Source organism: Dermacentor variabilis, chromosome 11 (assembly GCF_050947875.1).
Source record: "Dermacentor variabilis isolate Ectoservices chromosome 11, ASM5094787v1, whole genome shotgun sequence".
NCBI lineage: Eukaryota > Metazoa > Arthropoda > Arachnida > Ixodida > Ixodidae > Dermacentor > Dermacentor variabilis.
In genome coordinates this window covers 72361384-72498992 of record NC_134578.1, presented here as the reverse complement: position 1 = coordinate 72498992, position 137609 = coordinate 72361384, and the positions used below count along the sequence as shown (strand labels likewise).

The window sequence follows — 137609 nt, the reverse complement described above, 5'->3', positions numbered from 1 at the left end:
AGGTCACTCATATCCTTTGCATCAGGCCACAAGCTATCTCTTCTAAATGATGTAAGCCCGACATTTCTGCGAGGAGCAACGTACAGCAGCTGCCTTGACTTGACAGTGGTGTCACGGTACCTGACTTCAAGCGTGCAGTAGTTCACTGATATTAAATCCATGAAAGTGATCATGTTCCGACCTATGTGAGAATCGATGGACTAGATGCCACATTATGGGCTGTGTCTCGCCAAATCGACTGGTCAGTCTTTGAATATCGTGTGCGAGACGCATGCAAGAAACATACCGCACGCAGGTTAGAAGACATAACTGTAGACGCAATGCAAGAATGTAAGCGTTGATTCACACATTCATCGAAGCGTACAGAGTATGGCATTAAACTGAAAAGACTTCGTGCATTACGTCGCCGAGCTGAAAGGAGGTACAGGCGCATGAAGTTCATTCTTGAGCTCAGAGTTGCTCGGCGCATGCAAAAGAAGATAGAGCGCCTAATAAGTAAGCTAGCAGATAAAAAAATGGAAATACTTTGGCGAGTCACTGGACCGCCACAAGCCACTATCCTGTGTGTGGCGTACCCTACGGGGTCTTTGCTCATGTCCTCAGCAATGACACAGTTTTAACGCCCTTGCTCTCTAGAATGCCGTGAGATAGACGTTGTAGAAGAATTTTGTGCGAAAGTCGCCGGCGGCACAGTTTTACTTCTTGACATGGTTTTAAGCGACATTCCCGGTCCTCGAAATACAAGCATGGACGCTCCATTCTCTATGGAAGAGTTAGAAGCTGCTATGGCGCTCAGTAGGTGTTCGTCTTCACCAGGGCTAGACGGAATAACATATACTGCTTTGCGCCACCTAGGTCGAGAAGCACAACGAGAACTTCTCACCCTTTTTAATAGTTCATGGAAAGATGGCGTCGTTTCATAGGAATGGAAACACAGCCGCCTGATACTGCTGCTAAATGCAGGAAAGTCGCCGCCGGAACTGGAATCATATCGGCCTATAGCACTCGCCAACAGCGTCGGGAAGCTCATGGAACGTATGATCCTCATGCATTTCGAGTGGTACATTGAACACCGCAAAATTTACCCTGACTCTATGGCAGGATTTCGACGAGGCCGTTCATCAATTAAAAGTGTCGTCGATTTAGTGTCATCTGTAGAGGAGCAACACTATTGTAAGCGATTATCAAGCACTCTATCTTGTCGTGAAAGCCGCGTACGACAACGCTTCCCGTAAAGCCATCCTAGACGCACTTTTGACAATTGAACTAGGAGGGCGAATATTTAGATAGATCCAAGACTACTTGACACAAAGGTTCTTGCTTGTACGTACGGAAGATGGTCCGACTACCGACCATTACACATTCAGAGGCGTTCCCCAAGGCGGTGTTCTAAGCCCTATTCTTTACAACCTCGTGCCTCTTGGGCTGGCCGAATTCAGCGAGTGTCTCAATCTATTCCGACGACGTCTGCATCTGGGCATCAGCGGTCACTCGCCTGCATGTTCGTGCAAGGCTACAGAAAGCAGCAACACCGGCATCTAGCTATGTTTGCACACAAGGCCTAACCAACTCGACAGACAAATGTGCGTTAGTCGCTTTTACACGAAAAGCGATGTCTGGTTATCCAGTATACATTAATGGATACTACAAAAGCAATTAGCGCTTTTCGGGTGTCATTGTTGATCGAGACCTCTCTTGGAACCCTTAGGTTGCCCACTTGAAGCACCTCATATCTATTTTTCATGTCTTCAAATTCATCGCCGGCAAAAAAAGGGGATCGTCCCTGTGATCCATGCTACAGTTGTACCGAACACTTTTTTAAAGGATTCCTACGCTATGGCTCTCCCGTGCTTGCTAAAACATGCAAGTCAAGTCTTCGAGAGCTTCACAGCGTGCAAGCACAGGCACTACGCGTTTCCCTCGGCTTTCCGCGGAGCGGCTCAACAGCAGGAACTGTTATAATAACTCAAGGGCATCTAATCACGACTTAACATTACCATCGACAGGCTTGAGGCTCATATTCGTCACCGTTTCACGGATGCAATCAAGCTTTCTTGCCTGCCTTCCAGGACGACGGCAACAGGCGTCATTCTCCAACGCGGTCAGCATTCATCGTGCCTCCCTGCCAACGGGCTTCACACTCTCGGCACGTTCACCCTCCGCTTTGTGGTGTTTAAAACAACCTCAACTGTGCCTTTCGGTTCCAGGGATAAGAAAGTAGACTGACCTACCTACCTTGGCCTTGAAGCAAGCGGCTCTGGATTGTTTGAAAACTTTCTAGTTTGAGCGAGTCCACATATATGCGGATGGCTCTTCCACGCAGACAAGCTCCACCGGCGCAGTGGTTATAGCAATACGATCAATAAGCATCACATGCAAGATTTCTCACGTCACAACATCGACGGGTTCGAAGCTTCTTGCCCTCCGAGGTGCCGTTGATTATATTAACAAACAACCGGCTAATTGGTGGGCGATATTCTGCGACCCGAAGGCAATGTCTTTTGTCAGCTCTTCGTCGCGGGTCCTGCGAACAGCTTGTGTCGCAGGTACGAGAAGCGCACCATGTTAGCGAAAGTACACGACGTCGTGTTTCTGTGGCTGCCGGGTCATTGCTGTATATCCGGCAACGACCTCGCCGACGAAGCTGCTAGGAAAGCACACGAAGGAGAAAACCTTGTTTCTGTACCTTCATCGAGGACTAACATAGCCCAACGGTTAAGCAAGCTAGCGCATCGTATGACATTGGAGAAGTGGCACACACCTGAATACACCCAGTATCGATTCCATTCCCTTGACCCATCTATGCAACTGTGGCTGTTACCTTGGCTTCCGCGAAATGAGGAAACAATGCTGTACCACTTACGCAAGGGCGTTACATTCACCAGTGTATACAGGTGTTCGATTTGAATGACTGATAGCGCCGAGTGCAATACCTGCGGTGCCGAGGAGACTTTAGAACAGCTACTGTGCTACTGCCCATCTTTGGAAAATGAAAGACATGACTTCTGCACAGCTCTGAATAAGTCAGATAGAAAACCGTTCCCCTTGAACAAGATCTTGGGACCGTGGCCTCGCATATCGCAACTAAAAAAGGCCACAAAAGCGCTGTTACGGTATTTGAAAGCTACCGGATTGAGCCACCGCCTGTGATCGGTACTGAGTGACCGTCAGTGGATACAGAGCAGAAAACTTTACCGCGTCGGTGATATCCACAGTAGACTTTCTCTTCTCTTAATTTTTCCCTCCCATTTCCCCTTCCCCCAGTGTAGGGCAGGCAACCGGACTCAGTCCTGGTTAACCTCCCTGCCTATCGTTTATCATTTCTCTATCTCACCATGCATATCCATGCGCCAGAGGCTCCGGTGAATTGCCTTCTCTGAAAAGCATAGAGATTTGAGTTCTCGGATACAGTGTTCTAAGAAGCTCACGTCTGCTGCGGAATTATTTTCATCATTCCCGTATGCATGCACCAATAAGCTTATACCGCCATTCTTCCCCAAATGCGCCAGCACTGTGAATCTCGGGATGATTGTAACCATGGCAATCGTTACTAATAACATTGCGATAACAAATGAAAAATAACAGTTGGAAGGCGATTGAACCTCTAGTTGAAGTCGATGAAAGACAATGTCTTCCTTGGAGAGTTGGAGGTGAGAATGGGGTACATGAACCATAGGGAGAGATAGAGAAAGAAAAAGGTAATGAGATGAAGGCAGGGAGGTCAATCAGGCTGAGCCCTACAGGTTACCCTGCAATGGGGAAATGGGATTGAAAGAGAAGAATGAAAAGAGTTCCCATTTTGCACTGGCACATGCATGATTTGGCGTTCACTGCTGAGTCAATCACGAGCAATCATAAGGCTAGTGCATTTATAGAAACGCAGCAGTGCTTTTTTGGCTTTGTACATAGCAGACGCACGAGGCCTGTCATCTGTAATCCTGTCATCTTGTCAAGGTCTGTCATCTAAGTGCTCTAAAGCAGTCTGAATGGTAATCGTCTCATCTTCGCATGTTGAGCAGTCACCCAGGAGATGTTTGATCGTTTCTTCGACACGACATGTGCTACAATCGGCACCATCCGCCACTCCGATTAGGAATGGTAGGCGTTTGTGAAAGAAACTCCTACTCGCAGGCGGCACATTAACGTTACTTTCCGTCGAGTAAAACCGAGTAAATGTTGTACTCTGATATGTGGGTCCATGACATATAGGCGCCAGTTGATGAACTTTGGCGTATTCCATTTATTTAGAGTAATGATATGGGCGAGACCGCTGAGATGCAGCGATGCATCCATTTTCGACAATGGTATCGAGGTGCTTTCACATTCTCCATGTGCCTCACGGGCAGATTTGTCAGCACTTTCATTGTCAGTAATGAAGCAGTACCCGGGCAGCCAGTGAAATACAATGTCGTGGCCTCTGTCCACCACTTGATGTCAGCGTAATTGTATCTCTGCCACCAATTGTTCACCTGGGTCGCAGCACAGAGCTGATTGTACGGATACTATGAGTCACAGAACATAGTCCAATAATTTGTTGACTGTTGATGCACGTAAAGCACTGCACTACGGAGAGCGCCTTGTGCCGGACCCTGTCAATGCTGTGAAGTTGCTGATCTTGAACTTCTTGCAGACTGACGTCGACGGAATAACAACCGCACCCGTAGAGCTGGTTAGAGTCAAAGAGCCATCTGTAAAATGTGAGCTAGAGTAGGAATGATGCAGAAGATGTACAGCGGCTTGATTTAGGGCACAAGTTGGCAAGTCGGACTTTTTTACAACTACGTGAATTGAGAGCCACACTTGGGGTTGCCGTAGACACTGCAAAGCAGACGGTGGCGTTCCTGCAGGCGTGAAATAGGATGGAGTAGAGGATCGGTAGCAGGCTACAATGGTCGAAAAAGTTGCCTCTGGTTTACTTTCCGAAAGAGAAGTAAGGTGTTGAGACTGGAGTCAGAAATGCTGTCGAAGATAACTTTTACGCGTGTCTGGGCTGATATACGTATTGATTGAAAATTTCCTGGTGATGGCAATTGTTGCAGCCGTTGAAACGCATCGCGGTGGATCAAGACCAAGACCATCCCTATTAAGCGCTTGGGCTTGCATGCTCTGAATCACTGCGAGATTCTTATTCCGGGTGCTTGACAGCACCGGAGTGCTGTAACGCAAGGAACCCATAAAGAGGAATTTGCAAAGTTGAAGCATAGAACACACCGACAGTCCCTGTACTTTTCAAGCGGTGGCTTGTGAAGTGGCCTCAAAACTTCACCTTGTCGAACTCCACGGCTCGTGGAGTACTGAAGAGTATGGCCATCCTCTGCGAATACAAAGATCTTTCGGGTGAGGTAGATCCAAATCTGCCGAAAAGTGTGGCCTCCGATTTAGCATCCACGAGCATGTGAAGGATGGCTTTATGAGAAACATTATCATAAGAGGGCCCGTCACGTCTAAAGAGAGCGCGACGGAGAGGAATTTGGATAATTTCTGTTGTTGAATCGAAGACGCAAGATCAATGACGTCGTCAACCGACGAACGACCACGTTGAAAGCCTGTCATCGTGTCTGAATAAACATTGTAATGTTCAATAAATCACTAGAGGCGCGTGATCATCATTTCCATGACCCTGCCAACACAGCTTGCGAGAGCAATAGGCCCTTATTTTATTAGTTGTAGTGGAGACTTTCCTTCTTTTAGGATTATTAGAAGACTGCTACGCCTCCACTTAAAGGGAACCACACCGTCACTCCATGAAGCATTGATAGGTAATTCTGCGACCCGAAGAGTCTCAACGACAGCGGCTCAAAAGGCTATAGCTGTCACTAGGGAATCAAACAAGCCGCCAACACTCCCCTAACTACCGGTAGCACCGCACCGCGGTACCACCACAGTGTGGTAGTGCTGCAGGGTTGTAGTACCAGCTCCGCAATTACCACTGGTACCACAGGTACAACATGGTGGCAGGACGCGGTGGTATGGTACGGTAGTACCAGTGGGGGCATCGATACCACATCTATTTCTTTAGGATCAATGCACAATTTTAGACATGCGTTACCTCGGGATCGGCCCGTAAATTAGGCTAGAAGCACACCGGATACGGAAAAGTGCGGGTAACTGCCAAGAAAGACATCGGCTTTAAAAACCAGAGAAGTATCATTCCCCTAACATTGTCTCAGCACTCATCAAGATATAATCTTTTGGGGCCGCCCACCACATGGGTTGAAAATCCGACATAGCTTCTTCTTTCTCGCGATTTTAATACCACTAGCTGCGCAACCGTGCGAAGGAGGATGCAATGAGCAATCTCCACGTACCATTATCGTCAGATGACCGGCACTCGAAACACTAGCGCAAGTCGCATTCGATTGCCTTCTTTATAGGCTCACATGTACACGGAACTTCATTTACCGAACGCGACTTAGCGAAAATGCGATGCGGAAATTGTTCTCAGTAGCTGGGTGTATGTCACGTGAACAATGGTTCAAATCTATACACCTCATCTAGCCCCTATTGTCGCCATAGCTCAAGCTGAGTGCACTGGAAGTGTCGCGAAGATATACATATATAGGCTCTAAACAATGGCAGCATTAGTGAGTTGTGCCTTTTTGTTTCCGAAACGCGTTGGTTGTACAAGCAAAAAGGAAGCGCGAAGGACTTCACTGCAGATTATAAGTATGTCCCTTCGACAAGGTAGCCTGATTGCACTTGTTGTCAAGGCATCTGTGTTTTCGCAATATAGACTAGGTGCTGCTTTCTTTTTTTACAGCGAAACTGTATAGGTCTAAGATCCAGAGTTTCGTGGCGTCTGTGTGCAAAAACTATCATCAAGTGCACCGATCCTGGTGGTAGTGCAGACAGCGTCCAAGCCCAATGGCACATACCCTGTGGACTCGGGGACCTGTAACGCGCCCTTGGACTACCCTTCTCACAACTGGGACCCATACTATCATCATCAGCAATGGCTCGAGCGTCGTCGCCTTTTTCTACAGCTGGCTCAGTTGTGCAAAAAACTGTCGTCATCAGCGATGGGTCGGGCATCGTCGTCTTCCACGCTGGCTCTGTAGCCGCTCATCATTCCAGCGTATACTTTCACCTCTGTCGTCGTGATTGGAAGGCCGCGTTTACGGGGGTGTGAGCTATTGCTTAAGGGAACATGAATAATTCATTGTATTCTGTGACGGAGGCACGTATTAACAGAGGCGACAGGCGAATGTGTGCGCGTACCTATATCGTCACGATGACCGCAGATCAGGAAAAAAATACGTTCGTGCATTTGATCAAAATTCTGTGCCACCTCTATGCCACGCACTAAACAGCTTCGCTGGTCATACACCATCACAGAGTGGAATGACTCATGATTTTTTTAGACTATAAAGAATTTTCGGTTATATTGAGTGTGGCCGATGGCACAATTTTAATCCTTCAACTGGAGTCCTTGATGAAGCGGACATTGTTTGCACAATAAGTCGATACGCATAATTGACTGAATAGCAACGTTTCACTAATTAAGTTTGCCACTAATTGCTTTACGGCATTCGTTTCAATTTACACATTTGATGAGTTTGCGAGGCGTATTCACTCGGAACGAATTCTGGGGATCGCATGAGCTTCGATGTATGCACCGTCAAACTTACGCTGAAAAATGCACTACTCCACGTTCCACTTACCTATAAAAACAAAACGCCGTTTGGTGCCCACTCAAGCAGAAAGTGTAACTGCAACTCCAATGTACCTGTTCGCACACTTTGGGAATGAATACCTAAATACGGGTGTCATCCTGAGTATTCGTTCCAAGAGGACACGCCTTGTGAACTCACCGGCAACAATTCGTAAACTACAATGAGCCACAAAGTATTTAGTTAAAAACGGAATCAGTGAAATTTTTGTTCTTAATCGAATATCCACTTCAATTTTTCGTGCAAGTACTTTCCGCATCTTGGAGTAAGCCAGCTCACGGCTTAAAGTTTAGGCACGTAAAATTAAGTGTAAAAAAATGTTCGCAGATGTAGCCCAATCTGAGCGACTGATACATATTAGTCAGCGAGGCAGTATAGGAGGGTTATCGCACCTTACGCCGAAAGTACTACGGGTCTGTTTGCTGGCTGTTCCTAGAGTGACGATTTATCATAGGGTTGGTAATATCGACGAAGAATTAATTAAATATTCGAATGACAGTATCCCGCAAAACGACTAATCTTCATCGACGTGCACCTTTCATTTCAACCGACCTAATTGATTAGACGTGTTTGGTTAATCGTTTTCGAGAGTCTGACAGGAGAGTTGCGCGAAATTTTCAAAATCGTACTTAGAATGGCGGCGCACGAGCGACTGTCGACTGTTTCTTCGAGTCCCGAGTAATGCTCAGCCGAGCGCTTCCCCTCCCTTACCCCACACCGCACACGCCATCCAAAGCCATCTGAAGCCATCCGAAGCCAAATGCTTGAAATGCCCTCGAAATTCAAGGCATACTCTAGCAACCCAGTCGTTGATCGTCGGGTCACTCCCAGTTCACTAAAGACGTTGCACAGCATTCGCGCCAGTTTCGAGCATGTACTTGACGAGGGTTACAACGTGGGCTTGTTGGCAACGCATCTTCAAGGGGTGTACGGTAGTGCGATTAAAAGACGGGACAAGAGAAGACATACATGGACACACAAAGCGCTGTGTGTGTCCTTGTGTGTCTTCTTTTGTCGCGTGTTTTAATCGCGCTACCGTACACCCCTTGAAGATGTACTTGATATAGCGATAGAGTTCATGTCGAGTCCAGTATATATATAGTGTCTATTCTCACATGCTGGTTGTGTCGCTATTCAAAGAAGGTGTCAGTTTCACCCAAAACATCCCAGCCAAATGGCATTCCTTCGCTCTGTAGAAAATGGCATGCGGCCTAAAATCCTAAGATAGCAATATTCTTTTACTCTGTGCGTATTATAATCTCTCGCATACTTTAGTTGGATTTCACGAACTAATTTGCACTTTTTCTTATTTCTTGTTTAACTGTACTGCACAGGGATTGTCTAGTGCCGTGTGTCTTGTTTAATTCCGCTCCAAGTGCCGCATTATAACATACATTGTTTATCTTTTCGAAGGCCACTAGTGCCAACTCTATTTAGTCTTTAGCTAATTAGAGATTATTCTTTGTCATACCTTGTATTTCTAACTGGGTTCCACCTGTCAAACATCAAAGTAGGGACCTTTAAGAGTGGATAACTGTGTCTCAACGTTCTTAAGGGGCCCGGCAAAATTGTCGATTATTCGACGAAAAACCCTGCATCGAAAGCGATCCGTCGCTTAAAGGCCAAAATGATGATTTATTCATCGTTAACTGAAAAAAAATTAATCGATCATCCCTAATTCATCCCCGAAGCCGAAAGCAAACGACCCCTTTAAGGCTACGCCCCTACCTCGCACCGCTGCAGCCGCACTGATGAACTCCAACGTGGAACCTGTAAAACGCGAGGTGTAAAACCCCGTCTAAGGATGATATATGCTTAGACTTCTGGAGTGGAGCTGGCTCTCCAAAAGTGAAGCCGGTCGCCGCCATCTTGCTAGAGGCAAGAAGCCCGAACCGCCGTCTACAGCAACCGTACGTTGCAGAGCACAGAGTATGTTCGTCACGTTAATTGGTTGTACGCTGTTTTAACTGACTGTGGCATGTATTCCTTGAGCAGTGCAACATCTCAATCCCGCACCAGTCGCGTAAAGATGGCGCCTGGTGTGACGTGTCACTTGTAACATAAGCTCGCGCCGTCTGCTCAGTTTTCGTAAGTCGTGCGTGCGTTTTCCTCAGTTGGCAACGGGTGGGAAAGTGTTCGTAAGATGCGCGTATGTCGATGTTAAATTTACGTTTACGTCCTATAAATACTCGTTGGCAAGTAACTGCGTGCGCTTTTTATGAAGCGCATGCGTGGGACACACGTTAGTAGGAGAGGATTGGATTTCGTCGCTGGCTTGCAGCAGTCTCGGGTTGTGCTCCTATCCATGTGCGGTGTGCTTGGACAACGACATACTCTGTTTGGTGCATGTTTGGTGCAGCGACTGTGCATGTTTTTAATGGTGTAACCAGCGAGACACACAGACGCGTACACAGGAGAACAGGTGAACAGCTCGTGCGCTGGACTTAAAAGGGAAGGGTTGTAAGTTAAAAGCTCGTTCTGACCACTTCTCTTGCGTACGCGTCTTTATGTTTTGAAAGTTTCCTCTTCAATTATTCGCGAAAACAAGCCCAGCAAGAAACGCAGTTGTAAATGTTGGGCTTGAACACAAGAGCGTGAGCCCTTTTTACAATAATATTGCAGAATGTTATATCAAGTTTGGGGTACATCACATCACTAAGACTGCTAAACGAGCGAACTGTGAAGAAAAAATGTTCACTCGCCATCCCGGCCCTGCGAAAGCGAATGTCCAGCGAAGCTGCTGCAAAATCAATACACTTACTTGGGGGAATGAAATGTTTATTACTTTAGAGTAATGGTAGTGATAATCGCTTTGTGGTCGCTTTGGTATACCGTGATGGGTTCCGCGACAATTTCGGCTAAGACCAAATCCAAACACGATCCGATCACGTGGTTGGTGATTGGGGTGGTTGCTAGCATGCGAGTCCAAAGTTGTCCCTGACAAACGACAGGAACCAGTCCTTCTTGCCGGGTTTCGCAGAGTCAACATTAAATTCGCCGACGATAACCACTGAGTAATAAATAAATAAACATTATTAAAAATATTCGACGCAGGCCCTCGAGTACAGAAACCCAATATTGAAACCATTACGTCATGGACACATGGATCGAGAAGCGGCGTACAGGACGCCTTTATGAATTTCTCGCGGGCTAGTCATCAAATATGTGGTTAGAAGGCTTGTTTCGTGCTTGCTCTTTATTGAAACGAATGCTGTTCTGTATATTGTATGCGTGATTCCAAAGAATGCATGCACTTTTCACTTAACTTTGCTGAGTGCTTGAGGCCTGCTTAACCTACGCCGTGGGTCGGCCCGGTATTGCACAACCTCCGCGATTTTTGCCCACGAACGCGGACACGAAAAAATGTCGGCTAACGAGAGCTAACAGCTTCGCCGTAAAAGCGTGGACACTGCTTTTAATAACGTAACATTTAAAAATTAATAACCACAGAACCTGAGTTACAAACTTAGTTCGTATAGTGAACTATTATGCATTGTAAAAGTTCAGGTGTCAACTGCAAATGTTTTTGTTTTGTTTTGCTGTTGCTAAGACTGTGTAGCATTTCTGACTGATGTTTCAGTTATCATGTGTTACAATAAGAAGTTCTAGGCGGGATGGATAAGTGCACAATGTGTTGGCGGGCTAGTTGGTGCGGATCCATAGATACTTCGTTTAGCGCAAAACAACGAACACAAGAAAAGGCGACTGGACAAGGCGCCTTGTCCTGTCGCCTTTTCTTGTGTCCGTTGTTTTGCGCTAAACGAAGTATTTATGGATAAGTGGCATCATTTTTTTTGTTGAGCACATATGGACTATGGAAGGATGTCCACAGTGAAGTCCACTATATAGGGCTGAGGATTGGGCGAGTCGGTATTGCATTCTAAATCTGGTACATCCGCAACAAAGAAAGGAGAAAACAAGCCGAGGCGGCCAGAAGAAGGAACAAAGCGCTGACTTCCAACTGGTTTTATTGGCAGATTGCACGAAATTAATCTATGCACGAAATTAAGTATATCGAAATATTGCACGAAATATAAATATGTATATAAATATCTGCCTATTGTAGATGATTTTTATTTTTGTCCTTGTAGATTCTAGCAACGCCGCTTTCCAGCGCACACCAGACGAAATCGTGAAAACCTTTAACTATTGCTTTTATCCGCTTGTGTTGACTCACGAGATGCCAACCTGCAGCAGTTTACAATTTTTGGACTTCAATGTACTTCACGCGACCACGTCTGCTGGATGTACGAGCCAAGAAGTCAGAAACACCTTTTTATCATTTAACGCTGACCATTATAACCTGGTTAAGCGAAGCATCACTAATCTCCGTCTTATTAATGCCCCAGGAAATCCTGCAGCCACAAAGAGCGGTTTTGCAGCTCAAGTCGATCGGATTTTGTGCGCCGGGTACCCGGCTACGCTACTGTCAGTGTTAGTTGAAAGGATATTAAAGCAGATATTAAAGCAGGACAGTAACCCAGAGGCCCAGCATCGAAATAATGAACGAAGGAGACCGGTAGTCATACCATATTTGCATAACGTCTCCCACAGATTAAAAGAAAGAAAGATTGTCCGAGGGGTTAGCGTGGAAATAGTGTTTTCCGCGCCGACTAAGCTGCGCAGGGTCTGTATAAGGCGGTAAATCCTCTCCATCCACGCACCACTGCCTGTTCTACTATGCACAAGAAGCGTTTTGTGCCTCGCGTTGTTGAGATTGTTTTTTTTTTTTTCAATTCCGATATCATGTGGGATGAGAGACTTAGGCCAAACTGGTCGCTGCCTTAATGAAAAGCTTAAAGAACGCGATTACAATGTGCACCGAGCTGTACAGGGACATACAGGAATCCACTGTCGAGAATGCGGATGTGAGCCGAATCTTAATTGGTATGAAGAGCACAAGAAGCACCGATCGCAACTTACGCGGCAGATTATTGAAGCCAATCTCATAGCAACGGCTGACAGCACGTAGGTTAGCGCGCAATCTGTGCACCTATCTTCACAGGACGTACGACTTCTTAATCAGTTTAACCGTGCATGACAAAAGTGCGCGTGTTCTGTGACTTATGATGCTGTAGTCTTCTGTCGGTGTGACGTTTTGTGTCGTGTGGTGACGACATTGCTGGATCCTTCGTTGTGGCTATATTTTTCGTGCCGGCTCGGCTTGTTTCTTCCTTTTCTTGTGGCAATGTACCAGTTTTATAGTCCACAATGGAAGCTCATGACGCAAGCTCTGGCTTCAGCACATGCCTATCAAGTTGCTCTGGATGCTAAAACAGATAGCTTGGCTTGCGGCGCCTTGTGTAAACCGGCTCCGGTAATGCTGTGCGCTAAAACAGAGAGTAATTACCGTATTTTCACGTAAATAACGTGACCACGAGTATAACGCTATTGGGTCTTTCGGTCTCTCAGCAAACGAAAAATATTGCTTAGTATCGAAATTACGATACCAACAGCAGTTATTACTGTAGAAACAGGAAACAGGGCTTTATTCATCGTTACTTCGAACTGCCGTCGCAAAATAAAGTGAAAAGGTGCGTGCTGACGTACCTATCCCTGTCGGCGACAAAGGCGTAGTCGTCCATAACATCCGCCACGGTTATTGGACAAACATCACTTCAGAAATGCCCACGACACAACGGAACACGACAAAGCCTCCCGGGAATTGCGCGGTGATATGGACCGCGCGACGTCGAAGACCGTTCACTTGACGCGCCGCACAGCAGCGCCTATACCGTATCTTTCACGCCAACTAGTGGCTAAACCACGATGAATGTTCATTACGCACTCACATCACACACGCTTAGTTTCGGTGGGGATACCATCCGTAATTTAACCATGCGAGAAATTGCGATTGGCGAATGGTCCCGTTGATAGCATTTCACAAAGCACGCGGCAGTAAATCGATGCAGGAATATTTTTTTTTATCGACAACAGTGACACGCAAGTGCGGCCTGATGTACTTTCTAATGGGGTTTCTCTTTTATTCTTCATTGTGGAACCGTAAATACAGTGAGCGCCACACGTATACCGCGGCCACTTGTACTACAGCCGCGCTCTTTTGCCTCTAGCAATATGGCCGCCGGCGGCTTCACTCGCTCCCGTAGGCGGTGGCTGGACTCTGCCACCACAGAAGTATTTCATAGCCTCCTGGCGAGCGCTGACTGAACCATAAATAGTGCGGATTGCGCCGCGCGTCCTCTGCTGGGGGCTCCGTATTTGCGTGTGCGTGTGATTATCTTTAACACCTCGTTTCTTCCGTGTTTGTAAACAGTCGTAAATGCTGACGTGAATTTCTTTCTTGAGGATGTGCCAATGTATTTTGCCCTGCGCTGTCGTCTTTACGCTGTGTTAAGATCAGTGTCGCACCCTTGTCGAGCGTGCAGCGTGTGATATCGTCCCTGCGCTCGCCAAAATCATATCAATTTTATTATCGCTTCGTCTTTGGAGCGCACCGCAAAAGAAAATATCTCGTTTTAGCCCTTAAAAGTTCATAGCGTTTCTAGAACGAATAAGTTAGCCAAGCTTTCCAAAAATACTCTTTATTAGTCTGTCGACAGATCTGCAAGGAAAACAACGCATGAATTTTCAAGCAACAAAAAATAATGCAGGTATGCGAATATTCTTCCCTGTAGGCTGTTAGCCATGAGAGTGCGGTTTGTCCCATGACTGTAACGGCTTAAATTAAGGCTGTAAAAAATAGTCTTTATCGAAAACTGTATTCCTTATGCGATCATCGCCAATGCGTCGTCACACAATTGTCGACATGAATTTATGGTCACCACAATGCCGTTAAGGTCGTACCATTGTCGTCAGTCCAGCTACGTCATCTTCACGCCGTGATCATCTTACAATGGTCTTCATACCATCTGGTCCCACCACCGTCGTCATACCTTCACTGTTATTCCAGCATCGTGACTCAATCCCGATCCTGTCGTCGCCGTCGAGCCGTCCTCATACCGTCGTAGTCATTACGTCTACAACACGCCTTGGTCATACGTACGGCCCTAGTCATTGCCTAATCATCGTACAGACGTCGTTCTAGCGTTTCATTTACCACTGTCCCCAAGCCGTCGTAGTCACTTGTCATCGTCATTCTATCATAATCATGCCATCAACGTCGTTGTGTCGTATTCATACAGTCGTCATCGTGATGTAGTGGTCATTATGTCGTCGCTATATCCCGTTGTCGCCATACCGTCGACGTGACGTCGTCGCTGCCATTCCATCGTAATCATGGTTTCGCCGTCATTGTCGTCGTTGTTCTATCGTTGCCATTCCAGTGTCGTCTTCCAATTGTCGCCGTGCCTTCATAATCACGCCGTCGTCGTCATTCCATCATCCTGATGTAATTCTCGCCATTGTGTCATCGTCATTCAAGTGTCACCATCCCGTGGTCATCATCGCCGTCATGTCATTGTTGTCGCTGTGTCGTCGCAGGTCTTAAGACCTGCGATCCTGAATGAGTGGCTCGTGGGCTCTCCTTCCCCAGACATCATGAAGGCGGTGTTCGAACGCCTTAAATCTCGAAGCCTGTCTGACGACTAGGCCTCGCTCTTCGAAGTGAACCCGGACTTGGGTTTGTTTTAAACAAAGTTGTTCTCTCTCTCTCTTTCGTGATACACTCGTCACCTTGTCATCGTGGTCGTTCCATCACCTTCCCGTTATCGCAATGTCGCCATTGTCCCGCTGTCGTCGTCATTGGATTGCCCTGATGTCATTTTCGAACTTGAGTCGTCGTTATTCGAGTGACGTCATCCCATTGTCGTCGCGCCGTCGCCGCTTTTATAACCTCGTCAAGCGGTCGTTGTCCCTGTGTCGTGGTCACACTGTCCTTGTCATGTCATCGTGGTCGTTTCCTTGTCGTCATTCCAGCGTCGTCATGCCGTGATCGTCATTCATTCATGGTCATTCCTTTGTCATCGTCGTCATCATCAGGGTCCCCGGCTGAATATAGAACGACACTTGAACTGCTTTGTTCCGAACCATTATTATATTTTACGGTGCAGCTTTAACTTCCGTTTCAAGGAAAATTCTGATTCGGTTACGGTTTTTTTATTCAATCTCATATTCAATTTGACACCCGACGTCATAAATAACGACATTTGGTTCCTAAGTTTTCTTTCTATTGCGTTAATGTGGTTCCAGACGTTTCACTGACCTCCTGGAGTCTGTAAATTTCATTTGTATCTGCGTTTTTTATCATACGATTATCTCATAATAAGCTTGGATCCCTCTTTGCCGTGTCCTATTCGAAGTTCCTTTTCAATGAGCGCTCGTAATATCGAGAAAATGTTTGCACCGGCGCAGACCAATGAATGCGCCTGTCATCTTGTAGAATTTATGTCGGAGTTGTGCTCAGTGGAAGAACCTATTAGGACAGAAAAACGCAGCACAGAGGCGAGGCCTAAAAAGAAAGAAGCGACGGGACATGAAGGCACTGGACTCGCAACTCAAAACTTTATTGGAATTTTTCCAAACTTTATATCAACAATCCAGCTTAAATGTACTCTAAAGACAAATACTAAATTAGTTTCAACCGATGAAGTATTCTTCCCAATCTTTATTTCCGTTAACTTCGCGGTAATGGGTTCGTTAATAGAAGATAAAATGAAGGTCCGAATTCAGTTTTTCAAATTTATTGCCGGAAATTTATAGCCGGAACGTCAGCATGACGTCATGGATCTCATAGTAATAGTTCCCATATTTGTGCCGTTGTGACTCATTAAACCTTATTGAGACTTGCCGCGTTCAGTCTTCGGCCCCGTTAGAGAACAACACATCTATTTTTACCGATAAAAGCTTAATTAGGTCCTAGCAGGGGCCGCCAAAATCTATTACGTCACGGCTGGCAGGTTTGAAAACATAAAGGAGGTGTCGCTACCACTGTTTCGTCTTTGCGTTTTTTGCTTGCTTGTACCAAACCTCTTATCGCGGTAACAATTAGTGTTTTCTGGTAAACGTAGAACATTAATTTATTGTTACGGCTGAAAATATTTTCTTAGTGTCCCTTTAACAACCTTTTCTGAAATCACTTTGTGCACATGTTGCCTGTCTTGTCTGCGCGTGAGCTAAAACTTGCCGTCTCTGGCCACCCCCTATAAGGCTTCGACAATGGTCAGCTCCTAGTGGTCGTCTTGCTGCACCTGCACACGTTGAACACGCAGCTGGATCGATCGTACTTCAGCTTTCCGCAGTCTATCCTGCACTGCTCGGGCGTCCCTGTCCTACACGGGTCCATGTCGTACAGAGCTGCGCTCGAAGGAAAGAAATAAACAAGCACAGGGACATGCGTTTTTTGTCTTACGATCGTGGCAAAGAAAAAAAGAGGTTTCGCTCTTTCGTTGATTTATTCTTGCTCAAATTTCGCATGAGGATTTTGATTTTACGATCAGGATCGTTCAATGGAGCACTTGACAATGTTAGCTGCTTGATTTTTAAGAAATAAAAACTCCAATTTGCCTTCTTTGCGTCTCTCGAACGCACTTTCAGCGATTCAGAAAGCGTGCATCCAGAAAGCCTGCTGAACCGGACTCTGTTTGTGATGCCTTTACTATATATATTTGTTTAATTTGCTTTATTAAAGTTACACTTCGTTGCCCAGCCACCTGTAGTTCGATCTAATTGTGTAAGTACGGTCAAGTCCAACATGAGCGGCAACGAAGTATACACACGGTCGAAAAACCTGCAACACTCTTAACAAAACTTTGCACCCTTTGGGTTGTATCTTGTCACACAGCAATATTCATCTGTCTTGCCCGTATTTCCTTTCCTTAACGCTGCGAGCCCGGTACTTCCAAGTCACGAAAGGCTTGCGCGTCATCAGCGTGATATAGCATTCTCGACAGGAAAGCAGCGAGCGCTGCGTTTTCAAGAAAGGAAACGTAAGCAAGGCAGATGATGTTTATCGTTGCGGGACAAATGTACCCCCCAAAGGGGGCAACTGTTTTGAGAGTGAAGGCTTCACATCGGCTCAGACAATGCAAGAATGCTCGATTCCCTATTTTTTCTCGTCAGGCATTGCCATGTATTGCTACGTCATAGCAAAAGTCCTTGGAAACTTGAAAGATGGCGTGGTTGCTGATGCCTGGCAATAAGAAGGTTCTCGTGCTCGAACATACCGACGAGATTGAAGAGACCGGCTTATTTGGGAACATTTTAACGCGACCTTTCCGTCTTGCCGCAGAAGTTATAAACCTTGACGTGATGTACACACGGCCACAGAAGTTTACGGACCACGGGATCTCCGAAAACGTTCAATTCCCGAGCAGCCTATAGCTGTAGCCAGTAAAACAGTGTACGACAACGTTGTTAGAACATTCTAGTCGAGGACCGAAATGCAAATACCAGGCTGCGTTGTGAGGCTGCGGAGATATTAAGATTTTTCTCAGATTTCATGGTCGATAATATTTTGCGGCCGGGTGTACGTTCGTATATCTATCATCGCCTCCCTGTGAGTTTTACTCGCACACTTGTATGTCTCAACTTGAATCAAAGCAAACACTGTTCCATTCGATGTCTAGACGACAAGTAACACTACTCACCTTTTGGCACTGACAGCTGTAAAATGAGAGAAGAATATCACTTCATTATTCAACTAATCGTTCCCACACTGCGTTAATTAATGAAGCAATTTTCGATCAAGCAAACAATATATTGAGCTCGGAGCATCCATGCCAAATGCCTCAGGTGTGCCGTCTAAGCTCCCTAAGTAGACGTTCTCTCTCTCGCTCTCTCTATCTATCTATCTATCTATCTATCTATCTATCTATCTATCTATCTATCTATCTATCTATCTATCTATCTATCTATCTATCTATCTATCTATCTATCTATCTATCTATCTATCTCCTCTCTCAATTTACATTTTAGTTGTGTCTTTCTTATCTGAAAAAAAAAAATGTCGATGGAAAACTTTGTACATCGTGAGGGAGCTTCCGGGTTTTCATATTTTATTAACATTGGGTTTATGATAAAATTGGGTTTCTGTGCTCTTCGGTAGCAAGTGCAGACCTTGTCACTTGGGCGAGGAGGAAAGGTCTGGAGACCCGGGAGCGAAACGGCCTTTTTTTTCTCTCTGGCTTGTGCGTGACGGCACGGTGCTGCTTGAAAGCGTGGTGGTTGAATGATTTTGAATTTTTAGCTCGTTCTGTGGAGTAGTAGTTGCGTGACGTCGGCTTATACGAATAACCTTGGAGGAACGACTACCTCGTCTTTCGCTGCAGTAATAACTACAGAAAGCGGATACTCTTGGTTGCGCAAACATACCACGTGGATCACCAGCCGTGGTGTGTGCGTGTGCGTGTGTGTGTGTGTGTGTGTGTGTGTGTGTGTGTGTGTGTGTGTGTGTGTGTGTGTGCGTGCGTGTGCGTGTGCGTGTGCGTGTGTTAGCTGCTTGTGTACCCTTTTAACTGACTGTATCGGTTCCAAGGAAGAGCAGCAGCGTATCTGCATAGCCAGCGTGAAGCAAAAACAAAGAAGAAAAACACCGTTGTCGCCATATATAATCACTACGCACGATAATTTACATCTAACAATGTTCACGCATGGTCAACGCAATGCAGCGCCGGAACATTCAAGCGCCAATCACGGGAATATTTTTTTCAGCCAATTACATCGTCGCATTACATTAGCAACGACAACATTAGCCACTTAAGCGCTTGCGGAAGTAAACAACAGAGCGGCAGCCCCCGTGTTACGATACTCTCGGCGCATGTAAATGCGGACGGGTTGGACCCGTGGTGCGCAGCCGTGCCCCGCGGCAGTGAACGGGACGCGCTGTGTTGTCTAATAATAATATTTGGGGTTTTACGTGCCAAAACCACTTTCTGATTATGAGGCACGCCGTAGTGGAGGACTCCGGAAATTTCGACCACCTGGGGTTCTTTAACGTGCACCTAAATCTAAGCACACGGGTGTTTTCGCATTTCGCCCCCATCGAAATGCGGCCGCCGTGGCCGGGATTCGATCCCGCGACCTCGTGCTCAGCAGCCCAACACCATAGCCACTGAGCAACCACGGCGCGTGCTGTGTTGTCTATCGCCTGTAGACGCAGGCTGTCGTGACAGTCTCGACCAGCTTGGCAGGAAGTGGTCACGTAAACGCTGCCGCGGGCCGGGAGCCGGCCGACTTCATGTTCGACTCGCCCTCGTCGGGTTCACGTGACCACAAGAAACCCACGACCCGCGTGTCCTTACCAAGTCGAGCAGCGGGACGTAGGTTTCCTGCGATGAGCCGATCACCCGCTTCCTGTGCTGCGGCTGCTTCCGGTGTCCACCTCCATCAACCGCAACCCTGAGCTCGGGCTGCGCCGCACCGCTCGGAGCCTTCTGTTTCGAGGCGGCTGCCTTGGCCTCTGCGAGAGAAGCGCGGAGTCCCTTTTTAATTAGCAAGCCACACCGTAAAGACTAGAATAACCCGCCGTCGGCTAGCGAAACTTGTTGTTGGTTGAGTTGTTAAATGTCGTTGTGCAATAAATCTGAGCATTAAAATACACTTGACGGGAGAAATGCGAAAGCACAGGTGGTGTCCGCTTTTGGTTTCTCTAAGTGCGAGACGTTTATGATTTACTGTTTTTGTCCTAGTTATTGAATCGGTTATGTCCACTCATTACGTTTGATTGGTTCATAACTAACTGTTATTCTGAGTAACGACCGATTGTAGCACATTGCACCCGCTCGAGCGCCATGTGAGTAACGCAGGCGTCGCGTTACACATAGATCTTGTAAAGTACACGGAATGTTTTATTTACTGCGCTGAAACTGAAGCGTCAGAGATGCGCCTTAACTTGAAGCTTACATGCTTGTCAATCTGCAAGACGCCTGCCGTGAACGCGCCCAAAAAGTTCACTGGGTGTCCATCGGCACGTTCACGTCAGGCGCCACCTACATCGAGTTAAGCATGGGCTTCAAATTAAGGCGCCCCTCTGAATACGAGGAACCTGCGTATTGAGAAATGCATCATAGCTCGTAACTCGAGCTTTACTTTGTCAAGATGACACCTGGCTATCATTTCCTTTCGTTGCCTGCGTTGACGACAGCTTGACCAAGCCAAGCATAGGCTTCGAGTTAAGGCCCATTGCGCTTGAAGCCCGCGCTCTATTTGGTCAAAATAACGCCTGACGGGAACGCCCCGAAGGAAGCGTAATGAGCGCCTCGGGGGCCTGTTCACGCCAGGTATCATCTAGATCAAGTCAAGCATGCATGGGCTCCAAGCTAAGGTGCATTTCTGAATACAGGGGTAAGCCTTCGACGCTCTCGGCGCTTCCGAATGCACTGCGCATCGTTCGGGCGTTTCGGCAGCACTTGGGAATCTCCTCGGCGTGGCGCCTTCGTGCCGCTTCTCAGTGGGACGGCGTCGATCGCCTTCTTCCTCAGACACAGCGTTCGTGGGACGAAGCACCTTCGTTGTCTTTGTTCTGCTGTCTCATCTTCTCTACTCATTGGACAAACGTGTTAAGCCCATCCCTGTGCTCATCAAAATCCCAACATGTTTCTGTTGCGGTATCAATTATATGTACACTCCAGGTGCATTTTACAGCGAAGCTGTTTTCCTCTGGCCCCCGTATGCATCTCCCGCAGGCCATCCCAGAGGGTGCACTCTGGGCGGATTGCGTCCGCATCGGGAACACGGCGCGTGGACATGAACGCGCGCGCAGCCTACCATTTGGGGGAAAGGGGAACGAGTGTAGCGACGACGCCTGTGCACGTGGCCTGTGCTCCTGGGGTTATAACGTCACGTGCGCCGGAGGTGCCGGAGCGGCTGCAACAGCAATTGTAGCATATGCGTGGTAGGTGTGATGACTGCGGCAGCACCCGTGTCGTCGTAGTGCGCTGCTGTACGAAAACAGAAAGTATGGTTTCATAATGTATGCAGCCCATGTATGCAGCCTAAAAGCTTCGCTGGTAATCCGTCCCCATGTGAATGTTGCAGCCCGACGATTTTTTTTTGTCGTCACCGTCACCGTGATGTTCTGTATACATTACAAGGACAAGTGTACATGTGCGAGTGAGAACACGCAGGGAAGCAGACGATCGTGGCTCAATGTGGCAGCGCAGAGGAGAAAAGCGGAGACGAAACGCGCTGTCTTCCGCCGCGCGAAAAGCCGTGGGTGATGGGAGGGAGGCATAGGGGGCGGCGTTGTACTGATGCAGCAACTGCGTATTTCGCATGCGGGCGCAAGAGAAACTGGCGATCGCGGCTCAATCTCACGCGCGACAGGGAGGAAAGCGGGGAGGCTAGAAGGAAGAGGGTGGGAGGCGCGGCTTGGCCTCCGTCAACAAGTGCGTACTTTGTACGCCCACGCGCAGTCGCGCGTGCCATATCTTGAAAGGAATCTGCAGACGGCTCGTACCTTTGTGCACGCTCTGTTCTCGCCGCTCTTGCATTGAAGCGATAGACAGCACGAAGGTCACTTCTCTCGCTGCTGCTGCCGAGCTTGCTCACACCAGCGTTCACAGCGAGTATCCGCGCTCAACGAGTGCGATGTGTTCGTGTTCGCTTGTGCGCGCTGACACCATGCTTGTTAATTCACTTAGTACGCGAAAGTTTCGAAGTTTATAAGGCCGATAAAGCTACTATCATTCGTATAGCTGTTTACTAATTTGCTGTCGCATTCGATGCTTCGCTTTTCGGACGAAACTGCGACTCTGTTTAGCTACAGCGCTAGTTTTGCTATTATAGGAACGCTAGAGGAGTTGTTGCCACCGCCGCCGTGCTGTCACGGTATCGACGCGAATGCGCGGCCCGCGCGGTGAGGGTCTCCAGGGACGCACATTGCGTTTAGGCGCAAAAGTTACGACGCCTAGCGCACGCACCGGCTCTGCCGGAGCCAGGACAACGTTCCTCCTTCCGCTGCTGACATGACCGTATAGTGGGCACACATGTGAGCGTTCCTGCAGAGCTGATGTGCGTACACCATAAAGTGGTGCATACACCGGTCTGAGCGGAACGGATAATATAAACACCGAGCTAAGTCTAATCGTTTCATTGGGTGCTCACAAACGCTGAAGGTTATCCGTCGGTCTTATCTTGGTGTGATCTCGTGCGCTTTCGGGGTGCGACGCCAGTGCTGTGGCCGCCGGCGTTCCTCATCGCGCCAGCGCCGTCACCAAGGAGATCTTAAAAGAAAAATTGTGCAGAAACTCCACTGGAGTTGTCTAAGTATGCATAAGCATATTCCCAAATTTCAGTTAAGCCAGCTGTAAATTTCAGTTTGTTCCGCTCCGAAATTTCAAGTTGGCCCACCCACAAAGTTGGCCCAACTCTGAATTTCAGTTGGCCTAACCTCACATTTCAAGTTGGTCCATCCGCAAATTCCAGTTAGGCCACCCCCATATTTCAGTTGAGCCACTCCCAAATTTAAGTTGGCCCATGGCACCCCTAAATTTCAGTTGAGCCACTCGTAAACTTCACGTTGGCTCACCCCCAAATTTCAAGCTGGCCCACGGCCAAATTTTAGGTCGACCCACCCCTACGATAGGCTTCCTCATGCGTTTTCTACGAAGCCCTCTGTACCCCTATGGGTATGCATAAATTTAATCATATGAATATTCTCTCTAATTAATTTTTTGTTGCAATTTTCCTTTATAGTTTACGATGGTACCAATCTATATTTAGAATATTATATGAATAAAATATTTTAGCTTTTTTCCCACCTTTCTCGTCAGAACTTGTACAATCCCCGTAATTTTTTGTGTAATAAATACCAATACTAATAGCAATACGTTGTTATTTTTTGGCTTTCATAACCAGAATACGAAAAAAATGTGATAAAAACTGGATAGTTGGTGTTAATACTAGCGACCATTAAACATGATCCCTACAACCATGATGTTAAGGCTTAGTAAGATTGGTGGCGTAGGTGCAGAGTAATTAGAATAGGCCATCAAGCATACAGCTCTATTCTGGAGGGCTATAACCGGTTCTGAACATGCGCGCTATGTGTGACCCTAAATAACTCTACATATAGCGATAATGAAATATTTTGATATAAATCATTCGTAATGCGTGTATGTCGAACATGCCGCGGCATTTATTCAAGAGAAAGCAAGCCATGAAAATTTTCTTGCAGACTTCGTCAATGTGAAGCTTATGTGCCGCGCTGTTAACACCAGAATATTGGATATGCCCCATATGATCACCTTGTGAACATAGGAGGTCCCATATAAAAACCCGTATGTTCCCTGTTATACGAGCATGACCAAAATGATTGCCATATGAATAAATGGGGGTACCATATAGATACCCCTGTGTTCCCATACACAACATGTACAAATATTCCATGTGATCACCAGTTCAGCAAGTATGTCCCATACAAAAACTCGTATATCCACATGTGCCATATGGTGGCATGACACATATGATTCCTATACCAACACATGGTGGTTCTTTATAAACTCCCTATGTTACCCTATGTCATACCAGGCCTGTTCCACATGGTCCCCATACGAGCAGATGGGGGTCCCATATAAAACATGTATGTTCCCATGCGTATGTCACATGCCGCGTATGATACTTGGGAACATATGGGTTTTTATATGGGACCTTTATATGGATCTTTATATGCGTCGTGCCTCGTATGACATACGGGAACATGCGGGTTTCTATATGTGACGCCTATGTGTTCGTATGGGATTCGGGAATTTAAGGCTTATAGGTGTGTGTGTGTGTGTGTGCGTGTGTGTGTGCGTGCGCGCGTGCGTGTGTGTGTGTGTGTGTGTGTATGTGTGCGTGTGCGTGTGTGTGTGTGTGTGTGTGTGTGTGTGTGTGTGTGTGTGTGTGTGTGTGTGTGTGTGTGTGTGTGTGTGTGTGTGTGTGTGTGTGTGTGTGTGTGTGTGTGTGTTTATTCGGCAGGGATGCGCAAGCACTGCTTCGGGAACACTTCAACGAGCTTTGCAGGAGAGACGAACCTTACCGCTGAGCCTGGTGCCAGGCTGCTCGCCGTTCATGTTGAGGCAATGGCAGACCTGCTCGACGCAATGTCCCATGTCGAACGACACGCCCGTGCAGCTTACGACGCATGCGCCGACGTCCTGAAGCTGGCACGGGTCCGGCGCGGCTGCGGCATGCGCGAGGAAGAGCGTCTTTGTCACGCGAGGGGCAGCACACCGGCAGCCCATCGAAGTCATTTGAAGCCCCCCAAGCAAAATAGTTAAAAAATGTGGCCGTGTGACGCCTGAAGAATTTCACCGGCGCTTACGAACCGCAAGGTTCATGCATGATGGAGCTAAAAACTAAATCGTTTTAAGCTGATAAAGTATTCTTTTAAAACGTTATTCTTTTTAATTTTGCGATAAGAGAATATTACCAGAAGAGAAACTGAAGGTCAAACATAATTCTTTTTTCACGCCAAAGTCCCAGGGCCTTTACGTCAGCGTGACATTAAGGCATTCAAAGTATTAAAGCTCCTCGCCCCTGTGTTTTTATACGTATGTGCTGTATATCATATGTAAAAATTCATTCATTCATTCATTCATTCATTCATTCATTCATTCATTCATTCATTCATTGTTTCTACAATTTACCTTGAGGGCAGTATCGGGAAGGGTTTTTTACAATAATACGTATAAAGAGCTCGCACGAAAGCACAAAACAGTCATCTTCAAGGAAGAACGAAAAAAAAAATTGACAAATCATATGTCAAGTCCGCTAATCTGTAGGCGCATCCTTTTGCTATCATAGTTTTAAACCAACTACGAAAAATTTACACGTAAGCAGAGTAGTGTCATGTAGCCTAGAATAGCACGAACCTGCGAAATAAGCTTATTCGTGATTCTGAGAGGAAGAGAGAGCTTCGCAGTCAACAAAAAATCCGCTAATAGTAGAGGGCATTGAATTGACGATAAACGCGCGTTACTGTAGCCGTCCCTCAACCATCTGCGCTAACCAGGGGCATTTTATAGCTTCGTGCTAGTGTTACATAGCTGACAACATTTCTCTTTCTAGAAAACGTTATTCTCTTTGAGATATTCTGCAGAATTGACTTACCATACGCGGAGACCTTTGTGCATATTGTACACCTTTTTTAAAAAAATGTTTTTTTGGGGGTATGAAGAAAAGTATCCACGAATCATAAGGAAGAAAAAAAAAGACGCATTATAAATATTTTTGTGTAGAACAGGTTTTTCTTATTCTTTATTTTTAACACACATATATACTGTATTTATTTTGTTTTTTGTCCACATACATGTACCAGCCAATGATAAGCGTTGTTTGTTGTCATTAAAAATTCATGATTATGGGCTTATCATATTAAAGCTGCACGTACGTCGGATGGTGAGGGATGCCATAATAGAACTTGCCGTAATAGGTTTGACCACTTTTGCGTATGTTTTAAACGCGCACCGACAGCACGATGCACGAGCGATTTGCATTCGGCCCCCATCGGAAAGCGGCCGCCGTGGCCGGCGATAGACCACGAGACTTCGTGCACGACAGCAGTACATGTTGCTGTTTACGGTGAAGTTGCATTCCACTGCCTGCAGTTTTGTTTGTTTGTTTGTTTGTTTTGCTTTGTTTTGATTTGCGTTGCATTATCTTGCGTTGCATTGCATTGTGTTGCATCGCTTTGCTTAGGGTTGAATTGCTGTGCTTGGTTGCTTGCTTGCACGTTCATTCATTCATGCAAATGACCTCATAGGCTCCAGCGATGGAGTTTCGTGAGAGAGGGGGGGGTGGGGGCACATATACAGATACACAATGAGGCGTCGGTTGTGGGTGGTTATACATAATTTCTTTTTAAAATGTAGGAACAAACTACAGGGTATGAATGTAACAAACACAACCAAGTAAGTGATTACGTAGCAACGCAATAACAAATGGCGAATGACCTGCAACTGATGACGCGAATATATTAAGCGCTACTAATGGCGGATCCGGCAAATCACGTCGGTGTGCCCCAATGCGCCGTTTCACCCAGTCATCGTCGCCCCAGGGCGCCCCGGCAAACGCCGGTGCGATTTGCCGTATTCGCCTGAAGTAACACAGCGATTGGACACGAACGCAACAAGGGAATAAAGAACGTAATAAACACAAGTGTGTAATGCAGTGGTTAGGCAGGAATGAAAAAGAGAACTATGGCGAATTTTTAGTGGTCAAACACAAATAAGAAACACGGTGGTTAGGAAAGAACTCAATAACAGAGCTAAGGAATTAAGGCGGGTACTTTGGTTCGGAACTTAGCAGGGCCATTGACGGCGACAAAGTCGTCAGGGACGCCATTCCACAGTTTCGTCGCACGTGTCAGAGCTCACGAGTGGGATGTAGCATCTACACTTAAAACACTCAGATTCAGCGACCTTCAGAGTATTCCCGGTGCCCTCGTGCAGCCTCTTGTTAGGAATGGCCTGCCATGGTGCCAACATGCAAAGTTTCTCAGCCAGCTGCAGCAGCAGGGTTGGCGTTTTCTGGGAAGACACCGTCATCGTCTAGACAAACGGCGCCACTAAGTCTACTGTGTGGGGAGGACAATGCGCCGCGTCCGCGACTCTTCGTCGCGGGATTGCCGAGATGAGTTCGACGAACCAGGCTTTGTAACTGAACACGCCACCGCCGATCTGGTCGCGTGTTTCTATTTACGCCCAAGCGCAGCGCTCGACCGCTGCGCCACCATGCGCCGCTCGCGTGTACCACGATTCTAGGTACTTTTCCCCCGAAGCGTCACGACGAGCGCTCCCTAGATACGTGTAGGTACTTGACGCGGGACTGGGGAGATATTTTGCCGGGGCGCACAATCTGCTCATCCAGCTGTCGTAAGAGAAAATAGGTTTTTCAAAACAAGCCGCCTAGGCTGTTTCGAAATAAGAGTTGCGTGCGGAATCTGACGCAACACTGGACGAATTTTTTCAGTTTGGATAAGGGGATAAAGGGATGGAATAAGAAGTTAGTCGTGGTGTGAGAGGCGCTTCGATCTACAAAAGCTGGGATAATCGTGGGGCATGGAGGGTTTCTCGCACCACTAGCCACATCATCGCTGCGCTCAAGCTTCCTTTCCTTCTTGACATAACTATCTCTCTTCCAGCAGAAACAATAGCAAGGCGTTGGCGATGCATACAATACGCATACTAAACGTCCAGGAACAAGAAAGAAAAATCACGCAGAAACTCCTCTGGGAGTTAGACTATGCGTAAGCATTGTGCCACTAGCTAATCTCCGCGCAGCCCGGTGTCATTACCAGTGTTATGTAACTTGATTAGGCAATTACTAACGACAGCTCAGTGGCGACACGAACTGGTGCCGACGGTGCGCTCAAGGAGCATTGACGACGCAAGCAAAGTACTTCAGGTGGAGGCCCGAGGTGCGCTGATGACGGTTCCGATCATTGTATAGGCCGTCATCGCTCTTCAGCGCCTTATTCATCCGCGTGAAACCATTGGAGACATTTAATGTGTCCGCTATTCCAGCAAACGGGGGTGGTTTGGGCGGATTGCCGGATGAGCGGGGGCAACGTGAGCGGCCGGAGCGGTGCAGCCGCCGTGGTGGCGTAGAGCTTTTCCAGACAATCACAGAGCTAAAATCACATTAAGCGATTATCTTCTGCTTCACTGCTGGTGCAAATTTTCGGCAGTGGCGTAATTGTCCACACGATAGCGCCGCTGTCCAAAATTTACACGAACAGCTAAGCAGAATATATCAATTGCCTCCGTGTTTGTGTGGTTGAGCTTTGCGCCAACAGCTGGCGCCACCAATCTGGCCGCTCACGTTTACGCCCCCGTTCACCCGGAAAACCGCCCACGCTTGCCCGAATACTGGACGCACTTAAATTCTCTTTTATTGAGCCATGAGCGTACTCAGTCGGCGACTCCTTATGGCAATGCCGCGTGGGCCGTAGCTTGAAAGCGATCTGCGATGCCCACAAAACAGTGCCAACAGCTCATAGCTTCGCGCGCTGTATTTTTGCCGCTTACATAGTCTTAAAGAGACGCGCGACCGCTTGACTTCAAAGCGATTTGCGAAAGTTGCAGAATGAGGCGTTAACTGAGAGCACCGCCAGCTAGCACTGTGTTTTCACCGCTTCGTTGCTGTTGAACCTGAAGGCAGCACAATGGCAAATTCGTTCGCTACTGCGGGCGCTATCTCGAAAGCGGTCGTCTTACTACGGGACGGACGAAGGGACGGTTTTCCCTTTGGGTAAGCATACAAATTATACTGAAGGTAAGCTTAGGGTAATCTTAAGCATTCAGAATTAAAATTTACCTACACCGCCTAAACTCAGCGAATGCAGGCTGGCCCGAACACACCGCGCGTTCTGGCACAGCCAGGGGAGCAAAAAGAAGGATCTAGGGCGCGTGTCATGGCGCTGCGGCGAAAAAGTACCTAGAAAGGTGGTACGTGCGGGCGGCGCATGGCGGCGCAGCGATTGAGCGCTGGGCTTGGGAGCAAATAGAAACGCGCGACCTGGTCTGCCGTGAGCGGGGGAGATCCCGAGGGAACGTATTTGGCGGCACCGTCCCACGCACGTTTCCAGACGTAAGCCCCGAGTTCTGCGAAGACCGTCCTACCTCGGTGGGGGCAGTGAAACCAGTGAGGAAGTGCGTGTGTGTGTGTAAGCCCTCCCGCTCAAAGGCGGCTAGGCTACGATAACTGGTCGAACGTCTCCCTCACTGAGGGATCTAGGGAGCACGGAGTGTTTATAAGCAGCTGTTTGTCGCTGCTAGGGTGTGGTGTGTGATCGTGTCGTGAGCAGTGTGCTCGTGCTCGAGAAGCAGTGTGTTTGGAGCTTCTTGCTCGTATGCTGTATGCTTCGTCTTGCGTGCTCCATTTGGGAGTCACGCTAGACTGTCGAATGTATCCCTGGTTCTAACGTAAATTACTGTAAATAAATCGTGCTCGCCTAGTCCTGCCCCCCCCCCCCCAAGTTCCTCCCTACGACCTACAACCCTTACAACTGGTGGCAGTGGCGAGATCGTTCGCCAGACTCCAACACTCTATGAACTTCAACCAAATTGTAAAGGAATCTGATTCAACATAGCAAATGCACTATAGTTTCGATCTGGTTACACACAAGTGCGGTTAAGTACCGTATTTACCCGCGTATAACCCGCCCCTGCGTATAACCCGCACCCCTAACTTTGAACTCGGCGGAAAAAAAAAAAAGAACTCGCGTATAACCCGCACGTTTACCTGAAAAAAAAAAATGAGCGCTAGAAAGATGCAACTCACACTCAGTGATCATTTCGTTTTCAGAACATTTATTCAAACGACCGCCACCACGTCACTGCTTATCCGATTCTTAATCGTCGCCGCTCTCACTACTGCCATCCGAGGCTTCATCGCCACTCTCAAAGACGTAGTCGTCCTCGGAACCATCCAGACTATTACTGATCGCACATTTTTTAAAGCTTTTGCGCACCAAATCGGCCGGTATCGCTTTCCACGCATCCACGATCCACTGGCACAGCAATGGAATATCAGGCCTTCGCACGCGTCCCGTCGGTGTGAGGGCGTACATGCCGTCGGCCATCCACTGGGCATACAGCCGCTTCACGTGTGCCTTGAACGGCTTGTTCAGGCACACGTCGAGTGGCTGTAGCATGGACGTCATGCCGCCAGGTATTATGACGAGGTCGGTGCTGGTCTCGGCAAGGCGAGCCTTCACCGCATCAGTGCAGTGGCCTCTGAAGGAATCTAGTACGAGCATCGACCGGCGTGCCAGCAAGGCACCTGGTCTTCGCTCCCAGATTACTCGAAGCCAGTCACCGACTAGGCCACTGTTCATCCACGAATTTTCTTCCGCACGCACAACGATTCCTGGGGGCAGTGGAATGCTAGGTAGCGTCTTGCGTTTGAAAATCACATACGGGCGCAGTTTCGTGCCGTCAGCCAAAGCGCATAGCATGACTGTGCAGCGCAGCTTGGCATTTCCGCCGGTCAGCACGCCGACTGATTTGGAGCCCTTTTTTTCCATGGTCGTGTCCATCGGCATCTCAAAGTACACAGGTGTTTGATCAGCATTTCCCACCTGAGACAGCAAATAGCTGTGCTCCTTCCGAAGTGCGATCACATATCGTTGAAAGTTCAACAACTTTTCCTCGTAGGCTTCAGGAAGCCGCTGGCACATGGTTGTTCGCCGCCGCATAGAAAATCCATGTCTTCGCATGAAGCGCTGAAGCCATCCACGGCTTGCACGAAACTCACGTGGAATGTTCAATTCCCGGGCCAACTTCAGGGCTTCCATTTGCGCCATCTCAGTCGAAACAGCGTGGCCACGACTTCTCTGCTCCTCAATGAACTTCGCAAGCTGCGTCTCGAGGTGGGGGTACGCGCCAGTCTTCGGACCCCGAAACGCTCGCCTGTTCCGGTTCGTTGCTTCGAGACCAGTGGCGTAGCAACAGGGGGGGCCGGGGGGCCGTGGGCCCCGGGTGCAAGGGGCCAGTGGGGGGGGGGGGTGTCATATACGTCTGAAGACACCCAGAAATTGTCGATATCCTCGCCTTCCTCGACTACAAAAGGGGGGGGGGGGAGGTGACAGAAGACCTATGGGCCCCGGGTGCCAGACGACCTAGCTACGCCACTGTTCGAGACTCTCTTTTTTTCTTCCTCCAGTCGCGAATGCACGACTCGTCGACGTCATGCTGTCTTGCAGCAGCTCTGTTGCCGATTTCTTCGGCAGCGGCTATAATCTTTAGCTTCTCTTTCGCTGTGAAACACTGCCGTCGAGTCGCACTCATGATGCCAAAACAAAGCAGGCAAACAGTGCAAACTGGGGTAAGTACACTAAACAGCGCCTAACGCGAGGCTCAACAATGCTGGCCTTTCGTTGGCCCTTCATCGGCTTGACAAGCGTCGATGACGATGGGGATGGCGGACTACACGGGGAGGCCGCCGCACATTGCGGTGAAGCCGACCCCCCCCCCTCCCAAGGAAAAAATTCGCAGATAACCCGCACCCCCACTTTTTAAACGCGTTTTTTCACATTTTGGTGCGGGTTATACGCGAATAAATACGGTAATTGGAACATTCTTGAATATATGTATCACTTAGTTGGTGGAACCTACGCAGAACGAGATTGCAATCATGGCTGCAACAGCACTTTGCGTGTACTGGCGGGCTGTTCTCACTCTCGGAAAAACACTTTTGTGTAGCACGTATAGAGCAACAAAAAGCTGTATCGGGAGCTTTCCACGTTGCTCCACAATTTTCTCGTTGAAACTATTTATCTGATTATAATATTTGAGGGATTCATTAATTAATCAAGACTAATTATGCAGTTAGGTGGAATGCAAAAAAAATAATCTGAGCATCTCCAAGCAACGCCAAACAATACCTTTGTTCTGTCCAGCTACGCGGCATTCGCATATTTTTAAATCTCGGTACATGATAGTTTGGACACCCTGTATATTCATGCGGTCACGATATGTCTGGTGTATTAATAGCAGCGCCAGTTTCTTCAGCCTCGAGTGAGCCTTGCTCTCCCCGGATTTAGAAAGAAGGCCTAGCATCTATCGCCGGCTCTGAAGAAACTTATGTGGAAAGATATTAAGGTTGGTGCCTGCAGCAACAGCGACTAGGAGCTACACCGGAGGAAGAGCCGACGCTCAACGACATTCGTTGCACACAGGTTCTGCATGTTAAGCGGAACATTTCCGCTAACATGTTCCACTTAGTGGAACCACTTGTAATATGATTAAGAGTGCAATATCGAGGTCACGCGGTCACTTTCGATCGTGATCAGGCTGGATCGGAATAAGGCTCGATCGCGATCGAAAGTGGCGGTGTGACACCGCTAAATACTGTTGTCACCCATACACTTCTGATTGCGATCGGGCCGATGCAGATCGGATTTCTTGATCGCAATCAACAATGGTCGCTGCTACACGGTCCTAGCGATCCGGATCGAGTTATTATCGTCTGCTGATCGTCAGCATATTTCAGAACTGCATAATGTATTGGTTACAAGTTCAGATTTGCAAAATGTGGTTAAATTCGGACAATATTTCAATGTTACAGCTTATCATTGCTGGTAAGAGATTTATAAACGCTCATTTATTGATGCCTTCCCTTTTTGTTTTTAGCGTTTTCAGAATACTGCGCTAGAGGGCGCAGACGTCAACCTGCGATCGCGATCAAGGGGCCTGATCGCGATTGTCGGATTGGATCGCCCAGTCCGGATCTCGCAGGATGGCGATCGCAAATGACCGTGTAGAAACACCCGATCCGGATCAAGCTCGATCCGGATCGGCCCCGATCGCCATCAGAAGTGCACGTGTGACACCAGTATTAGACACGATAAATTGTTATCGTACTCACATTCAACCACAGCCCGGGCTTGCGTGCTGCACTCGCAATGGTCGCCACGGCAGTATCCGTGCGGCAGGTTTCTGAACTGCTTGCACGCCGTGGTACACTTGGCGTCGTTGTGGTACTTGCACGGATTCTCCACTGCGCGCATGCGCGGTTTCGTGAGAGAACAACAAAGCGGAGGGAGTACGAGTCAATTTGAAGTATAGGGAAAAGCACCTCTGACGGCTGGCGCGGCGGTTGCATCACTGCGAATAGCGGTTGTGCGGGCTAGGAGACGGCCTGGGCGTCCCCGTTCGCGTCCCTCCTAAACCTTCGCAACAATCAAGACCTGCGGCGCGCCACCGTGGCTCGTGACGTCAGAAGCGCGCATTTCGAAGAAGCCGGTGCGATCACCCTGGCAGCTGAAGGACTCGGACAAAATCCACGTAGATTGTACAAGCCCAGCTCACTATACTTTATGACGTCACGCAACTAGGGCCGACTGCTGTAGAGTCCAATGGGAATGCTGCCGCATAAGCTGCGGCGATTTTGACGTTCCCGCTTTCCTCACGCCGCAATTGGCAATGGAAATTTCTGCCCTTGTAGTATGCCGTCGTAAAGCAGAGTGCACAGACCTTGTCATATGTAGGTGGCGTTGCTCAGACATGAGCCGTGCGAGGTAGCGAGGAGAAAGCAGACAAACTAGGGTGCCTCGATGCGCGCGCCCTCTCGGAGGGTGGAGTCATTCTGTGAAGGGGTCAGTGCCGCCTTCCGACCGCCGGCCGCCATTGCGCTGCCCACATTTCGTTACGGTCGGTCGAGAGACACACGTGGACGGCGTTTTCTGGTCCGAAATGCCCGGGTGTTGCGTGCCCCAGTGCACGAACCACTCACAGAATGACTGGAAGAAGCACGGACTTCAGTTGAGTGCAGCATTTTGCACCATATTGGTGGCTTTCTTGTGAAAGGAATTTTGAAAAAGAAAACGAAAAACTGCGAGCAGTGCAGGGCTGCAATGCTGGGCTCGACTAGCCATGAGCATGCATATTTAACTGCACTAAAAGAGTATGTTCATGATGGTAAGAACTTATGTTATCCAAGCGGTGAAGTTATGAGCTTGCTTACGCCCTTCGAAGAGCACTTTAGAGGAATCACGTCCTGGACTGACAACCTGCTATGTCTGAAGTCTTCTCTAAAGGCTGTGACAGAATATTTAATCAAGAGGGCTCAGTACAGTCTGCAGGCATGCCAGTGACACAAGGATTCTATGAAACACATGCTGATATTAAGTTATGCAAGAGTAAGGCTACGCATTCACCTGCGCCACCTCGAAGCTGCGAGAGTGGGCATGGAAGCAATACATGCGTTGCAGTTAACTTGTAGTGAGTTGTAGCACCTGTTATTTTTGAAATCCTTAAAGCTCCTGACCAAACAAACAGGCTATCACATTGAAAATTGATATCTATTGAATGCACTTTTTCTCAGTGTTGAGAAGCAGCATCGATGACCGGTTTATAGCAACTACCAGTTGACAATATATTCGTGCAGAAAATATGCTAAACAGGGCTTTAAAGTCAATTACTACGTGAGAGTCGTGATTCAGTGCTATATAAGCCACATGTAAGGCAACAAATAATCTGGTATGCATTCAATATTTTGTTTACCCTCATCTGCATATTTACAGTAAGACAAAAGAATTCAACACAAAATTAAGAATAACTATGGAAGCACTGCTAAACAGAATACGGCCACAAAATAAAACGTTCAGTGAAAGCGCATGCTATATACTCAAACTAAAAAAAATGCGCCAGGTTCATTTCGTAGTATTAGTGTGTAATATCCCACAGAACAAATATAAATTACGTTTCGAACTACAATGAAGCAATAAAAGCGGCCCGGATGTATAGGCTCCGTAGCTATCGCCCTCGACTGCTGATCCTGAGGACGTGGGAGCCACCCAGCCGCGGCGGCCGAATTTCTATAGAGGTTAAACGCATGGTGCTGTGTACTACGTCCGTATCGGTGCATGTTAATAAAACCTCAGGTGGTCGAAATTTCCGATGCCCTCTACCACTGATCCATCACATCCGATGCTACGAAATCACAACGAAAGGCCGTGGATGTGATATTGGTTGAAATATACGACGTTAAAAAATTCGCAAATATCAGCACAGGTAACACAGACACAAATGAAAAGCTGCCACATTCACTGCAGTTTCCGTGACCCCGAAACAACCATTCAACATCACTTACACACGGCCTCGTTTCAACCACAGAGTGGTTATTTGACTGTTACGATCATTGCTTTCTACTCAGCGTTGCAGCATTCAGCCGTAAATGGTCTAACTGATGACTGATTCGAAAACAAGATTTGAAAGTAGGGTGTGCGATGACAATTATTATTTTGTCCCTTGGCGGCACGCGGTTTGTTAAACAAATTCGGGTTTCAGCTGGCAGCCAAACAGTCTTTACGCTTTGGTTAAAGGCACGAGACTCACACACAGACACAGCGAAAGACCGCGGGACTCGTGCCTGCGTATGTTTCGTGCCCTTAACCAAAGTGAACAGACACCAGCTAGCCCAACAAGACGTTCTTTTAAGGTCTGCGCGGCTGGCGTGGACGGCAGTTTTCTGCTGCCAGCAAGTCCGGTTGGAAATTCCGCTTTAAAAATAAAAATGACAGAATATTAAATTGATGCCTTCACACTGCTGATGCGACAATTTTGTGTTCTCGACATATCATTAAAGCAGCACACGCTATCAAACCGAACTGTACATGCAGCTGCGCGACGCCCGTTGACTGCCTATGGAGCGGTCATCATAATGGCGGACGCCGTAGCAGACGACGCGGTTGTCTTTACCCTGCACGGCGGCGGAACGGAGCGCGCGCTTCGAAGCACCCTAAACAAACGCTGCAGAAGTTATGCGCAAGTAGAGCGGCCACGAAGGCTCACTCCGCGCGTGTTTGAGTGCAGCTGTATTTTTTTTTACCTGCGACGCTTCGTGCGAAATACAACTGCTTCATATATTGCAGCTACAACGTCAAATCATGTGTTATTTGTGCATCTTAGAGCTTCCGCTGTGCGATGCACTATCTTTTGGTCGCGAGCGGAAGCGGTGCACTGCGGCCGTTGGTCACAGAATTGTGTCACTCCGCTTCTCTCGGTGATAAATACGTACAGATGTGCGACGCCATCCGCTTAGTAATTGTCATACTTTGCGACACATTAGTATTAGACCTAATAATACATCGAAATAGCCTAGATTTGCAACGCCTTCCGCGTAGTAATTGTCATATATTGCGACACAAAAGTATGAGACTTAATATTAAATACCTTGAATTGTCCAGATTTGCGACGCCTTCCACGTAATGATTACGTCATATTTTGCGACACAGAAGCATGTGACTTAACGTGATGTCGAATTAAATGACGCATTATTATTTCTTTCTGGGAACAAAGAATGGGAACAGAGAGAGAGAAGTATCTATGACCTTCATAGTCTCGTTCTTCAGCAGTCATTTAAGTACCACTGCAGATCCTTATTTCCATTTTTTTTATTTGATGTTGTCTATTTAGTTGCTCTAAGTGATCTGGCCCTACCAGTTAGGGTGCATTAGGCAAGAAAAAGGCAGGGGACGCAAAAATACGCGCGAGATGGCAAAACAAAAAGAAAAAGATAAGCAAAGGAAGTTGAATGAAGCAGAAGGAAATGTAATACATAAAATAAGGGATGCATAAGCGTTTCTATCGCAATAAAATATAGTAAAATCGTTTCTGCGTTAAAGAGAAACCTCAGCACGAATGTATTGATGATCGAGTCTGTAGAACTGCACAGTAAAATAATAGTAATAATAATAAAAATTATCTGCACGGTAAAATCTATAGGAATACGTCTTTGAACTCTGTACAGTATACCAATCTGTGAACAATGGAATGTAGTCCTTCGCATACGTATAAGCATTCTGCAAACTCAATAAATACAATTTTTTTTTACGAATTCGCACGACCATGAGAACGTTGCCGAGGATAATACCGATTCCCTTGTGGTCATTGTTGTTGTTACTGTTTTCTCGGTGATATAAACAAGGGGGCGAACGATGGTGGTGGACGAAGTAAAGCAGGAAAGGTGAGTTGGGGAAGCCCATATAAGTACAAGATAAAACGTGTTACGTGACCAGATGCCTGAAAGTCCAGGAGCACGGGCGTCGCGTCTATAGTCTATTAAACGAGGAGATACGGCAAAACTAATGGACTAAATAGGCTAAGCAATACGCACATTGATTATACACAAGCCCGAGTGGTGGACAAACACAGGGCGTGTACACCAAAGGAACTTTCTTTAACTCACCCCGTCCTCTCGATACGTTATGTGGACGTTAAATAGAAACATTAAATTTGTGTAAACGGACCAACTATTCTTTCAAAACTATATTTTTTAAACATTTAGCGGTATTACGTCGGTTATTAAAACAGGAAACAAATGTCAATATGTCACGTTTAGGTTCTGCGGCGAAACTCCATCGCGAGTACGTTAACGTGGCGCCCCGGATTTCGGAGCATTTTCGCGTATTTGGGCCTTTGCTGAACATGTATATAAAGTTCTCGAAGTTGCTAAGGTCATTCTTTGGCTACCGATTTAAAATTTTAACTAGGCCCGAGAGGGTGCCGTCGATATCTATGACGTCACGGCGAGATGATGCAGGAACTTCAAGGCGGCGGCGCCACATGTACTTTGTTCTTCGCGCCTTTTCTCACACACCTGCCTGTCTAGTGAGCCCGCTCATGGCTTCCAGTTTTACTAAGCGCGTAACAACATTGCCTCCGAGATTGTGGGCGGTAGCCGGTTTTGCTCCGGCCGTTCCATTCGACGCGCTACCCCGCCAAAAAAATTTTACTCCGGCGTTCGCGCCCGGCTGCCCCAAGGTGGCGCTGTTAGCCGAGGGCTTAGATGCGGAAGACTTTACATGCGAAAGTCAAGATCGAGATTAGATAGGCAAAATGCTAGAAAGTGATAGATGTAGCAAAACCTGGTTAAGTCAAGCAGGCTAGGGACTATTTGCAGCCGCCCTGCGTCAAAGGGGGACGCCAGTAATCATCATCATCAGCGGCATCATTATCATCATCTGGCGTCCGTGGAGGCGTTTGTAGGAGGCGTTTGTAGAAAGCAGACCGCGCGAGATATCAGCGTGCCCGTGTGCTCCCTTTCCACATATGGCGGGATATGTTCCAAGAATATATCCCAGGCAATTTTTCCAGTTCTGGCTATAATATTTTGCCGCCTCAACCTTGTAGTCATTTTGTGCCTTTGCGTTTTTATTATACCTTTTTTATATCATTATTCATTGATTTTGTAGCATCTATAGCCCGTACTTATGTTATCTTTATTAATTTATTTTTTGATAAACAAATCATGTCTGGGTTCAAACACCATCCATTCTCTATGAACGGGTAGCTTAATTATCGCAGATGGCAGAGTTTAAATGTTGTTTCCCTTGTCTTCCTTCCTTTCTTCATTTCTCGATCCTTCTTCCTTTCTTTCTTTCTTTCTTTCTTTTGTGTTTGGAATTTGCGTTGCGGTGATTTAGCGATTGACATGGCAAATCTCGCATTGGTACACTATTGTGTAGTGCAATGATGTCCGTGTAATACCTAATAGCATGTTCCCACTCCTGATCTTTCTTTAATCTGATTGTGCGTGCTATTGTGTTGTGCGAATAATGTTTTTTGTTGCGTCATGATTTTTTTTCCTTGTTTAATAATGCGTCTTTTACGTTACCGTAACCGTACTCCCCCTTAGGTAATGCCTTCCTGAAGGCATTTAAAGTATTCATAAATAAATGTCCCAGTTCTACGCACCAACGTACCGGAATGTAGTGGGACTACTCTGTGAAAAAAAAAACGCATTTGAAAATAAATAGGCCCCAACATGCGCTTCACTCCTCGTAGACCGTCAGCCGTCATTGCCAAATCAGTACGGGATCACGTAGCAGCAAAAATAATTTTTTTCCCTCGCTTTATCCAAACCGCTGCAACAGTGCCGGCGCGCCCGAAAGCCTCCTCGACGCACGCAAAGGATGGATGGATGCATGAATGGATGGATGGATGTTATGAGCATCCCCTTTGGAACGGGGTGGTGGGTTGCGCTACCAAGCTCTTGCTATTATGCTGCCTAATGGCCTCCCTAGGTTAAACAATAAAAAAAACACTGTGAACTCACACCACCAAATTTGCTGATCCCATATTGCGAACTGTGCTTTTGTACGTCTCCGTTTTTTGTCGTTTCCCTACTTTTATTAAAGCAATCCTCTAATCACCTCTTACTAATCCATGTTGCGGACATGTTTGCTTTACCACTGCTCCCTCTGAACCCAAGGGCTTCAAGGAGGCCAGTGGTGCCTAAATCGACCGCTGGGTAGACGTCTTCACATTCCAATAAAATATGCTACATTGTTTTCCTAGCTTTACCGCAGCAAGCACATGCTTCTTCTTCCTTCTTATATCTCGCTTTATAGGTGCGTGTTCTGAGGCATCCCGATCTCGCTTCCAAAAGTAATGAGCTTCCCTTTGAGTTATCATAAACTGTTTCTTTCCTGATTTCGTTTTTTCCTCTTAAGTAGTTACTCATGGCAGGTTTATTTTCCATTGCCGGCACCCATGAGATTATTTCGGCCTCTGACTTTCCGCTTGACGTTCTTTGCTGCTGTGTTTCCCACCCTACAGGCCGCATACTTGCTGGTAAACTTCCTAGTTCTTTTCCTCCACTGTGAATCAATGTTTTTGCTGTACACATACCTCAACACTCTCCAAGCCCACTTACTTTCTTCCATATTCCTCAGTCGTTCTTCATACTCAATTTTACTGCGAGCTTCCCTCACTTCAAAACTAGTCCAGCCCATATCATCCTTCACAGCTTCATTTGTAGTCTTCCCATGAGCGCACAATGCGAGGCGACCCACTAACCTTTGATTCACATCGAGTCCTGCTTCTACCCCTGATTTCAAGGCAACAATCGCATTTCCAAAAGTAAGTCCTGGAACCATTACACCTTTCCACATACCTCGGAGGACCTCGTACCTATTTTATCCCCATAGTGTATCCCCACACTAAATTTCAAACTTCAATTGTTGCCTTCCTGTCCACAGATATTAGCTAGACGTTGCAAATCGCTTTGCTTATTAGCTAGCAACACAATATCGTCCTCACAAGATAAACCTGGAAGCTGCTGCTCTACTACTGTACCAGTCTGTTTGTATGAGAGATCGAAACCGATATTACTTCCTTATAGCGCCTTCTCCATCCTCACCATGCACATCATAAACAGCAGTGGGGATAAAGGGCACTCCTGCCTCAGTCGCTTGTTGATATCAACTTTCTCCTCGCTACTCATCCCTTCCCATTCAACACAAACGGTATTTTCTAGATAAATCTCTCACAAAAGCTGTAGACAATCGTCACCTAAGCCTTCCCATTCCAGAATATCCCACAAAATGTTGGGGTCTACGTTGTCATAAGCTCCTGTAATGTCTAAAAAGGCCACATATAACGGTCTGTTTTCTAGTTTTGATATTTCAATACACTGAGTAAGAGCAAATAAGTTATAATCTGAACGCCTACTTATTTTGAAGCCATTCTGAAGTTCTTCCAAAATGCCATTATTCTTTGCCCATGCTTGAAGCTTTAATTTGTTTGCCTGGATTGCTAGCCTGTATATTACCGATGTAATGGTCAACGGTCTATACGAGTAAATTCTGTCTTTCTCCCCCTTACCTTTATAAATTAAATTAATTCTACTTTATCGCCAACTAGCTGGTATTCGTCTATCTTTTAAAGTTTTTTCCACTGCTTTCACCAGAATTTCCTTACTTTTTGGTTCTAGTTCATTAATTAGCACAACGGGAACCTCGTCTAGCCCTGTGGCTGTGCGCTTAGGAATTTTCTCTTCGGCTTTCTTTCAGTTGAAATTTGTCAGCCCCAGCTCTGTTTCCACCTGGATCTCTTTGATGCTCTTTTTTTCTTCAAATACAACTTCGGCATTGCCTTGGAAAGAGTCGGCTGTTATTTTTCGGATATAATTTATTGCCGCTTCTCCTTCCAGTCTGTTTTCATCTTCGTCTAGGATATGTTGTTACATTGTTGTTGACTTCCTGCCTAATAAGTTTATGTGGTTCCAAAATATTCTAGGTGCGGCCTTCTTTTTCTCACGTATTTCTGACAACCAACGTTCACGTTCACCTTTTATTTTGTTTGCACCAGTACTAGAACCATAGACTCTTTCTCCGAGTATATTTCCCATTTACTGGTTATTTTATCCTTCGGCAACTGTGCCTTCTTTGCCTGCCTATGATCTTGGGATTATTTCTGTCGTTCGGCGATCGCTTTTCGTATCTCCCTGTTCCACCAGCTTTTCGGTTTCTTTTTTCCTTTCCAACGAACATGTTGTTTCTCTTTCCCTATTTCTGTCGTTATTACACTTAGAAGCTCACTATATTCCCACTCTTTATTTGACCATTTGCCAAGTTCTTACTCGACTCTAGTGACTATATTTGTTATTTGTTCAGCGTTCAAATTCGTGCTGGCCATTTTGCACTCCTTGCTCTCTTTCCCTACATATGCCATTTTGAAAATGATGCGTTTATGGTCACTCCCTATGCTACTATACCCTTCCTCATCAATGACCATTTCTCTCAACTTATCAATAATTCCTTCAGTCATGAGACAGCAATCAATGTTGGGTTGCCGGTTTCCCACTTCCCACGTGATCTGCCCTTCACACTTAGGCCCTGTGTTAGCGATAACGAGGTTATGTTGCTCGCAAATGCTTAGCATTGACTTCACTTTGTTGTCGGTATAGTGACCTAAATCCTGTATGTGGGCATTCATGTCACCGAATAGCACCAGCACCATTCCCGAAACGCTTAATATCAGCGCTTATGCATTCCACTAACTCTTTATTCTTCTCCGTGCAATTATTTCCGGTTCACAAATACGTAACGCCCAGCCAAGTTTTTTTCTCACTCTATGTAACTGATAAACAAATACGCTCTTGACATTTTTGAATTTACTCTTTTCCATTTCGCTCCCTGATGGATGAGCATTCCGACTCCCCCTCCCTTTCTTTCCGATTTAGTTCTGTTGCACCCTTCCCAAACATAATTCTCAATCACTGGCAGCTCTTCTGAGTCTCTAAGGTGCGTTTCTGTCACCGCATACACTCCTATTTATTCTCTATTTAACTGATCCTCAATTTCTGTCCACTTTTCCTCTCCTCTGCCGCCCTGCATGTTTATGTGGCCTACTGCATGGCGAGCTCTCTTTGTTGCTTTCCTCCATTTTATGTTTTCTGTTTCCTACCTTCCTCCGCCCTCAGCTGCTGGCGCCGCGGTGCGGAGAAGGAGCCGGCTACACCCAACACTTTTACGTCCATGCGAATGGGAAGGCCGGAGCAAAGGCCGCCCGCGTGCGCAAATCTCGGAGGCCATGGTTACAAGAAGAACAAACACTAACTAGGATTCTTCGCTATACTCAATTATTTCGCTTTCCTTTGGCTGCATATATACGTCATAGGTGATGCCCTATATATAATCCATTAACAATATTCAGTAGAGAATGTAATGTAATGATGATTCGAAAATTTGACAGTAAATCTGTTCATTCAATAGGTAGCGCAAAGGCCGCTTGTGCCTTGTTTCAAAACGAGTCATTCGGTCAACCTTGAAAAATCACCTGGTGCGCGACGGTTTATCATATTGCAGCGCCGATTAAGTGAGACCCATAAAGGCTACTGCAGAAACTCCCTAGCGGGACTTTTGAGAAAGTGCGTAAGCAATAACTTTTCCCGCCGCTCGCTTTGCATTCATGCAACGACTGATAATTTGAGTGGCAAGTTACGCACACCGCGGCTCACTGCGTCGAGGATGACGCAGGGTGCTGCAAGTATTGCAGAGACTTGTTGCGATTACCTAACTGGTGAACCCGATTAATCAGAATTATTCCTATCGGGCGAAATTAATGAATTCGTAATTAACCTGAAATAGGTATAGCATTGTAATAACAATTCCACTTAATCGCCCTTATTATTCTTTATTGAAATTAGGTGATGTAATCGTAATTAATCTTAATTATGCTTAAGCCATTTCGATTACACTTAAATAATCCCGGTTGGCTTTAATCAAGTTAACCTTAATCAATCGAAATTAGGCTTAATCGATATGAAGTGCGTTTAATTAGTCTGATTGGACTACTTAATTTAACGTGAAATAATTGTTATTGATCTCACGATCCTTAATTACCTACAATTAATCCTCATTACGCTTAAGTAATTTCATCGTAATTAATCTAAATAGTCTTTTACTAACCTTCATTTCTCTTAGTACCTCTTCAGTGCACGCAGTCACACGTAGTCGTAAGGCAGTCTCATACACGTTCCCACAGGGTCCCATGTATACCTATAGTAGCGCATTGTCTCACGCTTTACAGACAGACGGACAGAGTTCCTAGACAAGTAGCTCTAGAATGCTCACGCATTAAAGGCCCTTGTGGGAACGGCTCACCAGAATGAGACGTCAACTCGTTCGTTCTACAACACCTAACGGTCAGCCGCCGTGTCAGGCTCGAGTGCACGTGAGGAACCACGCATCTTTATTCTCTTTGTCTATTTTTGCTCGTTAATTCAGGTTGCCTCCTTAACCTACCCGAACAAGGCGCTGCGGTCTCATTACTAGACACACCCTTGCATTTAGCACCTCTTTATTTTTTTTTCGTTTTTGTTTTGCCACCAGCATCTGAGCATGCAATCTTACGCATAGCAAGATCGTACCAGTGCCCCGGCTGGGACATATCTAATTAGCAAGAAGACAATGCACGAGAAGAAACAGACGGCAAGCAGAGTTAATTTCGATTGTTGAAAACAGTTGAAGTTAGCCCACTGTCCTGGCTCTTCCTTACTCTCATGTTCTTTCTTTCGTCTAACGATGTTCGAGGCTTAGGAAACGCATCAACTATAGTCCCATCAGCCGTGTTAACCCAAAGCCAAGCCCACGTGATAGCACACGCAGCATTCTTGTGACACCGCAAGCAGAAATACGCAGTTGGGTTTATTGAAATACTTACTGCTGTATAAGTGAACGCCCGTGACGAAAACTGAAAATAAATCCAAGTGAAAGTTAAAAAAAATACCCAGATAGCAAAAGTTGGTCAAAAAAAGTGTACAGGTTAATCCAAAACTTACGAACACTAAAATAAGAACTGCGCTAGAGGCAGGGACAAACCAAGAAAGACACGCACAGCATTTGTCCCTGTCTCTCGCGCTGTTCTTATTTTAAACACGAACTACCAACATGGCCAAGTGTCTGCCCTTATTAGCCTTAAAACTTTAAAGGCTTGATTGCTTAAAGTTACGTTCCAGCGAAACAACAGCAGAAAGCGAGCTCGCAAATATCGGAGCCATATTTTTATTTCTTCATTTCGCGTGGCCAACCCGAACTCTAAACATCGCTTTTATTCTGTCCTTTCCTTCTCTTTAGTTTGTTGCCCCAACGGTTCATTATTTATAGCAGACAATCACGACTAGCACCATCACAGGGCCTGCTCTCATTCCTGTCAGTAGTCTACGGCTAAAACCAGGACAAAAAAAAAGCTCAGTGCGCTTCTACTCTGTGAAGAAGGAGACCAGCGAAGCTGTGTAATGTGGGCCCCTTAATGGCGAACTGCACCTCCGCCGCAGGTCGGCCCTGCATTGCACTATCTTCGGGATCGGCCCACGTATCGGGAGTGCTTAAGAGGAAGCTTTAGCTCGGGTGCTCCTGTCTAAATACATGTAACAGGAGAATTCATTTTTCTAGGTAACCACTGTACCAAATTTGGCGAAGTCTGTTGCATTATAAAGAAAAACTTAAAATATAGTGACTGTTCGTTTCGAATATTTGATTTAGGTTGTCAATCTTCTGTTAAAAATTGGCATAAATCGAATTTTTTCAGAATACGAAACTATCAAGTTTACAACTGCAACTCGGCAACGAAAAATGATACCACAATTCTGTGAATTCCATTTAATAGCACATCTAAAGCGGAGAAAATTGATATGTTATACATGACTCTCAAAAAATTTAGTAATATGAAAATACAGCTTTTGCAGAACCCTTGTACAGAAGGTAACAAATTCACGTAAGATATAAAATGAAATAGCAAATTTTTCCGCTTTCAATGATCTAATAGTGGCCGTTTACGGAACCGAAATATCTGTTCTTGATGCAGAGCTATGAATTTGCAAACTTCGTGCTTCTATGTTTTTCAAACTTTCGAATTCTAGAAACTCGTGCTAGCAAAATTCAGGCCCTAAATCAAAATTCCGCTTCCAGCAGTCACTAGAATGTAACTTTCTCTCTCAAATGCAACAAATTTCATTAAAATCGGTGCAGGGTTTATCTCAGAAAAACGTTTTTGCGTTTTACATGTATTTGAATAGGCGGCGTCGGAGCTGGGCCCGAGCTAAAGCTTCCTCTTAACGCCTGCTTCACTTCCGCCGCGGGTCGGCCCGGCATTGAACTATCTTCGGGATCGGCCCACGTATGGGGAGTGCTTAACGCCTGCTTCACCTTCGCCGCGGGTCGGCCCAGCATTGCACTATCTCCGGGATCGGTCCACGTATGGGGAGTTTTTGCTTACGACGCTAACGACACGAAAATTTCCTTGGACGGTTGACGTATACAGCTTCACTGTAAAAGTTGCTCGACAACCTGTGACAATAATTAATCACGTTAATTACCAATATGCTAAGACAGGTGGTGAGCACATGTTTAAAGGAACGGACAGTCAAGTTGTTCGGACTTGTGGCGGAACTTGTTAAAATTTGGTTGAACCAGCTGCAAACTTATTTGGTGCGGTTTTAGGCACGGCATGCAAATATATAGTACACTAACTCTAGAGGAAAGGCTCAGCGAAAAAAAAGAGGCAGCCGTAATGACGCCGCCGTATCGCCACGACTGATATTGTAACGTGAGAAATACTCAAAACATCATGCAGAAACATGCACTAACTAGCATGTGCGTATGGGATACGAGTAAATTTCATTCCATATATTAACGTAATAGCGGAAAGATCTCCGTGTGGCACCGTTGTCAGATGGGAAGAGGACTTGGCAACCAGAGGCGCCGCGTCCCAGAGCTTTCATGTACTCATCAACCCAGCATCATTCGATACATTGACCCCGGTACTCCCCCACAACCCGGGCTGACTGGGTGGGGGGACTTGGTTCGGGCCAACGGTCCTTCCCGGACAAGGGGGCTGTTGAGGTGCAGTCCAACTGAGGGACTGCACTCAACACACAAACAGCCATGTCGGTCTTGCAGGGCGCAAGCCTGACTGACCCTCGGACTGCCCTGACGCAAAAGAGGTCAAGGCATACAACTATGGAGACCACCAAAGCCGTCCGCGGAGCAGCGCGACCACTTGAGGGTGCACCACCACCGGTTCCAGCTCTGGGTTCCACTGAGCCAAACAAAACCCCGTAGATCGACTGGCGCACACGGCCGAGTCGTGCGACCTTTGGAGCATGCATCATAACTTAATGGATAGCTTTCCACCTGACTCGTCAAAAATCACGGCAGGACGAGCCCACACTTCGAGAAACTTCTTCTCGCCCAAGCGGTGCCGCTCCCGGGTGAGGTGGAACCAGACCTCCTTCCGTGCTTTCGCAAGCACTTCGTGAAGGCCCGGTGCCCGACCCCCGAAAATTGCATCGCAGCGTGCCAGCCAAACTTGGTATGAGCACTCGGCGAGGAGAAGCACGAACTGGTTGATCGCCTGATTGGGCAAAGGGTGCAAAAATCGGACTGTCTCATAAGGAACGCCTGGGAGCCTAAATAGACTAGCAACTCTTGGGAGAAGAGCTGCAGGAAGCAAACACTGCGTAAAGATATGAACTGAGTCCTCACGAGCGCCACAGAAAGGACACACTCCACGAGCCGGGATGGCTGTGAAGGGCTTGTAGCTCAACGGCAGGCACCCTCGCGCCAGGCGGTACATAAAGGTGCCTCGCCTGGCGTCGAGGAAACCGGCCGTAATGAGCTTCCAGTTTGGCCTGTGAATCGACAGGTCGTACCTTTGGCAATGTGGGGGGAGTCCTGGGGTGAGGATATCCACTAACTCTTGGAGTGGAGCTGAAACTACGTCGATGCCTGGGTGAACCTTGCGGAGGCTTACCAAAGAGTTGGCAGCCGCCGCATAAATGGTGGACGGGGTACCTGAACGAGGAACACAGTGGGAAAATGTGCTCTGCGAGAACAAGCGGAGTCGGGTGCTAAGAAAGAAGGAAGTTAAGCTTCGAGTTAGGAGCATATCCGAGTTAAGAGCGACCTGGGTCCACCTGACGTGTAGTGCAGTAGCCACGATGCCCAGGTCGGGAATTCCGAGTCCTCCCTTGTCCCTGGGCAACTTGAGCACCCGCCTAGCTACACAACCAGTTGTACCCTTCCAGAGGAAGCGAAACAAGACCCTCTCCAAGATAAGCTTGGTTCGGGTTGGAATAGGAGACACACACGCCACATACGTGAGAAAGGAAAACAGAAGTGAGCGAAGGATTGTCGCTCGAGCAGTCAAAGGGCATGACAACGCGCTGAATTCCTGAACCCTGGCTTCAAGCTTCTCCTTAGCCTGTTGCCAGTTTTCGGGAGAGAGACCATCTGGTTCGAACTGGAAGCCTAGAATCCGCAGCCGCGTTTTCACGGGGAGACCATGAACGGGCTGCGGACTGGAAGGAGTGGAGTTCAAGTACATTGCTGCACTTTTCGACCTATTCAACCTTGCATCGCTCGCCCCGCAGTAACTGTCCATGACCTCCAGGACGCCGCAAGCTGATGCCTCGTCCGGGACGACAATGGACAAGTCGTCTGCATAGGCAAAGAGTGCAACCGGGGGGGAACCTGGTGGAAGTAGGAACCTGCCAATTCTGCTGTCACAAGACAACCTCTGCAGAAGCGGTTCAAAAGCGAGTACGTAGAGGGCAGGTGAGAGCGGGTCCCCCTGTCGCACACCACGTCCCACAATGAACGCCTCCGAGAGGCGGTCTCGTATGAGAACAGCAGAAGTCGGTCGAGAATACAAAGCTTGGATCATCTGTCTAAAACCCACACTAAAACCAGCTTCTTCCAAAACACAAAAAAGGTACCTATGGCTAATGATATCGAAAGCCTTCTCCTGATCGAAGGAGCACAGAATACCTGGAAGTTTCCTGGTATTTGCCCACAGGAGAAGGTCCCTTAGTGCTATACCGTGAAGCTGAGTAGAGCGCCCCTGGACACAACATGCCTGGTATGGACCCAAAACAGTGCTGAGCACTGGCGTGAGTCGCATACACAGGCACTTTGCTATGAGCTTATAATCGCAGTTCAGAAGTGTGATTGGACGCCATGCTCTCAGATCGGAGCTCCTCGACTCGTCCTTACAAAGGAGAGTGATTAACCCCTCTCGTTGAGACGCTGACAAAGTCCCTTCACTGAGTAGCCGGTTCACCAGTGATGTGAATGGCTTCCCTAACAGTGTCCAAAATTTAACATAAAATTCGACTGTCAGACCATCGGATCCCGGACTGCGATTACGCTTCATAGACTTCAATGCCGAAAAAAGCTCGTCCTCATCTATGGCTGAGTCGCACACTTGCGGCGGCTCAGCTGGCGAAGCAAAAGGAAACGCAGTTGGAGTGGCAGCTGGTTCGGCATACAAGGTCATGTAAAACTGCCTCGCCAGTGCAAGAACTCCGTCTGGTGAATCGACTATGCTACCATCGCTTGGATCTATTAGGGAAGAGAGAGTTGTGCTCTTCCTTGAGAGATGTTTACGTAGGACGTTTCTGCTGCACCACGCTTCCATTTCCCACAGCTCTGCTCGGGTTGTGGCCCTCAAGCCATCCCAGCGTCGCTGCAGGAGAATCCGAAGTTCCTTTCGGAGTGAGGCCAGCGCCGAAGCAACTCCAGGACCGCCGGACAGTGGCCTCGAGAGCAGGAGGATCGCGTCGGAGACGATTTTAATCTCCTCACGCTCCTCGCGCGCTCGACGCTTGCCCCAAGACCTGAAGCACTCACGCACTCTGACCTTCACGTCATCCCATTCTGTACCACTTAGATTCGCTCTATTGTGCAGCGATCGAAAAAGAATGGATGATACCTCTGCGGTTGCCTGCCTGTCTTTTAGAAGACGTGGATTCAGACGCCACGGTCTCTTCCCTTGCGGGACTATGCTAGAATCGGCGAACCGCAGAATTAGGAAGCTGTGGTCGCTAAGAGCAGAAGGAGTTAACCAAGAAGAATGCATACTAGGAGCCAGTGACGACGAGATGTGGCAAAAGTGCCGCGTGCAGACTTGGACGTCGTTTCAGCGAAAAGAATTTCGAACCACGCATACCCAACTACGCAGACCCTCAGTGTGGTGCAAGGAAGTTACATAACTAATTGAATTTCTCAAGGTAAAATACGTAGAAAAATCGTAAAGTGCCACTTGCACACAATCTACATACAGGACAGCGTCGGATTGTAATTTGAATATGCGAGAGAACGTAATTCTGTTACGCGAAAATTGAAAAAGAAGTCTGACAGAGTGACGTCAGTGATATGGTTGCTTGCAGCAGCTGTCACTCTTACACACTCTTACATACACCGAGCTTAGCGTTCGTCGCTAGCCTTACCCGGCAACCATTACGGGTACAGAAGCTGCAGTTGCCGGGAAGCGCAAGAAGCTGTCGGGGATCTCTGAATGCTATGGCGTTCCACTCATAAAGGCGAAGCGTAAGCGTTCTCAAAATTTTTTTCAGGAACATTGGATGGTTTGTTGGAGCACACACTGTGGTTAATCACTGCACCAGACGATTTAAAGAACTTGACTGCCCTTCCACTACTGTGAAGAGGGGTGCAAGAGAAGCTCGGGATCCGCAGCTCTTCGTTGTCGTAACACGTCGGCTTCGGCTCCCTCACGTCGAGATGGGCCCGTCAACGACGAGCCCTTTCTCGAGCGAGCTCCCGGCGCCGTTCATCAAACGCCGCCTGTTCGGCCTAACGTTCGACGCGCGGCCTACCTATCGCAACTCCAATAATGGTCTGACGCGGGAAACACTCGTTCCTCTCACGTTACCTAGAGACACGACTCCTGTTGGCGGAGAGAATGACGTCAGTAGAGCGGCGGGGCAGCAGGATTGTCTGTTCAATGGGTATATTGCTTGTGTGTAGACACAAAACTCCCTATACGTGGGCCGATCCCGAAGATTGTGCGACGCCGGGCCAACCCGCTGCGGATGTGGAGCAGGCGTTAAGTAGTCCCCCATATGTGGGCCCATCCCGAAGATAGCCCAATGCCGGACCGAGCCGCGGCGGAAGTGAAGCAGGCGTTAAGCACTCCCCATACGTGGGCCGATTCCGAAGGTACTGCAATGCCGCGCCTACCCGGGGCAGAGGTGAAGCAAGCGTTCAGCACTACCCATACCTGGGCCGATCCCGAAGATAGTGCGATGACGGGCCGACCTGCGGCAGGTGTGAAGCAGGCGTTGAGCACTCCCCATACGTGGGCCCATCCAGAAGCTGGTGCAATATCGGGCCGAGCCGCGGCGGAGGTGAAGCAGGCGTTAAGCACTCCCAACACGTGCGCCGATCCTGAAGATAGTGGAATGCCCGGCCGACCCGCGGCGGAGGTGCAGTTCGCCATTAAGGGGCCCACATCCACAGCTTCGCTGGTCATCCTTTTCCACAGAGTGGAAGGGCACGGAGCTTATATAGCAATCTCTGCACGTGTGCTGCTCTGAGAGAGAGAGAGAGAGAGAGAGAGAGAGAGAGAAACAACTTCATGTAGTCGCCTGCAGAACGACACCATGACTAAATGGCGCCGTGACGCGGGCCCTGACATCTTCTCAGAGGGTGGTCTCTACTCAACTCCAGCCGCGTTACTCCCGCGGTCGGTCGCCTTGAGGGGCAACGTTCCGTCGGTTTCGCTCGGCCTTTGCCTTTCAAGAGCCGCCGAGACCTGCTGGACGGCCCAGGTTTGGCTTTCGTGGTCGTAGCATTCCGCCGCAGCCACGAGTCGCGGCGGAATCGTTGTACTTGTCGAAGCTTCGTCGGGGAACTTAGTGCAATCCCATAGGATGTGCGTCAGGGTGGCCCTCTCGCGCTGGCACACGCGGGACACATCACTCACATATAATTTCGGGTATAGATGAGTCATTAACACTGGGGTGGGTAACGAACCAGTTTGCAATTGTCTGAACAGCACCGTCTCCGCTCGGCTCAGCCCCGTATGCGGGGGTGGGAAAGTCCTTTGAGCCAGGCGGTGGAACTGTGTAAGTTCGTTGAACGTCGTCATGCAGTCCTTGGCACTACACCACGTTGGACGGTCGGTTGCAGCGGCGCGGTTGGTTAGCGCTCGCGCTACTGCGTGTGCCGTCTCGTTGTGATTATCGTGCTTCTCCGACGCATCGTTGCCCGCGTGTGCGGGGAACCATTTGATTCTAATATATCGATTCCCTCGCTGCAGGTCAGCCGAACACAAAACCCGCACAGCCTCACCACACACTTTGCCCTTTGCATAATTCCGCACTGCACTTCGCGAATCGCACAACACCGTCTGGCACCCGGGGTGGGCAATGGCCAGGGCAATGGCCACCTCCTCCGCCTGACACGCCTCGCGGACCCGTAAGCTCGCCGCTGCCCTCGTCGCGCCGGACGACGCCTCGATGACGGTAGCTACGAACACCGCGCAGTCTCCCTGGTATTCTGCCGCATCCACGAACCTTGCGTGCTCGTCCTTGGCGTGAAAGTCGATGAGGGCTTTGACCCTCGCCGCTCTTCTCTCCTTGTTAAACTCCGGGTTCATGTTTCTCGGAATGAGGTCTACCCGAATCCGGCGCCGGGTCCCGTCCGGGACAGAAACGTCGCTACTCGACTTTTTCGCCCCGGGCGTGAAGCCTAAGTATTGAAGTATGTGCCTGCCGGCTTCGTTCATAGAGAGCCGCTCCAGCTGGGCGGTCCGTAGCGCTTCCGCAATTTCCTCGAGGGTATTGTGTACCCCCAGGCTCAGGAGCTTGTTGGTGTTCGTACACTCGAATAGTCCGAGCGCCGCCTTGTAAGCTCGGCGTATCAGGGCGTTGATTTTATTCCTTTCACATTGCATCCAGTTGTGGAAGGCTGCAACGTAGGTGACGTGGCTGATTACGAAGGAATGCACAAGCCGAATCAAGCTTTCCTCCTTCATCCCGGCCTTGCGGTTGACGACCCGTCTGATGAGACGTATTGCGTTGGTAATCTTGGCTGTAATGCGGGAATCTCGCCGTTGCCCCGTCGCTTGTCTATAATCATGCCGAGCACCCGGATTTTGTCGACCTCCGGGATCACTTGGCCGTTCCTCGTCACGATCTTGATGGCCTCGTAATCCCTCGCTTCGCTCTTGTTACGTCTGACGTACTTCAGTGGTAACACCAGTAGTTCTGACTTGCTCGGTGAACAGATCAAACCGGAACCGTTCAGCTGGTCTTCGATCGCGTCGACGGCTTCTTGTAGCGTGCTCTCAATGTGACCATCGCTGCCTCCCGGAAACCACAGCGTGATGTCATCGGCGTAGATGGTGTGCCGGACGCCCTCAACGCAAGAGAGTCGCTTGGCCACCCCGATCATAACGAGGTTGAATAACAACGGCGAGATGACCGAGCCCTGGGGGGTCCCGACACTGTCGAGCCTCTTCTCTTGGAGCCGTGGATCGCCGGCGCAGAGCTCGGTAGTCCGCCCCGTCAGAAAGTCCTTGATGTAATTGTACGTTCTTGCGCCCATGTTGAGTCTGGACACCTGGGCTAGGATCGCAGAGTGCTTCACCTTGTCTAAGGCACTCTGCAGGTCCAGCTCCAGAATGGCCTTGTTGTCTTTCGTTAGGGTGTCATCGTCACTGATATCTTTCTTCAACACAATGATCGCGTCTTGGGTGCCGAGGGAACGCCGAAATCCGATGATTGTGGTGGGGTATAGTCCCGACTCCTCCAGGTAATCCTGCCATCTACACATGAGGACGTGCTCCAACACCTTGCCCACGCAGGACGTGAGCGAGATGGGCCGGAGGTTGTCCGTGTTCGGCGGCTTGCCTGGTTTGGGGATGAGGATGGTCTTGGCAGTCTTCCACTGCTGGGGCAGTGACCCCGCCCTCCAGCACTTGTAATAACCGGTGAGGTTTTCGATGGCTACATGGCTACATTTCGATGGCTACAAGCGCTCTGTTCGAGATGTGATCCGGGCCGGCCGCCGACTTGCTGTTTAGTTCGTGCAGGGCCGCTCGCACCTCCTTGACGCTGATGTCGCGGTCGAGCTTCTCGTTGGCATGACCGCCGTACTCGGGATGCCTTTCCGTGGGTGTAACCGGAAGGAACTTGCTGTCTATGCGCCTTATTACTTCGGTTTCCCCGTTTTCCTTGACTGCTCTGTGAATGATCTTTGTGAGGCGGTCGCGTTGGTGGGATTTTGTTTTAGTCTCGTCGAGCAGATGCCGCATCAAGTTCCAGGTTTTGCCGCAATGCATCTGCCCGTCCGCAGCGTTACAGATCTTGTTCCACTGTTGCGTGCAGAGCAGCTGACAATGGACTTCGATGGCGCGATTCAGCTCCGCCACCTTCTTCCTTAGGCGCCGATTTAGTCGTTGCTTCTTCCACCTGTTTAAGATAGATTGCTTTGCTTCGAATAAGTGCGCGAGGCGGCTGTCAACCTTGTCGACCTGCTCATCCGTTTCTATGATTTTGGTCGCCTCCTTGACTTTCCCCGCGATGTGGACTGACCATTCTTCTATGTTCTCAATTTCCTCCGTCTCCGTTGGTAACAGGTTACGGAAGGCATCCCAATCTGTAAAATTATGTTTTCTGGTGTCCTCCGAGGCCTTTACCTCCTCCGGTATGATGACCTCTACGATGTAGAGGTCACTGCCGGGCTCTGACCCCGTGTTGCGCCAGGAGATATTTCCCTTCTCGTCGTTCTTCACGAACGTAAGGTCCGCAGTCGTATCCCTGGACACAGAGTTCCCAATCCTTGTAGGTTCAGTCGGGTCTGTGATGAGGGTGAAGCCCAGGTCTAATGTGTCTTGGAACAGGTCTCGCCCCTTGGCCAATTGCTTGTTATATCCCCATGCCGGGTGCGCCGCGTTGAAGTCCCCGCAGGCGACGAGCCTGTGAGTCGAGCTCTGTGAAGGAGCGTCCTGAATTTTTGCTTCCAGTGTGAAGGGCCACTATAGACGTTAAGCAGAAAGGTGCTGTTCTTTTGTTTCTTGCCCGTAACGACCTCGATGAGAGTGTATTCAATTTTACTGTTGTGCAACTCGTGATCAATGAAGGTGAGTCCCTTGCGAACCAATGTGCATATCCCTCTACCGCCGCTGACCTTCGGAGACTTGGCGTATACCCGATAACCGGGTAGCGACACAGCATCAGTGCGAGTCTCTTGTATCATAATTATATCAGGCTTGCGTGCTACTTGGGTTATATGTTGCTGCAAGACTGCGCTCTTGCTAGCGAAACCGTTACAGTTCCAGTGCCAGGTCACGGCAGCAGGCGGCGTTCGTCAAACGCCACCTGTTCTTCGGCCGAACGAAAGACGCGCGGCCGACCCATCGCAGCTCCAATAGTGTTCTGACACGAGAAACACTCGTTCCTCTCACGTTACCTAAACACACGACTCCTATTGGCGGAGAGAATGACGTCAGTAGCGGAGCGACGCAGCAGGATTCTTCAACGGCTAGCTGAGAAAGGACATGAAATCACTTTTTTGTGGCTCCCAGGCCATTGAGGCATCAAGGGCAACGAAAACGCCGATGAAGCTGCTAGGAGGGCTCATCTAGAAGCCGCGAAGGAATCCATCCCCCTATCAAGAAGTGACGCAGCAGCAAAACTTCGCATACCAGTGCGTGATGCCACGCGATCCATGGGGAACACGCCAGCTTTCCGACATACTCGACCGCACCGCCTGGACCCATCCCATCGACTACGCATTTCATCTGGACTATCCTGAATCAAGACAACTGTTCTCTGCCGTCTATGGCTACGAGTGTCTTTAACGAACGCATTTGCTTGACGCATCGGAATGTCTGACAATGCTGCCTGTGACAGTTGCGGCAGCGAGGAAACAATCGAACATATAATTTTTTATTGTCCTCGGTACATCCCTCGGAGACAGTCACGCGTGACGGCGTTGGTACGCCTCGATGACCGGCCGCTTTCTGAGCAGACAATCCTGGAATGCCGGCTGATTCGACCTTCACACCGGAAGGCCGTGAAGGTGCTACTGAGGTCTATCCGGTCAAGCGACTTGCTTGAATGACTGTTATGCCCCAACCACTGGCACGCGTCGGAAAGCTTCGGCACGCGCCGAAGCGTCAAAAGCGTCGGTCGGGAACACGGCGAAGCGTGACGACGCGCAGCGACTATGTCTACTACCGATGCTAGAAGTTTGCCGACGCGAGGCGACGCTGCGCCGGCGTGCACCAATGAGAGGCTGCGACGCGTCGCAAGCGTCAACCAATCGGAGGCTGCGAATCCTCCGGCTGCTATGCCTATGATTGCCGACCGTGCGAAGGCGCCGGCACCAACGATCGTCCGAGTTGTTTGGACTCACGACGCGCGCGACAGTGTTCCTGAGAGACAGTGTTGTAATAGTAGGCCGACAACGACACGACCGACCGACCGACCGACGACCGTGGGTTGTGGCAGCGCGACGTGGATCCGAAGCGACTTCGAACGACGCCGACTAATCCAACCTACCCGCCGTGGTTGCTCAGTGGCTATGGTGTTGGGCTGCTGAGCACGAGGTCGCGGGATCGAATCCCGGCCACGGCGGCCGCATTTCGATGGGGGCGAAATGCGAAAACGCCCGTGTGCTTAGATTTAGGTGCACGTGAAAGAACCCCAGGTGGTCAAAATTTCCGGAGTCCTCCACGTACTACGGCGTGCCTCATAATCAGAAAGTGGTTTTGGCACGTAAAACCCCAAATATTATATTATTATTATATTAATCCAACCTGCCCACTGGGTTCCGCCGGGCTCGGTACGATCGTCTGCTAAAATGGCCAACCGAATCACGATTGCCGCAACGTCTGCGCTTGTTGTATGTGTATTTTGTTGTGCTCAAAAGGAATGGAGACATGTTTACGAGCTCCGAAGTCTGTACAATCAGCACTCGCCTATCGCCAATGTTGTTTACGTTGCGCGTAGGCCTAGCGCGTCCATCGAGTTCGTAACTGGCGAGGGAAGGAACCCAGCTGAAAAACTCTGTCAAAGGAAATTAATTTTCAGGTCCGTTTGGTGCTGCAGTGATGTAAAATATGGCACTCCTGACGTCGTGTGATATGTGATGTGGTGAATGAACCGTGTGGAACTTGGGGTGGTCAACCGCGGCGTGTTTCTTGTGGTGTCGGGTGACTCAAGTTTAACGGGCAAGTTCTGCGCTGTTTCCAGTGGCAAAGATAACTTCCGAAAGCGAAAGACACTAGTAGCCGAACTATGGGAAGTACTTACATTATCAGCCGTGCCGCCCGTTTCAGCTGACACTGCGCTCTTCTATTCGGCATGTGAATCCAATTCAGTACAAGTTCACTGTGCTCCTTCACTCACTTCTTTCAAGTGCATCCGTCTTTTGGGCTAGTTGGAGATAAATCGCTCGTGTAGCAATCAAGAACACTGACGCACTGAAGCATACGTGACAACGCAGTCATGTTTGATTCAGTGTGTCCTTATACTTGAGCACTGCAAAAAGAAATCTGTTTGCAACGTGTGCCCCGTGTGCAGTGCATAGCAGGACCTGCATCATGCAAGACCTATGCATGTAGCAGCGTATGCCATGATTGCTTCGATACCTGCTTCAGAAGCAGCAAGTACTGAGTCAGTGAAAGTGTAATTGATTTTTTATCTGACTTTTTGTTTATGGAAAGTGTAGCTGGTGTGAGTGCATTGTGTGAGTGCAGTCGACATGCTTAAACTGCTGGAATCCCTTCAGCTTCTACTAAAATGCTTCTTGCTGCGATACTATAAATTGTAGTCAGGACAAAGATCTACTCGAGACTAAGTTACTAATGCATCTGCGCAGAATGTGTTTGATGAACAAGTTAACACTTCTACAAGAACAATATGTCGATGCACAGCATAAGTGCTTGCAATAAATACATTCCGTAAAGGTGAACGACTGGGCCTACAATAACAAACTTTGTAGTAGCCCTGCGAAAAGTGCTGCCATGCGTATCAGCCACAACAAAACTGCTGCACGTCCAACCTACTTCCATGGAGGCACCTCTATAAAGACGTTTCGGGCCCTTCCCATTCTGGGTGTAACATTTAGCTCTTCTCTCAACTTTTCCGCATATGTCACCAGCACTGTATCTAAGCATCGGCCCATTCTTGGGTTTGTGTCCCGTGTCTCCCTTCCCTGATGACGTAAGGTTTTCCGAGCACTCTACGCTTCTATCATTCTGTCACGACTTGAGTACTGCTCACTATAGTTCCCGTACCAAACTCGCGGCGCTAACAAACTTAAGCTTGTTCAGCGCCGGACAACACGCACCCTCTACTCCAGTCTTTTCCGTTGTCGCAAGCTCATGACAGCCTACGAGGATTGCCTCAAACCCCTCGAGTAGCACACCCTGCAATACCAGCGCAACATTGCACTAGTCTATACTGCAGGGTGCTTGACGGCTCTCTGAGCAGCACTAATCTTTCTTCAGTTCGTCTGAACGAGTGGTCAGCACAACCCGAGCCCTCATCGTGCCTCTATGGCCCGACAACACAACTCCATGATTATATCTGGCATACAGAGCTTTCTCTTCACCCCCCTTGGCCATTTGGATTCTCCTTCCTTGGAAACAGACTGAATTTGCACTCCTGTGTGTTGTGCACCTGTTGAATGTGTGCGTGTGTGCCATGCTGTGTTATTGAGCAAGTGTGTGCGTGTGTGTGCGTGTGTGTGCGTGTGTGTGCACGTGGAGGGGAAGGAGGTGTCGTCTGCATCCTGCAAGTTCCTGCTCTAGATGGCTGGTTATCAGACGCTCTAACATACAGACATCAGCCTTTTTTAGTCTAGAGTGCCAAGTTACCACTAGGATTACTATTATTATTATTACTATTATTATTATTAGAATCATCACTACGACAACATTGATTGTGTTGAAGCCAGCGTGATACATAATTCAAAATATTTCTGGAGCTTTGTGTGCTCTCACTCTTCTAAAAGGAGTGCCAAAGATGTACGTCTTCTTCATGTAAATGTTGGTGTTGTCTCGAACACTGCTGATGCCTTCGCAGAACATTTCTGTTTGCTATATGGTGCGAAATATGCTTCAAGTAACCTTCCTTCTCAGTCTGGCACAGTGTGTACGTTATCAGTCAATGAAAACCTTGCTTTCAAGTGTATGAAGTGCCTTAAACCTTCCCTTTGTTGTGGTGTTGACGGTATTTCTTCCGCAGAGCTTAACCCTTTGAGACGCTGTCTACACAATTGTGCACAGCAGGAGAGTGCATCAATAGCAAAAGCACAGATGAAAGTAATGGTATTTAAAATGTGTTTCATACATCTTGAAACATTTATTATTGGAACTGTGCTGCAATTTTGAATAAGGTGCAGAATGTTTCAGCAAAATGAGTGGGAAGGTAGATTGGCTGGGTGTTTTTACTCTGTGTCAGTATGTTGTATGTAGCGCGTTCACTTTTTTCATTGTTTTTTTACAATATCATGCACCAGGCATAATTTTCAAGTGGTTGGATAAGGGCTTTTCAAGCTTTTCAAAACACAAAATAGTACATGTTCTCATATTTTTTGTTCCTGTAGTGAGTTTTCGCATGGAGTTGAAATTTTGTAAACTTGACAAAATTCGCTAAACAATTGAGAATTCGCAATATTTTCTGCAGCTGCACACTTTCTACGATTCTGAAAATGCAAGAGATTGGGTGAAAGCAACTTTTCAATCATCGGGATAAAGTGGCATCTGAAAGGGTTAAGACGTATGGAAGCATACTTGTTCCCTGTTCTCACAAACATCTTCAATAGTTCCCTAAGGTTGAGTACCTTTTCTAACACTCGGAAGGTAGCATGGACATTGCCCATGCACAAATCAGGTGCTAGATGTGCAGTTACTAACTGCCGACCTATATCTATGCTCTGCAGTGCGTCAAAAGTGTTTGAATCAATAATGTGTTCCTTGCTTTCTGCTGGCGCTAAGAGCATTTTAATAAATGAACAGCATGACTTTGTGTGCCGACAACTTAAAACTATTTGGGACTGTGAACAGTGTTCACCACTGAATCGACTTCCAAAAAGACATTTTTTCACTCTCAAACTGGTGCAGAAACAATAAGTACTCCTAAATGTTTCCAATACTATGGCATTAAGTTATATGCAGAAAACGCACTATGCGAAATTTTGATACACCCTATGTGATGCCCCACTCCTTATGGTCATGAAATGAAAGATCTTGGTGTGTATTTCGACAAAATGCTAAGCTTCTCTTCACATAGATAATTACACGACATGCCCTTCACGCTCTTGGAATTGCATGCCATATATTGCATGATTTTCATTCGCCTATTGTGTTTCTGAAATTCTGCTGTGTGCCGCCAACTACTAGAGTATGCCTCTGTAGGAGGGGGTGCAACGATCAAATCTAATTCTGACCTCATTGAACGCATCCAGAATAAATTGATATCTATCTTAAAGCACCACTTTTGCCATTCCGGCTACCACAGTTGAGCCTTCTCAAATATACTTCAACTCGCACCTTTAGATTCAAGGCTTAATCACACCTTTTGTTCCTGTATAAGGCGGTCCATGACATTATGCATTCCCTAAAGCTTCCTGATCATATGCAGTTGTTCATGCCGCAACAGTATACCAGGTAGCATTCCACATTCGTTGCCTGGCCTTGTTGCCAGATTGTGCTGTATAAGACTCGACTCCAAAACATACTTCAGAGTTCGTTTCCTGTGCTTTGTGTATCTGTAGATAATCACGTAGGATTAACTCCCGTTTGCTTTTCCTTTTTTTCCTTTTTTCTTATTCGTTTCTCTATCTTGCATTTTTTTGTCTACCACATTCATGTTCTCTGTACATTTTGTCTCGTATAGTGCTCGTTAAGTGTACCAGTACAAAGGCTCTCTAGCTGTTCCTGGGCACTACAATAAAAATTTCAATGATTATTATTATCGTAGTACAAAATCGTGCTTTTTAAGTATGCACTATTATACTATTTCAGTGCAGTAGCTTTCGTGCAGTTAAAAAAAGGGCAAGAACTAAAAAAGTGCAATAATAATATGCTATGTGCCTGATCATATGCATTGTGCTATTAATTTCGTCTGAGTAATAATAATGGTTAGCTACTGTATCCAGTGTTGTGCAATGAAATATGCCACAGCAATGATTGCGTGCCTCGCAGAACGAATTGAATATACCTTTCTCAGTCAAAACATCATAGCAGGCTGAAAACAATAAAACAATTTTTTTGTGGTGACGAAGTGTATAAATTGTGAAAATAACCTGTTTATATATTTCTTATACTATGCAATTCAGCTGCTCCCATACATTCGAATAAGCGCTTCAATAGTACGACTTGGCAAAGGGCAACGAAAGACCCCTATTAAAACCCTCCAATTCTCAAGCTTGTATTATCTGACGGTATGTCACTTCATTAATGTAAAGAAAGACAAACTTGACATGTGGAAACCAGTTACAATGGAACATGGCCCTTACACTGTGAAAATGTTTTGTAGCAATACACTCAATGTAAAGGCCTCCGTATGCGGTGTTGATGCATCAAAACAACCCAGAATAATAGAGGTGATCCATGGGCTAGATTTAGCAGAATCAAGAATCGTGGGGAGACAAGCTACGAATTACATAAATTTTAGCTATTTTAGATTTTTTGTGAGTGCTGTAGGTGTTTCAATTCTTTTTTACTGATTTTCTCAGAACCCACTTTTTCACGTTCCTTTCATGCACCAACAAGCATAATTATATTGACACGGATGCTTTATCTGTATCTACTTACCGTATTTCATCGGCTAAAAGATGTTAAACGTTATCGCTCGTTGCAGGATGCGCCTGCACGTATAGGAAGTTTCGCGAATGTTATCGATGGTTCTGTCTGTTGCCGACAAACCCTGTTAATCTAACTGCATACGCGAAACGAATTGTATAGTTGTTTCTGGAAGGCGCGCGGGCACCAGCGAATAGGCTGTAACTTTCGACGACTGATGTATGCAAACCGACGCGCTTGACCCGCAGACGAGATTTTCGACGATTGCCGACATTGCTCGCCGCTATCGTTGCGATTGAGTCTGCACTATTTATTTACCGTCACTACTACGTGACAATATTTCCAACACAGATTTTTTCAGTGATACATTGCACGCCTGATTCTTACATAGTTGGCTGTGCAATGAGCTACCAAAAACTGAAATGGTACAACAGTTTTTGATGATATGGCATCGTCGTGCAGGTGTTTCCAAAGCGATCTTGCAGACAGACGACTCGCGAGCGCTGATGTCGATATCTTGTGCACTATTTCTACTTCAAAAATAAAAACAAACTGTTACGGCAGGCGTATATTCATTATTCAAACGTGTTTTTTATATCTAAAAGCGCATACAGATCACTAACTTATTGTTTCAAGCTTAGTTTACAGCAGGCTGTTTTAGGCCGGACTTTGACGGATGAAGATAAAATAGTCCAGCAACAGTGCGCCGCAGCCGAGGAGCGAGCTTCGGCGCGCGTCGGAGCTTCGCTCCAGTGGTTGCGTGCCCGCTTCCTCCGACCAACGCGAAGCGAAGCGTTCGCTTGTCGGCGCGCCCCGAAGCTTGCCGACGCGTGCCAGTGGTTGGGGCATTAGACTCCTGCGGTCCTTCGTGTGTGTGTTTTTATTTTTTTTTCTTTCCCCTTCTCCCACCCTTTTCATGTGCGTGCACTCATCATCAGCCTGGCTACGCCCACTGCAGGATAAGGCCTCTCTCATACTTCTCCAACTACCTCGGTCATGTGCTAATTGTGGCCATGTTGGCCCTGCAAACTTCTTAATCTCATCCGCCTACCTAACTTTTTGCCGCCCCCTGCTACGCTTCCCTTCTCTTGGAATCCAGTCCGTAACCCTTAATGGCCATCGGTTATCTTCCCTCCTCATTACATGTCCTGCCCATTTCTTTTTTAAAATCTTTCCGTCTCTCCCTGCCCCCTCCCCAGTGCTGGGTAGCAAACTGGATATCTATCTTCTGGTTAACCTCCCTGCCTTTCTCATCACTTTTGTCTCTCTCTCTGCGTTCAACGGGTCTAGCGCCTGGTCCTTTATATATATATATATATATATATATATATATATATATATATATATATAGCAATGCGCGCATGTGTGCAGCTAACTTTTTAGCGCTACATTGCCGGCGCAGGGTAGGGCATACAAGCTTCGGTTAAAAAAACATAAGCACTTGAGATAAGCACCTCCTTCTTTCACTTCGATGGAGCCAAATTAATGCATTTGCTGTTAACATTACCTACCTTTTAAAGCCTCCGTTCTTCTTCTGGATAGGTCACGAAATGTCACATGGATTTCTGAATAATACTATTGGCCACGTTAATATAAAAATTAAAAGGTGTACATGCTTACGCTCCCTTCATGTCATTTAGGCTAACATCTGGGTAGCCAAAGCTAACATCTGGGTAGCCAAAGGAAATATGCCTGAAATTATGCTGTTTGACCATTGTTGAGGGCGAAAAGTTTATGTTGAGTGAAGCGTTTATCAACGAAAATGCGTAACTTGGTAGCGTGGGATTCGCACATATATTACCACATCTAGTGAGAGCGTAGAACCACAGTGGCACAACTATAAGTCACGAAACTAACTGTTTATGGGGCGAACTTGCGCCCACAAAAGCGAGTAACACTCAAAGCACAACCAAGCGGCAAGCACATTCCTCAAAATCTGATTTGCGGGTCAAGCGCGTCGGCTATTTGTACGTGGATCATCCAAGATTCCAGCGTAATCGCTGGTGCTTGGGTGCCTCCCAGAATGTATAACACTAGTCACGTCACGCATGCAATCTGATTACACAAGGTTCAGCCGTCAACATAGACAACGTATATAATCAGCGACAACCGTCGAGAATGTTCCGATACATGCAAGCATGTCCGGTCACGAGAAAAAAGACAAGCAACGTACACGTGTGTATATATCATGGCCACATAACGCCAACGGACAAGAGAAAAAGAAAAGGATGCATAAAGGCAAGGAGAATAAACAGAGATAGTTCCGGTTGACTATACCCTGCACGGGGGAAGGAGTAAGGGGATAAAAAGAGGAAAAGAATGGAAGGGGGAGACAGATAGAGGCAAAGAGAATCAAGAGCCACCATTAAGCAATTAATACAATATATATATATATGATATTGGTGTCATTTATTGCTCGGGAAGAAAACACTCAGATGCTGGCGCCCTCTCCCGTTCGCCCCTACCTTCTGAGCTTGCCTGCTCAACAACGTCCACCTGCGATTCGTCATCACCGACATGCCGGGGGGACAGCGCAAAGATCTATGGATCGCTTTGCCGCTTGACCATATGTCTCGATCTTCGCCTCACTCACCTTCACTCATCCTTCGTCGTCAAGCTCCACATTTTCCCGTTCGCGAATGCTTGCTGTACCGTCGCAAATAACCGACGGCCGCAGGTGGCTCCTTGTTATTCCTCGTCATCTTCGCTCGAAAATTTGCAGCGTTTTCCACGATGACCCCCAATGTGGCCACGCTGGCACATTCAAGACGTAATCCCGTCTTCGCTTACGGTACTACTGGCGCAGCACGTATCGCTACGTTCGCCAGTATGTTCGGTCATGCCCTACGTGTCATCGCCGCAAGACACCTCCTCACAGCACCGCCGGTCCTCTACAACCATTGCCTTGCCCTGCTCGACCATTCCACCGTGTTGGGTCGATCTTTTCGGTCCCCCTCCAAACACTCTTGACGGCAACTGGTGAGTCATTGTCGCCGTTGACCCCCTCACACGGTATGCGGAAACATCTGCGCTGCCAACCGCTACCGTGAAAGACGTGGCTTATTTCCTTCTTCATCACGTCATTCTGCGACATGGTCCACCATGTGAATTGCTAAGCGACCGTGGCCACGTGTTTCTCTCAAACGTCATCAACGCCCTCTTAAAGGAATGTCAGATTGCACATCGCACCGCCTCAGCCTACCATCCTCAAACTAACGGCATGACGGAACGTTTCAATCGTACCCTTGTCGGCATGCTGGCGATGTACGTGTCCGACGACCACACGAATTGGGACCGAGTACTTCCATTCATAACCTACGCTTATAACTCTGCCACCCAGGCTACCACTGGTTTCTCACCTTTCTTTCTTCTCTATGGACGTGAACCATCATACTGCGTAGGCACAATTCTGCCATACCGACCTGACGTTTTTGAAGCGACACCGGTTTGTGAAGCGGGTGCTTATGCAGAAGAATGCCGTCAACTGGCACGTTCATTTACCACCCAAGACCGTGTCGCCAAAAATCTCTTCATGACGCCTCTGCATCTACTGCCCACAATGCCCCCGGAATGCTGGTTCGGGTATGGGTTCCATCCAGCACTATCGGCCTTTCTACCAAGCTCGTGTCCAAATACAACGGTCCTTACAGAGTCCTAGAGCAAACGTCGCTCGTGAACTATGTCATCGAGTCTGTCGAGCCAGCTCCTGACAATAGTTTCCGAGGGCGCAAAACAGTTCATGTCGCATGGAATGATCTCATTATATATATATATATATTGTAACGAAGAGTAGCCTGCCTGCGCCACAGCAACCACGAGCTCATGCCGGTAGCGACGGTAGCGATGGTAGCGTTTTACATGCCAAAACCACGGTATAACAACAAGGCATGCCATAGTGGGAGACTCGATTAATTTCGACCATTCGGGGTTCTTTTACGCACACCTAATACTCGGTACTGTTACGGTTGGCGTGTAACACCCCTGGCAAGAAGGATGCTCCTTTATCATGCCTCATCGAAACGAAGGATGGATTCCTAATTTGCCATGGTCATCTCGAGTGGATGCCGGTCTGGCGGACGCCCCGCAGTGTTCACAGGCCACTTTGTGTGTGTGCGTGTGCGTGAAAACCCTTTCCGCGAACCAGACAGGACCCCCGCGCTGCCGCCAGCGGAGGCACGCTCATGAAGACGTTAACTGGCACAATGGATCAGCCTCATATCCCCAACCAGACGCCCTTTTCACGAACTGTCAAGCTCTATAGGAGAACTTCCGCGAACCAACGTCGCCTAGAAGAAAGTATAAGCATCTACCATCCCGGACCTGCTGGTTGGCACCTGCGGGGGCAGGCTCGTGAAAGGTCGCCGAGTGAGTGGATGCCGCCGCCAAGCACCGCGGAACTCAGTGCATACCACGTGACGTTGACGTGCGCAAGATCACTCCTACCACTTTAGTGGGTCTATGTAAAGGGCCCCGCAATTACTTTTTCACTTCATTCTCTTCTCACCTTTCAGCAACCATTGAATAAATGGTGCAAGTTTCGCACTAGCCATCGTCGCGTCCTTGCCGAGTCGCCATGGTCTACCAGACGCCAGCCACCCGCCGACAACACCGCGCTACCCAAAAGTAACGCCGGTCGAGCTTCGATAAACAGGCGTCGCAACTGGTCGGCAACGGTGAGGTACGCTACCCTGGAGAACGCAACAGTACACGGGAGTTAATTCTTGCATTTCGCCCCCATCGAAATGCGGTCGACGCGACCGGGACTCGATCCCGCACCCTCAGTCTTAGCAGTGCAACGCTATAGCCACCCACCACCATGGCGTGTTGTATATATATTTTAGCGAGTCCTCTTGTCTTTTTTCTTCCTCCGTTGCTCTGCTTAATTTCTTCACGCTATATGTCTGTTTTTATAGGCACTGGCGCCATCCATGGGCAGCCGGAATGCTGGCTTGGGCATCTTCTATGTCAGGTATACGCTCGGCGGTAGTTTCTGACGTTTGTTTTCACGATCGTGCGGTCTCTTTAGTATGACGTGGCGTCTTCTACGTGGGAAACGGTTCTGTGAGGCGTGCTGAAGTTATTTAAGTCGACATGGCCCGCAGTTTCTGCTGGCTTTCAGGCAGGCGGAGCATCCAGCGCGATGTGTGCGTGCTTGTTTAAACCTACACCCAGCTACGTATATCAGCTCTGCATGCCTCTGAAAATTCGATTCAACTATGTGACGTTAATGCAGAATTCTTGGTTGTAGGTACCTGCTAAGCTATGGTTTCGCAGCAAGGCGTAGTTACGAAAGACAGGGCAATCCTAACGACGCGTGGATGTTTCTGCTGCGTAATATGTTGTACTGTTTACTTTGAATAGCGTTCAAATCATCTGCGGATACATTGCGCGGCTACATGGTTCGTTTGGCGAGGTTTCCACACACGAATGAAGTAGTTTTTGTTAGTACTAACAGTATACCATGTATGCAGTGTGAATCACACTTGTCAAGCGGTCCAGTGATCCACTGTGGTCTGCGCGAGCATCCGAAGTAGTAGTAAGCGCTGAGTTATAGGTCTGTTTGTTCTATACATCGCATAGTCCAAGCAAGCGGCAAGACCATGTGAGGTCTTACTGCAGTGTTAGCCAGTGTCTTTTTATTTTTGCGGGAAAATAGGTTAGAAACCGATTTTTATTGTTGTTCGGTCTCGTTCGTCCCGTTCACTATGGCGCACTCATCCGTTTTGCGGAAGCTGTGTCCTCAAAAATAGCCATCAGGTTCTTTTTATGCGAACCCCATTGAATATTACTGTTTTACAAGTGCAAAAAGGCAACGCCGGAACATAAATCTTAAATGTATCATGCAAGTTTACCATTAGCCATGATCGCTGTGTTGAGCAACGCCATCGGCCACAGGAGGGTGACGTAGTCATACCATCGTAATTTCAGGTCTACTAGACTTGATATGCGCCAGAACGGTGCCGGTGGCTGACGTTAATACTTTACAACGATTGGCGCATAGGCGTTTCAGAGTTGCAATAGGCACGCCGTACACGAGCACTCTTATGTTTTAGTTCTTTCGCCAAGCGTTGAGACAGAAGATTTTCCAATTCACGCCGGCAATTCACAGACACCGCTACTTCTTCGTCAAGTAAGAACCGATACAGCCGAAAATAGTTCCCAAACATACACACACCGCGGTTGATAATGCGCGTCAAATTTTTGCGCAGCCGAGAGGAATCTCCGCACACTGTAGTTACCGCTCCACCGAACGGCTACACAGTGGTTCTTAGATGTACTCGTATAAACTGACGTCTCGTAGATTTCACAGAGAACGAGCTGAAGCATCTCCAAATCGTGCCGCAGCATGCGACGGCAACACATTCAAGCACTTCAAGCAACACCGCGCTGGCTCGCACAAGCTAGAGAGGAGGAAAGGCTCGCCGCGAGTCCTTGCCTCCTCGCCCGATGGAAAAGCCCATACCCTCTACGCGGAGCAGTTTGCTCCAGAGAAACCAGATGGCGCTTTCAGCGGCGCGCCGTACGTTGCCTCAGCGAAAGCGCAGAAATAAGAAACTATTACCGTCCTGCCCTGCTATTGTGTAATCAGCTGTCAGAAATGTAACTTGGTGTTCGCTAACGCGTTGTGCTCCATTCATGCTACAAAATGTCGAGCGGTAGAGGGAAGACGTGGGCAGTAGTTGGCTACAAAAAATAGCGACTGGTATACGAGTCTATATGACCCAAGTCCACAGACCGCTGCTACATAGGGACTGTATGTGTTGCCGATCGCCTTTCGCGATGCACGGCTTTTCTAGAGGATAAAACAAAATTCATGCATCAATTCAATCAGCATTGTATCGCTAACCTGCAAGAAGAAAGCACTTTAACCGTGGAACTTCGGCAATAGCGAGTACCGCTCGTTACACGGTGACATAGGGAGTAGCACCGCTTTCTGGCATAGTAAGATTCTTTCACGTTATCCACACACATCGACCCCAAATCAAATACAGACTTAAACCTGCTCTATGGCCAAAGTATCAAAAATAAGCAAACGGGTGCATACTTGAGTCAATGCAAAGAAGCATGGATGAAGGCGTCTAAACACCGACAGCACACGAATGTTCGAAACTGAACGTTTCCTGACTGTCCACATAGAATGCGAATGACTACCTATAATACGCCTTTGGTACAAGCTATTACAAAGTACAGAACAGAATGCAAATGGCTACGTATAATACGTCTTTGCTACAAGCCATTACAAAGTACAGAACATCTACGTTCTAAACCTTGAGCGCAGCAAGAACAAACGCAGAACAGGTGTGCGCTCCCCGGCAGTACTTCGTCTCACTCAACATTCAGCCCTGTATAAATCGTATATGCGGCGACAAGCGTACTTACGTCAAACAAACGTGCTTTCAAAGAAAGCTTGCCCTGAAAAATGATTCATCTCTACAATGTCTGCAAACTGTATATTCATCAGGATGCCCACAGTGTGTTGATGAACTATAAGTTTTCCATAAAAACAAAAAAAAATTATCTTTAAGCTCTATAACACACGATATCATTTGCAGTCATCGTTCGCACACTGTTAACAGGTCCCCTAACGTGCGTTCAGCTAAAGAGCATACACTGTTCTAGCGCCCTATAAAGCCTGACTATATAGGAACATATAATTAAGAGATTTCCATAAGCTGTAGCCTTCTGTATAGTAAGACCATAATAAGGAAGTTCACACAGAGATCATACACTCTACATAAGCATGCCATAAAATATCACCTTATACGAACTGACAGTTCTCGCAATGTCTACAAAAATGTTTTCCAAAAATTTCTTTTGGCTTTAGTAAGCTCTATGTGCATTTTTGTTGGCTGCTTTCCAGCTACAAGCAGATGTACACAGTCAGACATAATTAGTTATTTTTTAATCGCTGTCTTTTCTTATATATATATATATATATATATATATATATATATATATATATATATATATATATATATATATATATATATATGATCTCTTAATGCGCACATATGCAGTATTTTAACTTTAGGCTCATATTGTGGCACATATTTAGAGTTACGCAAAACTTGGTTTGGGGGAGCTGGATTGACGTGTAAAGCGTTTAAACGGCGTACTGACTTACTACCTTACACTATTTATCACCTATTATTTATATAAACTAATATCAGATATTAATTCACAATGGGCCGCTCACACGCTGCTCAGGAAGTCTATCAAGTACGTTGCTTGCACAGAGTGCCAGAGGCCATGCTTGTGCCATAACAAATAAAGGGCCGTTGTATTTCAATCAGTCAGAATTATTATTAGTTTTTGTGTATTCTTTACGTATCGCACGCAGTACTTGATCAATAGAAAAGCTAATGTTGCATGCTGAAAATGAGGGCTCCCTGATTCGGGTCCCATGAAAAACAGCCGAAGTAGCGGGCATGTTTCAACATCCACTCGTATTCCTTACTTCCCGTTCAAATTCAGAGCCAACCGGTAAGCGCAATCACACACTCCAGCAATTTTTAAAGCCTTAAAAGTGCTTGTTTGTCTCGTAGTCAGCACCCGTACCCTTAATGCTATAAAAATGTAATGCAAATCACAGCGAGCTCGCGCTACACGTGTGATGAGAACGGCCGTAGTTGAAAACTGTCTAATAATTCTGACCTTCTGGTGCGCACTCAAATATCTGACGCGACAAAGCTTATTATCAAGGCTTATTTCACGCCGTTTTTATATCGCTTGTTGCAGCTATCATCATGGTTGCCAAAACGATGAAAACTACATCAAAGGTTTGATCTTATCCTTTAAGGGGGGGGGGGGGGGGGGGGGGGGGGGTGTTAGCCATATGAGGCAAACCAAGCACCCTTCGGTTTCGGACCCTTCGTGTCGGCGCAGGACGTTTTGCTACTACTAAAGTACGAGGTACTGCACCCAAGCAGAGGGTCGGAAGATAAATTTGTAGTGGCACCGGATATCAAAAAGGCCTTCGACACCATCTCGCACCAGACTATATTGGAGGATCTGGAAGTAGTGAACGGGAGAGCGCGCATATACAACTACGTTCGCTCGTTCCTCAGCGTCAGCTGTCCCGACAGAGGCACCCCTCAGGAATCTATACTCTCTCCACTGCTATTTAATGTAGGGATGAGAAAGCTAGCTCTGGAGCAAGATAAACACCCGAATCTCGGCTGTATGATATATTCCTACGACATCACGCTGTGTGCTCACCATACAGAGGTCCTATAGATGGGGACAAGCAAGAAACTCTTCAAAAGGCCACAGACGCACTCGTGGAATACGCGAGGGCGGCGAACATGGTGTGCGCAGCCGAGAAATCGGAACTCATTCGCGTGCGTACGCAATAGCCCCAAAAAAGGAAAAAGAAGAAGGACTGGGTGCCAACCAATCTTCCTCTCTCGACAGGGGGCCGATTCTTCGAGAAGTGAAGACACTCATAATATTGGGGATGTGGATACAGCAGAACGCTGGAACATTACACACCCTCTAAAAACTAAAGGGGGTCACAGGAAACGTGGCCAGAATGATACGAATAGTGGCAAGAAGCAGAGACGGCCTCAGCGAGGTAGAGACCGTCAGCCTGGTCCACTCATTCGTAATTAGCCGCATCCCATATGCTGTTCCGTACCAGGCTTTGACGAACGAAGAGATAATAGAGGTAAGCACAATAATAAGAAAAGCCTTCAAAGCCGCCCGTGACCTTCTCGAACGCGCAAGGATAGAGAGATTGGAGAGGTTAGGTCTGCACAGTACTTATGACGAGTGCGCAGAGAGACGTTATATCGTCAGAAAGAACGACTTTGTTATTCAACATATGTCAGAGGCGTATTTGCGAAGTTAGGCCTTACCCTGAGACCCCAGTACTGCCGAGAGGAAACGGCGCAGATAGACTGGCAACGTTCGATCGCACACTGCGGTGGTCCGAGTTTCCAAGAACCTGCATCCCGAGTACCATCCCGGACGATGCATAGCTAGGGCGAAAGCTCTTCGCAAGTGCTTCGACATGAGACCGGGAGTACACAGATGCTGTCGAACAGACTCCAACAGCTTCACCGTACACTCTACGTGTCAGAACAACATAACAACGGCATTCTCAAGACCCTCCTCGGAATGCGTGCATGGTAAGCGCTGCAGCCGTCGCCATTCCGGACGCCGAGCACCAGACCGATTTGGCTGTCGTATCATCCGACTCACAAGCGGCTTGCCGCCTATTGTCAAATGGGACGGCACCCCAATAAATAATCAAAATTTTAGGCAATCAACTAGAAGGGCACCCTGGTATCATATGGTGCCTGGCACACGAGGGGCTGGTAGGGAACGCGAGAGCAGACCGCGTTGCTCGAGGATTAAATGGCCTAGCGACGACCTTCCAAGGAATCCTCGTGACCCCCTCTTAAAGCGTACAGGAGTGGAGACGTTTTGGACACCCTCATTAGAATTTCAACCGCCGACAGGAGAGGGATTGGCATCATGTTCAGACGGATATACATATCCCAACCTGCACCACCTACTTAGAACCCCAGGAGGTTCACTGATGAGTGCCCGTGGTGTACAGATACGCAAGCATAAAAACACACCACATGGGAGCGCCCTGAGAGGCCTGCGTGCATAGACAGCCCCACAATACGCAAACATCGATCCACTAAGAGGAATAGACAGTGGGAGGCATGACTTGCGTACGGAGGCCGGAAGAGCCAATTGGCTGTTCTGGACTAAGCCCAACAAGCTGCTCGTGCCAGTGGGGACCTGCAATAGGGGCCCCAGTCATCGCCCCTTCTTTTATTTATTAGGGCGGAAGCCTTTCTAGCCTCGTGGTGAAGTTTGTGTCAGCAGTCCTGACCGCCGGAGTGACCGTCGAAGCGTCATTACGCCAAGTGAAGATAGATTAACGACAGACTAAAGAATGAAAAATGATTGCTAGGGACAGTTAGTGAATGATAACGTTATAATAGAGATTGGTAGAGGTTAATAATGACCACTAATGACTCATAATGACTACTAACCATTCTGAAATGACCAGTATGTCTAACGACGGCTTGTAATAACCACAATTCATTAGAAAAGACTAGAAATGTCTAGTAATGAGTAGTAACGACTAAAATGACTACTATTGACTAGCAATGACTACTAATAACTATGAAATGACCAATATGTCTAACAACGGCTTGTAATGACCACAATTGATTACGAATGACTAAAATGCTTACTAGTGACCAGTAATGACTTATAATGACTGAAATGACTTGTAATTACTATTAATGACCACGAAATGACCAATATGTCTAACGACGAATTGTAACGACTATAATTGATTACAAATGACTAAAATGGTTAGTAATGACCAGTAATGATTGAAATGACTTGTAATGACTAATGATAACTAAGATATGACCAAGATGTCTAACGACGGCTTGTAATGATGACAATTGATTGCAAATAACTAAATATGCTTAGTAATGAGCAGTAATGACTAATAATGACTGAAATAACTTGTAATGTCTACTAATGAGTATGATATGACCAACATGTCTAACGACGGCTTGTAATGGCCACAATTGATTACAAATGACTAAAATGCTTAATAGTGAGCAGTAATGACTAAAATAAAGTATAGAAAGAGAACAGGCAAGGAGAAAGAGGCGAATGATAAGAGGAGGAAGAGTAGGCTTTCGCCGTTCGCCTCTTACGAGAGATCTTAAGAAACCGTGTCATTTTTTGCAGTAAAAATTTAGAGCGCCGCACTTAGGCGCCTCTTCCTGCGTCGAGCGTCGGCGTTCCCGGCATAACCGAGGGAATGAGCGCAGCGGATGAAAGAGCGAACGAGGAGAGCAGCGGGGGATGGAAAAAAGCGGCGAGAGCGAGGAAAGCGCGAGGGGTAAAGCGGAGGAGGTGGGTGCAATGGAAGCATGAGGCGAAAAGCGGAGGAGGAACGTTTGGCGAAAGCGCGAGAAGAAAAGTGTAGTGCCGCGCAAGGCGCGCGCCGCGGCCACGATGGCTGCGAGACGGCGCCAGAGTCTGGGAAGTCTGCATGCGACGGCTGCTGTGAATCGCGCCCACGAGTCACCCACGCGCTGCTGCTCGCAATCTCCCGATTAGTGAGGCAGTCGCGCCACCTTTCGCTGCATTTGGAACGTGCCGCACAAGACATATTGTCTGCGCTCAAATTTTGCATTAGGGAGTAAGGTAATCGTCGGTGAAATTTTTGCTCACTCAGTGGCTTCGTCTTCTACCAACCAACTTGCTCAAGAACAAAGTATTTTGAGCTTACAAAAATTCGTCTATAGAATTGCTAGATGGAGTGAAGAAAACAAAAACTTATAGGGAAATCGTACCTGCAATGTCTGTGCCACGGGTTTCAGAGACTCCCTTCTGAGGTTATAATTATAGGAGATCTGAGCCAAATAATTTTTTTTTTACTGATTAAGCTATGTAGCTATACGGTGGACATCTGAATTTGCGCGATAATCACCAATACCATTATTACCAACCTATTTTTCTGTTTAGAATTTTAAATCGCGATATAGTGAACATGTATTAGAGTTAGAGCAGTCGGTAGTCAACCTTTTGCTCTATATTTCGTGTCTCGCACCAATTTTCTTTCTTAAATAGTACTGAAATTCTACGTAGAAATGCGTTGCTGCTCCTGTTAATAGGTTTTTGGACTGTGAAAACTGCAGTACACGCACGCACTCATACACCCCCCCCCCTCCCATACACACACACAAATAAAAAAAAGGGCTCCTAACTTCCAGTCTAGGCGCTCTTGTCTGAAGACGGCTCCGCGACAGCTGAATAGGATTTTTTTTTTCGCTACGTAGAAATGCGAGGCATACAGCTCCTGGCAGGGCGGTCATTAACGGGACAAGCCAAGAGGCAATAGCGTCAGTCATTCGAGGCACCGTCCGTGCCTCGACCAATGGGGACAGTGCCGTGCGCGAGCTCTTCTTCTGAGCCCAATTGCCGCGCCTTGATTGCCGCGAACGCCGGAACCGTTACCGTTTCGCAGCCGTTGGGCCTCGGAGAAACGTATTTCCCGTTGCTGTATTCTTCCGCGCACACAGTTTTTAAAAGCGTTTCCTGTCAACCGTCGCGGTAAATCACGTCAGTGCAATCATCGCTGGCTGCTTGACAGAGGCGCGACGTGCTCCTTGTTAAGCCGGAGTACAGTTCCTGGGCATAAAGAAAAAGAGTAGTGATATAAGAGAGAAAGATAGAGAGAGAGAGGGGAGGGGGAGAGAGAGGAATACAGAAAGAAAGAAATGAAGAGTGAGAGACCGAAACGCTGCATATATATCCCAAACACACAGCGCGAAACATAGTCGCGAAACACATGTGGCACGCGCGAGATTTATAAAGCCTGGTCGTTCGTATCCGGCCGCTTTCTTGAAGCTTGTTTTGCGGGGTTGCGTGCAAGAGTAGTTCGATCTCGCTTGCTTTATCGAGCTTGTCGTGAATTGCAACGTGAGCTGCGAGCCCATAGCCCTGAATAGAGCGGCGTTACAGATATATGTAGACCGCCCCCCCCCCCCCGCCCACACCAAAAAAAAAAATAAAGAATTGTGCAGAAAACCATCGACGAATACTGTCAATATATATGAATAGCCAAACGCTTGCATCAAGCTATTCGCTTTATTGAAGGAATGACGTATTTGTTTTGTTGCACCGAGTGTATTTAGGTGGCGTTTGTTGTTTCATCGCGTAATTATATACAGAGAAGAGTCGTCAACGAGCACATCTGTACACCGGTAGCATAGGCGGCTACACTAGTATATTCGTTATCTACGTGTTGTCCCCAGCTGTGCGAGCACCGGCGTGAAAGGCGACTGCTCTTCCGCAGCCGACCCCTGCGCCAGCAGCAGCCAAAATGAGAGAGGGCGGTGGGAGACAGGAGAGCTGACTTTCCCTAGTGCTCCACCGCGCAGCACGCATGCCATCACACCACCAAATCTATCGTGCGACAGACTCTTCCGTCTCAAAACTGTGTGCTAGACGCCGACTCTGTGTGTGTCAAAGAGCCCAGGTGTTCCACCCCATCTCCCACGAAATTTTGAGCTTTAGGCGACGACGTTGCGGCCACTGCGCCTACACTGCACCGTTCAGAAGCCGCCGTTGCGTACTCGCCACCGAATGCAAGGTCGAACAAAAGTGTGTCCTCTCGCTACTGCCATAGGACTTGTCCTGATGGCTCACACACACACACAAACACACACACACACACACACACACACACACACACACACACACACACACACACACACACACACACACATCAGCTTATACACGCCATGAATGTCATCGTCCTGGCGACCTCCACAGTGCAACAAACCGCTGGTGCTACCTTCGCTCAACCATATTTCACCACCATGCCCTCGTGAACTCCCACGCCCCCATGCCAGACCACCGGAATCAATCGCGCGCACCACTAGGCCTCTGCTCTTGTGAACTCGACAGTACTGGCTGATGCCTGGATTCTAAATTTTATGTGCGTGAAACTGCACATAGTGTGCACAGATTCATAACGTCATTCTCTTTTGCGCATACGTTTCGCCGCTCCCATACAGCTTATTTGTCGACTTTTCAGTCCGCGCAATGAAATAAATAAACAAAACCGCAAATGTAACGCGATATAAACGGAAAGATCGAGTACCTTTATTCAAGGAATCAATTCGAAAAAGAGTTCTCAGTTTCACTTATCATCGTCGTCTGAGAAGGAGACGGAGCTTTCCTAGGGCGATATCCTCGGGGGATCACTTTGGAAGATGGTTTCGCTTTCGCGAAACTTCGGCTGAAGGCTGTTTTACATGCTGCGACTGCAACGACGAAAATCGGTGCTGTCGCACGCGTCGCAATGCGATTTTTAGAGGGCTCATTTCACATGATTGCGATTTCAACAATGCGACTGGTGCGACGCCCAGGGTTGCTTACTGCCAGGTTTCGTGGCACATGCTGCATAATTCTTTTATTGTAATGAATAAAACGTTTACACTATAATATTATTGACTTTTCTTGATTAGAAGCAAATAATATGTGCGTTTACTAATTTAAATTTGTCTTCGAGTGCGCGACGGCGGTTTCGATAGTTCAGTGCGACATGGCGCACGTAAACAGCTGTTCGCGGGTGGTTCTGCGCCGTGTGTTGTCTCATCTGCCTTCTATGACCGTTTCGTTCTGCCTGCGCTACAACAATCTACAAGATGACCTATCGACCATTTCATATTGCTACCCTCACCGCATCTGCAGTATTCGGAATTCGGCTGCCACGAAGTCGTCGTGTCAGCCCAACAAGATCCTCGCGCTACCCGTGCTCGGCGTCAGCTTCTGGAGAAATTATGCGTGTATATTGCCCGTGATTGCGCATATGTGGTGCCTGCTACTAGCCATATTCTTACGCCAAACGCAACAAGAAGCACCAACCCGAAAGCCCGCGTGTGCCACTGAACGAAGCCTCAAATGATCTGTGTGATTACGACGTGGAATGAAAATTGTGTTGTGAAATTCAACCTTAGCGCTATCCTGGTTCGTCCATCGCCGTGTTTGCGCTGCGAATATATATATGGGAGCCCTCTCTAAATATTTCTAAAGGCGCAAAAGCCGACGCATCAAATGTTTCGAGCAGTTACCGTCACTTTTGTAGAAACCTGTACGTTGTAACATATCATTCTAAAAGACACGCTTCTCGTCCACTTTGTTGTCCCGTGTCTCACGCTGGCAGTATACTCGGAACTTCTAACAAGAAGACCATATCAACACGCGCTATCCATAATGCAGGATCGTAGGCCCACGGCAGGCGCACTTGCCGTAGAATTTTTCAGCTTTCTGCTCAGCCCCGCACTTCTCTCACGGTTAGCCTGTTTTGTGGAAATAAATATTATTATTATATTATTAATGTTATTAGATATTATAGTTTCTTCACTGTAATTTATAGCAATCATCCAGATTTCTTAAGCTAGTCATGCATTTAACCTGTATTAGATAAACATTGTTACGACATGCTTATGGGAGTCATTTCAAACTAGATTGCTCAGCCAGAGAAAGTGCAAATGCAAGTCTCAATGTTTATTCGAATTTTGTATTCCTAAACAGATTATACTGGCAGAATTTTATGCCTGCTTGCATTTCCTGCAATTCAATGTTCACAGCTGGAAAAACTGATTCCTTTTCTTGCTGTCGAAAGGCTGCTTCAATGTCGATAGCAAGCTATAATTATTCATTTCGAAAGTGTTAAGCAATGACTATATATCTAAGCTTATCAATGCGTTTTTGTTCCACGAACACAATTAAGTTTTCTCTCTCCCTCTTTTGACAGCCACGGAATAAAACCGTTCACTTTCATAAGTATCAGGATGCAAACATTCTGGAGTTTGTCCTGAGCATTTGCCTGCATCCTATAGTGTGCATGTTTGTATCTAGTTCTGGTGTTACAATCGCAGTGATCTACACAAATTGTTATATTGCAACAAACAAATTTATTTAACTTTGTTTTCAAATCTACAATGTGGCCATGCAGTAACAACTACATTAATAAGCAAAAAAAAACAAAAAAACTGCAGATTCAGTGTACGTGTTGGAATCTATGCGAAGTGAAGTTTTTGTCAAGTGGTCAATTAAATGCTGTTAAAGCAACTGCGATATATAAAATTTGTCTTACTTTCTACAATCCAACATGGCATCTTTTGCAAGGTTTGCTTATGCACCACATAAGTCACAACCTTAATGTCATACTGTGGTATAAAGTTTGTAAACAGGGATAAGATGCCTCAGAAAGGCTGGCCAACGTTTCGATAGGAGGACCTATCTTCGTCAAAGGCGGCCTCGTCATCCTCGGCGTGTTCCGCGCCTCCATTTTGCTTTGTTGGCGTAGTTCCGTGTTCGCGATGCCTTGTTGCTGTGCTTTCGGAAGCGCTACACATGAAAGTGACGGCAAGCGACTCTTCTGGGTTCTATTTGCGAAGCGAGACGCGCCGCGCAGAAAGGTCTGGCGTCAAAGAATCAGCCGGGCTGATTTCAACCCAATGCAATGGTCTCGGCTCTGCGAGGTTAGCGAGCGATTCTTCGCTCATCACTAATCTCATATGCTGCCACTTGTTGTATGCGGCTTCGTTAGTTTTTCGCTCTGCTAAGTGCCGCATGTTCACGCTGCATTGATTTAAACTTTCGTGGCCACTTTCAATGAAGTCGTCTTCAAACGTGTGCGTTTTTTGTCGACTGAGTCATACATACCGTGGCGTTGTCTTTGCTTGGCCTCAATGTACGCGAATGACACCTTTTTGAGCGTATCCCCATATGTTACGAAGCGGTGACGGTGCGGCCATGTACCTTGAAGGCAATCTGCGATGCTGACGAAGAGTGCCGACTGTTGCTACAGCTTCGTGCTCTTGACGCTTACTTAGCAGTAAAGAGAGATGGGCGGACCCCTCTCTTGAAAAGCGATCTGCGAAAGTGGTTAAGTGCGGCATTGCAGAGAGGATGCTCAAACACTGTTCTTGCCGCTTCATTGGCGCTGAAACGAGAAAGGCAGCACGAATAAGTAGAACAAACCGAGCCAACCAAGTGCAGCGACATTCAGGCGGCCTTTCTTGATGTTTCGACAGCCAGTCACGATGTAACGTAACAAATTTCTGATCGAAATACCGCCTCAAAAGCGCGAGCGACACGTAGCGACAGCGTTTGATTTGGAGACTTGAATCAAAGTTCTGATCTGCTACTCAGCATTGTGGAAGGGAGACGGGAGTCAAAGGAGAGAGGGGGAGGCCTCGATGATTAAGGTGAAGATAGTGGTGAGTGAACCTGAACATCAAAAATCTAGACGACTCTCGTGCAAGAATTTGATTAGAGCTTTTACAACATCACGATGACTATAATCTGGCCAAGGTCCCAATAGGACCTCTTCAGACAAAGGTTGATTGGTGCACTCGAGCAAATATTGCGCCCGTGATTGACTTTGCACAGCATATCGCGGGCACATGCGCAAGACGTGTTCAATTGTCTCGGGTACCGCGAACTAGTCGAAGTCCGGACTGTGTGCAAGATCAATAAGGTGTCGGTATCGCTGAGTGAATGCCACGCCTAGACATAACCTGTGAAGCAAGCTTGCACAATTTATTTTGATCTTGGGTGTGTAATTTCATTCGTATGTTTGGGTCGAGTCCGTGAAGGCGTCGATGACGGTGAGTCGGCAGCACCCAGTTTGCTCTAGGATTTTTTTACAATAGTATATACACTAGAGCATCGGTGTCCGGTTGAGCAAACGGGATGGAGACTTGCGTGGCGTCATTTTGGGCAACCTTTGCCTCTTCGTGAGACGAAGACGAAGTGACTGCGAGCCGGAAGGAGCCATGTTTTGAGGCAAAAACAACAGCAACATATTTCTCTATCTCAGCTATTTTCGCCTGATTTCTGTGCATATTTCGGGGGAGTTGTCAAGTTGTGGCACGGAGGCAAGAGGATGTCTCCGCACCTCCGCTGGGGATGGCGACTTCAGTGGTGGCTTCGTCTAGGGAAGCGTACCGGCCTCCAGAATGACACCGACCACGAGGATACCAATGTCTACTCGTTCAGCAGCGAGGACTTCTCCGATGACGACTTCCAGCTTGCAAGGAGCCGCAAGGCGAAACGAAGAAACACCAGGTTCTACATGTCTTCAAGCACGTCGACTGTAGGACCAACTCGGAATACTGCAGTCAGTACGATTCTATTAGTACCAGCAACCGACAACCTGAGGCAGCTCAACGGACAGTCTGTCTCAGTGCTCCTTGAAGCGGTGACGTAGAATCAAGTCACGGGCGTCAGAGTCAACACGCGAAGAAATATATTGGCCATTGATATGAGACTTGTACCGGAGACTGCGCTGGGCCATTTTAGCAAACTTACGGAACTCGGCGGCATGAAGGTCCGCTCGTATATTTCTCTGGACAGTGACACTACTACTGGTGTCACCTACGACGTGGATGTCTCCACCTTCAGCGCCGACTTGCCTACTCCAACGAAACCAGCCCTTGATGACTGCGCCATAACTCACGTGTCTCGACTCGGCGCATCCCGCTGTGTGAAGGTAATCTTCAACGGCGAATCTCTTCCCTCACACGTTAAGGTGGGCCACGTCAAGGTGGGCCACTTTAGACAACCCGTGTGACCATTTATCTGAAGGCCACTCCAATGCTGCAATTTCACGAGGCTGGGACGCGTGAGCGACATGCGCGAAAACACGAGAGTCTGCTCGCGCTTGTTAGTGCCACGCTGCAGACTATTGTGTAGCCACGGTTCTCAAATGCCCCAATTACATTTGGGTCCCATGACGCTATCTCAAAGGACTGTCCCAAAATGAAGAAGGAAATGGAGGTCTTTCGTAATGTCACGTGCTTAGACCAGGACAAGTTTCGGTCAGTAATGACACCTAAGAATGTGTGATGCATTACGTGTGGCACGGGTGTGCCGTAAACTTGTAATGTGATATCGGTGCATCGCTTTGCGTGTAAATGCAAGCGTGGTCAATTGCAGACTTCGCGGGCGCAAAAACTTTGAAGTGGCAGACGCTGTACGTTGCAGACTTGCACGAAGCTGTGGTCGGGAAACAACTGAAGTTCATATGCAGATATCGCCGGCGTTTAGGTTCATTCTGACAGTTTCTGGTACCATATCAACAAGTCCACCGAGGAATATATCATATTTTGAGGGACATAAATAAATAAATAAATAAATAAATAAGTAAATAAATAAATAAATAAAATGATAAATAAATTTTTTATTGTTGTAGTTTTACACATATTTCGCAAGAAAATGGGAAGCAGACTTTATCATATCCCGAGAAATGGCCGAAACCTGAAGGGTCGCCCATGCCCATTCTTTTTTTTTTTCAATGAATTTCGATCATGACAAAGCACCGTAATTCAGAAGTAAGAAACCACAGAACGGAAAGGCAAAGTCAGAGAGACAGCGCAAAGGATGCGCTGATTCACTGAGAAAAAGAATGTCGCACTTAAATTCGAGCACGTGAGCAATTTGGCATCGAATTGTTGACACAGGACCAAGATGATCAAGGCGAAACACCAACAAACGCGCAGATTAGCATATAATTGTGGCGATAAATGGAGATAGAAATTGCATTGAACATTGAGCTTCAAAATTATGACCTAATATAGAAGAAGTAAATTTTTCTAAGCAAAATATAGGGTATCCAAGCTAACATTAACCAAGGCTGTTGGGAGAGGAAAAACAAACACATGGTGCAAGGTAGCATATTATAAAGACTTGCGGTGTTCGGTAGTCAGATCTCTGACGGCCGAACACCGTAATTTCGGCGTTCTATAAATGTTGCTTGCATGTTTTCCGGCGGGGTCCTAAGAGAACGAAATGTGACACAGTTGATCATTTCTCGAAAAGGGGTCCATGTGTCCCGAGTCATTTGCGGGCAACATTTTAGGGTGCGTGGCTTAATTACACGCTGCTGGCATTATTAATGAAACTGCTCGAAAAAAAAAAAAAAACTTCGCTGGAAATTTGGCTGTGATTCCGCAAGATCGCACAAGTCTGCCGCGTTTCTTTCATAGGTTGGACATGCAAATTTGGGCATTGAGAGGCACCCAAATTAACTCTTACAGTACTCTTCTCGCAGCACTAGGTTAGGTAAACTAGTTTAGGAAAATACTGCGCACAATTATTAAACAGCAATTTTTTTTAACAGAACATAGGAAATGGTTGAGGGACACGCCTGTGACATTCGGGTGGAATAACTCGCTTACAGCAATCTCTCGTTTCCCTTTTGTTTGCTTGCCGTCAATCATTTCAAGCTGTCTTGGTGTTCGTCTCTCTTTATCTCTCTCCCCTTCCGCGCTCTCTCTGTCTCTTTCTCTCTATATAATCCCCGTGCCGATGACCGCCCGTACAGTTTAGAGGGAGAGAGCTTGCGAAGAGGAAGAGGAGCTATTTTCTGCGACCCTATAGGGAGCACAGCTCAGCACCTCAGCGTGTAGCCAACTACCTATGGTTAACCTTTCTGCCTTTCTATACATCCTTTCTCTCTCTCTCTCTCTTTAGACCACTTAATTTCTTAAGCCGCTTTAATTTTTCTTACGACAGCGTACTAGGTTATAACAAAGTGTACATCACCGTTAATGACACAGCGGAGGCGATTCTCTCTCGGAGAGCGCGAGTCGGAGGGAACAATGCACATTACCTGCCAAGCAGCAAGCCAGTCGTAACGAAGCCTTCGCATCCAACATTCCGTGTATAAGCACGCACGCAGGCGCGCAACCACGCTCACACTGGGCGAGGATAAAGTAACGAACGACAAAAGAAAGACGCCTCTACGGCGAAGTCTTGTGTCTGCGCGATTCAGACGCGACGTGCTTACTCAGAACATGCGCGGACCCACTCGGCGCGTTTACCCTCCGCGTCTCGCGACACGACTGTGCCGCCGCGCTGAGACTCATTTTTTCGCTCTTGAGAGAGAGAGGGGGGGAGGCAGCTACACGCACACGCGCGGTTACGTTTAAGCGAACGAGCTCGATTTCGCGTTCGCAGCAAACGGCTACAGTTGTTACCGGCGGGCCCTCTTCACCTCCCTCGGTTCGCTTCCCTCCTCGCCTTAAGAAGCCCCCTTGCTCGTTCCCGCTTCCATCTTCTCTCGCGGCAAGGAGCAAGTGCCGTGTTTAACGCCGTGTTGCACGCACCCGCCTCGTCGTGACATATGCTTTCAGTGTTCAGCAGAGTTCGTCGATACTGTAAGTGGCAAAGACGGGAACACGTTATTTCTCCTTCCTTCTGATCACTAACAAGCGAGTAGGTACGTTAGTAAGGTAAACGTTTCCGTAAGTCATGTTGGATGTGCTCGCGGCGCAAGGCTAAACATGGTCAGAGACAAGAAATACACCACGGACAGCGCTGACTTCCAAATTACATTTTTTTGTCGCAGGAATAATACTCACATTGTGCTTTGATTTTGTTGTTTTCATTGCACAGTCCTATATAAGCGTTCCTTCTGAGAATAAAATAAGTTGCAAGTCAACGTTATCCTTGTCGCTTCCTGTTTAGTGCATATTTAGCCTTGTGCTGTAAGTTAGTTCATCTTGTACCTCTTTTGGCAGCAAACAGCGCTAAATACGGGACGCAGGACAAGGGTAGCGTCCTGTCTCCGCTTGTTTTGTGTCAGTCAATAAATGTATTCTTCTTTCATCATCATTATGCGTATCCGCCACGGGGTCCCCTGTAGCTATGGAGCTTTTTTCCCCCTAAGAGTGAGGCTCAGTCAGCATTTCTAGGGCAACGGAATTCAAAAGTGCTCCTGCGTGGTGCTTCGGGGGAACGGTGAGCGACCAGAGTGGCAGGAATTAACCACACCCGCACCCCTAGACCCGACAGTCTATATTTCTGGCACCTTGTCACCCGTAACTCGTTTTAATCACCGTGCGCACTAAACGGATGAAAACCGTTCTATCCATCTGACGACGCGCCGGTGGAAAAACTGATCCGGCTGTGGGAACCTGTTCAGATGTGTCGGAAACTCGTTGGACGAAGGGTTGTTGGTAGAGCAGTCGTACATTGGATCGGATAATTTTCACACGTGAATGCTTATCAATATTTAGGCACGCAAAAGTGAGACGAACACAGCGATGTCTTAGGCGCAAAAGCAGCAGTGCACTCTGTACTCCCGGTGGGCAAACTAAGCAAAGCCTATGAGAAGGGGAGGGGAAGGGGAAGCGCACTGTCGCTTGCACTGCTGCATACTATAATTGTTATGCACTGGAAGTTGCAAGGCATTGTACTTTGTGGCCCGTCTCACCGCAGGAGTTTTTTTAAGCGTTCGCTAATAGCGGCGACACGAAGGAAATTAAACGTTGCGAGCCGATAGGGAGCGATGAGTCGAGATCCTCTCCCGCAGCAGAGGGCCGTATCCCGTGGATGAAAGGGAAACGCTCGGAGGGATGACGACTTCGGGCAGCTATCCTCGGAAAGCCAATCACCCGGTTCGCCATGTTGCTGAAGTTTAGCCTGAATTCGCGTTCGTTTACGAGGCGCACAGAGGATTGATAACTTTCAGAGCGCAGACACGATCATTTCCGCGTGATCCACGAGCGAGCTCGCTTGTATGCGATGCGCGAACCTTTTGCGGGGCCCTGCAAAAGCCATGTGAGTGAGTGCCGTGTTGCTTCAAGAAGGAGGTGCTGCTTCAGGTGTAAGCCATATGCCATGGTTCATGCAGCACCTTTGCGTCTAGTATTCCGGTGTATGTATAAACTACAGCACGTACAGGATGCGAGATCTGAGGAAAAGCAGAATATTTCCGCAGTCTATAGGTGTACTAGTGCACGCGATCAACGCAGTGTTGTGCTGCTTTAATGAATGCGAGCGAAAGGGGAGGGGGGTCGGAAATTGACCTATTCGTGGGGCGCCTATCCCGTATACTTTTGACCCCGCCTGTGCAGTATGTACAGCTTGTACAGTAAGTCTACTAAGCCCAAAGCCGCGGGATCAAACCCCGGCCGCGGTGGCAGCATTTGGATGGGGGTGAAGTGCAAGAACACCCGTTGTATCGCGCATTGGATGCACGTAAAGAACCCCAGGTGGTGAAACTTAATTCGGAGTCTGAACGGTTCCGTGGCGGTAGAAGAGAGAATCAATGAATTTTACACGAGCGTTATGGACAAGTCCCTCATTACGGCGTGCCTCCTAATAAAATCGTGGTTATGGCCCGTAAAACCCCAGAATACAATAAATTTTTTTTATGCACTAAATGTATTTGCATCGATCGTCCAACGTCACGCTGCCATCCGCATTTCGCATCGCGTGGCGGTGTCGGCCTTTTTTGCAAACAATTTTAACTAGACGAATTAATTGTTGGGCTAGTTTGTCTTGCATTGCTGGCGAGGAAAATTATCGCAAACAAAAAGACAACTCACGCGGGAAGAATAAAGACAGAAAAGTGCTGCACCAATTCATGAGGCTGGGCAGATAGCGGCCCAGCACATTTATGTCCCCTCTCCAGTAGCGTCGCTAAGTCATCGGGAATCGAAGCGTGGCCTAAAACTATTATAGGTTTTCCTCGCGCTGTCATGTTGCGCAACATGCTAGTTGTCTTTTTCTATGCGCCAATTTTTCTCGTCAGAACTCCCAACTACAAGATAAGCGCATAGTAGATGAAACTTCAATTTACAGTACAGCCTACATACGAGTGAACTTTGCTTTGTTATTCTTCGTTCTTGCTTCATGTCCGCTGCTTCGCTGAAGCATTGACGCCTGACCGATCAGAGATCGGACGAGGACAGACTAGGCTCGTTGCACCAGAGGCGCGCCCACATAGCTGAGACGGGCTTGCACGGTCACTATGACTGGAGAGACGAGACGGCTTGAAGTTGTAAAAAGAACGCAGCTTCACATGCAGAAGTTTACAGACAAAACACATTAAGCGAAAGCTTTACTGGCCGGGAACTTGCGATTTTGCCGTGGCGGTGCTCCGAGGAGGCACTTGACGTCACAACGCGCGCCTCTCCGCGGATACTTCTCTCTCTCGCTCCCTAGTAACTACTGCGCATGCGCCACTAGTAGCACCGAGCCACAGCTGTTCCGCCGCTGCGCAGCGCCGCGCCTTTCCGTGCCGCCTTTTGGTATGACGTCACACCGCGTTCCTCGTCGTTGCGCTCGCCTCCGCTCGCTTCGCCAGCTGTGTCGCATGCCTGATAACATGTCGGAGGACCGAAAAGGAGAGCTCGCATGCGCCGCAACCACAGTTGAGGCGACAGTATGGAGGGCGACAATTCTGATAAGCAGGAGGTGGCCCGGAATCGACATCGGAATGAGATGAAGAGGAAACGAATCGTCCAGGAAACAAACGAACAGCGCGCCGAACAACTGGCTAAACGCCGCAAAATAGCTAGACAACCCAACTAACCAGGACTTGCAATCAAGATTAACCAAGGCTAACCAGTCTTAGCTTTCGCTGCGTATATCCTGGCATAGCCGAGCTAAGCCACTGCCAATTTTTTGAAGATCGTTTGGAACGGGCTAACACAGTGAACTTGTCCCACTCGGTAGGGCCGAAGATGCATGACACCTGATCCTGGGACAGAACTCCGGGCAATGGTCTCGGGAGTCGCTTCAAAGGCATGGAAGTCCGGCGCGCAAGTGACAAATAATCAATAGTGATTGCACGGAAAGGTGATTTATTGTTCCGGCTCAGGCCCGAGGGGACGTGCTGTGACGGGGATGCACCCGTCAATATTGACAGCACAAGAGACCCCCTCGCCGACATTAGAAAGGAAAAGAAATACTGAATGTGCTGAAACAATTACAGGTCATTCCCTTTCGCGTGGTACGAAACCCGCGCACACAAGGCAACCAGATGGCTCTAATGGCACCATCTTCCGAGATTCCCGCAAGTACTGCGGCATCTTTAAAAGCACACGCGTGTACAAAGAAACTGCACTGGACAACCCACTATCACCGAAAGCTAACCCTTCGCACTGCCTATTTTCCCCCTAATTCGGTGACGAAATCCTTCTTTCAGACACGACCGACATCGACGGGTCGACGAGGGCAGAAGTCCCCGAAAGGTCCGACGGCGGCTACCTCTACGGGAGTGCCCGTCCCAACTGAGGCTCATCCCGACAAAACCCGCCACCCTGCCTAGCGTGGGTCTCCCGCATGTGCGAAACACCTTTGCTCCCAGTTTCTTTCGAGATTCCTCTCAGACCGTAAGCACCTGTCTCATCTAGTTCCTCCTGGGACCGTGCGAACATATTGCACGGGCATCACTTCAAATGGAAGCGCCTCCGACAAAAGCCCCTTGATGGACCGACATCGGCGACATCGGCTTGCGCTGCTCGCGCGCCTTTCGCCGCGTTTTTACGCGATAGCATTTAAAGCCCGTGTCGCACTCAGCATCGGCTCAGCATCGGCTCAACCCCCAGGATCCCTTTTTTCCCGGACACGGCTAAGCCGCGCACGGTTAGACGCGGGATGGTCCGACCCCCGCGTGCTCGGGTACGTGGTGTCGCTACACACCAAACGCCTGCTGACGCAGCCGCCCCTGCGGGAAAATATATATATATATGTAGATTCCATATCAAAGTACACAGTAACCATGATAATATTGGCCAAATGTTCTCGTTCAAGTCGGCTTAGACAAACGAAATTGCAGTGAAATCCGTAAAGTGTTGTTGAAGTCATCACTGCCCAGATTCATAGATAGAAAAAATTAAAAAGTTCCGTCTAACATTGCTTCCGCTAGTAATCCACCATTATTCCACCCAAAAAATGCCGATAGAAACCTGAAAGAAAAACGAATACGGCAGATCCAAAGCGGGTGAACTTAATGTTTATGCGACGCCTAATCTCGTGAGTTCTCCAAAGGCTCTTTTCGCAAGCTCTTTATAGCATGAAATGTTGTTCTGAAGCAGCAAAACTAAGCAGAAAGAAGGAGGGACATTTCAAGCATGAATCAACTAACCCAACGTTGTATTTTGCTGTTTATAGCATTAAGCAAAATGTTTATGAATTTTGTCTTCTTTAGATTTCTCCTTTTTATTGGGCAGTGTACAATTAAATAGTGTAAACTTGATAGCTATATTATTTTAAGAACATTCCGTTTTCTGCAATATTTATTTTGAAAAGCGGTCTAAACAAACGTTTCCATCACTTAAATTTCTAACATCATCATCATCATCATCATCAGCCTGGTTACGCCCACTGCAGGGTAAAGGCTTCTCCAATTCTTCTCCAACTATCCCGGTCATGTGCTAATTGTGGCCATGTCGTCCCTGCAAACTTCTTAATCTCATCCTCCCACCTAACTTTCTGCCGCCCCCTGCTACGCTTCCCTTCCCTTGGAATCTAGTCCGTAACCCTTAATGACCATCGGTTATCTTCCCTCCTCATTAGATGTCCTGCCCATGCCCGTTTCATTTTCTTGATTTCAACTAAGATGCATTACCTCGCGTTTGTTCCATCAGCCAATCTGCTTTTTTATTATCCCTTCACGTTACGCCCATCATTCTTCTTCCCATAGCTCGTTGCATCGTCCTCAATTTAAGTAGAACCCTTTTCGTAAGCCTCCAGGTTTCTGCCCCGTACGTGAGTAGTGGTAAGACACAGCTGGTATACACTTTTCTCTTGAGGGTTAAGGGCAACCTGCTGTTCATGATCTGAGAATGCCTGCCAAACACGCCCCAGCTCATTCTTATTCTTCTGATTATTTCAGTCTCATGATCCGGATCCGCGGTCACTACCTGCCCTAAGTAGATGTAATCCCTTACCACTTCCAGAGCCTCGCTACCTATCGTAAACTGCTGTTCTCTTCCTAACTTAGAACAAACCTAATTCAAATAGGTACCGGGGATGCATAATACGATTTGTCCTTGGCTAGTGTATATTTATCAAATTTCCAGAGCGTCCTCATTATACAGAGCTCCTCCGCAAATATTAGCTACGTAATGCAGCACACGTACTTGGCGGCAGCATCAACTAGGACAGCAACATGTGACATTGCCCGGCGGGATTTTTTTGTTTGTTATTGTTTTGTTTTGCTTGATAGAGATGTGTTCAAACATAACCCCCCTCCCCATTTCACGAAGACAGCTTCTGTTTAGCTTTACTTTTTTTTACAAAAGTAGTCTTTGTCTTCGCTATATATATATATATATATATATATATATATATATATATATATATATATATATATATATATACAGGGGGAGGAGGGAAACGCTGACGTAAAGAAGTGATGTTGATGATGATGTAAAGGAGGTTCGCACAACAGCGAAGGCCAAGAAATCAGTCCATATGAAAGTGGCATTACTCTGTAAACTTTAATACACAATAGCACACTTTCTAATGCCCCTTTCAAACAGAATTCCGGTTAGAGGGTGGAAAACACGGCACACGGAGAGTTACGTCTAGCCCTGCCGCCGCTGCCGGTGTTTTACGAATCGCGGCTTTTCGGGCTCGAGTCGACACAGGCGCGCACCCTGTGTTTCTTAGCGGGATCGCCTACCGCGAAAGCGAGACACGCCACCGCATTTCTAGTTACGCTTTGTTTAGCGTGTCGCTCGCCTGTCGTTACGACTAGCTGCCGGGTGTTTAGTCGCGGAACAGGTGCATGATTAGCCCAATTCTTGTCAGCTATTTGTTATGTACAACACGACGCTGCGGCAGTCTGGAGAGATGACAGTCGTGAAGGAAGACAATGAGTCAGAAGTAATTCTTACAAGGAGCGCAGTAGAGACGGTGCTAGCGCAGTAGAATGGTAATTTTGGCTAGGTGGTTATTCGCGTAAACTTGATTTAGCGAAGACAGATGCAGACACATGGTGAAAAGGGGCACGACGCAAGCCAACGTCTCTGATTTCAAGGTATTTTTTTTCGTGAAGTTGGGACGCTGGGCATCAATACCAGTTCTTTAAACTTCCCACGCTCCGTCGCTCTTATTTTGGAACACAATATTTCCTATCCTTACCGATAAACCAGGCCGAGGTAGACGCTCTGGAAGTCCATGACGTCATTATGGGGTGGTGCGGAAACTTCGCTTTTTTTTCCCTGGCAAATCATGACTCCGCTCACGGTAAGAGTAATTTTTCCGTATTGTAGAAGCATAATTTACTAATAATAACTTTCTCTTTAGTTCCCCTTTAACTAGCCATCCTTCACTTTTCTGCCCCTTGCTATTTTCTCTCTCTCGCATTGCTCCTATTCTCTACGATGTCTAGAAAGCACAAGGCCTCTGCACTCTGATCCATGACGTCATGCAACTTGGCCCGACTGCCGTATAATGAGGATGCCACCTAGATAGCACGAGGTCTGTGCGCTATGCTTTATGACGTCATGCTAGGCTCGAAATTTTCTTTGACAAGCCCGGCGTGACAAAAGCGGTGACGTCCAAATGACCGCGGCTTAGGCGAGAGCATCCGCATTCGATTTTACGGCATTCGGGACAAGACCTACCTTATTGCCTTGCTGGCCATTGTTCATGTTTCAATCATTGGCTATGCAGTTACGGTTGTTGTCGACCTGAAGGTCCACGGCGCCTACGACAATGGAGGATTTGCCAAGAAGCGGATGCTTACAATTAGGAAACGGGACGAAGACGAGGTGAACTAATAATCTGGACGTTGTCACGTATACATATTTTTTGAGGCGCACGAAAAAGTAGAAATGAATAAAATATAACAAAAATTACGGCAGAACACATCTCACGATGACTGTCCACGGTGTAATGTTTGGGAGGTCAATCCCACCGCTGGCAATCAGTTGTAATGTTTGGAGTCGGGCATGAAATAGATAGCAGCTGGCCCATGCCGTCGTCCAACTTATCCACACTGATGACGTTGTTGAAGGAAGGGACGGCTTCTCATCGAGAACGAGGAATATGGGTTTATTTACAGTATCTACATAAGGACGTTGCAGTTCATCAGTCTAGCATGACTGCGAGAGAAAGCACTCTCAACAGCCGCACAACAGCTGCTTATAAACACACTGTCCTCCCTAGATCCCTAGGTGAAGGAAAAACGGCCGTTCAACCTGCTACAAATTCGGAGCGTTCAACGTCATAGTAGCCAACCCGCCTTGGAGGGGGGGGGGGTCACACACACACGTCCGCACAGGTTTCACTGACCACGCCGAGGTGAGTGGGTTCTCGCGAACATGGTGCCTGACCCGAGCAGGCGCCTCCTAATCTCCGAGCTGACCTCGCACAGTGGCCGCCGCAGCTGTCCATTGTCTGGCGTCTTCAAAGGCCCGTGAAAAGGCACCGCAAAGTATCTCGTTCCAGGTATTCCCCCTGCTTCAATCGAACCGTGAAGGCGTTAGCGATTTCACTAACAGCACTTGGTCCGCCGACCGCGTTTAGTCATAGCGGCGCCGAGGGGGTGTTGATGCTGCACACAGTGGCATGTGGGGAAGGCTTCCATGGCCGCTTCTGAGTAGCTCGCCACTCTCGCAGCTGCGGCTGGCTGGGAAAATTTTGTAGGTCGTTACCCCTGCAGGCCGTTCGTAACAACGGTAATGCGAAAAGCCATTGAGCAAGGAAGCGACAGACCATGCATAATCCTGACGGGACTTTTATTTAACTCGCGCACTAGTAACTCTGATACCTTCATTGATGTGGCTGTCTGCCACATACTCAGATATTGCGCCACTTTTTTGTGCCACTCGCTTGCCAAGATGGCCCATGAGCATGGAAACATGATGATGATTGCATGACGCCGGCACAGTGACGATAGAACGACGAAGGAGGAATCATATCGATTGGACGACAAAGGCATATAGCGGCGACGGCATGACGACAATAAGATGTCGATTACTAAATTACGATAATGGCACGACGAGCTAACCAAGCTCACGTACAACGAGCTAACTAAGCACTTCTACGTAGGACACTGGGTCCTGCCCCTCCATACAGTGAACTAAATAGAGCTCAGGCCATTACGCTAAGGCTCTTGCAGACAAGAACCTACCGAAACCGCTTCTAATCAACAAGATCTATCCGGAGTTATCTACACCTACAACGTGCGACAAATGTAATGACACTATAGATCGTAGTCACATGTCCTGACATTGATCCGCGTTACGCACTGACAAGGACAACACTGAAGAGCGGTGGGACGCAGCTCTACGCAGTCTCACATTCCAAGAACAGCTACGGGCAGCCCGTGAAGCGGCAGAAACACTTGGCCTTTCGGTCCCAACGTAGGCGCGGCCCGCTTCGGGCTGGGAAACTAGCGCTACCTAATGCACCACAATAAAGTTTTTTCATCCATCCATCCATATAGAGGCTCCAGAAGACAGCCGTGCAGGCACATATAGATCCGGTTGAAGATCGTGAAAGGGACCACAAGCGTTTGGCTGTGCGGCGAGCAGAATTGGAGGTGCTGCCTTATAGACACTGCAGGCGTGTTCACACCGTAGGGGCCACCGCCTCCATGTTGTCGGGGTATCGACGACGCATTCGTGGCCCGCGCTTGAGGGTTAGGTCGCCAGATAGGTACACTGCGTTTGGCTCAAAGAAAGAAAGCTCAGACGGACGCAGTGTCACGCTCGGCTCAATCGGCTCAGTGACGCAGTCGGAGCACCGTTGTGCGAAGTGTCATTGAAGTTTCGTGCTGAGCAGTGTGTGCATACCACGCCGCGGGGAATAGAGAGCTTTAGAGTTACAGGCCGCATGCGCAGACCCCTATGTATGGGTCTGCGCATGCGCATTACCGTCGCCCCTAGTTCTTGCGTACGCAAGGCGCTTGCGCCCCTAGTCTTTAAACTCTCTAATAACACTGCTCTCAGCGGGACGTAAACGTCAAACTATGTCCGTGTAAACCTTCCACTGGGCTCCGACGCAGGCCGACGGATTTCTGTCGGCCTCATCTCGCGCACCACGCAGCTGCAGCGCCTCTGCCGGAATTCCTTATCGCACCAGCGTTATGAGGCTTCTGGTGTCACTCTATGGTCTTTCTCTATTCTAAGGCGCCGTTACTACTGCGCCACGGCAGTTGTCTCGCATGCTGCCTCGCGTCAACATGTCGCTTCCCCGTATCGTTAGCAAACCATCCGAGGAGCTGGAGCGTGACGCTACAGCTCGCTATCGCTTTGAATGCTTCACTATCGGGCAAAATTGCCCGGTTATAACGCTTATACATTTGTTTGGCCCTCTTTAGGTCTTCTTGCGGCGGGCGGCTGGACTTTCACCGATGAGGGCTCGTGCTCTCACCCAAGAAAGTTGCGGGCCACTTTCGTCGCCGAACCCAATCTAGCCCACCGACACGCACGTGTCACCGTGCAAGAGCATTGTGACATCTAAAGGATCAGCTGCTGAGGTCGGTGGTGGCGCCTGTCGCCTGTCACCGATCTCCATAACTGAAACGTTGCGGGGCGCGTTCATTGCCAAAGCCGTAGAGCGTTTCACGTCGAGAAGTTCCGTTTTATTGGGCCGGTTCGTCACAGGTTCACTTTGAGCGACTCCCACAACGAGTGGGGAGCGCATGATTTTACCGCAGAAGCTGCTTTAGAGCAAAAGCTCTAATCCTCTAAGTACTATTGTACAACTCCCGAGGTCAACCTCGGAGCGCGTTTCACCTTCAGCCGTGACGTCACGTGATCCGCTGCGGAGAGGCGTCGCAGCTATTCTCGCTCGAGCCTCGCCGCTGTGTACCACGTGACTAAGCGAAGGTTCTAACAGCTGTTTCGGTGCCGCTTGCTCCCTCATGGTGACCAACCACCGGATGAAACGGCTAGTCTAGCACACTCTAGAAACGGCGCATTCGGGCGCTTCGGTGCGATTTGGCGAATTCGCCACAAGCGACCAAGCGCCGCTAATAGTTCGACGTTATCGGCGCGCGGGGGAGCCAATCATCATCGCTCCAGGTCGCCCCGGTGCGATTTGCCGGATTCGCCAAGTCTCACCCCAGACGAGGCAGTAGCCGGTGCGAGCGCGTCAACTCTTTGCCGCAGTCGCCAGGCTGAGTCCGAGCACCCTGCCTATATAGCTCGCCGCGAAGAAGCACTGAAGAACAGTGTCTAACCATTGTTAGGAATGGCCTGCCGTGGTGCCGACATGCAAAGTTTCTCAGCCAGCTGCAGCAGTAGGGTTGGCGTTTTCTAGAAGGCGACCATCCTTCTCCAGCCGAACGGCGCCACGAGGTCTACTGTGTCGACTTGCTTTGAAAGGACGACAAGGCGTCGTTCTGCAGCCTCTTGGCATCACGATGTCTGCTGCGGCGACCGACTGCGTGAGGAGGACAATGCGCCGAGTCAGCAACTCTTCGTCGCCGGAATGCCGAGACGAGGTCGACGATCATCAGGCTTTGTCAGTGAACTCGCCACCGCCGACCTGGTCTTTTGGGAGCGAGGGAGCTCCCGAGGGAATGTATTTGGCGGCATCGTCCCACGCGCCTTTCAAGACGCAAGACAATGGAGAACCACGGCGGCCACGCTGCGGGGGTCAGCTCGGGGAATAAGAGGCGCCTCCTTCGGGCAAGACACAGTTCTGCGAAGACCGTCTCACATCGGTGGGGGCCGTGAAACCAGTGCGTACGTTTGTGTGTGAGCTCTCCTCCTCCAAAAAGGCGGGTCAACTACGATGATGTTGGACGTTACGAACTGGCGGTGAACTGCCGTTTTCCCTCACCTAGGGATCTATGGAGGACGGAGTGTTTATAAGCAGCTGTTTGTCGGCTGCTAGGGTGCGCTTGTGAGCTGTGTGCTCGTGCTCTGTGCTGCGTGTTTGGAGCTTCGTGCTCTTATGCTGTATGCTTCGTTTTGCATGCTCCATTTGGGAGTCACGCTAGACTGTCGAATGTATCTCGTTTTAATGTAAATATATGTAAATAATTCCTGTACGCCTGATTCCTCCCAAGTTCCTCCCTACGACCTTAAACCCTGACACCATGCTTAATAGAGCTTTCACTCGTATAACTGCGTTCAAGCCACGTTGAACCCCAGCCAATTTCTTTTTTCTGGAGCTCTTCCGCAGACTACGGGCATCTGCAGTGGCCGCAGTTTCTGCGATGACATAATTTGGTTCAGAAATAGAGGTAATTATTTTTTCTCACCTTTCTTTATTATAACCACAAATAAAAATAACATTAATAAAGGTTTCTTTTCGACAGAAACGCACATGGTTCTTGCAGCTTTTTTCGAAGATACGAAGAGCACTGGAATTACGAGTGAAACAATAATGTTCACCTCATTTCCGTTCTACCGCGCTCACTCCCAGACCGCCCTCGCTATATTTCCGCCGTCATGGCGCCCCTTTCCCGCTCTCCTCTTTCTCCTCGCATCCCAGCAAACGCCTCGCGCGCGGTCTCGACTTTTGAGAGACGGCGCGGGTGTGCGTGCCCCCCTCGCAACGTGCCGCGGAAATTGACCACGTCGGGCTTTTCGTGCCGCTCAGCCGAATTTACGCGCGCTCCGCGACCTGCCCCAGCGACGAAGGCGAACGCTGGCGCCAAATCACGAGCGCTCGAGCTCGTCGGAGCCCCTTATCACGACGAGGGGCGCCGAGCGACCCTCTTGCCGCAACGCCCGCGCCACCGTTGTGCTGCAAAGAGAGAGAGAGGGGAGGAGAAAGAGAGTTGACGGGGAATTACACTAGTTTCTGCTTCCTTGCAGGGAGCACGGCTAAAAGTGAGTGGGGCAAGGTGCAGAGGAGGAGGAGGAGGAGGAGGGAGAGGAGGAAACCTACCTGGGCAAGTGGCCGTGCGCGGTGCGGCAACAGGTGTGCGGGCAACGCGCACAGCTGTAAAAAAAAAGAAAAAAAAACCTGCGACGCCGAGTTTAAAGCTCGCTGGAGGTGTCATACAGGTGCACTAATGAGAAAGGATTAGTCAGTTTAGAGTGATGAAGTACTCTCTGAAAACTTTGCTTTCGCTACGTTCGCTGTAAGAGGCTAATTACCAGAAGAGAAAATGAAGGCCGCACTAACTCTGCTCGCTAAGATGACTGTGCTGTGGTGTGAAGTGTGCGCGTACACAATGCACAGATACAGTATAATGCGCAGCCCTATAAGAAGGCCGCACTTGCATTTCTTGAACCCAGAGCCGGCACGTCAGCATGACGTCACGGATGCCGACGTACCTTCTCGTACGCGGGCCATCGCTGCCCGGTAAGGGTTTCCCCGGGCTTGATAAATTCATGCTCTGGCTCCTCCTGAATTCGATCGTTACTGCATGAATCCATGAAATCCGAGAAGTCTACGAGAGGTGGTGCGAGAACTTCGAGGCGCGGTGGATATCCGTCTTTTTTGTTCTCGCGCCTTTTCTGTATTTTCCAGCCTCGTCTCACGTTAATGCGAGATTATTTATTTATTTTCATTTGCTGTGCAGAAAAGTAATATAATGGTACAGCTGGAACTTAATTTTAGGTGCGCTTACCCAACTTTTCCATTTATTTAATTGCATCGTTTTCAGGCACACATGACTACACTGTTCCTCGCTTCTGTCATTTCAACTTTTCTAGCCACCCCCCACCCTCGTACATTCTTCATCGCGCAGGGTAGCCAACCGAAATTGCCTATGGTTAGTCCCTCTACCTGACCCTCCCCTTTCCTTGGTCCTTTATCTCTCTACTACAAGCGTTTATGATGAAAGTACCGTTATCTCGCAAAAATATTAACCGACACTTACGCCATCACTGGCACATGAAGTGTTGTGATGCGTGCTCTCATCGAACTTTACTTCGAGCAAACATGATAAAGTTGTTCAGACGTGTAACGCTAATAGAACGATGAGTATAGATGGCGTAGTGGAGGGCTCCGAGTTGAGTTGACCATCTGAGTTTCTCGAAACGAGTGACCCATAATAACGAAGTTCTAGAAGCTCTACTCCACTTTTGTCGCCCATAAACCGATCGATTGCCATTTGCAAGTGTGAAAAATTAACAAGAGTAATGCACGCATTTCTTCTGGCAGCCGCAACGATCCCAGGAACGATGAATAAAGGCAATGATCCATGACATCATGACGCATGGCCCACCTCTCGGGTGCCAAAATTGTTTAATAAATAATTTACGGCAACTGGGCTTCTTGCCAGTATTATTTCGACAGCTTAGAGTGTTTGCACCTTCCCTTGACACAAAGAAGTCAAAAACGTCAAGTCGGTATAATCGTTTAGCATCCACCCAAAGCGGAGCACACAAGCGTTTTAGCCGTTTCCCAGAACTGAAATCTGGGCCTCGCTCTCTGCAAGGGTGTGTTAACAGCTGATTACGGGCGTTTGCACGCTGAGTGGTATTGTGTTGCCGGGATCGACCCTTCTGTACCCGTTGTTGTCAGATGGTTGAAGGCATTCCAAGTACGCAGGGGTTGCAGAGAGCAATATATATATTATTCTTGTGGAGTATTGACCCGCCAAATTTTCTTCCGCTGCGGATTCACTGACGACCCCGTTCGTCGTTCCATACCTGTCTCGCGAGGACCCCGGCGGGGTCAACAACAATCACATTGCTTTGCTAGTCCCTACCAGAACTACTTTCGGGCATGCAGGGCACACACTCGAAAACGGAGACGGGACGCTACACGAGTAGCAGCAGTCGAAGACAACAGGTGCGCGTATGAATTGGAGCTGGAATTTGCTCGTTTGTGCTCGTCTTACGAGTATTCGTCACGATAAAGGTTTCTTTCGTGAAGGAACGTGCTTATGAAAACGTCTCGAAAAAAAAAAAGAAACGAGACTCGAGTTCAGAACTTCAGGATATAAATAACCAGCCGTGCGATGCGGCGCATTTTCTCAAAACCGTCTTCAAGTTATGTTCTCTAACCCCGCCCACCTTCCCTCCACTCTGAGCAGGTCGAGTTCTGCTCAGAGTGGAGGCTCAGGCTAGAGTACTGTGTTTACTCTAAATTATACTCTCTCTGTGTGCGTGAAGAGCTGTTCTACGAATCGGTGCTCCCATTTGGGCAGCGGGGAAGATGCGAGGCTGCTTGCAACTGTGAGAATCCGGTATCAGAAACTGTAGAGGGAAGGATTCGGCTTTCACGACGAGTCGAACTAGGTTGCAATCTTAGACGATATATATTACCGTTTATATATTAGGTATGATTTCCTTCTTGACAGAAAAAAAATTAATAACAAATAAAATGTGCCCAGCTGCGTGATTCTTGCGGGAAATTCACTTTGCAATCAGCTTCGCGTTCGGTCAAGACGCTTCGCGGCGTAACTGGCTTCGGTTATATTTTTATTTTTTTCGTTTTCCCCGTACGGTGGAAGTTGTCACGAAATGTGCCATATGGACCGCGAATGCAGTCGATCGCCTTCACATTTCCGCCGCAGATTTGACTTCCTTCTCCAAACGTGTCACGAGAGGCTTTTAATTATTACACTATTCTTTAGGAATTCTGCAAAAGGCTTTGAATGAATTGTTAATAGAAATGCGTATATTTCGTGCCATCTGCTGCTGCTATACAGGCGCGAATTCGCAACAGCCGAGTCCGAGAGAGAGAAAAAAAAATACGCAAGGGAACCAGCATGGAGTGGAAATTTAGTGGAGCGACGACGTGTCAACACATAAATTTAGTTTTATGAAAAACGCTTGAAATGTATAAATCGTATATATGTATGAAACACACCCGTTCGCGTCGCTCAATGATCGGTCGTTTTAAAAGCGTCGCACACACACGTGCTAGCAAGTAGGAGCAACCTGTTTCCGTTTACAGCTTCTGGAATTAGTGCTCAATTTTCGAAGCCAGTCTTCTTTTGCATATCTTTTTTATGTGTTTGACCGGTTCACCAATTGGGGCTGCGAATTAATTCGTTCATAGTACAGCAAATGGCATACTCAAACTAAGATAAAAAGATAGGTTAGTGAATTAAGTTATACAAATCGTCACTTTTACCGATGGAGCTTTAGCAAAAGAAAAGAATATTACGTAAACGCAAGAGAGGATCGATGCCGCCTCGGTGAAAACTGGAGGACGCTTAAGCTTCGCCTTTAAGAGTGGAACGCGACAGCCTTCGAAGATCCCCGACTGCTTCTCACACTTCCCGGCAACTGCAGCCTATGTAACCGTAATGTTTAGCGGGAAGCGCTGGCGGGAAACGCTATGCATGAAGGCGGGTTTTCTGGTAGAAACGCGGCCTCTTTCGTGAGCCGCGATGCGGCAAGCGATGCCGCTGACGGGAGCACCATCTGGAGGTACTGCAAGGAAGCGGGTGCGCCGCTCCGTGACCTCCAAGATATTCCCCGCCGGCACGCACAAATGGCGGGCGCCGCGGCCGGTCTATGGATGGTAAAAACGCTGTAAAAGTTCTTTGTCCGAGTTTTCGCGTAACAATTATGTTTTCTCGAATAGTCGAATTACAGTTCGACGCCACCATGTATGTAGGTAGTGTGTAAGTCGTACTTTACAATTTTCCAACGTATTTTAGTTTCAGAAATTCACTTAGTTTAGTCATTTCCTTGCGTCATATGGAGGGGAGGGCCTGCGTATGGGTGGTCAGAAAATATAGCCTAAAGGACGTCCGACGCTGGGCACCGGACGCCAACGCCGGATCTTTTGCGACATGGGGCCCTTAACGCTATCACGTTAAAATAACCTACCAGCGCAACATGTTCTCGCTTGTCATTGGTCGATCAAACTTGTCCGTGGATACGAAGTGAGCCTATGCGAAGTCCCTTACTCGAGTGATATCTTCCCGTTGGTAACGGACTTGGCAAACGGCAGTGCTGCTCTGAATGGTAGAAAATAAAACATACGTAGTTGAATTTCCGACGCACAACGAGCTTCCTACAAAAATACGTTTTGCAATTTCAGCCTTGCACGCTTGTGTGCCTCCCTTCCTGTGTCGGCGTGAAAATGTTTCTGCTCTAAAACACTATTAGGGGCGAAGACTTACGGAGCCGCCATCTATCGGAAAGGCCTCGCTTGTGTAGTATGATAGATAACTCGTCGCGCTCGATGCTCATAGGTTTGGCTGTCGGTGGTCAATAAAACCACCACGCGTATGGACATTTCTGTAAGTATACTCTCGAAACGAAGGAAGTTTTTTCCGGCAAAATAGTAACCTTAGGCCAACAGAAAGCACGGACTCGTTTACAGACGCTATCACTTCACCGAATACGTACAGTGAACGTACGCTGTGAGGATTGATGGCTCAATCCCATCGCTCGTAATCAGTTGTCAAGATTGGAGTCGGGCATGAATTAGAAGGTAGCTGGCCCATGCCGTCGTCCAACTTATCCACGCTGAGGACGTTGTTGAAGGGAAGGACTGCTTCTCATCGAGAACGAGGAATATGGGTTTACTTACAGTATCTACATCAGGATGTTGCAGTTCATCAGTCTAGCATGACGGCGAGAGAAAGTGCACTGAGCAGCCGCACAACAGCGGTTTATAAACACTCGGTCCTCCCTCGATCCCAAGGTGAGGGAAACGTTCGCCCAGTCATCGTAAACAAGTCGCCTCTCTGAACGAGGGATTACACACACACACTTCCACACAGGTTCACGGTCCTCAACCGACGTCAGACGGAGTTCGTAGAACTCGGGGCTTAGGTCAGGATAGGCGCCTTTTATTCCCCGAGCTGACCCCCGCAGCGCGGCCGCCTGTTGCCCATTGTCTTGCGTCTTGAACGGCGCGTGGGAAGGGGCCTCGAACTACGTTCCCTCGGGGACTCCCCGCTCGCGGCAGACCGGGTAGCCTGCGTCGTGCACCGGCACAAAGCCTGCTTCGTCGAACTCATCTCATCTCCTGCGAAGGAAAGTCGAGGACGCGCGTATTGTCCTCCGGAAACAGTCGACTTGGTGAAGCCGTGGCTAGAGGGTTGCGGCGGCGTTCCAGGAAAAGTTTGACGCCGCTGTCGCAACTGGCTGGCAAAACTTGCACCACAGCAGGCCCTTCTTAACAGCGTCTCCATGGCCCGGAAAATCTCGACTGTCCAGTGCTGACAATCGCTGGGCAAGAAGAGAACTGCTGGTGGCCAGGGGGTGATGCCTTGGCTCGCAGAGACCACTTGTGTAATAATGTCACCGCCCCAAAACATCCAAAGAGGACAGGCAACTTCATAACTAACCCCACAACACGGCTCTGCGCCGGGATGACGTACCTTGGATCTCACTTTACACCCGCTACGCTTCAAAGGAAACATAAGTACAGAAACAAAAGAAATGCTGCATTTCGATATGCCAATTTTTGAAGCAATTTCGTGCTGACACTTCAGCAATCATGGAGGGAATCCTGTTAAATCAGAGGGGATCTTCTTGGCTTAACAAAATTAGCAATAGTAATCCTAAAATTTAGGCTGGACCCTTAAACGAGGAATTCAAATTAGCCTGCTCAAACCATCCGCATTGCTATGCAACTTTCCCTTCTTATATCTAACGGAGAAGTTGTACTCTTGAACAGTGAGACACCATGGGAGCAAGCGGCCATTTTTGTGTGACATTTGATTGAGCCTCGTCAGAGGACAGTGGTCGGTGTCGAAGATGAACTTCGCTCCGTACAAGTAACACGACAACTTCTGGGCGGCCCAAACTAAACGAGCGCATTCCTTCTCTGAAACGCTGTAGGCTTCCTCTCTAACAGCTAGTTTACGGCTGGCATAGAGGATAGGATGCTCCTCGTTATTGTCGCCGACCTGACTAAGTACCACGCCCATACCTCTGTCGCTTGCGTCGCACTGAACTATAAATTCCTTTGTGTAGTCTGGCGCGCGAAGCACAGGACGAGAAACCAATAGCGTTTTCAAACTTTGGAAAACGTTCTCTTTGTCCTTAACCCAGTGTATGCTACTCGGTGCTCCCATTCGAAGGGCGTCCGTTAATGGACTTGCGATTTGCGAGTAATTCGGCATGTACCATTGATAGTACCCCGCAAGTCCCAAAAATGAACGAAGGTCTGTTTTCGTGCGCGTCTGAGAAAATTCTTCAGACGTAGCTATTTTCAACTCGGCCGGCCGTCTCGTGCCCTGGCAGACAACATGGCCCAGATAAATAACCTGAGAACACCCAAATCTACACTATTCCGCTTTCATCGTTAAGCCGGTTTCCCTCAGCCGTGAGAACACCTGCTTGAGGTGCGATACGTGTTGTTCCCAGCTGTCCGAAAAAATTGCTACATCATCATGATAGGGCAAGGCGAACTCCTGCAAGTCTTTTAGGACAATATCGATTAACTTAGAGAAGCTAAACGGCGCGTTCTTCAGCCCGAAGCTGAGTGCGAGAGGGCGAAAAGTGCCTACAGGCGAGATGAATGCGGCATAGCGGCTGGCGCTTTCTGAAAGGGGAACTTGCCAGTACCCCCGCACGAGATCTATAGTAGAAATGTATTTAGCTGCGCAAACTCTTTCAATTCGTTCCTCATTGTTGGGTATCGGGTACAGCTGATCCCTAGTGATGGCATTTAACTTCCTGTAGTCAACACACGGACGAGGGTCCTTGTTAGTGGTGTATACCAGTATTAGCGGTGACGTGTAGTCACTCTCAGCGGGCTCAATAACTCCCAACTCTGGCATGCGCTGTATCTCTGCCTCCATAATTTCTCTCTGTCTTGGAGACGCCCTGTAAGGCTTTGATCTTACGGGTTCGGTTGATATCAGCTCCATTTCATGCATTATTAGTTCGGTTCTACCTGGCCAATCGCTGAATCAGTCGAGATATTCCCCTAACACCCCTTTTAGCTCATCTAGCTGCTCGGGTCTTAGAGCGTGCGAGTTTACCGAATGTTTTACTACTTCTACGCCGATTTCGGAGTTGGAGGTCGCCTTATACTCCTTAAACTTGGTACTAGTGTCATCCTGCTCTTTGATGGTACAAATAACGACTCCGCTCCGCTCTACATACCGCTTCATCAAATTGCAGCGATATATCCTCACCTCCTTCCTGCGACCGGGCATTTTCAGAGCATAGTTAGTATATGAAAGTATGTGCAACACTTTAACGGGCCCGTTCCAGTGAACTTCAAGCTTGTTCTTTCTTGAAGGTTTGAGGATCATTACCTCGTCTCCGGCGTTAAAAGTACGAAGCCTCGCATTCTTGTCGTAATAAAATTTGGCGTTCTTTTGCTGCACTCCTATGTTCTTTTCGACTCGTTCTTGGGTTGCGCTTGGCCGTTCCAGCAGATTCAGCAGCACGTATTCAACCACTGTTGGACCCTCTCCTCTTTCCTCCCACATCTCTCTTAACATTCTTAGTGGTGAACGGAGTGTCCTCCCACACACTAGTTCTGCTGGCGAGAACCCTGTCGCTTCATGTGGAACCGCTCGCAAAGCAAACAAAGTTGCCGGCAGACAGTTCTCCCAATCCTTCTTGTGCTCGTAACAGAGCGCACGCAAAACTCGCTTAAGCACTGAATGCCACATCTCTACACTGTTTGACTGAGGGTGATAGACGGAACTGTGTATCAACTTTACCCCGCACTTTTGCAAGAATGTGCAAGTCAGTGCGCTGATGAATACTGACCTTTGATCCACCTGAATTTCGGCTGGAAACCCAACTCGTACAAATACTGTCAAAAGCGCGTCTACTACTTCGGTAGAGCTGAGCTCTTTGAGAGGGATTGCTTCTGGAAACTTTGTAGCCGGACACAGCATGGTAAACAAGTACCTGTAACCCGATTTTGTTTTTGGTAGAGGCCTTACCGTGTCTATCACAAGTCGTCTGGAAGGTTCTGTTATTAAGGGCACTACCTTTAGTGGAGCTTTCCATGTCTCTCCTGGTTTACCCGAACGCTGGCAGGCTTCGCATGATCTTACAAAGTTTTCTACGTCTTTGACACAGCCGGGCCAGTAGTATTACATAAGCAATCTTTCCTATTATTTGTTTATGCCTAGGTGGCCGGACCACCCATTTCCATGACAGAGACTCAAAGGTCCTCCCTGTACTTAGTAGGTACGACTAACTGATCTAAAATCCTACGCTTTCGATCTCTGTAGTGCCGTTACGACAATCCTCTCTCATGTATCGTCACGTTACGCCTAACAATGCCTTCTTTAGCTGTGTGGTGTAATTTAGCTAAGCTGTCATCATTCTTTTGCTCCGTTGACAGTGACTCTCTGTCCACTCGTAAGAGCTTATCAAAGCTCGTTGAGGCCGGTGATAATAACGACCCTGTCTCGCTTGCAAGCGCATCAGAGGGCTCTTCCTGGAGGAGCGAACTTTGACACCCTGGAGATACGCTTGCATTGAGCTGGTCAGCTGGCAAGCTTTCCTCAACTGTTTTTTCATCCTTCGAGCCTAGCTCGGATTCGGTTATTGAAGTTATCTCTTTGGCTGCTTCTGCTGGAGCAGCTTGTGCATTTTCAGCCGAAAGCGACGCGATTTTACGAGCTTGGCCTCGCGTCAATGCCTGTACTACGCCCTCTCCCAGTTTAAGCCCCTTTTCACGCTGTAACCGATTCGAACGATTCGAAAAAACGTAACGGTACTGCAGTGACAAAAATTTGGAAAATGCAGCCTCGGTCACTAGCTCCCCGAATGGTCCACTGATTTTGACTTTGGCCATGGGCAGACACGCGCTGTGTTCTTCTACAACCTGTTTGATCTATGCTACTTCTCCAATGAAGTCATCTACTGTCACGTAAGACGGATGGACAATGTCCATCGTGGCGGCACTGTCTCGTAGCACCCTGCATGGTTTGCCATTAACTTGCAGATGGTGAAGATAAGGGCTTAAAAGTTCCATACTCACGTCTTTTTCATCCACGTAGGAGAAAACTACGCTAGGCTTCCCGCAGTTTACAGCTATATACCCCAGTTTGTGGCATTTATAACAGCGGATTGGTCTGAAAGATTCGAATTTTCTTTTCTGCTCTTTTGGTACTGTTTACCCGTTTGATTTCTCCTCGCTCTTTTCTGAGGGCTTTTCCTCCCCGTCTACAGGCTCCGGTCGTCTAGTCTGCGAACCCTTTTTGAACGGAAATGGTTTCCGTGGTCCATTTCGACCGTCCCAATTTCCGTCCTCGGCGTTCAACTTTCTACGCGTTGCATACTCTTCGGCTAATTCAGCCGCCCTTTCCACAGTGTTCCCTCTGTCTTGCACCCGCAGCTTCACAGATGGTGGGATTTTTTTGTAAAACTGCTCTAGACACATACATTCAATGATCCTGTCTCTGCTGTCGTACGCTTCCGCGCTTTTCAGCCACTCGACTAGGTTGGCCTTTAAGCCGTATGCAAACTCCGGATACCCCTCGCTATCTTTCTTGTCTGTGCTTCTAAAACTTTGCCGAAAAGCTTCGGCTGAAAGGCGGTATTTCTTCAGAAAACTAGCCTTGACCTTCGCATAATCATATGCATCTTATGCACTGAGTCTGGCGATTACCTCTGCAGCTTCACACGGCAACATAGACAGCAACCGCTGTGGCCATGTACTCGGACCGAAGTTCATCTTCTCGCAAGTCCTTTCGAAATTGCTTAGGAACAAGCCTATGTCGGTCCCGACTTCAAATAGCTTTAACAGCCTGTCCATGCGGTATGATTCTGCCTCACTTAATCGTCCCAGAGCCCCTTAACTTCCTCGAGACAACTCCAAACGTTTGCTTTCAAGTTCAAGTTGCATTTTTCGTAACTCGCGATCTTTATCGCGTTCCTCTCTCTCTCTGTCTCGTTCTTCTCTCTATCTGTCCCGTTTCTCTCTTTTTTTTTCAGAAATTCCGACCCCATTTCAATTTATTTCTCACTGGCCTGTTCGGAAATTAGCTCCAATTATTCCGCTTTTAGCACTTCCTTGTGTACGTCTAGGCCCAGTTCCTCACCAACAATCAACAATTCATCTCTCAGCAGTCTCCTTAACTCCATGATTGCTGCTTTAGTGCCTTGATCCTGCTCGCTAAATCTAGCTAGGAAAACACAACCTAGCTAACACTCAACAATCTAGCTTCCCTACTGTTCTAAACAGAACAACCACAATATGAAGCCTAGAGAGTCAAAGCAAGAACAAAGCACTCACCGCAGACACAGCACCCCGTCGCAAAGTCCGTCTCACCGGTGTCAGCCAGTTGTAAGGATTGGGAGGTCAATCCCATCGCTCGTAATCAGTTGTCAAGATTGGATTCGGGCATGAATTCGAAGGCAGCTGGTCCATGCCGTCGTCCAACTTATCCACGCTGAGGACGTTGATGAAGGGAAGGACTGCTTCTCATCGAGAACGAGGAATATGGGTTTATTTACAGTAACTACATGCAGTTCATCAGTCCAGCATGACCACGAGAGAAAGTACATCAGTCTAATATGACTGTTTAAGAAAGTGTTCTGAGCAGCCGCACAACAGCGGTTTATAAACACTCGGTCCTCCCTCGATCCCAAGGTGAGGGAAACGGTCGTCCAGTCATTGTAAACAAGTCGCCTCTCTGCGGGACGGCTTACACACACACTCACACACTTCTTTGCGCGAGGCTCACGGTCCGTTGCCAACGTCAGACGGACTTCGTAGAACTCGGGGCTTACGTCAGGAAAGGCGCCTTTTATTCCCCGAGCTGACCCCCGCAGCGCGGTCACCGTTTGCCCATTGTCTTGCCTCTTGAACGGCGCGTGGGAAGGAGCCTCGAACTACGTTCCCGCGAGCACTCCCCCGCTCGCGGCAGACCAGGGCGGCGGTGGCAGGCTCAGTAACAATAGTTGGTCCACCGATCGCATTTAGTTACAACGGCGACGAGGCTAGAGCGTAACGGTGGCGTTCCAAGAAAAAGTCGCCGCCGCTGTCGCAACTGGCTGGCAAAACTTGCACTTCAGCTGGCCGTTCTTAACAATGCCCAAGATTTTGAACCACTGCCAGAAGACGGAGAAGTTCGGCGCTGCCTTGACTGATCTGATCCGGTATCACAATGAGGGTGAGGACTTCTTGTATGCAATTGTGATCGGGGACGAACCATGGTGCCACTACTACGAGCCTGAAACACGACGGCAAAGCTTACAATGGAAACATTCGAATTCACCCCGCCCAAAGAAAGCAAAGGCCATCATTTTCGCCGGAAAGGTGCTGTTGACTTTTTTTTTTCGATCGTCAGGGACCATTACGGATTGAATTTGCTAAGTCTTGAGAGGCTATCAATTGTTTCCGATACTGTGAAACGCCGGAACGGCTGCGTGTTGCAATCTAAAAGAAACGATGTGGAAAACTGACGAATGGGGTCATCTTGTTCCACGACAATGCCCGTCCCTACATCACTGATGTACAAAACTGGCAACGTTCAAGTGGGAAACGTTGGAACATCCGCCACACAGCCCAGACCTGTCGCCTTGAGATATCCACATTTTGGGGCAACCGAAAAAAAGACAGCTCAAAGGAACCACATTCGTGTCGGACGATGACGTGAAATAGTCAGTTGCAGACTTTTTGAAGCAGCAACCCAAGGAATTTTATGAGACCGGAATCACGCGACTCCTCAGTCAATGGGATGAATAAAGTACCCCGTTTGCCATATATTCGCATTGGCTCACTTTTATTTGACTCGCCCTCGTATATTTTGCAGAACTCCTGCTTTCTGTATGTGCTCTCTGTTGCGACTATAATTTCGGTGCAATTACTCACGATACACGACCGGTGACAGCTGCTCCAGCGTAATACATTGGAACAAGTGCCAGCGTCATTTATATTTTGCACTGGCTGTTGCAAACGTACATGAATGTAAACACGGTTCTTGAATGACAAAGTTTCATGAACATATTTGTCCTCAACTTGTTCATTTCATGGCTTTTACATTTTTCGTATCAGCGGCATACACTGCTTTGCTGCTTTCGAACTGATATAGTTCTAAAGTTCGTGTGATATTTTCTTTACTTAATAATAGACAAAAAACATGGAAGTATTGACATCAGTTATTTTGGACACAATTTTTGGCACATACGAGTATATTCTTTTATGAAGAATGATATATTTACTTGTTTTCACGGCGCGTAGTGTTAAAGAATTCGTTTGCAGTATCTTTGGCAATGACAATGCAATTATTATTCATGTATTTGATCCCTCGACAAATTGTTTAAGAGGAATCTTTAGCTCGGGCCCCACTCCGACGCGGCCTATTCAAGTAGATGTAAAGCGCACAAACGCTTTTCTAAGATAACCTCTGGATCGCTTTTAATGAAATTTGTTGCATTTGAGAGAGAAAGTTAAGTTGTAGTGTCTGTTGCAAGCGGAATTTCGATTTAGGGCCTCAATTTTGTTTAAAATATTTCGAAAAATTTGAAAGTTCGAAAAAAATAGGAACACGACGTTTACAAACTAACAGCTCTGCATCAAGAACAGATATCGCAGTTCTGTCAACGGCATCTATTATAACAGTCAAAGCGGACAAATTTGGTATGTCAATTTGTATCTTACGTGAATTGGTTAAGTTGTGTAGAAGGGTTCTGCAAAATCTGTGTTTCCATAATACTGAATTTTTTTAGATTCATGTGTAACATATCAATTTTGTCTGCTGTAGATGTGCTATTTGATGGAATTCACAGAATTGTGATATCGTTTTTCACTGTTGAGTTACAAAGTTTTAAACTTTCTAGTTTTGTTTTCTGAAAATTTCCGATTTTGGCCAATTTTTAATAAAAAAATTTACGACCTAAATGAAAAATTCGAAACCAGCAGACACTAGAGCTCCCCCCCCCCCCCCCCATATTTTTCTTTTAAATGCAAAAACTTCGTCAAATTTGGTGCAGTGGTTGCCGAGAAAAACGAATTCCCCTTCTCCATTTATTTAGATAGGAGCACCCAAGCTAAAGTTTCCTCTTGCGGAGGACGCCGAGCTACAACGTAAGCCTGACAGACAAATACTGGAGGCCTCTACGGCTTGCCTTATCGAAGCAGATTCTCCTGTGAATTGGCCTTCCTCTGCGTACGACGGATGCGCCACGTCCATTGTGGCTGCCGAGTCGCGAAGCACTCTACACGGTTTGCCGTTTAGCCCGATGTCTCGAATGTACGGTTCTAGCAATTTCAAATTATCCTCGTTACTACTTAGTGACATCAACACTAGTTTGGAATTCTTGCATCCCACGGAGATATGCCCCGTTTGCTGGCAGTTGTAGCAAACTATTGGATTCATGGCCTCGAAAGCTTCTTTTCTTTTGCCTTTCTGCCCTCTGTTCGGGTGACTTCTCCCTTCCCTTGCTGTTCTCGTCACTACATTTCACTGAATCTGGCCTTTCCTTTGATTTATACTGTTTCGACTTCGACCATCGCTCTGGCTTGTCGGGTCTGTATTTAGTCGCCTCCTTCTTAGGAGCTTCGTTGCCTTCGAACGCACGGCGGGTTACGTACTCCTCAGCGAGATTGGCCGCTCTTGTGATAGTGTCTACGCCTGGCCTATCCTGAACCCAATGCTTGATTACTGGCAGCCGGCGGTAGAGCTGTTCTAAAGCAACGCACTGCATTGTCTTTTCGGCGTCGCCGAGTGCACCCTCTTCTCTGAGCCATTCCTTCAAGTTTACCTCCAAGGTGTATGCAAAATCTGAGTATGACTCCCACTTTTGGTCTTCTCAACTTCCCTGAATTTTCGTCTGAATGTTTCTGCTGATAATCTATACTTTTCAAGCATATTTGTTTTGACTTCACCGAAGTCCTCTGCTTCTACTTTCCCCATGCGGGCGTCGCGATATCAGTTACCTGATGTGGCAGTAACGTAAGCAAGCATTGCGGCCTCGTGTTTCTCACGAATTTTGCCTTCTCACACGTGCGCTCAAACTGTACCAGAAAAAGACCAATGTCCCCTCCTACTGCGTAGGGTGCCATCAAGTCTGTCATTCTGCGTTCGCTTTCACGTGCCTCTGTGCTAGGCCTTTCAGTATTTTGGGCTTTCAGAAGCTCAATCTCTAGGCGCTTCATTTCAAGGTCGCCCTCTTCTTTGGCCTCACTTGCTGCGCGCTCGGGCTCTGCTTTTTCCTCTAGGTGCTTAGGCTTTTCCTCTTTCTCTGCAATGCTCTCTAGGCATTCCTTCAGCTCATCGTCGTCTGCCCCGATCGCTTCGATCGCCTCGATGATCTCCGGCTTTCTCTTTGATACGGCAATTTGGAGGCCGCATCAAATTGTTGAGCTTTTGTCAAGCTCAACAATTCCGGCTTCTTTAGTGCCTTCAAGTTCATGGCTGCCCTTAGTGCTGCTAACTCTTCACTCTATTACAACCTTGACGTACTGAAACTTCCGTCAACGGTTAAAGGAAATTACTGCACTGTACTTTCCAAAAGAAATACGTAAAGCCAAGTGATACCTTAGTGAAGAAAAGCCGTGCACTCTCCATATGTAGTCATGAATCCAGACACCTTCCTTCCAAACGTTGTCACCAGGACGAAAAGGCTACGATCCCGTAGTTGTCGTCCAAGTTGGGGTCTCCAGGGTTGCGTATCTCAATCGCTGTCAGCCAGTTTGTTACGTACTCCAGGCTAGCGTATCGTACTGCTGCCGAGTTGCAGCGACGCCTGCCTATCGAAGCTCGACCTACGTTACTATTGGGTAGCGTGGCGTTGTCGGCGGGCTGCAGGCATCCGGTAGACCATGGCGACCGGGAAAGGACGAGAGGAATTCTCGTGCGAAACTTGCATGGTTTATTCAAAGGTTGGTGAATGATGAAGAGAAGAGAATGAAGTGTAAAAAAAAGGTACATTTCGGAGCCCCTTAAATAGGCTCTCTACAATCGTGGGAGGGATCTTGCTTCCGTCGACGTCACGTGACAGGCACAGAGCCTGATTCGCGGAAAGAGGGCCCCGCCTCCGGATATACCAAGCCTCTGGTTATACCAAGCCTCCGGGAATTGTAGCCGCTTGTCCTTCTCTTCTGCACGTTGCTGGTTCGTGGAAGTTCTCCTGTAGGGTTTCACAGTTCGAGGAAAGAGTCCCTCTAAAGTCACACACACACACAAAAAGAGGCCTGTAAACATTGCGGGGCTTCCACCAGACCGGCAGACACTCGAGATGTCCATGCTGAATTAAGAAGTCATGCTTGGTTTCGACGAGGCATGGTGGGCGAAAATCCTTTTTGCACGGCGTGCTAGATGCCAACCGTAACGCTACTTAGGAAACTGACAGCAATATATTGTTTACAACAGCCACTCTTAAAAACGGCTTTCAGTACGCACTGGCATCTGACAGGAATCCATGCTTGCAAGGGCCACATTTCTTGTATTCATTACTAATAAATTAACAGATATTTCAGTTACAATTAAATTGTGTGGTGACGATTCTGTTGTTACTCGGAGATCAGAAGTTACTTTGACTGAGAAAAGCTGAATCAAGACTTCCAGGAGACTATTGAATGTCAACTCTGGCAAATCTGAACCAATTTCGAAAAGATTTTGATGACAATTAGTCTTGAATAAAAACCTTCAAAATTTAAACCCGCCGTGGTTGCTCAGTGGCTATGGTGTTGGGCTGCTGAGCTCGAGGTCGCGGGATTGAATCCCGGCCACGGCGGCCGCATTTCGATGGGGGCGAAATGCGGCCTTTAACGTGCAATAAAGAATCCCAGGTGGTCGAAATTTCCGGAGTCCTCCACTACGGCGTGCCTCATAATCAGAAAGGGGTTTTGGCACGTAAAGCCCCATAATTTAATTTTATTTAATTTAAAGTTTAGGTTTTGTGCAAATATTCTGCTTCTTGATAGAAGAACTCTAGATATTTAGGACATTGGTCAAGGCACATTTGCCATGTCACTGATAACCGAAACCGAAAACTTCTTTCTTCGAAGAGCTTTAATATTCCCCGTCCCTGCTCTTCGGTTACTAGCCTGTAAAACTGTTGCCTTACCACTAGTAGGCAATGCTTCTGTAATATACGACTCTGACTAAAACTGATACTGACAAAACAGAGAAAATACAAGAAAAAGATGAACCGTTCCACTCTGTGAAGGTGGATGATCAGCGAATCTGTGTAGCACACGACAAAGAGGTGACACAAAATTTACACCAAAGGTATGAACGCATTTATTCTCTTGATCGGTGATCATTGGGACGAAAGGTACGCACACACCTTTATCTTTATACATACGCGTTCATTCGTGTTATGCATTCGTTATATACATTGGTGTTAATTTCCCGATATACTGAGGCAAAGAATTTGAGACCGAAATCAGCGCAACGAGGGGCAATGGGCCAGTGACGTCAGCGCCTTCGCAGAGGGAGGGGCAGCATGGGAACGCTAGCATGATGAGTGGCATCGGAGCAATCTACGTGGCACGAGCCATTGCTGACGTAGATAGTTTTTGCTCACACAGATTTGTTGACGGATACAAAAAGTGCATGGAACCCTAGCCATAGACAGCTACGCTGTAAAGTGACGTCCGGATTACACGTAACATTTTGGGCCTAATAAAGGGAAAATCAGACATCCACCCCTTCGTAGCAATTGCTACAAAGGAAACCCATACGGGTTCCTCGAAAGAAAAGCCTCGCAGTTGAAGAAGTTGCCCTTTATTAATTACCTCTTCCACCTTGAGGGTTTTTGCAGAACTATTACACCAAACTATTTTGGGACGCTATTCAACAACAGCTCTCTCAACTCAACTCGCTCAAATTGGCTTGTCCTAGAGGAATTTCTGTTCCCGTATGAATTCTTACCGGCTAACTTATGGGCACTACAACACTGATACACCAAAGTAATATCTTCGTTATCCGGATATGCCACCAGATAAATGCATAATTTAACAGTTACTATCGCACATGCATTAATTGCTTCAAGTACTCATTTTTTTCTGAGAGACGTTAACGGCTGGAAAAGTGGAACTAATGATAAACTTCTTCAACCAAATATTGACTCTTGTTCCGAAACTAGCGTGCTGAAATCAGGTTCTTGCTTCTTTTGTATGCTGCGATTTATTTCTGTATTTAATGTCTAACAGCTTTCACGATTTCACCGTAAAATGCTCGATTTCGAGAGCTTAGTTACGATTGCTGTATTGACGCTAATAATTTTATTTCTCATTTGCGTCCTACATGTTAGGTTGAACTTATCTCAACATGACGCAAATACATAGTAGAGCGATGTTACAAAGCCTTACTCTTTGGATTCGCTAGATTATTCCCACATACCGGCGACAGCGCCACCACTAAAATGGCAAGTGAAATTTTGGCCCCCTATTACGTGGATATTTCACGAATAGACATTATTAACATTTCCGTTTTTCTGTTATACGAATTTTTCGACGCTTTTTTGAAGCGTCCCTACAGGTAATCTTTAAAATAAACCGTGCGTCTTGGCTAACGAAACAACTAGCGTACTTCACACCATTTTGACACTTCTGGGCTTTGGTGCTAGCGCTTTTGCTTTTTAATACAGAGTTTTAGAATAACGATGGCCTCTGAGATCCACCGCGGCATGCGCGGGGGTAAATCTCGGAGGCCATGAAATAACTAAATAAAATACATCATTGCATGATAAAAATAGGAATTTCGACTTTCGTGTACACGAGTTCAATTACAATTTAGAGGTTATTCTGTAAGCAGCAGACAATTAGTTGCGCTTAGTTTAGAGTAACCAACTTTACGTGCTTTCACCAGCCAAGCTAAGCCGTGCTAGGCCTACGAGACAAAATCTATAATCGAATTCGTAATCAGCGGCGTCTAATGAATCAATCTTCGTAACAGACGCTACTTGAGAGAAAGCGATAGCCGCAGTCACTTCTCCTAGCTTGCGAACTTCACGCGTTACCACGAATCGAACCCAGTTTGGTGCTAGGTTAAAGCCATCGCTTCGAAGGGTGCGGCCATGCTTGTTTACGCAAATCTTTTGGAGTTCCCGCTAAATCAGTGAAATAGAGTGCCCGACGCAATACCCAAATGGAGTTTGCGTCTCGCGCACGCGCAATGGCTTCGACACTATTCTTTGGGGCCCCCATTCTAAAACTCTCCAATGTTGGCAAGTCTGATGGTTGTTTCATTTTAACAAATTTTGCAATTAGTTTTGTTTTATAATCCTCTCTGCCAAAATTCTTAGTGGCCTTTCAGTATCAATACATAAACATAAATAAAAGCCGCGTCCATTCTGTTGGTACATTCACTGTTTATCAGTCACATGCACGGACATTAGACAAATCTGAAACGTCTACGTAACTTGCTTACTTCACAATAGCTTATAATATAGCGCTCCCAAACATTTGCTATACTTAAGATTCAAAAGTTCACTAAAGCTTAGTGGAAACTTAGGCGACCTTGTTGTCTCACTTCAGCGACACGCTTCAAAAAGCTTCTGCAAAACTGGACTGTAATGATTCATTATGCGTGACTGACAATCAGGTCTGTCCAGACAAGTATAACTCAGGTTATTATTTAACCAAGATAGATATACGATAGAGCAGAAAGAGAGAGAGTGGGGGAGCGAAATAGGGAGGCTCGCCCCCCTCCCCTTCGAAGAATAGTTGGTAGGCCACTGCACAACGCAACAGACATGAGGCCACGCCCGCCTTCCCTCCCGGTTCCCTTGTTTGGCTTTACATACCACCTCACACTTCTGGCTTTTCTTCTGAAACTACTTGCACAGTACCACGGTCCGTACCGTATCATCGATGCAACCTCACCTGTGAACTATATCGCCGAGCTTGTCCCCACCATCGCCGTATCTTCGTTGTGGGGATCGCGAGACAGCGCACGTTAACCACCTGAAGCCATATTACCACCCCCTCACATCTCGTCTGCTTCACGAGTCACTAGGATGGCTCCTTTACACACCCGGAGTCAATATAATGAAGCAGATGGGTCTCGTGTTTTCGGCGGCAGCTCGAAGTCGATGACGACCTGTGTGCCGACTGCGAGATAGCTCGTGCTATTCGCTGCTGCAAGACGGATTATCATCTTTGCACTTGAATTTCATTTATACATATAAGCATTCTTGGCAACTGTTTTGTATTTGAATAAAGTCCATTCTGAAAAACAGAACAGAAAAATGAAACGGCAGGTTCCTGGCCATAATGTAAACATAAATCGGTCGCTTTCAAGGTAGACTTCATCTAAATATATAATAGTGACTACATGCATAATTGTCACAACCTCCCTCCCCATCGACAGGAATCCCGGATAGAATTTTTACCAGATTTGCTTGCATGAGCTGCTTCATGTGTAATATCTTTGTCGGCTTAAATCACCTCAGTGTAAAGCGAAAAAGTAGTGTACGAGAGCGTCAAAAACAGAAACAGCCCTACCATAGGACGCGCCGGTGTTTCAGCTTGAGCTTTGATGCTAGATATCCATTGTGGAGCCAAAGGTTATCAGATTTGGCTACTAAAAGCTAAATTGCGGTACATTTTGTCTGCTTCTGTGTGAAAAATTTTGAGATAGCAGAAACTCAAGTGTATCGACAATTACCTAGGCCATAACATCTTTATGGCCCCTTCTAAACTCTTTCTAGCCCTTTCGTTCACTGTAAACTAGAATGTGCATCTACTGTGTGGATCCATTAATTCAGTCTCACTACTAACATTGAAGCTGTAAAGAATCGTAGCACACACAATTCATCTCCTCCCACTATTACAACGTTTCCTGCATATCAATGAAAACAGTGTTATGCTTTCCATCGCTTTCTTCACATGGACAGATAGCACATCTCGCTTTGTTTTGCAAGAAGTATAACCGCAATCTCCATCTAATAGGAGTTACTTTCCTATCCTTCATTCATACGACCTTGTCGTGAAGTCTCTCTTCCTCATTGTACAAACCAACAATTTCACTCTGTCATTTCTCAAACATGTAATGACTGGAACACAATTCGACCACCTCTATAGTGTCCATTACTATCCAAGTGACTTTAAATGTGCACTTGAAGAGCATGTTTTGACCCAATATTTGTGTTCGTAGTATCTGATGCCCCACTCTGCTCTACGACGTCCTAAAGGCCCTGAAGTTACTGAAATAAATAAATAATAGCGCGTTGCTGTGTTGCAGACATGAAGACTGCGAATTTTCTTGTTCGTTTGCACGGCAGGTACTAGGAAGCATGCTTATCCAGAAAAAGCACGTACTGAAAACGAAAAAGAAATCACACAAGACCAACAGCTTCCATTACTCTGGGTGTTTTTATTCAAATTCTCGTAAACCCGAAAGAAAAAAAAAAAAGCTTCTCGGTGCAGCATTGCAGTCAGCACTGAATGAAACAGGGATGCGTACACAACTCCACTATTCCGAGACATGAACAAAGAATGAGAGTACTAAAGAAAAACAGGGTAGAGTGTGGACAGGCATGATACACTGTCAAGAACAGAAAAGCCAAGGGCACACGAACAAACCTACATATGCTTCGACAGCGAAAAATAAGCCTTTTTTTTTAGTGGGCCCATGATTTACCACACAGTGGGCACAAGGTCAGGGCTGACAGGTCCCCCAACCCATGTATTACTTTCACTCATTACACGGGCACCAGCAAGGCTCTAGTGTGACTTTGCTTGTTACCCTAAATAAGGGAGCACAATTTACACCCTGCAAGGGGAGTGAAAAAAAGTCAAATGCCGGGTGCAAACCAGTGCACCCCACTGGACCAACACCCTCTGGAGGGTGTTAACTGCACAATCACTCCTTTTTTTTCCCTAACAAGGCGCATGTACACAGAGTCGGAAATAAGCAGTCTAACAACAAATTAAAGGGCAAACTTCACATTTTTTCTCGCTCTTGTAATGCATTTGAGAAACCATGTGGACACAGAATACCATTCAAGTACAGGCGGCAAGAAAAAATGTGGAGACGAAGTTAAAAGAACTTTCGAGAAACAGTCTCAGAAAAAGGCAAATGCGGCCTCTTGTAACCACTTCAGCAATGGTCACTGCTTTTGTAAATATACAGAGGCATATTTTTACAAGGCTGTTGAACAGGAAATAACGAATGTGACAAAGAAAGGCTGGTTACTTAGTTTCCTGTCCGCTTCCAAACAGAGTGCGCACTTCGAGACACCCAAAGCTTCCCGAAGCTTAGCACTGCTCACAGCACGCAACTTAGCAGACATGCTATTACTTGACGAGCGATACCAAATATATCTTTTCAAGCATAGCAAAACAAAACCACGCTGAGTGAAAAGTTCTTAATTCAATAAGTGTGTGTCTATGGAACCTGAAGAGGGGCTTGCTACAATTACAAATTAAATAAAAGGGGGAGTCCAGCCCAGTACGAAGTAAAACACTACATTGACGCGTTCTACCATAGTTGAAGTGCACAAAACCACAGATGGTCACCTCTTTGCCACTTTTGCAGTGTGTCCAAAGCTATCACTACAGCGATGTGCCTGCTGTTTCAAAGCCCACAATAGTATAGGCAAGCCAGAGTGATCGACGTGCCATTACTTACGATTTCATAGGTATACCAATGACGTCTGTGAAAACGGCATAAATTTGGCTCTAAAGCAGGAAACAAGGAAAACACTACTCTACTTGATAATATGAAGAGATGTTTCTGCCTAATTTGCTAAAATGAAACAACAAGGGCTGTCATACTGAAGGAACTTTAGTTAACCCTATAAATTCTGTAACTGGAGGGACAGCAGATGAGGATTCAGCCGTGGAAGTGAGTCCTTTGTCTGCAATCACTTCTGCAACTGAAGCCGTCTGCAACCAACTGGGTTTGTGCATGCCAGTTTGTTGGTGAACACAGTTATCATTTCTCGGCCCAAACAATGCACACATAATGAAAACCACAGGTCAATAAAGAAAAAGAAGTAATAATGAAGTTTGCAGGACATGTCAAACTTCCCTGCTTCTATTGGCTGTGACTGCTTGCTGTCGTCAAACAGAAGAAAATAACCAATTGCTGCATAAAGATGACATGCTGATGTCAACCGCTCAGCTGGGGTAAAAAACAATAAATCTGCACAGCGAAGTAAATCAGCAGGTTTTGTGGCTGAACAGGGCAGTCTTGCTCAAACTAGAGAGAAATCAACCATGAATTCCACAAAAAGCGTAAACTCAATGCATTAACCTCAAAGCTCAACATCTGGTATAGGTATGTGTCACAGATTCGCAAAACTTCCACCATACACAGTGGTGTTTTCATACAGAAACAAAAATAAAAGCTATGTCTTTACTTCACAGTAAGGTATATGCTCACGGGAATTTAAGCATAAGCAGCTGCAGGGAGAAAAGGCAAAACAAGAAATCAATAGTGAAAGAAAAAAAAAAAGAAGGAGGCCGCCTTTGAGGGCCTAACTCTTTTTTAGTCTTCAGGTACAAAAATAATCGCCTTTGCACTGTATAGAAACACATAATGCTCTCCTCCTCCGACCACGACCCTCGTATTTACTTTTTTTACCCCTCTTATGTCTGTCGTACATTACACACACAAGTGGTAGTTTCACTTAACTGTTTTTCACGCACAAATACACAGCACGATTCACAAACACGAACGGGGGTTGGATTCGGGACAAGAGGGGAGCTGCAAGACATATGAAGAGGCTCTTTTGTTGTTACTTTCCTGAAGGCATATATCTCTCTATAAAGTGACTATACATCCTGTATCGATAGTCAAAAAGAAAGGAGGATCAAATGAAAAGCAACTGTGTGTGCCGTCCCTCACATGTTGAATCCGTGTTCAATATACGAATGCACATGTGTATGTCTATGTATGTGTGCATGTGAGGCTGTTAAGTGGAGAAGGTTACAATGTGCTTTTCTTATGTCCACGTCTTTTTTTTTTCTTTCTGGCTGTGTGATGGTCAGTATGTCCATAGGGGCGGTGTGCATCGTAGGGAACCGCATCGCAAGTACATCAGGGTGTTCCGATACAGTCTACAAGATGCACCACTGAGACCCTCAGCAGTGCTTGCAGTCATGCAACGGCATCACGAAATTTTCAAAGGCCGGCTGACACCACACATTTGAACCTGAATCACTTCTTGACAAGGGTTACAATGTATGCGGCCAACACAGTGTGCGTGGAACCGGGAGGGCTACACAGCAGTGAACAACCAGATAACTGGCTCACCCAGATGATGCACTCCGACGGGCTGACTTGTGCCAACGATGACACCAATCGAACGCGCCAAAAGTAAACTTGGCGAACCTCTCAGATACTACTAGCACAGCTCGCCACAGCCCATGGACTTGACAATAGTACTTGTTTACTATACTGTGAAGCACTTTAACAAGCTCAGGAATCTTTCTTTCCCCTCACACCACTGTCTTAATGCATTCACAAGGCTCAGAGAATGCGAAATGTGTGCTTTTGCAAAAGCTGGTAGAATTTTTCAGTCCAAAACGACTATCCCACGCTTAGTTTCTTTTCCTTTGTGTCACCCTCAACATTATTACAACAACCTTGAAGTATGCATGCCTGTAGCTGTTTCTTGTGTTTAGTATTTTGTCATGAAAAAAAAAAAACACTAGTTCCAAGCGTGCTTGATGTATGTTCTTGTGACGATGCCAAAAGGCAAGGCTGCATTAAAAGCTCCACTGTTCCATCCTTTATACTGGGCCACGTCACCTTCTATAAGGACAGCTTGACCAGAAAGTGAGCCAACATGTTCTACAAACCTTTTGTCTCACTACTTACAAAATCGAAAAAAAGAAAAACTGGCCACAAATAAAAATGCTAGAGCAATGTTCTTGATGTTGACTATGTTAAAGTGTCATTACAATGACATCATTTTGGAAAGAAGTGATCAACAGAAATTGAAAGAATAAAAAAAAAAAACACCTTTTGGACAAACCCGAGCGCCAAAGCGATAAAGACGGCACGCTTAACCGACACTTAAAGCTAATAAATTAATTTAACACCGATGCAGGGACAACAGCAAGGCAGGACGACTTGGGAGAGAGGCCACAGTTAGACCGACAAGAGTCGATTTTTTTTTCTTCGCAGAACTGGGTTTTTAGACCACCACACCATCATGGGCCCGTCCTCACAAAAAACACTGGGGGCCCAGACAACGAACAAAGACGGTGAACGGCACACGTCACACGAAAAGTTGTCAAATACTTTTTTCCTCGGTTGTGCATGCAGGGCCATCTGCGCCGGCATGCACGCACATAAAAACAGTGACATCAATATCTCTCTCTCTCTCACATCTGTTTTTGGTTTCTTGTGTCTCAAGCATTTGGCACAAATATATATACTTCTTGCACCTCCATCAGGCAACCGGACACGGTGCGACAAAGGCGGTGATATTGTGTCCCATTGTCAAAGGGTCCCTTTATACAGGGAGCAGGAGACTCGTTTTGCTGCTCTCGACTTGTTACGCGTCGTTTGTTACACGCTACAGCTGACTGACACGACCTTGGTCATTCTTGTAGACGGTGTCAAGGTAAGAAAACGGTGCATTACCAAGTATGCCGGCGCTCTGCACCCAGAGGCGCAGATTTAGAGCGGCAAACCAATTCTGACCACTAGTCGTCTGCAAAGCCAGCAGCACGAATTGGACCAACAACTGTCTCGGGAACTGTCCAGCTATTAGCCACTAACTGACTCTTAAGTATTGTACACCCTCTAGGCTGCGATTTTGTGACAATTCTCGTGAACCTTGTATGCATTTCCTTCGTTTCAGCACTTCCCTGCTATTAATGACGCAGCATGTTTACATGCTCACATTCACGGCAGAAAAATACAGCATGCATTAATGCAGACAAAATGTACTATGGCTGACAGAAATTGCACCCTAAAAGGGTGTACAATAATGATCTGCATCATTTACAACACAAGTAAGGCCCTTTGTACGCTCTAAAGGGTGCAATATTTTAAGAATGAAGTTAACTAAGCCATATAAGGCGTGCTCGCCAAATTATGCAGCTCAATGGTACTTTTAGGAGCCCAAAGCAAAGTAATGAGTCTTTGATATCTGTGCATATTGCGTTGTAAGGACTGTTCTATCGTTATAGGACGAGTTTTCACATTGGTGGGAAGCAGCGTTTGCAAACTTTCTAATAAATGATCACAAAAGCCAGCTTCATCCGAAGGTTTAGCCACATGCTTAAGAATGGGTAATTCTATTCCTTTAATCAGAGTTTCCTGTGGCAAATGAAGTGTTGCATCTTCAAGCACCTGCTCAGCACTTTGATAATACATCATGCCTTATGCCTCTCTTTTGAGGAAGTTGTTAAATGCAACATTTTTTTACTTACGTTTTGGTAGAACAGGCAGATATGCGAATGAGAAAGAAACAGCAGGGGCTAAGACCACAAATACTAAGCTTGTCTCGGCACGCATGACAAAATTCAAACGAATGAAGAAGAGACTTGGCATTCCTCTTTCAAATGCTGATCGATATGTGCCAGTCTTGTTGGCAAAGCAGCAATAGCCGACAGAATTTTGGCGAGAGGGCACGTACTGTCAAGAGTTTGACGCCTTTTGTGGTGAGCCTGAAGTCTCACAGAAGTTGCTGGCATCTTGCAAGATGACCTTATCTTGGATTTACATGCACTCTACTTGGATTTCCTGGCAATATAACACTACACATGAGCATTACTTCACTGAAAGGAAGGTGTGAACATGATGATTACCATGCAGCAAATGTGCACCAAACATGGGGTAAAATCATTGACAGTACACTAGTGAGATTCCAGGACAGTTTAGACGCGTTGATCCCTTATCAAGCCATAGCAGACGATACGAGCTGTAGCAGACGACAAGGCAGAAATCAGTCTTTAAGAACGTACAATAGTCCAATGGATGATGCACCAACATTACAGCTGTACAGATTTTGAACATATGCAAAGTGAATCAAGAGCATTGATGACTATCTAGCCAAGTGTCATCGCTTAGCTAGCTTACAGAGCATTTGATATACAGATTAATCCGTTGATACAACAAATTCATTTGCTAATTAGAACTATTCTATAAAAGCATTCCGAGACGTGCCAAGCAGCAAATTTAAAGGCAATAGTGATTCTCTAAAAAAAGAAATGTAAAATCTACAAATCTTGAAACTTCGATCTGACCACTAGAGACTTGCATCATGAAAACACAAGTGTTCCATTGTTTTCAGTCGGCTGCGGGCACAAGAAAACGCTTTAGGCATATGTAAACAATAAATCAACTGCATTTTAACGTTTGCTAGCATATAAAGTGTGCAATGTACTTGAGCTTGCTAAATAAATCTTCCATAAAGAAAGGAGCATTTAGAGACTCTGCAATGGCACCAAAATGTGAATGACAAAACAAAAAGAAACAAGTGCTGATGTGTTCATGCAGTCCAATTCTGTCAGACAACAAGCCATAATTCTGACAAACACCGAAAAGCTGAAAGAAACATGAAAAAAACAGAAAATGGGGGGCAGAAAATTGCAACTGGCCAAAACAGGAATTGGACAAAAATAATACAAAAAAACTACTATATTACACTGTTACTAAGGGTTACCATTATGCATACCCTGACTGAGAATGTGAAAAGGGGAAGTACAGCTCACACGCAGTACACTTCAAAGAAAAAAAAAAAGAAATTGCAACCACAAACTATACGAAAACAAAAAATACTTGGAGAAAAAAATCAGGAAGAATGCAATCAATTGACAAGAGTCAATGCAAAATGAAGGGAGACAGAAATGTCAAGCACAAAAGAAACATGATTACACAACACCAACCACATAGGGGAAAAAAAAAAAGGACTTCCTTTAGTTAACCATCACGTGCCACAAACACCTCCACACGTGTATCAGATAAACCTTGTAATCCTTATCATGACAACCACACACCATAGAGATAAAAAAGACAAAAAAATTTGGAAACGCTTTTTGTCAAACAACACAGCTTGGCTGGACACGTCTCGAAGCAAAGCAGAACACACATACTAAAGGGAACATATCTGCCAGGTGCTGTCTGCCGCAAGCGTTCGTTTTATCAGCTTCTTGTGTCATCATATCTAGCTCAAGTTGCCACATGGGCACACCACACCACCCCTTGACTTTGTCAACACTCGACATTGAAAAACGAAACAAAACGTTCATGACACCTCAGAACTGCGCGCCAGGGAACAGTTCCTCTGCGTTTTCTGGCAGGTCCCAAGACAACTTCTTAGACAAAACGGAAAAAAAAAGTACACAGACGGCAACTACGACTTAGTGTGCCGCCGTTTTACACTTTGCACTGTTTTCCACATTTTACGAGAAAGGACAATGAGAAATCTCACCCTGAAGTCATTCCTGGCAACAAAAAAGCTGCGACGGAACCTGTTTACACACACGGTACGCACGTTCATCGAAAGACAACACAGACCAATGGAGCGGCCACCTGCATTCACTGACACTGCACCGACCCACAGGGCCCAGGAAGTGGTCCATGGTTTGGCATCTGGTAGAAGGAAAGCTGCAGCATGCAGCCTTCACTAAAAGAACACAGGCCATGAAGTGTGTAAATGGATTGCTCACTGAGCTTTATAGTGGGCGGCACTTGCCAGACTTTTGAGGGTAGATGCACGTGAGAGACTACATTGCTGATCCGTTCACTCCACAGATGCGTGACGTGTTCATCAGCACCAAATGGCTACCATGGCAACGAGTGGCCCGTATGGGACGCTGAGCAACGCCGCACTTGGTCTGCAGACTGAATCCCCGATTTGACCTGCTGTGTGAATGTACACTCGCCCACAAAATATTACGGGACGCACGTGCGCGTGGCGGAACGGCCCTGCTCCCCTTTTAGCGGCGCAACCCTGGTGTCGAGACCGACGCCTACACGCATGTGCGTCCCTCCGAGACTGCAGGTGTGCATGTTTCCACGCTTCCTCCTTTGCACGCCGGCGATATCCAAATGTAGCTGCGAGGTGTCCCTCTTGTGATATGCACTGTGACAACTTCGATGGACAAAACTATGTGAACCATGTTTAGAAGCGTGAGCTTGCGTGATTTCTGTTGTATAAACAAAGTTTTGCCCGTCGAAGATGCCACAGCGCTAATCGCAACAGGGGCACCTCACGGCTACATTTGGATATCACCGCCACGCAAGGAGGAAATACGGAAACATGCGCGCTTGCAGTCTCGGAGGGACGCGCAGGCGTCAATCTCGACACCAGGGGTGCACCGCTAAAAGGGGAGCAGGGCAGTTTCACCACGCACTCGTGCGTCCCGTAATATTTTGTGGGCGAGTGTACATTAGGTGGCAAGCAGCCGCAGTGTGTTCTCAAGCCTCACTTTCGTGAGATTTTCCGGGACTCAGTACTGGCCGAGTCAAAGTGGGCGGCCAACAGTGCTACTGGCGCTGTGCTAATCTCACTACAGTCACGCTGTGCTCCTAGCACTGTCGGCCACACACATGGACACATTCCATGCCAAGTCACGTAACATCTCCCGAAAGTGATTGTAGACCCAAAAGTGATTGCTTGAGGGTACTACAACAAAAGGTACATGGTTGATGCATTTATGGTGTGGCACTTTGCGATGTCAGCACGTCTGTTCTCACACTGGGAGGAGACAGCATAGTTATCCTGGCTGAAGCATGTTTTGTGTGGTTATCGTGTGGCGTGGACTAGACATGCCGATGTCATGCGTTCCCAGGAGGGAAATACATTGAAAATATGTTCCTCGCCGCCCTCACTTTACAACTGTAAAACCTGGAGAATGCGAGGACAGTCCTTGCTGACGTTGCTACAGCCAAGGCATTTACGGGAGCCCCTCTACACAAGCAAGTGGCCATTCCCTTTACATACGCAGCTGTGGGCTGACGACACGTCACATAATATGGTAGAGAATTGGTAAACAAGAAAAAAACAAGGAACAGATAACGACATAGGCCGAGCTGTCCCTTCTTGCCTCCTTGCCATTACCATTGCCTTTGTGTCCACAGGGTAGAAAGGCTCAGCTAGCAAATGCTTCATGGCCTGCCTGTCTCAGGGCTACGGATTGCCAGTTAATTGGCTCATAAACCAAATTAGATTTTGTGCGAGCCAAACCATGACGACACAGACCAGTTCATGAGTTGCTTGCCCCGGGCAGTTGGTCCAGTTTCAACGCAAGCACAGCTCTGCAGCGCGCTACTAAGCTGCAGGCACAAGCTCTTCAAGCTTGTACGACAGCGCGCACGCACACAGTGGTGTACGTCACACCAACGTACGATGCGGCAGTGCGCGGTCTTGTCATACGACTACCGGTACAATGCAGGGAGGCTGCTACATAAAATGGCAGTATGTGTTAATGAATCAATGTTTTCCTTGCACAAAACCCCAGCTCAGTGGTTGTGCGTATATGGCTTGCACACTCCTTGTTTGGTTCGTTATACGCAGGGTGGCTAAATTTCAATGAGCCAGTGAAAACAGGAACGCACTCCCAAATGCACATCACTGTCTGGACCAAATGACACAGATCAACACTACAGAGAAGGACAACATGTGGCTCGTTCCAACACACTCCGGCCAGGCCTGCCGGTTTCATTCAATGCAGTCTAAACTTTGAAGGACCAACTGCCTAGGGAAAGCTTCCCTGTAAGCCTGTGCTCGACTGAGAACAAGATCTAGCATAGGAGTGGGAAAGAAACATCAGCAAAAAAAAAAAGGTGATAAAGAGGGGCAGCAAGCGCTCTCCTAACCCCTCCCTTTCTCAGTTGTGCAGATGCTGACAAAACATTTTCGACCAGACATCGTAGAAAGAAAAAAAAAAAAGAAGACAAACAATGAACAGCAACATGCCACAGCGCAACACAATGCACTTTCTCTGTTTCAGAGGAGAGTCTTTCGTCTCAGCGTCTCTCTCTCTCTCTCTCGTCCGCCCACTCTTCGAAGGTGAGAGGAAGGGACACAGTGGGTGTGAAGCATTGTGTCGTCGCTGCACTGCCGACAAAAGGGTGAGAGAGAGAGAGAGGGAAAAAAAGAGAGAGAAGCACAAGAAACTGGCGAAAGTCTCATGGTCGTTTTCTTTCTTTCTTTCACTCTCGGCCTCTCGCTGCGTTCCTTCCCTTTCCATTTTTTTCTTTTGGCTTTTTTTTTTTTTCGCATCCTCTTTACCGCTCGCTCATTGCTGCTTCGTAAAAAAGTCTGCCAGAGGTCCGCGCACACTGGGAGGGTACGAGAAGGGTGTTGCTGTTGTAGTGCTGGCGTGCGTACGCATGTGCAGGCTTAAGCCCAGGACTGCTCACGTGACACAGGACAGGAGACAACGAACGTTCTACAAGAGAAGAGGAGGCAAAAAAAGAGAGAGAGAGAGGGGGAGATAGCAGAGATGAAGCCATTGGGAAAAGGGAGGGAGGAGGGGGGCAAAAAAGAAGCAAAGTATAACTGTTAGGGAGGCACCCACACATGGGAATGACACGTGGAAGGGGGCCCACGAAGCAGAGGCAAGCAGACTTCTGCCGGGATTCTCGAGTGACGCAAATTCTCAGAAAATCCGAAAGGTGGAGCCACAGACACGAAAGAGGAACTTGTGTCCATTTGAAAGTGGCATAAATCTGCAGTGGAAACCCGAGCACGTTACCTTGAAACAAAGCTTCACAATTGTGAATATTTATAATCATGCCCGTTTCCACTCTTGTTCTATTTGCTTTACCTTTCTTTTATTGCAAATTTCCTCTTTCTTGCCCTGTTATCTTTCTTGCAGCCATAGGACCGTACAAGTGTCCATCAGAAAGTGAGGCAGTTATGATCCTCACAGCCCTTTCCTCTCTTTCCCCTTTTTTGTCTGTATAAACACATTAAACAATAACTGGTATACTACTAAAACATGATTTTTTTGTTTTCAGCTACAATGCACTCTCTCCGAGGTGAACCTATTGGATTACCTTGTGCTTTCACGATACACTCAGGTGGTTGACAACACTACTTTTCACCCTTAGTAGCCGTTACGTAGTGTTACCAGCTGTCATGTGGGCACACACGGGGTCACCATTACTGCCAACTTTCTACTCTAGCGAGCCATGTCTCCTCATTTACCTCCGCATTCAGAAATGTGCCTTAACTCGAAGCCACACCATGACTTGGTCAATGGACCTTTCCAGACATGCGTGTGCAATGCCAGCGGCAGCCACAAGGCAGTACGGGAAGTTGGAGTTTCGGCTGCCTACTTTATGCCCATTGCAGGACAAAGGCCTCTCACCTCAATCTCTAATTACCCCTGTCTAGCGTGAGTGCCCGAAAATTTCCCACTTTCGTCACACTGCCTACTTGTCTGCCGTTCTTGACTGCACTTCCACTCCCTCGGCACTAATTCTGTTACTCTTCACAGATCACCACCTATCTGCTCAATGCCATTTAGTGGCCAGTCCAGCTCCATTTGTTCTTAATGTCACCTAGAATATCGGCTAACCCCCCTTGCTCTCTAATCCACACCGCTGTCTTCCGGTCTCTTAACATTACACATTCAATTTTTCATTCCCTCGCTCAATAAGCAGTCTTTAAGCTTTTTGACCAGAAAAGCCTACATGAAACACCTCCACTGAACCCTGGCCAAATGCCAATCAGTGCTGGGCTTGCTAGAGGTTTGCTACTGGCACTTTAAACCACGAACAAATGCACAGAAATGCCCGGCAATAGCACCAATTTAGGCGTGCTTGGCACAGACAAACAAAGCCTAACAATGTAGTCCATGAAATGGACCGGTCACCCGAGTCGTCTGCCCACCTCTGCTTCTGACCTGCACAGTGACTAGAAACAATGGGCTTTGCACAAAAAAAAAAGGAGGACTACACAATTGCACCATGGCAGTTTTAAGGACACACAAAATGGGTACCATGGTAACAGATACGAAAAAGGCACAGTACACCTTGGTGACGTAGTTCCATGCTTGGAGCCCAAGAGGCAACCACAAAGCAATGAGTTTCGTGTATATTCCATGTGGAACTGCCCAACATCACAGCATCCAGTTCGTGGCGTGCAGCAGACCGAAAATACCTTGAAAACGCATTCATTGTGGTTGCTGCTTCATGGTGCCTGCTCCGCATATGGATTCCCTACATTTAAGGACTACCTGACACCACGAACACATGGCTGCTTTTTTTTCTAACTGCACTAGTTTTTCAGAGAAGACACCGTGCTTATACAGTCGACTTCCATTAATTCAACCCTGACGGGACCAATTAAAGTTATCTAATTATCCAGCGGGTAGAATTAAAAAAGATGCAGAAAAAACACCAAAACACAACACTGATTCATTTGCCAGTATTGGCCCGGTTCTTACACACCCCCAAATAAAACACGCACGCGCCTTCTATGTGTCCAAAGTATAACACTAATGTAGAGATAACACTGAAGCTCATAAACAAAGCATAAATCTAACGCGCGCCCGATTTTTTAGCAAGAAGTATGGGCAAAGGTTCAATTTATGTTGCACGGTAGCAGCTGTCTTTTCTTTCCCATAAAGTCAGCTTCCTCGCACGGTTCCTAGAGTCAGCTTCACCTAGAGTCCAAGCATACGAATGCCACAAATGCGGTTTTCGGCCCAATTTTCATGGGAGACAAAAAAAAAAAAGAAAAAAAAAAGTAAAAAGAAAAGGCATGTGTTAGAATCGGTTAAACACCGTAATAAGATGACGTGAGCTACCATTATTCCTTGAATAATCTTCCTAGGGCCCGCTGGAAATAGGTGTTTTCGACAGGACATGACGTATGTTCAACGCATTCGCTGTCCCTTAAAGCGCTTCTGATTGCCAGTACATGGGTCCCCTTCGGGTCACCATAAGGCTAAGGCACAGGCATGCTCACTGGCCAAGTTCAAGTTATCCGGCGAAGGCCAGTTTTAAGATTGAAATAAAGAAAGCTTGGGCCCATAGAAATACATGGGCACTGGCCTGGCCTTTGCGGTCAAATTAACTGAAAAAGCGAATTAACCAGAGTCAAATTAATGGAAGCCTGCCGTATATCATACGAATACGGTCGTCCTGACTGAATTCTTTGGCGCTCCTTGACAAAAACACCACAAATACCACAAGACGAGGCCAAAGAATTTGTAATGGTGAGTGATGGAAGCCTTTGGCAGTTCTGGTGGACTGCAGATATGCCCAGCCCTGAAACAATGGCCAGGCTGAAAGATGAAGTGCCAACTGTTCCCTACTAACACGCCATGATGCCTGGAAGTGGCTTTCAGGAGAGCCTTACAACTTGCCGCTGCAGATGGCTAGTGGTTACAGCTCGCATGCTTTACGTGATGGTGTAAGATGGCAAACCAGGCCAGTGTGATTAACAGAATTATAAAAAATCAAACCTAAGTTAGCAAACACTGATAACAATGTTACTGTAAAATTTTGAATGGCCTCGCTCTATTTAAATTAGTTGCTATAATAAAAGTGAGAAGCATTTGCACATATAAATTAAAATACACTCTTCTATATGTGCAAGTTGTTGAATGCACAAAATTACACGGGCTTGGGTTGTAGCGCCGTCTGAAAACTGTAGAGCTCATCTTAAGCACAGGACTTGCTGGCCTTTTGCTTGAGATAAACTCACCGGTAAGCTGACGGGTCACAGACCGATAAGACCGATGTGTTGTTCTGGGATCCATGCCTACCCTTCGTTCAAGGCCAACTCGCTAGGAAATAAGGGGTTCATACCAAGTCTTTAAACGTCATTCTATTTTTGTGACCCTGGCTGGGAATTGTGCAACTGCTCGTAGATTATGAGCCGAGATGCCACACAGATTCCTCGAAACAATGTTTTGCATAGTGACCTGTATAAGGCTTTGAAATGCAATGAAATGGCAGGAGGTTAAAGTCACCTCCATGTTACGTGCACCACCTTCGCAAATGTAAGACAGTTACACTGTACCTTAAAGTGGCAACAAAGAGGAAAGATAATCTAGCCTAAGTTGGTGAATGACATTTCTGAAGTGCTACCAGAAACATTAATCCCAATATGAGGGATTAAGGATATGAGGATTTGGGAAGCCAGAAAAGATGCGAAAACGAAACAGGCCTTGAAATTCCTGCTCTGGCTCCTCACGATGTCATGAGATTTGGACAGCGTCTGCTAGGAACCAGCTAACAGTCTATCGGTAAAGGATTATGTAGCATTCTAAAGGAATCGACCAAGTCAGTTTTTTAGGACTTTCCCTGGACAAAAGTGGCAAAGATACTTGGAGATCCACGACATCAAACCAACGCACAGATGCCATAATTTGGGGCCGGCATTTGAAAAGGAAGATCTTGCTGCTAATTTTCTGAGCTAACAACCACCTTTCTTTTCTGCCATACAAATGCAAATTGAATCGAGAAAATACTCCACCTGACTAAACTAACTGTGTTGTTCTTTAGCATTCCTTTAGTACAGCTACAGTGGAACCTAGCTATACTAAAGTCATATCCAACATGAAAATATTTTTGCTATATCCGGTAATAATTAAAATAAACATTTGTTCCCCACTAAATATGGGAGCGAAACTTTTAGATTTACTTCGTGGTATCCGATCATCAGGTTCGGCTGTACATTGACTGTACGACTGTACGTTTGACTGCGAGAATGCTGCTGGGCACATGTTACAGCATAAATTTAGTGAAATTTACGAAGCCCTTTGAAATGGCAGGAACGGTGACCAACGCTTGAGAGTACCTCCAGAGATGCTACTCCAAAAAACTTGCAATTCCTTTTTGCGTATCAGTGGTACCAATTTCTTGCTTTGTATTTTGAATGTTTCTTTCCTTCTCTCCCCCCTTTTCTTCCTCCTGGAAGTCCCCTTTGCAGCATAGCATTTGCCTTGTGCACAATTAAGTTTGGCTGACAGTCGGGCCACAGTCCATGCCTTCCGTTTGTCCCATCCCGGAGCTGTTACAGTCTCGGAACAGTGCGAGAAGTCGGGACACGAAGAAGAAAAATACAAGACGGTGCTGACTATCGAACAAAGCTATGGTGGTACGTCTATGCTTTACGCTTTTATCGCTATCAAAGTTCTGTATCATCCTAATAGTGGACGCTTATTAAAGGGAACCTCAAGGAACCAGGTAAGTAATAATTACACTTATCAAAAGTTCAATTTACCGAGAGATTGACCTCAAAGGTACATCAGATGTTTTTGAAAGAGCAATACACTTTACTGTGAACAGTGTACTATAGGTGTAATAGATCTCTTTACAAAGTCGATTTTTACGAAGTTTCTACTTGCGCACAGCCACTGCCTACAGCTAACTGCACAAAACATCATTAAAAAAAAAAATCCGAATCATCTAGTAAAACAACAATTCCACTTTATTGAAGCAACTCTTGAAGTCGTCGATAACTTTGACCTTCGTCTCCGGTACGAGTGGATTGTACGGGCATTTCAGTGATGCCATCGTAAACACTAAGCAAACTTGTTGCTCAACGACATTGCCGACACAAAGAAACCACAGCGAGCCACGGCATCAATGAAAGCCACCTTGGCAAAACATAGAACAACCAGAAAAGTCGAAAAGGAAAGTTGCAAACAGTCATGCTTGTCCTGGTGACGATGAGATTAGCTGCCGAGCTCCATTTTCAGTAATATCTTTATTTCTGTCTACCTGGAGTTCGAAAAAATGTGGTTGCATTTACCAAACATTCCTTTGCATTGCCTTAATGCAAAACTAACTAACCTAAACCTTTTGTTCTGGTTAAGCGATTTCTGTTTGCAAAGATTCTAATGTATACAGTTTTGTCTCCAATAAAAATCTAGTTGATAGTCAGCTCTGTCTTGCATTTTCCTTCCTGACGTCTAGTCCTGCCACGCTGTTCTGAGAATGAATCAGCAGCTACTCATCCCTCTTTTGATACCTGAGCTGTTACTCCTATTTTGTTATAAATACTACATGCTCTAGCTGTTCTCTGTTATTATGTTGCTATTCTGTTGCAACTACCATTTGAATCCTCCCAAAGATACGTCTAACCAACCAAGCAAGACAACCAACCATATGTCATTTGCCTTCATATCGTAGTTTACGAAAAATCGAGCCCCTTGATTGTCTTCATTCTTCTCACCATTTTACACACTAAGCCTACAGAGAGAGAGAAAGAGAGAGAGACTTACCCAGGCATTTCCTGGTGTCCGCCTCGAGTCAAGAGGGGTGGGGGGAGGTCAACGTCTCAGTAGGGCTTGCTGGCGTCTTTCGACCGCTTGAGCTGCACTTTGAGTCGCTTGGTGCCGATCTGGAAGCCGTTCATCGCCTGAATGGCCGCCTGCGCGCTTAGGGAGTTGTCGTAGCTCACAAAACCTGTGGGAAAGAGCACAGCAATGAGAACATTGACGCAGGCTGGCCACTCCGCAAGTCCAAAGAAGCAAACTAGAAAGCTCATCTTAAGGTAGGACACACAGGGTTTGTTCAGAACATTTGACTCACAATTCAAGGGCAATTGAAAGATTTCAAGGGTGCCTAAAGCCAAATTCAAGGAGGCAGAGACAAACCTTATTCGTACACATGCACTGAATAATAGTGAAATCTCCTTCTTAGCTGAATTGCATGACGCGGCCAATTTCCCTTCATTTCTCCTAATCTCAACAATAATTATCTACCTGCCTTTGCTATCTTATCTATACTGCTGTCTTTCCATCCTGTAAAGTCATGCTTTTAATTTTCTGTTCTGTTGCTCATAGCACACTTCCCAGCTTCCCCTCAAGTTACTCTGTTATCGTCCAAGTTGTGGGCCTCAGAGGTCATCATTTGAAATGCAAATTATGAAAAGAAGATTTGCAGACAAATAAAAAATGAGACGGAGCACATTTGGCAGGTACGCTCAGGCCACGAATCGATATCCTTGAAAAGTATTCAGTGCATCAAGAATAAGCCCGCACTGTATTTCCCGGCACACTCTACACCTGTGAGCTTATGCTTCCAGGTAGGCCAATACTCTGCTTAAGTTGTTTGCACTGAAATTAATGGAAACATTTCATATCAAAAAGAATGACAAGGCTCGCATAATCAGACATCCGTCATGCTGTGAAGTGCTGAGCAAATATTTTTGTGGGAGAAGTGCTCTTATTAGGCTACAGTACTGCCAGACTGGGAGATGACTGTAAGCACCTCTTCTCACTTATGCGCAGCAGGTGCTTGCACACCCGTTCCCAACGTCTATACACTATGCATGTTGCCAGCTCTGAATAAACATTAGCTGCGAGTAGCACCCATCCCGTGTCCGTCTCTCTCTTGTCCTCATTCAAGGCATGCACTCGTTTAAACCTGCAGGTATGAACCAACAAACACAGTAACACGCTTTATCAAAGTTCTTCAGGAGGGGGAGCAGGGAAGGGGGTTAGATTACTTCCACCAAAACGAGAAAAAAAAAGCAAGCACTGGTCCTGTTGTTTCTTTTGTCCATTGGCTTTTGCTCGCGCTGTCAATTTGTTACCGTGAGTTACTGACTGTGCCAAACTTGCACTTTGCTCAAGCAGAAGGCATTAAGTCTGTTGGGCTGCTGAGCACGAGGTCGCTGGATCGAATCCCGGCCACGGCGGCCGCATTTCGATGGGGGCGAAATGCGAAAACACCCGTGTGCTTAGATTTAGGTGCACGTTAAAGAACCCCAGGTGGTCAAAATTTCCGGAGTCCTCCACTACGGCGTGCCTCATAATCAGAAAGTGGTTTTGGCACGTAAAACCCCAAATATTATTATTATTAAGGCATTAAGTCTGTAGTTGTGTTCGTTTCCGAGACCTCAAGCCTAAGCAGGGGTGCCAACACAAATACAAATACCCCTGTTTCAACATCAGGGATGTTAGGGGTGCACCCAAAAAAGCCTAAGACTGGCTCTTCAGGCAGGGAACTCACCAAAGCACTTGCTGAGGTTGGTCTGCTTGTCGATGAACACCTTGGCGGAGATGACATTGCCGAAGGGCATGAAGGTCTGCGCCAAGTCACTGTCGGTGAACTCTTGCGGCAGGTGGTAAATGAAGAGGTTGGCCCCCTCGGGACCTGCGTACGAGGCAGCCGCGAAGAAGCACTCTGCCACTCCGTCAACACAGCCGCTCTCACCCGGACCCCCAAGCACACGCACACACACACACTTCCTGCATCATCTCGACGCAAGCACAAATGCACAAGCAGCACTTTTGTATGAACAGTAGCAGAAGTATCGTAAAGCGGCATTCACACGGGGGGGAATCCTCGACATGGAGGGGAGCACAATGTCATGTGCAGTCACGGTGCTTCGCACTTTTCTGCTCCACAGATTGCACACTGCCCAGAACTTGCAGTGGTTGAAGGATTTCAATGATGGCAGATGGCTTTAGTGGCCTACATTCAACACCAAGCCCATGCGGAGTCGTAGGTGGGATGAAAAACAGAAGTTGCTTCATTGCTCGGCTTCGAAATTTTCGTGCCACTACAGAACACTCACTGCAAAGCAAACAAGACCGCAAAGCAACCACAAAGGCAGCAGCGGTTTTGATTCCTCCCCTGTACTGCCGGCGAATGTAGTGTTATCGGTTGCTAGACTAGTCTGCAAGATCCCCGCTGTCTCCCTAACCAAGACGGGATGCTTTGCACTGACGCTGCAAAATGTGTCCTGTTCCCCCGCGTGAACTTCAGCACCTTGGCACCGAAAAGGTGCGATGTTGTCGTCACATGACGCACTCTCCCTGTTGCAAAGTGAGTGATTTCTCTCTCGCGTGAATGCCGCTTAAAGTTCAAGAAGCAGCAGCCTGCTAGCTGTGGGCAAATCTAGCCTTGCCAGACTTGCCAACAAACAGAGCAGAATCCATGCTTCCAATAATCAGTTTGTTAAAGGAGTACCAGTACAGATTCTCAGAGTTGCAGACATCTACCACATACTCCTCACACGTAAAAGGATAACATGTGACAAGAATAGAGGTTGGGAAACAACAGATGTTAACACCAGAGTTAGTCTTGAAACACCACACTTGGCGTGATCAACATTATTGTGACATCATGACAAAGAGTACCAGTACAGATTCTCAGAGTTGCAGACATCTACCACATACTCCTCACGCGTAAAAGGATAACACGTGACAAGAATAGAGGTTGGGAAACAACAGATGTTAACACCAGAGTTAGTCTTGAAACACCAGACTTGGCGTGATCAACATTATTGTGACATCATGACAAAGAGTAAAAATTTGATTAAATTGTGCAACAACAAGGCTATGTTTGATGGCGTTGTCGGGAAAGACATAAACAAGAATGCCACAAGAGTTTATTTTGGCTGTGCTCATGGAAAACCAGAGCAATTGCACGAATGTGGTGACCCACTGTGTCATGACGTCGCGACACATCGGCTTCCTGGTTACCAAAAATTGAAATGGTTTGCAGAAGCAACTATCATGATAAATTATATACCATGCTCTGGCGCTTCCTATTATTTTCTCTAGAGGGTTCGGACTTTCTTTTAGCAAACACACGCACACATACACAAAAAAATGACAAGTAAAAGAAATGCATCATAAGAATGCATCAGTATTCTTTAATAGCGCCACAAACACTGAATCAGTCTAGATTGTTAAACTACTTTTGCAGAAATTTGACACATTTGTTTTATGACAACACGTGCTACTATCTCATCATTTAGCGGGTTCTCTTCTGTTATTTTTGAGAGTTAATGATTTACATAAGCCCAATTTCTCAAATGGCTGTGTGTTCTTCAAGTGAACTGCCCATTAATTAGTCAATTCTGTTTTCGTACCTAAGTATCTTTGAGAGAGTAGGGGTGGAGCACATAGTTCTTGCACCTAAAAGCTCGAGAAAGAATACAGAAAGATGGCTGCTGTGGTAGCTTAATTGATGAAGCATTACACACATGATGCAGATGATGTGGGTTCTACTACCAACTGCAGTAAGTAGTAGCCTTAAGATGACAGATGGCACCACTATTCTTTTCCCAGCACCGTCATGAATGACAAGTTAGGATTTACTCTAGATAGAATAACCAGCTTCTGCTCTCAGAAAAAATTGGTATGAAAATAATATGCAACGCAAAATGCAGCCTCCATGGGAAATTTGACCATAGATGCTAAAGTGACACACACCTGGAGGGATGCATTATACCTGCTTCCCCATTCGTAACTGTTCTCGGTGCTATGGCGTCCATATATTTTTTCAGTGTACAGAAATTATCATTCCACCTGGCCTGATGGACATTCAGTCAGTTACCCTAATCTATATCCTTTCTTTTTTTGCAAGCAGGTACTTGTTTCGTCGTAATTGTTGCATTTTGCGGTAATGGAACCAGATTTGCTCTCTAATGAACAAAGACAAAACTACATGTAACGTCAGTTAACGCTGGCAATATGGTTGGTATGACACAGCCATCCTGAATTGCGAAGCTCTGCCTTGAATCCCACGAGTGCCATGACCATGCATTTACTTACTTTTGCATTCTTAAAGTTAGTCACATGACTCATCAGAGCTATGCCCAGCTCTTGTATCACCACAAACAACACGAAAGTCCCACATGCAGTCATTGCAGTAACATTACTCACACATTCCAACGCATCCTTACTACACAGTTAACAAACATAGATAGGTTAAAAAACAAGGCAGGTCCTATTACCTTCAACCTGCTTTCCAACAGGGTTCTGTGATTGCTGCAGACCAATCTGCGCAAAAGCTCCAGGCACAGCTGGAATAGAAAGGAGAGAGGAATAAAAGAAGGGACTCGCACTACACTCCTTTTCAGGAGTACCTCCAGCATCCTGTGGCTGAAGTGCACTAACTCTAAAAAGAAAGTATACACCCTTTGGGGCGTATCTTTGTCCATCAACGACAATTGTCATCTGTCCATCTTGCGTTACCATTCTCGAAAACGCTGCGCTCACTACTTCCCTGTCATGCATGCTATGTCATGCCAACAACGTACACAAGGCTTGTGACCTCGAAGTACCGGGCGCACGAAAGGTACGCAGAGACATGCAAGGCAGATGACAACTATTGCTGTGGGACAAAGATACGCCACCCCCAAAGTGTGCAAAATGTTTTCAGACTGTAGAAAGGAACCCTCGAAGTGGTCCAAGATAACATACTGAGCACTGTTACTAATGGTACGCTGAAACTACGTGTCGGAGAAAAGGTGTACTGCCAGGAGCAAAAGCCTGCATAGAGCGTAAGTGCCAGACAAGCTAAACTGCTGCGTCACCCAATTCAGCACGTTTGCCGCCAGGACCTGCCTTATGTGTGTGCAAATCTGCACCCAAACAATTTGTGCAAAAGCTTTGCATCTCCGCACACGTGGTGGCTGAGTTTACCGACGGAGCGCCCGCAAAACTGATGAGATGTGCCGTCATACATGTGATGAAGTGTATAAGAGAATTTAGTCAAGTGTTGAAGTAAAAATGTCAAGTGTTTAAGTTGAGTACAGACTAGTGAGGTGAGGAGCAGAAAATTTCATTAAGCATCTGTCTGCATTAATTTGCATGTCTTTAAAACTCTGTTAAAATATTGTTTTTCCTCTACAATATTGCCCAAAGGGCGTTGTAGGTTATTTTATATAAATAATAAATAAAACCTCAGAATCAACGCAATGTGTTTAACCGCATGCCAATGCTGTCAGGATATGTACAATGGTACTTTCCTGCCTTTTTATGTAGTACTACCTGAGTGTCCATGCAGCAGTGTATTACACAGCTTTGAAATATAAATTTAATAAAATTGAAATGTTCGCGTGTTGGCTGAAGTTCTTCCTCAGTCACACTGCTGCAGGCAAACAGAGACGGCGTTCGAGTCCGTATTACAAAGCACAAACATGCAGGCCAGGTAACACACTTCATTTGGGCCTAGTAGGCACATAATTCTGAACTTGAACTTACAGTGCAAACACCTAAGACGAACCACAAAAGTGTGTCATATCTTTCTTTTGTGGTTCGTCTTAGGGGTTTGCGCTGTATGTTTAAATTCAGTAAACACACACTGCATTTATTAAGCAAGAAGCCAGCATGCATGTCCCCTTGCTTGTGCTGTAGCAGTAATGCCTGCTATTGTCATGTGTTTTGTTTGTTTCTAGATGAGCCTATAATGCAGCAGAGTCAAGAAAGCTTTTGTAACGAATTCGAAAACTGGAAAAAGGCAACATTCGCCGAAAAATTTGAAAAATCAAAACAGAAGGAAAAGTATCATGTCACAATCCCACAATTCAATTTTATCAACTTCAGATTTTTGACGTATGAATATCGCAGAACTGCAACGTCGTTCTGTGCTGCAGAGTTAGAAGAGTTGCAAGCGAAATAAAAAGTCTCCCCCCCCTAGATGTCGTAAAATTTAACTGCGACTTCGCAATGGAGTGATGTTCCAAGGAACTGAGCTCGAGTCTAATGCCTGTAGTGGTAAAAAAACCAAGGCGTGGACTTTATATTGTTCACATAGGCAAGTTAAAAGAGATGTAAAGAGGTAAAAGTCAGCTTATGGAGGATGTTAATGAGATGAGAACAAGTGCAAAACTTAAGAGCGTGGAGTAGTTAGCAAAGTCATAATTAATGGCTAACGAATTAATTCAGACTAAACAAAAGTGCCCTTGATGACAAAATGATAACTATTTGCTAAAGACATGGACATCCTTGGCCAAGTACAGTCGTTCGAGAGCAACTTGCAGTCTGACATTATTCCCCAAAATTCCTCTAG

The 137609-nt window shown here is 47.1% G+C and overlaps 2 protein-coding genes across 22 annotated transcripts in view; both read right to left on the bottom strand.

Moving 5' to 3' along the window:
* Positions 1-16093: 16093 nt before the first annotated feature.
* Positions 16094-82325, bottom strand: LOC142563545 (uncharacterized). 4 transcript variants are annotated; one of them, XM_075674117.1, is made up of 7 exons: positions 82083-82325; positions 44003-44032; positions 32919-33050; positions 24586-24729; positions 19868-20025; positions 18215-18230; positions 16094-16922 (listed from the first exon to the last, which is right to left on the bottom strand). In XM_075674117.1, the coding sequence occupies exons 1-7, from the start codon at positions 82126-82128 to the stop codon at positions 16789-16791; spliced, it is 660 nt and encodes a 219-aa protein (XP_075530232.1). In that variant the 5' UTR covers positions 82129-82325; the 3' UTR covers positions 16094-16788. The 4 variants fall into 4 exon arrangements, with proteins under 4 accessions (XP_075530232.1, XP_075530231.1, XP_075530233.1 ...); XM_075674116.1 differs by having other exon boundaries at positions 82016-82094; XM_075674118.1 differs by lacking the exon at positions 44003-44032.
* A 32950-nt stretch (positions 82326-115275) lies between these two features.
* Positions 115276-137609, bottom strand: part of LOC142563544 (CUGBP Elav-like family member 1-A) — a 571451-nt gene continuing 549117 nt past the window's right edge. For 6 of the 18 annotated variants that reach the window (XM_075674113.1, XM_075674114.1, XM_075674110.1 and 3 more), the window contains 4 exons: positions 135550-135618; positions 132813-132986; positions 131078-131261; positions 122953-125281 (listed from right to left, as the gene is read on the bottom strand). In XM_075674113.1, the coding sequence (XP_075530228.1) occupies positions 131134-131261; positions 132813-132986; positions 135550-135618 (371 nt within the window). In that variant the 3' untranslated portion in view covers positions 122953-125281; positions 131078-131133. Of the gene's footprint in view, positions 120309-122951; positions 125282-131077; positions 131262-132812; positions 132987-135549; positions 135619-137609 lie in introns of those variants that run through there. The other 12 variants (XM_075674101.1, XM_075674099.1, XM_075674095.1 and 9 more) reach the window with 6 other exon arrangements.

Coding starts and splice junctions, on each gene's coding strand:
- LOC142563545 (XM_075674116.1), bottom strand. CDS start 82,079: ATGTGCATTGTTCCCTCCGACTCGCGCTCTCCGAGAGAGAATCGCCTC. Junction 44,033..82,015: donor CCTCCGCTGTGTCATTAACG/GTGATGTACACT, acceptor ATTTATTTTCAG/TTTTCGTCACGGGCGTTCAC. Junction 24,730..32,918: donor AGCCCGGGCTGTGGTTGAAT/GTGAGTACGATA, acceptor CGCATGCCGCAG/CCGCGCCGGACCCGTGCCAG.